The sequence below is a fragment of the Hippocampus guttulatus genome, chromosome 5 (assembly GCF_054856545.1).
Source record: "Hippocampus guttulatus isolate MCC_2025c chromosome 5, RoL_Hgut_1.0, whole genome shotgun sequence".
NCBI classification, from domain to species: domain Eukaryota; kingdom Metazoa; phylum Chordata; class Actinopteri; order Syngnathiformes; family Syngnathidae; genus Hippocampus; species Hippocampus guttulatus.
The window spans coordinates 21602591-21746769 of NC_141265.1; the positions used below are offsets into that span (position 1 = coordinate 21602591).

General features: G+C 42.0%; 3 protein-coding genes across 4 annotated transcripts in view; 2 read left to right on the forward strand and 1 right to left on the reverse strand.

The window, feature by feature from the left end:
* The window catches only part of nr6a1a (nuclear receptor subfamily 6, group A, member 1a), a 133433-nt gene extending 113170 nt beyond the window's left edge, over positions 1–20263 (forward strand). For both annotated transcript variants that reach the window (XM_086111733.1, XM_086111734.1), the window contains 8 exons: positions 6243–6473; positions 8734–8789; positions 9643–9803; positions 10982–11212; positions 13347–13601; positions 16340–16461; positions 19717–19869; positions 20089–20263. In XM_086111733.1, coding sequence (XP_085967859.1) covers positions 6243–6473; positions 8734–8789; positions 9643–9803; positions 10982–11212; positions 13347–13601; positions 16340–16461; positions 19717–19869; positions 20089–20219 — 1340 coding nt within the window. In that variant the 3' untranslated portion in view covers positions 20220–20263. The remainder of the gene's footprint in view (positions 1–6242; positions 6474–8733; positions 8790–9642; positions 9804–10981; positions 11213–13346; positions 13602–16339; positions 16462–19716; positions 19870–20088) is intronic.
* A 26272-nt stretch (positions 20264–46535) lies between these two features.
* On the forward strand, positions 46536–68392 carry LOC147205523 (nuclear receptor subfamily 5 group A member 2-like). The gene is made up of 7 exons (XM_086111205.1): positions 46536–46642; positions 47668–47786; positions 48119–48260; positions 49013–49686; positions 60278–60397; positions 62655–62802; positions 67672–68392. The coding sequence occupies exons 1-7, from the start codon at positions 46621–46623 to the stop codon at positions 67923–67925; spliced, it is 1479 nt and encodes a 492-aa protein (XP_085967331.1). The 5' UTR covers positions 46536–46620; the 3' UTR covers positions 67926–68392.
* A 2777-nt stretch (positions 68393–71169) lies between these two features.
* adgrd2 (adhesion G protein-coupled receptor D2) lies at positions 71170–117884 on the reverse strand. The gene is made up of 24 exons (XM_086110862.1): positions 117837–117884; positions 116546–116603; positions 116209–116448; positions 115500–116123; positions 109530–109652; positions 105318–105412; positions 104004–104291; positions 100554–100665; positions 98161–98295; positions 97674–97782; positions 97249–97354; positions 97107–97162; positions 96805–96931; positions 96532–96635; positions 96192–96294; positions 91719–91872; positions 89304–89437; positions 88705–88820; positions 86576–86696; positions 77630–77671; positions 77455–77508; positions 76761–76908; positions 76218–76276; positions 71170–76071 (listed from the first exon to the last, which is right to left on the reverse strand). The coding sequence occupies exons 1-24, from the start codon at positions 117882–117884 to the stop codon at positions 76012–76014; spliced, it is 3216 nt and encodes a 1071-aa protein (XP_085966988.1). The 3' UTR covers positions 71170–76011.
* Between the last annotated feature and the right edge of the window lie 26295 nt (positions 117885–144179).

The following is a 144179-nucleotide window of genomic DNA, read 5'->3' on the forward strand; positions in this document are numbered from 1 at the left end:
ATTTTTTGACTGACCATGTCAAACCATACGATACTGAAAAATAAAATTACCGTATTTTCACGACTATAAGGCGCCATTAAAAGTCTAAAATTTTCTCCAAAATGGACAGGACGCCTTATGATGCGGAGCGTCTTGTCTATGCGCTGAGTTCCAAAACCTGACTGACAGCGACACGCTGTTTATATAGAGAAAAGGCGGAAGTGACTGTGGACAGGCATGCGGCAAAGAAGTCGGCCAATCAGTGAAGGGTGGGCGTGTATATATACATATATGGAGAGAAAGAGAGCGAAAAGGCAGACGTGAGTGACAGGCATGCGGGGAAGAAGTCCGCCAATCAGTGAAGGGTGGGCGTGTAAGTGGACGCTAAAGGGACGCGACAAGCAGGTACCAACACCTGTATAGAGTGTGGCTGTGTGCATTGTTGCAAAACAACTTCGGTTTTGGTTTCTAAGAACCCCTGAAAATAAATTCTACAAAGAGACACGCCTACGAAGCTCAGTTCAAACTTCAAGCCATCGGTTATGCTTTTGGCATGCGTGCCCATCTCACAGCAGCGGTGAAAAACCAAGTCAAGCAAATGAACTCTGAGCTTGCCGTTATTCCCGGAAGCTTGACTAAAGAACTCCAACCGCTGGACATCGGCATCAACCGGGCGTTCAAAGTAAAGTTGCGAACGGCATGGGAACAATGAATGATCGATGGCAAACACAACTTTACAAAGAGTGAGAGGCAGCGCCGGGCGAGTTACGCCACAATTTGCGAATGGATTGTGGCTGCTTGGACGAACGTGTCTGCTTGCACTGTTGTTCGAGTTTTTGGCAAAGCCGGCATCATTTCTGTGGAGCCACATGGCAATGAGAGTGACTGACAACGAGAGGGAACACGACGTTTTTGATGGATTACCGGTACTTGCACAATTGTTCAATTCTGATACAGAGGATGAGGACTTTGATGGATTTCTGGGTGATGATTGATCGAAAAACGTGAGTACATTGTACGATGGCTAAATAAAATACAACGGAACTCAGTTTTCCGTTGCCTTTTTAAAAACGTGTTTTTAGCTTGTATCTGTATGGCATGCTACCGTATGCTACAAGCTGACGTGTTTTTAGCGTGCGCGCATGCATGCCGTATGTTTAAACTGGCGTATGTTTTACCACTTTAAAATTGCGCCCAATAATACAGTGCGTTTTGTCTATGTGTAAAATACAGAAATAGCACCCATTAATGAGACTGCGCCCAACCATACGGTGCGTCGAATGGTCGTGAAAATACGGTACTTAAAAACAATAACTAATAATGCATTCAAACTAATCACCAACATTATCTCAAGAGCACAATATTTTAAAAAAAAACTTTAACCAGCAAAACAAAAATGTATAAAATAATTTGTGCTGATTTTTTTTAATCAAAAGATGATGTCTGGATTAATGGCTACGAGTAGCAGTCACAAAGCGGGATGATTGATGGCAATATTCGGCACGTTTTCGCTGAACAAAACTCAAGCTGCTGAGTTGTGTGATTGGGGTGTAATGTCTTGAAGTGACGCCTTAATTTATTTGGCTTCATGCTGTCTGCTGCCAACATTTTTAGACACAATAATTAGACACCGGTCTTTCCTCGTCTCCCATCGTAGTCACAGTGAAGCCAAGCGCTGCATACACTTCGTCATATTTCCTTGTCGTAGCTTTCGGGAGACTCTTCGTTCTCTTTTCTGCGTCTCTCTCCGCCTGTCGACTTCGTGTCTACTCATACTCTGTGCTGTGTGCAAAGCGCGCATGCTCAGTGCAAACAAAACACCGAGCGAATGCTCCCTCCGCACACTCTGCCAATGAGAGCGCCACTGCCCCCTAATGTAGTGAAGGTGCAATTGCACTTGATTCTTGGACAGTAAAAAAATAAATAAATAAAAATCAAACGCGCCCCCCTTGACGGAACATCACCATTTGAGAAACACTGCACTAGAGTATACTTTATAACGTATACTTCATATATGCTACTTTTTCATAAGGGGAGCAACGGGGGGGGGGGGGGGGGGATCCCATGGATATGGAAAATGTGTTTTTTTTTAAGCTTTGAAGCACAGCTGCAAAGTTTGGATGAGAGCAAAAAAATAATAATAGGTGATTCAAATGCAAGAAACGAACTGAACATTTAAATTATGTTTCAAATTATCACAATCAATTTTATGTTGATGTTAACGAAGTCAACCAGGACAAACAGAGAGTATACCTGCATCATTGGCAGCCTCAGAGTTTGCATTGACATCACGTAAATTTACTGAATATAAAAACAGATTTATTGCCATACCTGTGGTTATTATTTAACAATGTCAAATAGGGTGACACAGGATACAGAAAAAATATCGTTATTTCAATAATGAGCAGCACAAGAGGTATTTTGTATCAAAGATATTGACTTTGAAGTCAAGATGGCGCCCGAGTAGGCAGCCGTCGGCAAGTGCTCTCATGAGCCTTGCTTTTTTGTTGTTTTTTGGTTTGTTTTGTCACTTTGTGTTTGTTGTTACGTCGTGTGGACCTGATGTGGACTTTTTTCAGCATTTTTTGGCCACGACATTCATCAAGGAGGAGACTCTGTGCTTGGTGGTTGCGCCTTCTCGGCAGCATGGGTATACCAGCACTGTTTTTGACTGGGAGGAATGTCGGCGCCATTTGACTGTCGTTGCTGGACAGTCCCGGGGCGCTTGTGTCTTGCGCCTGGAATGGGCAGCATTTTTCACAGCCCCACTTTGTTCAGCGGACAGATCGGTGCTGTTGAACGGTCTGCGGCTAGATGGATGTAAGGCTTGAGGAGCCGACGATGAGAAGAAAGGAGCGTTAGCGCGGAGCGCCGATGCGGATTTGGAACTGGGAGTCGCGGCTTGGAATTGAAGTGGATTTACATGGGACAGGAGATGTGAGCCAATCTCTTTTTCGTCAATGGACGCTACAGCTTCGTGTTTGCTTTCAAAACTTAGCTTGTAGTAGACGTGTGCACATTTTCAGCATGACATCTCTGATCCACTGGTGAAAGGACACTTTGATCCTCTCCTCTTTCATCTATAATTGCTTCAGACAACATAGTGTATGCAGAAAAGTGGTGAAGATTGCACGACTGTCTGTGTCCTATGTGTTGTGTTGTGTTATTTTTGACTTCAAAATGGCGCCGCAAGATTGGCTGCCTTTCCAGCAGCTCCTATATTTTGTTGTTCTACTTCTTCCTTTCATAACTTTGCTGCTGTGAATCGGGAATTTCTCCATTGAGAGACTAATAAAGGTTTTCTTATCTTATCTTATGCAATACGTTTCATATGGAATTGGTAACTTTTATCTGATTTTGACCCAACACTAAATCATTTTAAATTAAATTAATCAATTGGGGTCGGGTGCATAATGGATGGCAGCCAAAGGCAGTCCAATTACTGGCGGAAGAAGGTAACTGTAGGGACATGGAACGTCACCTCTCTGGTAGGGAAGGAGTCCAAGCGCAGAGAAGTTCTGACTAGATATAGCCAGACTCTATCCACACACAGTTGGGGCTCAGGTGCCGTTTTCTCGAGAAGGCTTGGACTCTCTTCCATTCTGGAGTTGCAGCCGCTGAAAGCTAAGGAACAGGTGTGAGAGTGAGTGCTGGAAATGCGTGATTGAGAGGAACACCAGGGAATGAGGGAGACATTGAGTTTGGACGGACCATGTTCCGCGCCTCCATAGTTTTGGCGGCTGATCGGAGCTGTGGCCGTAAAGTGGTTGGTGCATGTCGTGGCAGCAATCCCCGTGCTCGCTGGTAGACACGGCGGTAAGGGTTGCCGTCAACCCGATGAAGGAGTCCTATTGGGCCTTTTTGGCTGATGGTACTCGGAAAGTAGTGGGCAGGTATGGGCTGGCCAAGCGGAATGCCGCTTTGGTGATCGCCGAGGCAAAAACCTGAGCATGGGAGGACTTCGGTGAGGCCATTGAAAATGAATTCTGGATGGCTTTGAAGAAAATCTGGCCCACTATCCAATGTTTCAGGATGGGTAAACCGTGATCCATTGACAATGTGTGTTCAAGCGATGAGGCACGACTGACCTAGATTTGACACATTGTGAGATCGTGTGGAGAATACTTTGAAGACCTCCTCAGTTCCAACTACACACCATCCTTTGAGGAAGTAGAATCGGGGGACTCTGAGGTAAGTTCTATTATCACTGGGGCTGAAGCCACCAAGGTGGTTTATGCGGCAAAGCCCTGGGGTGGCTGAGATCAGTACCTCTTATTGGCAGAGAGAAGAAGGGTGTGTTCCAACTGTAGAGAAGAGGGATCGTACTCCTCAGCTTCCCTGGTAATGTCCGTTCAGGGTTGCTGGAGAGAAGAGTCCATCGGAAGGTCGAATCTCAGATTCAGGAGAACCAGTGTGGTTTTCGTTCCGGCCATGGAAAAATTAACCAGCTCCATAGTACACCCTCCGCAAGGGTCCATTGGAGTTCACCCAATGGATGTGTTTTGTGGACTTGGACACGGCGTTCGACTATGTATCTTGGGGTATCTTGTGGGGGGTGTTCCGGGAATCGAGGCTATCAAATGCTGGTATGGGCTGTCCGATCCCTGTCCAACCAGTGTTCGAGTTTAGTCCACATTGCCGGCAGTAAATTGGATTATTTTCCAGTGAGGGTTGGACTCTGCCAAGGCTGCCCTTTGTCACAGATTCTTTTTATAAACTTTATGAACAGAATTTCTAAGCCGGTCGACACCTTGATGGTGTCCAGTTTGGTGGCCTCAGTATTTCACCTCTGTTTTTATGCACCCAGAGTACCCGGAGTCATGCGACTCAGTATCAGTCTGTTGTGGTGAAGAGGCAGCTGAACCAGAAAGCGGAGCTCTCAATTTACCAGTCGGTCTACATTCTTACACTCACCTATGGTCACGAGCTGTGGGTCCTGACAAAATGATGAGTTGAAAATGAATAAGTGGCTGAAATGAGTTTCCCCCTTAGGTCATGGGTTCGATATATATCAGCCAATCCACGCTCACACTCACACGAGGGACAATTTGGAGTGTTCAATCAGCCTGCCATGCATGTTTTTGGAATGTGGGAGGAAACCGGAGTACCCGGAGAAAACCTATGCAGGCCCGGGGAGAACATGCAAACTCCACACAGGAAGGCCAGAGCCGGGATTGAACCTATGACCTCTGCACTGTGAGGTCGGCGCGCTAATCACTAGCCCCACCGGGCCGCATATATAGATCGATATGGATATAGATATATTTACAACAGGCTTCAGTATTTTTAAACAGGTTAGTGCCTTTTATCATGTATGCTTAAGTATACTGTACATGGCTTGTACTGATCTGTGTGTGATCTGGTTGGCTCTGTGGCGCAACATGAGCATACAGCAGGGTGTGCGTTCCCCTCGGAGGACTGTAATTGAGTGTGATAAGTGAAATAAAAAGATCGCAATGCGGCTCAGCCTAAACCAGTTGGGTTGCAATTCAATCAATAAAAATGTTTAGGATTATGAACACTTTTTAAGATGCGCTCCTCATGAAAGCTGTTCTTCCTTGTAGAGTTGATTATATGTATTATGGGGCATTAAAGTAGATGTGGCGGGGGGAGATTAAGAAAAGCTTTTTGACAGCTTCCTCACAACTGCTGTTGTTACATTTTCAGAGCATCTTCCATGATGACTGTTGAAGTTTCTTGAGCAGACTGCAGTCTGATGTTTCTCTTTAATCCTCTCAAAAGTCTCGGCTACACCAAATATCAGCTTCAAAGACGTGTTCTCTTCTTGACAACTTAATGACTGAATGTTTCACCACTGTACACGTGTACCTTCAAAGTACCATGAAATAATAAGAGGATAAAGCATTTTTACTTCATGCCACACGACTTAATTTCTGATTTAGCATGAGGTTGTTGCCTGTTCATGTGATAATCAAGGCTGTTGTTTGGAGCATAGAAAGGTGAGACTGTAAACAAATCCTCATCCGAGCTCCTGAATAAAATATGCGCGAGACGTATGTCCTTGTGCTGATTACACCTCCACTTTCACAAAATGAGAGTTGTAGTTTAACATCCCACTAGATTAGCCAGCACCCGGCAAGCACTTAAGCCCCAACCACCCCCGAAATCGCAATTAAAAATTTATGCCCGGAAGGAGGTTTTTGCGCCTACATTTTTTTTTTCATGGCAAAGATTTGGGGCAACAAAATCCTGCTAGTGAAGAAGGATTATTTTCTTTCTGTATTTCCATTGAACCTCTGCAGATGATCCAGCTGAGCAACGGACTTGCCTTATCTGTGGAGATCGAGCCACAGGCCTACACTATGGCATCATTTCCTGTGAAGGCTGCAAGGGTTTCTTCAAGCGCAGCATTTGCAACAAGCGCGTGTACCGATGCAGTAGGGACAAGAACTGCGAGATGTCACGCAAGCAACGCAACCGCTGCCAGTATTGCCGTCTACTCAAGTGTCTGCAAATGGGGATGAACCGCAAAGGTAAACTATGGGCTGCCAAACGACGGTAACGTTTAAGACTCAACATCAATTGATTAATTCAAATAGAGTACAATGCAGAATTGCCTCGGTATATTTTGTAATCTTTGATGCTGCTTCCTTGGACATAAACATGGGGGAAAAAAAACTTTTCAGACACTACCTGTTCTTGACAAGTAATCTGCAGTTTGAATCGAGGCATCTGGATTCTTCTTGTTTGTTGACGATATTTCAAGAGACTTCACTTGGCTTGATTCAACCTTTGCAGATTATGACCTGGATGACTCGTATTAAACACTGACATTTAGATAACAAGAATGCCATGCTCCTCCATGCATACACACCTACTCTTCAAAAATAGGTGGAAAACATTATTGATACCCTTTGTCAAAGAAAAAAAATAAGAGGCTACCGAATAACTTGGTGAGTGGAACTTGCTAAAATGCATGTCAACAATCCACAAACTCTTCAAAAAAGAAGCTTTGTGGTTTGAAGAGACGCAATTGGAGCTTGTGGACAAGTCGCATTAGCTCACAAATCAATTTATTTATTTATTTTTACTATATGTTCTGTGCACCCCCACGAGATGAGCAAAAGTCCAAATCAGTATAGCTGTAATTTCATCAACTCATCTGCTGCACTGTGATGATGTGTAGCAATATTAACAGCATTCGATATCTACTTCTATCTACTTCAGGGTGTAGCCATTTTCAGCTGTTTTCTGGGTTTGAGCCGCGATTGGTCGTTACTTGAACCCTGAGGCACTGTCATGTCATTTACAGTCAACAACAAGTGGCAAAATGGCCACCCCCTGAGATAGCTAAAAACAGGTTGATTTTGCTGACAATTCATATTCCACAAGCCCAATATTAATGAGAATGCAGTGTTTATATAACATATTAGTGTAAAAATCAAAAATAAATGAACAAAAATAACGACTTCCTCCTTTAACAACTCAATGATCTCAAGACTAACAACTCATCCTGGAGCAAAATATGGCTCCCAGTGTTAGAAAGTTTGGCCTCAGATGCAGGGGTCCATCAACAGACTAGATACTCGACAGAAAGCAAAAACGTGTAAGAATAGCTTCGAACAAAACATCTGACCACTTTACAATGGCCTTAAATGAACGCAGGTAGAAATCTCCCAAAGGAGCCACAACATGCCACACCCTTGAAACCTGAGACAGCTGAAGCAGTTTTCCCACAAGGAGTTGATAACCATATGGTGTCGACAGGTGTCAAAGTATCATTAAGACTTATAAAAACTCTTTTGTTGTTTCACTAACCATGATGGTCTTTAAAGTCATATCAATTACTGTATATCCAAATGTGTACATACATAGGCCTACAACGGGTCTCAAACTCAGTTCCTGGAGTGCCGCTGTCCTGCATATTTTCCAAGTCTCCCTGTTGCAACACAGCTGAATCAAATGATCAGATCATCAGCAAGCTCTGCGGAAGCCTGACATTGAACATGTTCATTTGAATCAGGTGTGTTGCAACAGGGAGACTTGGAAAACATGCAGGACGGCGACCCTCCAGGAACTGAGTTTGAGACCCCTGGCCTATAACGTACATAAATAAATTGCACATGTATTTTGATAACTTGTAAAATGCTGTTTAGTGTCCTTGTCTCATAAAAAGTGTCATTACTGTCAGTCACAGTATTATTATTATTATTATTTCTTCTTCTTCTTCTTCTTATTATTATTATTATTATGACTATTGTTGTTCTTGTTCAGGATGTTTTACATGCAGTTACAGTCAGCCACTTACTTGAGTCGTTGTCAGCCATTCCAAGCCATAAAAACTCACTTTAAGACAAATTTTAAGTAATTTGGGGCCTATTTATAAATATTCTAAGATGCTTGGAATATATCAAGACGTGGTTCAATGTTAAATTTATTGGCGCTTTAAAACGTCAGTGTGGGAAGAGTTTAGTCGGTTCTTTACTGCCCCCTTACGGAAACGTTACGTGTTGCACTCCTAGTAACTTGCATTAACGTGAGCATCGCTTGACTCAGGAAATTGATTTGATTGACGTCTACCAATCGAAAACAGAAAATGCCATAGTTAGAATTGAGAGAAATCTCTTGCTCGTCAACTTTTGTATTCTTCTTTCAGAATCTCGTGTCACCCACTAGATAGAGCTTAAGTATTTATAATCACTGTGGGCAACAATGAAAATGATGTTGAAATTATTTTATTCATATGTATATACAGTATATATATATATATTCTATTTTTTTTTAACCACACAGCAATCAGAGAGGATGGCATGCCAGGAGGGAGGAACAAAAGCATTGGGCCAGTTCAGGTAAATAATTTGACACTTTACAATAACTGTTTTTGACATTCTCTCTGAAACATTGACTGAGCTTTCTCGTACTGTAAACAAATATTCAGGCTGAAGCCAAGATTTCATCGCTTGTATAATGATGAGAGCATAAATCATTGACATAAATAGTGGAGAGATGTAGCAGCAATAGCGCTGGTGGGAGAATGCTTGTGAAGTATATAACGATAGTAAACCTTGACCTTGTATCGTCACTATATTAGCACAGTATTTTCAATTCAGTGTGGCTTTGTTTTTAACTTTGGCGAGAGTGAAAATGTTTGGGAAAGGAAATGCGAGACATGAGGCTAAGTAGCAACAAAACACAATTGAAGAGAGAAGTGGAGATGTGCTCAATTCATTCCAGCTCAATTTATTCAATGAAAGGAAGAAAACCTGACATGTTGGCACACATAAAAAGGCAGAATCATTTATTCTATTCAAAAGAAATGAATTGCTGTTTCAGTATATGGGCTGAAACCAAATTGACCCTGGCCAGAAATGTTGAAAAACACTCATGACATCCTAATTTATTAAACCTAGCTTTTTGTCAGTTCTCTCTTTGCACAGGCTTGCAATTTTAATTGTGTATACTCGCACACATGCACACACACAAATTCACACACACACACACACACACACACACACACTTTTGTTTCTTTCTCTCAAGGTCCCTTTCATTGTGTGACAACGTCCTTGCTCCTGAACATTCGAGTGAAAAGCACTGTCTTGGTCGTACATACAAATTAACGGAATTGAGCTCCTCTGTGCTTTTGGTCAAAAGGACATGCTGTAAATTTCTCCGGGCCCAGAAGTGTCACTGTGCATGTTTCAGATCACGGAGGAGGAGATTGAGCGTATCATGTCAGGCCAGGAATTCAAGGAGGACGCCCCAGAGCACACATGGGGCAACAATGGCGACAGCGACCACAGCTCTCCCAGCAACGGAGCTTCGGAGGGCAACCAGCCTTCACCTGCCTCCACACTGTCATCCAAGTGAGTTGCTTGTCTCATCCGCTGGATTGCGCATCACCGCCACTCGGTCCGCCACTGAGATAATGAGCCGGGCCCTGACAGTGTAATACCTCATTCATCTCCGGAAGACTTGAATTAAAGTATTCATTGCATGAAGAATGCCTTCGTTTGCGGCTCTTCAGGCACGGCAATGACATCAAAAATAAAGAACTCGCTGCGCTATCAGCTCTTCTTGTAATGAAGAAGTGCCCATTGTCTATCTTTACTCAACAAGGACGAATCATGTCTAGGCCCTCGCGTGATGATATTTATTTGATATCAACGGCTTTATCTCCTCAGCTCTGCAGCTGATAGCTAATCGGAGAAATAGTCGCGTTTGTCTTATCAAATACAATCTGAGATAAAGTGTCCCAGAATAACAAAATGCCGATGTGGACTATGCCATGGCATGCAGGTACAAGACCCATGTAAATTTTGGTGTTCAAAGGAAGGGATCCCACTTGCGTCTAGAGCAGTGGTTCTTAACCTGGGTTTGATCGAACCCTAGGGGTTCGGTGAGTCGGTCTCAGGGATTCGACAGAGCCTCTACCATACAATTAAAACAACTTGAATTTGTACTTACCGGTACTTTTTTCTGTTTTTAATAAATGCATTTTTTAATGTCTTAAATTCGTAAAAAAAACAACAACATATTTTTATTTTTCACTAAAGAAGGGTTTGGTGAATTTGCATATGATCTGGTTGGGTTTGGTTCAGCAAATGCTTGCAAAGGCAACAAAAGTTGCATTGGTCAACTTTTCTGACAAATGCTGGTGAATATCAGGGTCGCCTCTGTCCTTCGTGACATTGAGCGACTTTTAGCGATGCTTAGAGGCAACTGCCGCAATTGCTTGGGAAAGTGTTTGCGAAAGACAACTGGCGACTTGCCGTGGCTATTTAGGAAAGCGTCGCGAAGACTAGCAACTATTTGACACTCTTTTGTCACTGTTTGGGAACCTTTGGCGAATCTATGGACCCAACGCAATGAAAATGTGTGTGAACCTTCCCCAGCAGTTAGTTTTCTGCTGGCTACCATCGTAGATGGATTTCGATGATTTGGATAGATGTGTTTTTTTTTTTTTTTGTGGCAAATACACAAATATAAACTTATCAGGATCGTCGAACAGATGTTTTGTCAACTCCTCTTTTCCTTTTTTCAGTCGCTCCGTCGAGATGAACGGCTACACAGCAGCCCTTAGAGATCAGTACATCAACACCTCCATGTCAACACACTACCAGCTTCTGCCACACCTCTTCAGTTATGCTGCCCAGTCTGGTCTGCTGGCCCCCCAGCCCCGCAGCCTTTACCCGCAGTCCCATCCATTAGTGCTGCAGCTGGTGGCGGCTGAAGACCTGGCCCCCCTGGCCACCCCTATGCTGATAGAAGATGGGTGAGGACACACATACACTGTACACACCCCTGCTTGAAACGGTTGCCTTCAGAAGCCATCGCAATATATTGTGTACATAGTATATGATCTGTCTTTATTTCTTTTATTATTGACGAGTCAACGTTTGCTACTTTTCACAGGGCTCTTGATATGGTTCATAAAATAATTTATTTGGCAGCTGCAACTAACTTCCCAGACACAGTTTAGAGAAGGTTCCAACATGCCAGTGCCTCCATAGAAACAAAGATATGTCAGGCCTATGTGTGACCTTTTACAAATGTTCTTTTGAATGCATGTGTAAATAATTCTCACAAATTCCGCAGTCTTGGAGACAGTCTTCCCAGAAGAATGAAAGCAACTTTATTTGCTAGAGATAGAACAATGTTGTTGTTTTTTCTTCAAGGCCGATTCCAAGTCCGATTAGTAGTAGTCAACGAGGCCCATAACCACTACTTGGCGCTCATATTCATTTTCAGTAAAAGATTGAGCAACAAATGTTTAATGGAGGTGTAAACACACCAAAATAGTTGTGCACGCAATCCAATTTATGCTCAACCACACTTGTTGTGGCGTTTGGCAACACGCACATGCACACACACACACACTGGCTCTATCAGATACCTATTTCAATTCGTGATTGACAGTCAAGCAGTACGGCTTGTCAAGAAGTTGACGCATCGACTTTACCACTCAGCAATGACAGTTGAGGTCGATTAATCGCCACGCGCGTTTTAGCCACAATACGGACGTTCTGCTGAAATCAACAGGTGGTGGGTCCACATAGCAAACTAGCAGCAGTGCCTGAAGCATGTGGCAATATTTTATGAAATACCCGTGGCATGGTCACTTGCAAAATATGCAAAGCTATCTTCAACTACAACAAAAGCACAAGTGAGCTGCATGCCCATCTGAAAAGCCATTTGCTAATGCTAGCTGTTAGCCTAACGTCAGCCGACATCGTATTCTCCAGACACATGTCTGTAACTGTGAAAAAACAGACATAATACTTGATCAATATGCTCTTTCTTGTGAAAATGAACAGAGTATTTTGCCAAAGAAATCATCCGGTTAGTCTTTCTCTCAACTTCCTACCAGATTCATTCTGTCTCCCTCATCCAATGACAAATGACAGACACCTTCAGGGTCTCACAGCCAGTCGGATCTTACCAAACCCTTGCTATGGAAATTGTAGAACTTTAACACCAATCCATGTAACACAACTGCGATTTTCTACAATCCATGATTCAAAGCATTCCCACCTACCTCCTGTTGTCTCTTTATTGTATTGTAGTAATGAAAACCGAAGTGAGTAGCGACCTTGCAATTGTGTTCCATGAATTGGTGTTCCAGTTTTACAAGTTAAGTTTGTAAAACTGGTCACTTGCAAAATTGGAAAAGCGTCCAATGCCAAGGAGTTGACAAAACTTAACTTGACCCCTTTAAGTTAACTTAAAACTTAACAGGCCTCTCAGACACTTGGAGGTCTCTGGGCAGGATTGGCTGAACGATTCTCCGAATGTGATGGGGTGACCGGTTGTGGTCACAACCAGTCCCATGGTTGTGACTCAGTTTGTGTTTGGAGGCAGTGACCTTTTTTTCGGGGGGAGCATTTGAATGACGTCATCGATGAGTCGACATTGACTCCCCTCGGCATCGACTACAAAAAAATCTGGCAACGCCATGTCTGAGTTGGCTCCTGATCATGAGCACGGCATCCGAACCAGTGGAATTTTATCCTCATCATAATCATCATTATCGTCATCATTTGAATGTTTGGAGTGTACATGCAGGTACTGGACATTGTGTATTTGTTCTTAGCTGTCAAATTGTACTGAATAATAATTGGAGATGTTGGTAAGCATTTGAAATGTGACTTCCGTGTTTTGGGATCATAATTTGTGATATATTTATGGTTTGAAATGTTTGTAGAGGCTATTCTATTCACTTTTAGGGGAGCATCTGTGTCTTTTTGGAAATTGACATCGAGGCGGCCTGGCTCAGTCTCTATCCCCATGAATCGTATCAATTTTTTCCGTGTAATATGGTTGAACACCCTATGACAATGTCACCATGAAATGTGTGTATATTTTTCCCTCTCCTTTTCAAATTGTCTTTTTTCTCCCCCGTACATAAGCTACAAGGTAACACAGGTGGAGCTGTTTGCCTTGCTGTGTCGCCTGGCAGATGAGCTGCTCTTCCGTCAGATCTCATGGATCAAGAAGTTGCCTTTCTTTTGCGAGCTCTCCATCGAGGACTACACCTGCCTGCTCAGCTCCACTTGGCAGGAGCTCATCCTGCTCTCCTGTCTCACAATATACAGCGCCCAGATATTCGGGGACCTGGCCAATGTCACGGCCAAGTACACGCCATCTGACGACGAGCTGCAGGGGTGAGCGGCTGCGGGGATGACAGAGAGGCACTCCTTTATTTTCAGTCCATGAGATGAATATTTTTATGACAGCCCACAACTTTATCCAACACGTCAGTTAAAGTTACTTACCTCCATTTTAACTCCTCTTTGAGTGACTGAGAAACAGCTAATTGGTTAGCTGGTTTGCTGACCTGCTATCACACAAACACAGTGTTAGTTTATGGATTTACAAGTTTGGGGCGTTGACAATTTCTGCGCCAGAGCACATCTCCAGTCCAGCCATCTTTGCTGTCATGGTACATGGCAGGGCCCCTTCCAGATTGATGTTTTGTTCAGTCCCACAACAGAAAATACATGCTCAGCAAATGCATCACTTTGTGGAAGTATGGTGGCTTGTCCAACCCTGATTATAAAACTGAGTAAAAGGGGAGTTTGTACACTCGACTGGTGCACACACTGGTTACCTTCTAGCAGTAAATCTCAGTTAAAAAAAACACAAGTTAGTTACCATCACCATCACAACAAGGGAATATAACACCGTCAATGAAGTGAAGAAAAGCGTCCAATGCCAACGAGAAGTTTTTCGTGTCTCTGCTTACTGTACACCAATCAAAAGTGAGCTCTCACAGGGTAGCCCACGGGCCGACCAATTACTGCGTATCTAACTGTCCACTGTTGTCAAGTTCGTTAGTCTCTTTTTGAAAAAGAAAATTATTGCTGAAGGGGTCAGAATAGTCGCTAAATAGTTGCAAAGTTGTCAACACTGCAGACACAAGTTGGAGTTCTTGCTTGTTAACAGGCGTTTTCAAGTTTCAATACGTGTGCACATGAAAATAAACTCAGTTTCAAAATAAAAGCAGCACATATTTGACATTTTACCTAGACTTGACGGTCACTGTGAGAGTCGGTCAGAGACTGTGGACGGACCGCAGGTGGCCCTCGCGCCGTATTTTTTTCAGATCTGTTTGCTATAGACCATTTGGTCTAATACTCTTACCTCTACTTTTTTTCCTGAAAACAATCCCACATCCATGTTGAGGCCATCCTTCTGTACACACAAGTAGTGCACACACAAAACATAAATGCACTTACACGTACACGTGTACACACACAAAGAGTTTCAATGATCATGGTCTCAATTCAAATAGCTAGACAACACCATCCATTCATCCATCCATTTTCGGATCCGCGTATCCTCACGAGGGTCGTTAGTGTGCTGGCGCCTATCCGAGCTGTCTTCGGGCAGTAGGTGGAGGATACCCTGAACCGGTTGCCAGCCAATCGCAGGGCACACAGAGACGAACAACCATCCGCGCTCACACTCACACCTAGGGAGTCACACCGAAGAGTATTCAGTCAGCCTACCGTGCATGTTTTTTGAATGTGGGAGGAAATCAAAGTACCTGGAGAAAACTCACATAGGAACGGCGAGAACATGCAAACTCCACACAGGGAGGCTGGAGCCGGAATTTGCACCTCTGCACTGTGAGGCCGATGTGCTAACCGCCCAAGACAGCACCACTTTGGCTTGAATATAAAAGTGTACCTGTGGTAGTCAGAAGAAAAAATATATATGCTTTATCAAGACAAACTGCATCCAAATGCATTTTTGGTTACACTGGTTGTATTAAAGCAAGCTTATGTAGCTCGTGGAACCTATTTGTCGAGACACCATAGCAGCTAACGCGTGCAGCCATACTTGCAAGCAACAAGCGGCGCTGTTTTGTGACGTAGCCGCATTGAAAACTGACTTGGCCCAGCCGTCTCTCCAATTCAAAGTTGCATTTTCTTGGTCAGCGCAGATGGTTATTTGTCTTTGTGTTTGGCTGGCAACCAGTTAAGGGTGTACCCCGCAAACTGCCCAAAGACAGCTGGAATAGGCTCCGGCACGCTCCACGACCCTTGTGAGGATAAGCAGATCAGAAAATGGAAGGATGGATGGTTTACTTTTAATACACACTGATTAACAAAGTTTAATCTTTGTTTTCATTCAATACAGTGTTGCATTACAATTTTTTAATTGTAAAAAACGAAGATGACTACTTTTCGGATTTTGCTTATCACGGGTTGTTTTTGGAACATAGCCCCCACAATAAACAAGGGATTACTGTATGTGATGTCAGATTTTCGGATACTGTAATGACCGACCAATATTTTACGAAGAATTAAGGAAGATGTCACAGCAACAATTCTCCAAGACAGCCAGTCGTTTTAGTCTGTTCGTTCTATATCTGCAAAATGCTTTATAATTCCTTTTGCTATCACTTGGAGCAAATTAGAATTGGAATGGGGCCAGTGAACCAGTCCATGAATAGGACGACTCCCCAATACAGAGCTGTGGCTAGCACCATCTGTCTGGCATGCGGTGTTATGTCTTTCACTATTGGTAATAAAGGATGTGTGGGGGTTTGACCGAGTGTAAATCAGGCTCGAATTATCTCACCTCATGACACACTTTCTCTTAATATACAGCGCCGCACTGATGTCTCAGTTTGTAGTCTGGTGGTTTAGCAGCCCACGTGTGATTTAAAGTGGCAGCCCCGATTTCAATGTTGTGATGAACTAGATAAGAACAATGACGTGAGGTGAGGTGAATTAAACTTTGTGGATCTTTTTCAAACTGATTCTTACAAACTTTCAAAGAATGAAATCATAATTCATAGTCATTTGTTTCCAGTAATAGGAAAAGGAAACCACCTCCACTTGTTGGATTTGACACGAGGTTTGTGTAAATAAACCGTCTGTCTTTTGGTCAGTTTCAGTGAGGACGGCATGGAGGTGATGGAGAGGCTGATCTATCTCTTTCGCAAATTCCACCAGTTGAAGATCAGCAATGAGGAGTATGCCTGCATGAAAGCAATCAACTTCCTAAACCAAGGTATGACAGCGAACTTAGTTAGTTAGTTCCGCCCGCTCCTATTTGGAACATTGGGCGACGAGCCTCCTCCATTTGTTCCGGTCACTGGCGACCTTTCTTGCTCCATGCCAGCTGACACCCATCTCACTGAGGTCTTCTTTGGCAGTCTGTCTCCACGTCTTCTTTGGCCTACCTCTCTTCCTCTTTCCACCCTCTGGCATCCAGTCCATGGCCACACTTGCCGGTCTCTCTCTTGGCAGCCGGAGTACGTGGCCGATCATTTTCCTTCTCCTTTCAGAGACAATGTCTGACAGTTCAGCCACTCCTGCCCTCTTCATCACCTCCTCGTTGGTGATGTGGTCTCTCCATGAGATCCTCAGGATGGATCTCAGGCAACGCCGATGAAAGACATCTAACTTGTTGGTAATGTTGGCTGTCTTCATCCATGTCTCACAGGCGTAAATTGCTGTTGGGATAACCACTGACATATAGAGGCGTAGCTTGGTGGTCGTAGTGATGGCTTTCGATGACCAGATGTTGCGGAGGCGTTGGAACACTCCCGCAGCTTTACCAAGTCTACTGTTGACGTCTTTCTCCACACCACCTGTATTTGAGATGTTACTCCCAAGATATGTGAAGCTGTCAATGTACTCTATGTCATGTTGGTGTAGAGTGAGTGGTTGAAGGTGTTGGTGCTGTCCGACGGCCATGGCCTTGGTCTTTTCCTGGCTAATTCGTAAACCGACCTTAACTCCGTGCTCATGCAGATTGTTGGTCAACTCCTGGAGTGCGGGCTGGGTGTGACTTAACAGAGCCAAATCATCTGCAAATTCCAGGTCAGCTAGTCTGCTCCCTCCCCACTTGATACCAACTTCTTCCCCTGTGATGGACTTCCTCATCACAAAGTCAATTATGATGATGAAGAGTAGGGGTGACAGAATGCAACCCTGTCTTACACCAGTGACAATGTCAAAATCATCAGTCGTGCCACTGTTGGTTTTGACACAACAGGTTGAGTTGTGGTACAATGACCTGAAGATGTTGATGTACTTGAGGGGTACACCATACAGCTGGACGATCTGCCACAGTGACTCCCGGTGGATGCTGTCGAAGGCTTTCTTGAAATCGATATAGTTGATCATGAGTGGTGTCTGAAGTTCTTGGCACTGCTCTATGATGTTTCGAAGGGTAAAGATCTGTTCGGCGCAAGACCTTCCCTTCCTGAAACCGGCTTGCTCTTCCCTCAAGATGTTATCCACTTCATCTTTAAGGCGATGTAGCAGGACACTGCAAAATACCTTGATGGGGATTGACAGCAGTGTAATGCCCCGCCAGTTATTGCAGTCTGCGAGGTTTCCCTTCTTAGGAAGCGTGACAATGACCCCACGTCTCCAGTCGGCAGGAACCTCTTCAGCATGCGAAATCAGGTTGAACAGGTGGGTAAGGCTCTCCACAACAGCGTCTTGGCCGTGTTTCAACATCTCGGCAGCTACCTCATCGAGTCCCGGTGCCTTGTTGTTCTTAAGGCCCTTGATTGCTCTGGCAACCTCAGTCTCGGATATCTCTTTCGATGTAATATTTAGAGCTGGAGCTGGTGTCTCTTGATCGAAATTGAAGAGCACGGGAGGCATTGGTTCGTTGAGAACCTCCCTGAAGTGTTCCAGCCATCTTGCTTCTTGCTCCTCGTCGCTTAGAAGTGTCCTGCCATCCTTGCTCCTGATTGGCACGCTAGAGCTGCTCCTGGAGTTGGTTAGCTCCTGCACGATCTTGTATAGGGTCGTTGTGTTGTTGTTCTCGGCTGCTTCCTGTGCCTCTCTTGCTTTCTCTTCTAGCCACTGTCTTTTATCCTTCCTGCAACTCTTCTTCACTGCCCTGTCCAAGCGCCTGTACTCCTCGTCTTCCATCCTCCAGCTCCGGAGCCTCCTCTTTTGTTCTCTTTTTATCTTGGCCACTTTCCTTTCATCAATCAACTTCCAGGTGTTGTCTGTTATCCATCTCTCTTTGTTGGTACCCCTCTTTCTGCCGATAACTGCTTCTGCAGTTTCAGCAATGGCACAAGAGAACATACTCCACTGCTCCTCAATGTTTGCAAGGTGTTGTGATACCTTGAGCTTCCTACTCAACTCCTCACAGAAGCCTTCTGAGATGTTGTTATCCTTTAGCTTGTCCACTGCGTAAGGTCTCTTGGGCTGCACCCTTTTCACCTTTTTCAGCTTCTGCTTGATTTTACTCACCACAAGGAAGTGGTCTGAACCCACATCTGCACCTCTGTGGGAGCGAACGTCAAGCAATGACGAGCGCCACCTTGTGTTGATGCATATGTAGTCCAGTTCGTTCTGGGTCCCGCCACCAGGTGAAACCCAGGTTACTTTGTGGATCCGCTTGTGCTCAAAAAAGGTGTTGCCAATGCTGAGGCCGTTGGTACTGGTTAGCATCAACAGTCTCTCCCCGTTGTCGTTCGTGGAGCCTGCAGACCCATGTGGTCCAACTGTGGCATTCAGGCCCCTTCTGTCATTATCCAGTTTTGCGTTGAAGTCTCCAATCAGCATTTTGATGTCATGTCTGGGGATCTCCTCAAGCACGGTCTGGAGCTGGTTGTAGAAGGTGTCTTTATCGTCCGCTGAGGCAGCTTTGGTTGGGGCATAGACTTGTACGATGGTTACTTTGGCATATCTGGTGTAGAGCCTTGCTGTAATAATCCGTTCATTCACCGGCTTCCATCCAATCAATGCTTTTGTTGCACTATTGGAGAGGATGATGCCGACTCCATGGGAATGGTGGTCTTGCTTCCCAGAGTACAGAAAAGTTGCTCCATCAACCACGAGACGCCCTTGCCCCGTCCACCTCATTTCACTAACGCCTAAGATGTCCAGGCGATAGTCCCTCATATTCTTCAGCACCTGGTCCATGCGACCAGACTGGAACATTGTGCGCACATTCCAGGTGCCTACTCTGGTGTTGGTTTTGGTTCCAAAGATGGGGGTCATCAGGGGTCGGGCTTCCTGCTGGATTTCACCCGGCCCCGTCATAGATACATCCAAGGATGTGCCGTCTCTTCTTCGCCGTGGTTTACCGGAATGGCTTCCGCTCGTCGTTTCTGTAACAGGTTTTGTTTTACAGGGTGAGGTTGTTAACCTCACGCCCAACCCCCAACCTGGAGGACCAGTTGGATGCAGTTTAACGTCGTACCCAGGACAGCGAACTACTTACTGTATTATTTGATTTAATCCGTACTGCGGTCCTCATGTCGGCGCACGTGCTTTTACATCCCTGCAGATATCAGAGGACTGTCAAACATCTCTCAGCTCGAGCAGCTGAACAAGCGCTACTGGTATGTGTGTCAGGACTACACTGAGTATAAGTACCCGCACCAGCCCAAACGCTTTCCTGAGATCATGATGTGTCTACCAGAGATCCGCTGCATCGCAGGTAAGACCAGAATAAATGATGTATTTATTTATTTGAATCTTTGATTGCATTGGGAAATGCAAGACACCAGTTGTCGAAAGATACAGAACCGTCTTTTCATTTTTGTGTTCGTACAGTTTGGACAAGACTGTCCTTTATGCCCAAAAACCTCTACCGGCCCCATCATGTGCCTTTGGGCGTGAACGAAAGCAAAGTTAAAGCAGTTGTATGTGTTTTCAGGGAAGCTGGTCAATGTTCCTCTGGAGCAGCTCCCCCTCTTGTTCAAAGCAGTCTTGCACTCCTGCAAATCCAGTCTGACCAGCTACAGGACCGGCCCGTCACCCTGCGTGACCACCTCCTCTGGAAATTAGAGGCCTCCCCGACCCTGACCGCATAACCGACAACCCTCTCCCAATCAAACCTCCAACCCCACTCCCACCCCCACCCCTCCGCCGAATACCCCCACCCCCTCCCCCACCCTCAAGGCGAGGGAATGGTCTCACCTCCAATGAATGTGACAAGCAGCTAGTTTTTTTTTCTTTTCTTTTTTTTTTAAATGACTTTTTCTTTTTATATTTATTACACGACAGAGCTGAATGTATGCTGATTTACACTGTGCACATGCTTCTGTACAAAACAAATGCTCATAGATGCATTGGTCTTTGGAGTTTACAAGTGTGTATCCAGTTTGCTCAATGTGTCAGTGTTGCCATTGTTCGAGCGAGACTAAAAGAAGAAGAAGAAGAGAAAAAAAAGAGTTTATTTTATTCGGATGGGGGAAGATAGACACACGTAACAAGTGATTTGAGACTACCTCAGGAAGATGTTATGGCTATTTTCGTGGTGTTAATAAAGAGTTGCCCAGTCTTACACACAATTCCGATGGATGCTTTGGCACCTCAATCAAGAGTCTGAATGTTCAATGGAGCTGTGCAAATCAAACATGAAGAAATGGTGAGGTTTTATGAATAGATAGCGGAAAAAGATGAGCTACTTGAGCTGCACGGACTCTTGGACATTCTGCTTATGGGAGATGTACAACTTTCCATGAGTGAAGGTGACAACTATTTGGATCAGTGGGATCTTCTTTGTAAAAGGAGTATACGGGTATTTTTTTTACAATCAAAGACTTGAGATGTAAGGCTTTATTGCAAGGGTAAGGGAGGATAGCTAGCTTTGCTGTTTGTTAGATTTTTTTTTTTTGACCAAAGTATTATGCAATGCTTTTTTTTTTTCTTTCTTTCTTTCTTTTTTTCCAAAATGCCCATTGATGGGTGTGGAGCTGATAGCTCGACAAACCATTTCTTGTCAATGAAGGATAAGTATAAGAAATGAATCAATCTTGATCCGAGGGCAAGACCCTCTGATGGACAGATGAGCACATTGCCAGATTTCCTCCCAAATGCTGCTGCTGCTGCTACGCCTGCACCCTCACATGCATTTAGCAGATGTGAATTAGTGTCATTTGGAGGGAAACTAACAACTGATCAGCAGTTCTCGTTCAATAATTTCATGAGCCAGTTGTCATGAAGGTACCCCGATGCACATCGGCCTAGCAAAGACATTTTGCTATTATTAGACTTGTATCTGGTCCTGTCGAGTCCAATCACGTTTTTTTTTTTGTTTTTTTTTTGCACAGACCCAAAACCAGAAGAAGATTAGATTCGACCTGAATCAAACTCTGTATCAGGTCACTGTCTAAACTGGTGCACAGTGAGTTGGATTGGGACGATTGACTCCACGGACTAGGAAATGAATGTTTATGTGCTGATTCAAGTTCAGCCACAAAGATTGCAGATAATCATTTTATGATGTGCTGATATGATTTTAGTGTGATTGATTTGGTGTCGAGCAGTGACTGGAGCTCCGGCCCTTGCTCTCTGTGTGACGGATATGCACATTCTTGCAGAAAATGGTGTTTAATTTTGGAGCTGCTTGAGCGTCTTCTGCGATGCCTCTGGTTTTTAGCAGTTTCATGATGTGCAAACCATTTGAAATGCAGACAAAAAAAATGCAGTCATTGCAACGACTCTCTTTTATTTTTAATTTTTTATTTTTTGCACACATCGGTGACGTTCAGAGACCTTGACCTCGGCCGCTGCCCGCCCAGTGTGTTCCTCTCTCAGGCCTCTCTCGGCCTGGATCGAAACAGGGTAAAGTGAGTGTTATGTACGCATTCAGGAGTTGCTCCAGCGACCATGCTGATGTGCTTGTTGTGTTAGTAGACTTAGTTTTCAGGACATAGAAGGTCCTCTGTAGGAAAAAAAGTTTCCGCTTGATTTGCATAGGATGGTCATCCCGCTGCCTTCTTGCGGGTGAAAGTGGATATAAGTTTGGAAGTGAAACAACACGGTTTGGGGGGGGCGGCTGTGGGCCGATTGTCCCTCTTTCAACATTTGCGACGAGCACCGCGAGATCCAGGCGCATCTCCAGACTGTTCGCTTGTCCCAATGTTGCCGTTTTCAGCCACGGCCCCGTGTGCATCTGCGGCCTTAACGCTACCACCGGAGCAGTGCGGTGTTTCTCTTTCAAATGCTTCGCTTCTCTTTTCATCTTTGAATTTTTTTACATTTTCGTGTACAGTACCTATGTAGTGATTTCGATTATTTTGCGTTGTTCTTTTTCTCATGTATTCATTCTTTTTTTCGAGTGAGGATGACTCCTCATTTTCTGTCTCTTAACATTTTTTTTGTGGACTTGGTATAAGACGCATTCCCTTCGTGCACAGCGGTTTATGAAAGCGTTACTCAGGGGTTGTGATGCCATCACACCTTTTTATGCGACGATATGGGCATTTAGGAACCTTTCACGTGTTACTTGATCTGTAAAATCAGGTGTTGTGGGATCACTTGGGAATCCGAATGGTTCCGTTGTCTGCAGTGGCAAAGTTATTGAAATGCAAGCATTTGTTTCACATCAGTTTCAATGGAAGCCGTGCAGATCGAGTCAGTAAATTGCCTTAGTTTGACTCAACGCTGGATACGTGACCATTTGGTGATGGAGGTCGTCCATTTTCTCGAGTAATCATTGAAATGCCCGTGAATCTTAGTAAACGCATTTCAAGTGAACACACAATTAGCGTGACGATAACGCACACACGGGTAAATCTCTTCTACATAGCTGTTTTATGGCCTATTCGGAGTTTGTGATCTGAGGTGAACCGCTCATTTTCAAGCACGTATAGCCCAGTGATTGATTGGTGCGTCATGTGAAATGCAAAGGAACACACTTCACTCCGCTAAGCTGCCTAGGCAGCTACAGGGGCCTCTCAAACGGAGCAATATTGATGCCGTTGAAGGAGATGAGAAAAGTTCAGGGTGGCCAACAAAACAGGCCGCTACCAACTCTCTTTTCTCAAAGTAACTTCAGGAATGCATTGAACATCACACACATCTGAGATCTGACTGTGGAAAAAAAAAGATCTGAAGGGAGATTTTTCCTTTGATGTAGCATCCTGCTACTCAACTCAAATAACTCATCTCCATCCATTGCCCTATTGTTGCCAATTTCTGTCATAATGTGATAGACATGATAATGTTTTTTTTCTTTTTCTTTTTTGGACACAAGGAAAAATGTCATTTGTAATATCTGTGCTGAAACTACCTCTTTGTCATCATTTTACTTACACTACATATAGGTGATTTTTTTTTGTCTTATTTATTGGATTCATTTTCTCTTCACTCGTTTCATCCAGTGACCTCTCAGATTCATGAAAGTGCTTCAAACCTGACGATTGTAACTTTTTCAGCATGTTGCGCATGCTTCACTCTACCTCACACTTGCTGCTGTTTGTCTCTGTCAGCCGGCTAATTTTTCCTGACCTCTGGCTGGAACACAACAACTATTTTTTTTAATCTCTATTTTCAGGGATCTTCGTTTACCTCACCCCTTTGTTTGATTTTTAATTCGCGTCATCTATTGTTTCCCATTCTGCCATGTTATCATGAATCCAAAACCAAAGATGAAAGAATGTCCATGACAATGTCAACGTACTGATTGTTATTCACGTGAAGCATTCCCGCCGCCCTCATGCAATGCTTGATTTTCCTGTGTTTACCTTGTTTTTTTGTTTTTTTTTAAAGAGCTCCCAATCTTGTGAATGGCAGTTGGCCGTGTGTGGATCCATGATATTCAACACGTCATGATACGCATGTGTTTTGGGTTTTTTTTTTTTGCTATTGAGCTACGTGATTGCTGTTCCCCATTCAAGGCAACACGGTGTTCACAACGTGGCTGCTTATCATATCTGATGCCGCTTGTGATTGATTATCAATCAGTCAATGTAATTGTGGTCACGCTGACATCTCCTCGTGTTTGCGTGCTTCCTCCCTCGGTCGAGTGACCCTGGCACTGTGGCACGAGACGACTGCGGTTTTTATCACTGGGTTTCGATTCACACGGGCTCCTGAATAGAAGCGGCAGCTTTACTTGCTGATCATGATATTAACGTGACATAATAAGGAGAGGTTAATGGAGAAGGACCTACTGGGATAGTTATTAGCTCATTTTACTCTGTATTTAATGCCACCAATCTATCACCAGCGTGTTATACCGGAGACAAATTCCTTGTGTGTTCTACATACTTGGCCAATAAAGATGATTCTGATTCTGATTCTGACCATTTAAAAAGTGTTTCGTGTTTTAGCTTCCTGTATGCTTAATTTTGCCCGTCATGTAGAATGTGTCCAACCCCAGTGATGCGACGTTTTCAAAGCCCGTTTTCCAGGAGCACAAGGTGAGGAGAGTCTGGGGCTGAAGTAAAAAGAATTGTGGACGTAAATATCTCAGGGAATACATTTATTTACACACTGTTGTTTACTGTGAACAGACAATTGAAACTGCTTCGTGTTTTTCTCTTCAGAAATCTTGTCTGCTCTTGTTACTTTTACTACCTGTGAAAAAATGTGATCCATTATGTGTTAAAAGCATGTTTAGAATGTGTTAGGAAATAAAAACCAAATAAATGTGAACGTTATGCAAGCATAACCCGCACATTGTCCTTGATTTTTTTTTCTGCTCATTCCATTTATTTTAGTCACAGAAAGAAATACTCGCAACTGATTAGCTGCTGGTCTATTCCACTGATTCAGTGTTGCTGAGGTCCTTGAGAGGTTTCGAAACAGTGCAGAGCCAAACGCTAAATGGAAGATATGTACTTTCTACTCCTACATCACACATACGGATTGGAGACATTTAATCCCCTTGTGTGTTCTAACTGCTCTTATTATGTGAAACAAAGGCGTGCCATACATTTGGTTCATGGGCCTTCAGTGGTAACTTTCCCAACTCCGTCCACCACCACGATCACATCACAATGATGGAAACCATCAAGACAATTCAAAAAAAGCAAGGCAAAAGCACCGGATCAGTTTGGATTACCGGTCATCATTTTTCTAATATGACAAAAGCATGTCCAGTATACATGCATCCATCTATTTTCTATGCAACTTATCCTGACTCGAGTTGTTGGAGAGCCAGAGCCGATCCTCGCTGACTTTGGGCAAATATGTGGGGTGCTACTTGTACCAGGTATTTCGAAAAAGAAGTCATCTGGATCAGGATCCCTTTATTTCTGGTATTTCAAAGAACTCTCAAATTAGATCAAATGCATCCAGATCCCACCACAGCAGAATTACAGACAGTTTGAAGTCGTTGATGTGGTCGACTACCAGGATTCGTCCCATTTGTGTTTTTCACCTTCATCGTGATTCATTTTTATTAGGCTATTCTTTAAATTGCCTTCAGAGCGAAATTAAGCTCTTCATGATTTCTTTTTGATAAAATGCACTTGTGAATTTACTCTAAAAGCAATTCAAAGTAGCTTTGATTAAAATGTCTGATGATATCACGTGAAGATGTTAATCTAATTGAGGTTTATGCAATTATGGACCCAAATAGATTTATTTATGTAGCCCAGGATTTCTCAATTTATTTATTCATTTTTTTAACCAGGTACAGTACAGTACTTTAACCTTACATAGCTGCTTGAAATACAGAAGCGTAGTAGACCACAGTGGTCTCAAGCGGGAAGTCAACCCCCAAATTTTCTTGACAATAACATGTTCTATGCACCTCCACTAGTCTAAACGGCATTCTGATGAATATTGCATTCGTGGAATAAAATTTAACCATGTAAAAAAAAAAAATCTACCTCAATAAATGTTAATAAGCAAACAGTTCTTCAGGAAGGTGGCCCGGTGGTCCAGGGGTTAGCCGTCGACCTCGCAGTGCAGAGGTACCGGGTTCAATTCCAGCTCTGGCCTCCCTGTGGGGAGTTTGCATGTTCTCCCTGTGCCTGCGTGGGTTTTCTCCGGGTACTCCGGTTTCCTCCCACATTCCAAAAACATGCATGGCAGGCTGAGTTAACACTCAAAATTGTCCCTAGGTGTGAGTGTGAGCGTGGATGGTTGTTCGTCTTTGTGTGGATGGATGGATGGACAGAGTTCTTCAAGATCAAATTAAAAATGTGTTCAACTTTCAGGTGAAATAAAACTGAATTGTTCTTCGGCAGTGATTTCTTCAGGTGCCACTCGTGCAGGGGTGTCAAACTCATTTTTGGCACGGGCTACATCTTAGTTACAGTATCCCCTGGAGGGCCGTTTTGACTGAAACCATTTAAAGGAGTCGAGAAAACTGTTGATTCAACTGTTGTTGAAGTTACTATCATGAGGGGTTCGGTAATAAGAAAATGCTTAGAATATATCTCTTATTTATTACATATGAGAATTAAAAAACATTTGGTAGACATTTTCGAAAGGATCTTGGAAGTTGAGATGTTTGAGCGGCTTTCGGGGGGCACATAAAATGATGTGGCGGAGCAGATCCGGCCTCCCCATCCCCCAGGCCTTGAATTTGACACATGTGCACTAGAACCCGCGTAGCATTCGTGGTACTCGCACCACAGCTCGAGAAACATAGCTTACAGTCCAGCGTGGGGATGTTTCAGGTCACATTAATAACAATAATAATAATAACAATAATAATAATAATAATAATAATAATAATAGGCGGCCCGATGGTCCAGTGGTTAGCACGTCCATCTTATGATGATGATACATGTATACTTTGGACTTGACATTTTACCATCTGTTCTATTTTCCAGAAAAAAATGTCATCAATCAAAATAGAATAATGGGCGTATCCATCCTTCTGTACTCATGGCCGCTTTAAGTCGGCTGGACAATGTATTGTATGTCCTATGATCGCTCTACATACACCGTGAAACCTTGCTGGATGCACCCATTCTAGTAGGATCAGAATTCATCCTGATCTTTAGCAGCAAAACTGTCCTCATCTTCACCTTCAAATAACCAAGAACAGCATTTGATCAGGATTATAGGTAGTATTGGATGACCAAATGCATATCCCAATTTTACGAGGATGAGGATCACATATCCTGTCTGAAATACTTTTACAGACCAATCTTAACCAGATGTAATATTTTTTGAAATATTGACAGTAGCCAATCATAGGGCACACTGTAGACAAATAACTATTCACACATGGACAATTTCAAGTGTTCAATTCGCCTACCATGCATGTTTTTGGAATGCTGGAGCTTTCTCTGGAGCACTCGGAGAAAACTCGAGAAAGCACTCGGAGAAAACTCGAGAAAGCACTCGGAGAACATGAGAACACCACGCAGGAAGGCCGAAGACCAGATTTTAATCAAACCACATAGAAAATGGATGGGTAGATAATAATAAATATCTGTATGTTTATTATTATAGACTGAAAAACAACATCTACGTATGAAAATGTATCATCCTTATATAACATTTCAGATTGTTTCGTTTGTAGTATTCTGCGGTATGTTGCGTCGACAGTAAGTTGTCAGCAGACCTACATCATCAGTGTGGTGCAGGTCAATGATCCGTGGCGCATCGCTTTATCTCTTCAAGGTTGACAGATTGGCTTTTGACAGGCTAGCCTATAACCCCTCGCACCCCCACCCAACAAGCTTCTAATCAGATCTGGGCCAGTCAAGGCTGTGGATTCCCCTGAGTGCAACAACACCCATGAGAGGTAGTGGTGGGCGGTCTGATGATGGATTTTGTACATGAATATATTTAAGAGTGCAGGACTTGAGCGCCACTATCAACTGAGCGATAAGCATCAGGCAGGAGAACCGACATGTTTATTATCTCTGTTTATTTGCTTGATGTGTTGGTGTCTGTGGTCTCACCTTGGCACAAAGCAATGCCAACTGCTCTGTTTGTTTGAGCTGTACCACATGTCCAACATCTTTCTTAATGATAGAACACCCTACTGATGATATAATAATGAATGACCCAGCAACAATTGAGGAAGATACATACCGGTACTTTCACATATCTTCACACATCACTTTGATTTTTGATTTTGATTATAATGACCAGTAAAGGTTAGGGGCCATTGGGTGACTAAATGACCTGCCTTCAAAATCGGACTGTGATGAAGTCAAGCGGCCATTTTGCCACTTGGCTGTCAACTGAAAATGACATCACATTTGCTCGGGGCTCAGGTCACAACCAATAATGGTTTCAGTCCAAACGTGTGAGCCGTGACTGGTTGTTACTTGAGCCCTGAGCAACTGCAATGTTATTTGCAGTTGACAGAAAGTGACAAAATGGCCGCCCCCTGAGATGGAAAAAAGCGGGTGGATTTTGCTGCTCATATCCCACCAACACAATATTAACCAGAATGCCCCGTGTAGACTAATGGAGGCGCATATAGCATACTATTGTAAAGAAAATGTGGGGGTTGACCTCCCCGTTAACAACAGTCATGACGTTTACGGTTATGACACAAGATCCAGAAAACCACCGGCAAGTAGTAGCGCCACAGTTTATATGACATTTGTTTTACTCTCATACTTAACTAGTTTTATAATTTCATGTACATGTGGCGAGCTCGTACAAAACGTAGACTCTCTGTTTACGCTCTTTGCATGATTAGAGTATTGTTCTAGTGGCTTGTGCAATTTACGACCCCTTGACAATCGCGCTGTGTCATTTATAGTTCAACTATTATAGCCTCAAAATATTTTTCGATGACACCACCAAGAATGGTCCCACAGTATGCCCAGCTTGTCCTATGGCAAAGCAGGAGCTCTGTTCATTTAACGACTTACTGTTGAAGCAAGACATGGCTCAGCAACTAATGATGTTTCCGTTACATTTATCTGTTGAGCATTACAGAGTTGAAAGCCTATGTCAATATTGTACTTCAACAAATGACCTTGAAAAGGTTTATTGACAAGATATTTTATCATCCGTGTGCAATGGTACAATTCTGACATCCTCCTTCCAAAGTTGACACAGTCCGCTGATTAAGACCTCGAGTTCAGTAGTTTGTTTTAAGAATAATTTGTACCGCAGTAACAAAGATACAGCCCGGTGTGACTGCATGATTCACAACTTGGATGTCTGTGTTAAACTTTGCTTCAGCTGAATGCCAGTATTTCAAAGGACCATCCAGGGGTAAGAGGTAACTGCCCGAGTCCCAGTTGATTTCCACTGAGAGGTGAGGTACACCCCTGATCAGTCAGCAGTCAATCGCAGGACATCGACTAACCACTCCCACTCATATTCACACTTACTACAAGAGGGGTGTCCAAATGTTTCCCTCTGAGGGCAGCATGAAGTAAAATCCGAGGAGGGTGCATAAATTTCACTGGTCAGTCACTCGTCGTTCACCAGCGGCCTGCCCGCCAGTCCATCATCATCGTTCCGTCATTATTTCAGGCCGGCTCAGTCCGTCAGTCCGTCATCCTTATTTCAAACACGCTTGCGTCATCGCTCAATTAAATTCATCTCAAATATTTTAGGACCACCAGTAAAACACCGTGTACAAGGGTGAGGTGAACAATTGTATTCATTAGAAGCAGTTTGGACCTCGATACACAAACATATTATTTTTTATTGCTTCTCCCCCTACTTCTCCTCTCTAAAGTGCCCCTTGTAGCTGGTGTACACCAACAGGGACAATGTTCCCCTTGAACAACACCAACCTCTGGAAGTTAGCACTGGCCAGGGCTTCATAAACCTCCTTTTATTGCCTTACTTTTAAATGTTCGAAATCTGTTTAAAGTCTTCTGTTAATGTGTTTAAGTGTTGTCAGTGTACATTCTTGAAGTAATTTTGTTCAGCTATTTGTTTTCTCTGCTTTTACATCTCTATAGCTCCTTTTAGGTGCTTTGTCTGTGCTTGTGTGAAGCACATTGAGTTCGTTGCCTTGTGTTTGAAATGTGCTGTACAAATAAGGCTGCCTTGCCTCGCCCTTGTTTCTGAAGGAGAATATCTTCATTTACCGTGATGAAGAGACATTGGCGATCTTTTAGTTGTAAATATTTTCTTTGTGTCTTTGTACATCTAGAAAACATCTGCATAAAAGAGGGTTCTTTCTTATTAGTAGCAGTCAAAATAGTTTTCAGGGCCGTTTGCACCTTTTGGGTTTGTGAGTGTCTCAACCTTCCTACTTTTTCAACACGGCTCTTCATGCTGTTATTTTTAGAATACAGTATGCTGCGGGCCGGGGGGGGGGGGGGGGGAAATGGACAGCGGGCCATGACAGTTCCCCAGGCATAGTTGTGACAACTACTGTATGTGTTCAATTAATTTCACTTTGTCATACGGGAGGCAGCCAACAGACAGCAGAAAAGGCAGACAAGTAGCTCCACACAGAGATGTTCCGCCTGTCAATGTGGCAGAAGTGCTATCTTGCTGACAACTATGTCGCTGCATATCAATCTATGAATATAGTACATACTGTAAACTATTTGTGAATATTGCAGCTGAGACACATCCAAAGCAACCTTGATGATATTCATCTACCAACCCCTCTCACCTCTTGTGGCCAATAAAGTGCGCTTGGTTTGGTTTTGGTCTACTGTGCTAACGTCAGTGGGGACATCAGTCAAGGACACAATTGGCAATGCTCTCTGCCGAAACCCTTCCTCTTTGACTTTTGCTGGCTCATGTTTGCAAGAGAGTACACTCAGCACGCTCCACAAGTGTGCCTTCACCTGGTGTGGTCCTCCTCCTTCCCGACACCCCCACCTCTTCCGCTCCTCATCCCTCTCATCTCGTTCCTCTTGACCCTGACACACTGCGACCTAACTGCTGATAACAGCCCACCATTCCTCACCCCTCGCCAACTGACACACTTCCAGAAGGGGGGAAGACCTTGTTCCCTTATATTTCTCTGATGCCATTTTTTGGAGCGCTCTCTGCCCTTGACTCTTTCAGACTGCTTCAACTCATTTTTAATTGCCAATCGACGGCGTTGCACTTTGCAATGAGTGTTAACGGAACTGTCATTTTTGCAATGGTCACTTCAAGAGGGAGCCTTTTTCTCAGCTACACTGAGGGACCATCTTTATTTTCCATTTTTTTGTCTACTGTAAGTCATTTCATTTGTGTGTCAGGAAGAAGAATGAGAGCAAATTCTTTGTGATACATTGTTTCGCTCAGATTTTGGATTTCCGTTGCAAAGTTTTACCATGAATCACTCATTATTTCAATTTTGTGGGATTTAGTACAGAGCTTTTGAACAAATGCTATGCAGACTACGTGTGTCATTTCCGCCATTTCCTATTTTGATTCACCTCATCTTGGCAAGTTTCCACTACTTGTAAGCCTTTTACTGCATGTACTTTTGGGCTGGCAAAACTGGAACTTTGAGGTGTCTCAAGTACCTGGTCAGCCAAACAAGCTTGCCAAGCTGAAATCATGAAAAAATAAAACAAGTATGGTAGAGACAATAAAAGCATGTTGTATTTTAACTCCACCTGCCAAATTACAGTTGTCGATTAGTGTCGCTGATCCGTGCATGTGTTACATGCAGCGGACACATTTTTCAAACCAATAATGTCAATGGTAATCATGGTTACACTTTAGCAAATCAAATGAGGGGAGTATTATTGCTGTCCCAGTGAAAACCTAGTATGTATTTTCGGACCCTAAACTCTCAGAATAAATGTGTTTGTTTTGGTTCTCCAAGGTACAATTGTTCTGTTTTGCACCCTGTAGTGTTCACAATTGAACCCCAAGTTACAATTTGTTTCTGTTTACCATTTGAAAAGGTACACAAATGGTCCAAACATCCATCCATCTATCCATTTTCAACACCGCTTCTCCTAAACAGGATCGCGGGGGGGGGGGGGGGGTGTTGCTGGAGTCCATCCCAGCTGACTTCGGGTGGAGGGCAGATTACACCCTCAACTGGTCGGCAGTCAGTCATAGGGCACAGACAGAGACAAATGTCCACTTGCACCCATGACCACACCATCACCGAGTGGGAACCGATCCCCAAACATTTCTGCACCTTTTTATTTGCATGTAAGTGTTCAAACCAGTGCCAGGCCTAAATGAATGCCTTAGAAGCCTACTATTGTGTGGAATGCAGTTCAAATAAATGAATAGTAGGAGCGGCCCGGTAGTCCAGTGGTTAACACGTCGACTTCACATGCAGAGGTACCGGGTTCAATTCCAGCTCTGGCCTCCCTGTGTGGGGGTTTGCATGTTCTCCCCGGGCCTGCGTGGGTTTTCTCCGGGTGCTCTGGTTTCCTCCCACGTTCCAAAAGCATGCATTTCAGGCTGATTGAACACACTAAATTGTCCCTAGGTGTGTGTGTGTGCGCGCATGGTTGTTCGTCTCTGTGTGCCCTGCGATTGGCTGGCTACCGGATCAGGGTGTCTCCCGCCTACTGCCCGATGACGGCTGCGATAGGCTCCAGCTCCCCCGCGACCCTAGTGAGGATTAAGCGGTTCGGAAAATGGATGGATGGATGGATGAATAGTAGGAATAGTAGGTGTAATCTTTACCAGGGATGGGGAACTTATTGTCTTTTGTGCATGTTACACCGACTGACAAAGGTTCTTGTGAACCAAAATAAATAAATAAATTTTTAAAAATCTGTTGTTCGTATCGCGGTTCGGAAAATGGATGGATGTTGTTCGTATCGCTTACTTTTCATACTTTTGGGCCACTTTGGTTCCCAGGATGCATGGCGGCATGCAATCCTAAACTTTTTCCTCGCGATCTCGTACTCGACCTTTACATGTGATTGTGCACATCTTGGTAAATGTATGGTACATGTGGGCAGGATTGTCATTAGCTTGATTTTTTTTCTCTCTCTTTCATGGAGGTGTACAGGTGCGACTAAGTGATGCTTCGCGGTATGCAATATTGAACCTTTATCATGATAAGAGCAACCATTAATCATAAATGTTGAAGTGTCTGCTGAATGTGTGTCTTAAGCAACTGTCACGTTAACCTTAAACTTAGCACATTGTTAAGATGATACCGTGATTGTGTGTGTGTGTGTGCGCGCACGCAAAAAATTAAATTCCTTGTTGGTTCCATTGGTGCTAAAAATCAATCAATCAATCAAACTTTATTTATATAGCACTTTTCAAACACAAAAGTGTAACTCAAAGTGCTGTACAGTTAAAACATTTCAAACGTACAACATAAAAAGAGGACACCCCCTCCTCTCAAAATAATAAATATACACACCCACAAGCAAACTTCTGCTCACACTCACACATGAACACAAACATACAAAACTTGCACACATACCCCAATGATCCTGATATTAAAAAAAAAAAAAAGACATGGCAAGCTAGGCACAGAGAAACCATATGAGGAAAAAAAAAACATTCAGATCCAAGACGTGCACAGGATCATGAGCAACAAGTTGCTCATGATCCTGTGCACGTCTTGGTCTGTATTTTGTACAAGGTAGTCGACCCTTCACTTCCTTTTGTATGTTACCATGGTTGTCCTGAGCTTGATTTATTTTGTAATGGTGATGAACATATCCAAATGCTACGAATTTATATGAATGATGTCACTACAACTTAAAAACCGATCAGGTGGTGAAGGAGAATTATTTTTATGGTACCCATCTCTACTGTCGACAGTGGCCTTTCAAGGCAAATGTGGACCCTTGCATACAGATTGGCCTAGAAAGGGTACAAATCAAAAGGTTCCCAATACGTAGCCTTTTAGCACCTTTTTGTTGAAAGCGTAGATGAGAACGGATGGAAACGCCTGACATCAGATTGTCGTTCCATTTCCCTTGACTTGAACACCACATTTCCAAAAATGAATTTCTTGAAACCTTTCAGAAGAGTGTCATTTAAAAGCAAAAATCTTTTAGCATCTGACCCAAGACGACTTACACAAATGGACAAATGTGTTGGACAACTTGATACACTTGTCAGCAATAACACACTGTCATGTAGTAACTTTGAAAGCCATTGATATTCATTGACACCGCATTAATTGCCTAGAAATGGTCCAGTGATTACTTTAATTGATTTCACATTTTGCTGCCGTGTTTTGAAAGCAAATGCTTTCAGCCTTTTTCCTCTCTCTGTTTTTCATTCTCTACGGTTTTGTAAAGGCTCCCTTTATAACACCTAATTATCAACTCGCCTCCTCTAGCCTTGAGAGCGAATGGGATTTTGGCATAAATCTATACTTGAACATCTGGTGTCGGCACAATCAAAACATTCTTAGCACCGGGCCCACACTGTAACAAATTTATATTGAGCAAAAATGGTGATAAGCCCGGTGAGACTGGAAATTGGCGACTCAATTGTTCCTCCCCACTCAAATTGTTATGAAATGTATAGAAATAGTTTTAAGATCTTGCTCCAAGTTTTTGTTGTCCCCCCATGGGGGTGACGGTCAAGGACTGTTTCGGAGGAAGATATTTGGCACAATGCGCTGAGATATTAATACTGTAAGATGTCTCAAATATTGAATGTACCGTATCTACACTGTGGAAATAAACACAGGCAGGTGCTGAAATAGAGCACTTCATTGTATCATCAAACATATGCAAGGCAGGAACTTATGTATCTTTATTATTTGAAGGCTGAAACTGTATTTATGAAATAAATGATCGCGGCGCGGTCACCCGCAGCGGCTCCTCTTGTTTTATGTTCAGAGGGAAGAAATTTCATCTGTGCTGTATGTTACACATACAGTAACAGTACATTTGACAATAAAGCTTATCCAATCCAATAATGAAAGCTGATCATAACTTTGCTGTGAGAATTAATGCAAGGTGATTTTCCTAAAAGTGGAGATTGTGAAGACTATACCTTACTTTGGAAAAGTGATGGATATCATTGTGCTACCATGTTCTAGCCTGCATACGCGGATACGCCGGAAGGCAGTGTACTCCCTCTTAATGAACCCCACCAGATCTATAGCATCACATTAGTTCCCATCCAAATGCTCAGAGTACATCTCCCCCACGTTAACCCTTTCAGGGACAGCGGTCACTACAGTGGACAGCTTATCAGGTTACATGTGGAACATTGTGGTACAGTAAATTCAATTAAACGTTTTAAAATTGCATGAACCTTTTCTATTTGTGAACACTGAGTGATAACGCTACTCAACAAATGGTAAATGGTCCTTCGCTTGTATAGCGCTTTTCCATCGACAAGCCACTCAAAGCACTTTACGCTGGCTTGTCATTCACCTACTGATGACGCAGCGTCAGGAGCAACTGGGGGTTCAGTATCTTGCTCAAGGACACTTTGGCAAAGTCACTAGGGCTGGGGATCAGACCCACAATCTCCAAGTTGGGAGACAACCAGTCTACCACTGTCCCTGAACAAATATGACATGGAGCTTTTCTAAGGGGTCTAACAACTTGGGCCTCCAAAGCTTCTACACTCAGTACCCATCATAGCTCATCAAAGGTGTGCTGATGTGCTGTTCATTCATTCCCAAGCGCTGTCCGCTTTGCGGAGCTCGGTCAGTGGCTGCGTGAGCTCCGCAACACTGTGTTAAAGACTCTCCAAGATATTTTAACTTGCCCACAAACCTTTTCACATCTGCAGTATCTCCGGGTGTAGGCATCGCCGCAATGGCTTTGATTTTGCCGGGGCCTGCGATAATGCCCTGTGCTGTCACAATGTGACCCTGAAGCAGGACTTTTTCCATGACAAACTGACACTCGTCGTTGTTGTGAGTCATCCCCTCCTGCTGGAGCCACCCCAGTACTCGGTGAAATCTGTTGTTGTGTTGTTCTCCGGTGGACACGAAAGCCAGGGTGTCATCTGCATGACAGACCGTTCTTTCTCGTCCTGTCATCATTTGGTTGAGACTCTTTTGAAAATGCTCCCGTGCTGACAATACTGTATGCTGAATGGCAACTTTTTGGAGCAGTCTCTTGCAAACGGTGTGACAAACTTGGTCAGTGGGACCGATTCCATATGTAGAGACACCTGCCAAAATACAGACGTAGCCTCCAGTTTTGTGAAGACTGTTGCACCTGCCAACTTTGCCAACGTTTCATCTACAGCAGGCAGAATGTGGCACTCTCTGCAATCGTACTCATTTAAGTGAGTCGTATCCAAGCAGATCATGAGCTTTTCGTTGGGTTTCGGGGCCACCACAATTCCTGCCAATCATTCTCTCGGTTCCCCAACAACCTTAATCATTGTGATTTTCTCCATTCTTTCAAGCTCTGCATTCACTTTATCATATAATGGCAGTGAGACTCGCTGTGGATGCCAAGTGCGTTGAGCCTGGCACCTTTCAGTCTTATCCTGTCGTTCCATTTTAGGAGGCCCAACCCTGTAAAGACCTGGGGGTGGACTTTATTTTATGTCGGCCTCCAGCTCCTTAACACTGTCTACAGGGTGCCAACTGTCGAAATAGCAGAAAAGCCCAACAGAGGGGGATAGGCAGTCTCTGGACAACATAGATTGGTCACATTAAACTGACCTTTCACTTTCAGGGTTTCTCCATGAGGACCACACAGGGGTTTCTCTGCTCTGGTGAATGGGCTGTGAAAGTCTTTTCAGTAGATGGCAGCTGGTATCGCAGTCATGTCAGCTCCTGTGTCCGAATTGAAAGTCACATTTTTGCCATTTACCTCCAATGTCTTTTTCTAGTTGTTGGGCTGTGCTCCTGCCGATAAATCCAGATTTTCCTTTTTTATGACTTTAAAAGGAACTCCAACTGTAAAAATATTTGCTCTATATGAGTTGTTTGGTTGTTTGTAACATATCTATAAGATTACATTATCCACCCAGCATTCATTTTCTGATCCGCTTATCCTCATAAGGATCGCGGGGCGTGCTTGAGCCTATCCCAGCTATCTTCAGGCTATGGGCGGGGTACACCCTGAACCGATTGCCAATCAATCTCAGGGCACACACATAGACGAACAACCAGCCGCGCTCACACTTACACGAAGATTACATTATTTCCTGTTTAATACATCTTGTTGAAACTTTAGATCCATATACTGTATGCTGCCATTGTTGTTTACATCACAATGCTTTCTGGGTCGCAGCAAAGAATGGTTGCTGTCCATATTATTGCTCCCTGTCGAGCAAAGCACATCAAGTTTTTTTTCAAAATGTACTAGATTGGAAAGATTTTTTTTTGAAAAATGAATCTTTTAGTTTTGTTTCTAACAACCAAATAAGTGATCTAGGGCAAACATGTCATGATAGTCAAGGTTTTTTTTGAAACATTTGCTTCTCCCATGACTGGCTGCTGTATCTTCATCTCTTGGTGTTGTCTTACATGTAGCACTGCCTTTTCCAGTGTTCATTTTGTCCACTATCCGATGGTTGTTTTTCTGACAGGTCATGCTACTTTATGCCCAACACTAGGCTCATTTCATCCTGCAGTTATCCATTCCGGCAGTTTTGTGCTAACTTGTTGACTGCAGTAATGAAAGACTCATCTGATTCCTCCGGTTCTTGGCATCTTTTGTTAAAACGTGCTCTCAAGTATGACATTGTGTTTGCCTGTGAGGTGATTATCGAAGGCGAATGCTCTCATACTTCTTCATCTTATCCTCGCTCAACCCTTGGGTGCTCAAAATATCATCTGCTTTGTCACCTATTGTGTCCACCAGAGAGTTTATTTGATAGTTTCCATCTTTGCCCTCCAATCTAGACACCAAAAGAAACTTCTTGAAACGTGGAATCCATTTGGACCGTCACGAGTAGCCACCAAAATCAAAGTTTTAAGGTGGGGTGTTTGAAAACGTTGCTCTCGGGCTATTGGTAAAAACTGCCCATGCTCCCCCGATGTCATCTTCAGATCTCTGAGTAAATTGTAAATCAGCTGTACCTGAAAAGCAGATTACGATCTATCCCGCCATCAATGTTCTACACTGTGTATCCTGTTCAGGGTCATGGGGAGCTGGAGCTTCGCCCAGTTGACTCGGGGTAAAGGCCAGACTTACTCCCTGGACTCTGTAGCAGTCAATAAACAAGGCACATACATTACAGCATATCACTGAGCGGCAAATGAGTCACTGCTGCCCGCGCAGAAGCTGAACAAGTGAACCACTACACCAAAGGAGGCAGCAACAAGCTTGCAGACAGTATGAAAGAATGTTTAAACATCGGGGTGGCCATATTTGATCTTAGTGACTGTGTGATATTTTAAAGAGCTATACTGGGCATTCATAAGCATAAAATGGTAACTCTGAATGTTTTTCTGCAGTTAAACTGACCAAGGCTGAGTAAACTTAATCAAGAAAGCCTTTTTACTAGTGTTCCAATACACACAGTTTGGGTCAAACTTGTGTGTTAAGGTGAATTGCAGTTTCATTTTTCATTATATTTTTGATGAAGATTCACTATTGCAGTTTTAGAAAGAAAAAAAAAGCATTATTCAACTTTATGAGGAACAGGATACGCGAACCTTGCTTAATCCATTAGATGTTCACTGTGTACAAATTCTATTGTTGAAAATTGTGCTTTTCAAAATTGGACGTTGGAGTAAATAGATACACGTTTTCAACGTCTTGAAAAGGTTTTGGAAAAGAGCTCTACATCGGCAATACAATAGACACACGCCTATGCACTCAGTCACGAGTAACAATGTACCAGCAGGGGGCATGAGTCCATCAGACAAGCTTTGATTTATAACCCGGCTCAGTCAATCGACCTCCAAAGTGCAGCCAAATGCAATTCTTTGTTTAAAACAAAAAGAATTAGAGACAGGGCAGTTTTGTGTTGCAGATATCTCAGAGATAGATGATGATTCATTTTTGACTTTGCTTAATGATTCACAGGAAAGTTGATTTGTCGAGGCCCTGTTTGGTCAAGGGCAGACCAAAGCCCAGTGAATGCTGGCTATTAACTAAATAATTTCAGCATTATTTCCGCTCCAATAGAACAAGTCAATATTGTTTGTCTTAACGAACTATATGGATGAACCAATAATGTAAACGTTCGGGTAGTGGACTATATCCCGTGCATCATTTCATTTTTGGGGGGTTACTGACGGTCCTATATTGTGATAGTTCTCATGGCCAATATTATGGAAGAACTAATGTATTGAAACATTTGGGTGAATGAATTGTCAGTATTGACACGATATTGGTCATTCATACTCTTATATGGAGCGTCACATATTTTCCAGGCATGCACAAATTCTTTGATTAATAAAGCGGACTCTCGAGGTTTAATGCCCCAGTGCTAGATTGTACTGAAAATGACATCTCCAAACACCAAACATCAATTCAGTTCTAACTTTGTAAATGCTTCATCTGACTTCAGGTAATCTCAGTTGAACTCAATTTGAAACGATGGTAGTAACTCTGCAACTTTTTATTTGTTTGTTTTTTGTTCTCATTTGCCAGGACTTTGGAACTTGCGGATCATAGTTCAAGTCCTGTTGTGGAAAAATGACAACTAGTTTTTGGTGAGATGCGAGTCTGCTACCTGGCAACTCTCGATGTGCCTTTGAGCAAGACACTGTTCCGATGCCCCCAAGCTCAAGATCTGTACAGTAGACCAAGACCACTCATTTCTACATCGCTCCTTGCATGCCTGCACGTGTGTGGTTGGATTCTGTGTCTGGTGTGCAACACAAGAACTACATGCTGGAACAGAGTGGAAACTGAATTTTTGCTTGAGAGATTATCATCATCATAAACAAAACGAAAATGAATGATAAGCTACTGAAGGAACCAATGATGGCAAAGTGGAAAAATGACGTCCGTTGAACTAAGACACATAATAATATGTATCGTCTGTGTGAAAACAATAGTGACAAAATGCAACACTGGCAATATCTATGTGGCAATGTGACATAACACATGAACAGATAGTTAACAATCGAACTCAGAATGGGTGCACTGTCACCTTGACAAGCCATTTTTTAAGAAGTTGATTGAAATGTTATTGTCATGTGGGGAGCAGAATTTGGATTCCGAAGCAGACAGGACGTGGAAGTGGAAAAGTAAAAGTCTTAATCTACAAAAATACAAAGTGACAACAGAGAGCAGGGCTGGATGCGGTACACAAAAAATACAAAGTAACAATTGAGAGCAGGATGCCAAAGGACAGGGACTGGTGGCGGTCGTGTGTTGTGCACCGCAGGAACTAGCACGGGTGAGGGAAAGGGACACAGTCTGGTGTTTCACATTCTCCAGGGAGCCTCTGTCAATGGCTTTTACTGGCCGGGGCGAGTCTAGAGACTGGCTCCTCTGGTGCATGGGGGGAATCTTTGGGTTAGAGTAGACATTGTTTGATGAGATGCCTGGAGTTTCCACAAATATTGCAAAGACCGTTTTCTACCCACTGGTTGCATTGCTCCTGAGATGCGGATTCTGCTGCGTAGCATTGGTTCTTCCCTGGCGGACGCAGGTGTCTTGGGGTTTATAGAGGGCAGGGCGACCATTCGAGTAGCAGTAGGACAAAGGGAGGAAGGGCAAGCAGGTGTGATACTTCAGCGGCGTTCTCTGATGCAATTGTCAGTCCGAATCACAAGGGAGACTAACCTCTGGAAAGACTCGGGTTCATCCCGAGTGCACAGTTGATTTCGGAGCTCCTCAAATAGTCCGCAAACAAAAGCTGTCTTTTGTCCGGCTTCATTCCATCCACTCTCAGAGGCTAAAATCCTGAATTCAGTGGCACAGTCTGCAGCTGACTGAAAGTCCCGACGCATTGCCATTAGCCTTTGACAGATGACTGATTAATAAAGGTCTGATCGCGGAATCTACGCATCTCCACAGAAAAATACGCAAATGATTCCAACATCTTTGACCCCCACATTTGAAGTCAATTGTTCCAAGCTGTACTTTCCAACCCTTCCCTGAAGCCAACTTAGCGGAATTGTCCGAATACACGCTAAATTGACAAGAAAAACACAAAAGAACAATTCAGTAGGAGTAGTCTCCAAGCACCTACCTTCCCGGAATAATGTTTGGCTGACAGAATGTTGGGTTCCAAGTGACAAGCCAAAGCAGAAGCCGGTTAAACAATCACTCCCTGCTTGAAGGTGGAGGGATGGGTTGGAGCAGGTGGTGATGTATGCCGCTGGATATTGGCTGGACGGGCATCGTGTTGACGATGGTTGTAAGGTTCGGAACGCACTCCATAATCTCCCCCAAGAGTTCCTTGTGTCTGCTGAGCAGTGCTCCCTAAGCGTGGACTGCTTGGGATACCGTGTCTGAGTCTGCCGGGTCCGTTACAGTGATTCTCAGGGAAAAGTGTTGTTGGAGGTTCTCAGCTTGACAGTAGTCTCGCACACCAAATTTTGTGAAGAACATCCTGTATTAAGATGTATGGAAGGTAAAAACTGTGATTGAATGCACTTTGATGAGATATTTTCATTTGGTTTAAACGTTTTTATGGGCAGACAATTTCAATTGAATATCCAAAATGATGTTAATCAAGTCAAAGAAATGAAATAAATTACCGTAATTAGCCCAATGCTGTAAATCAAGAATTTGTATGAGCAAAGATTTTTTTATTGTGTGTGTGCATTCACTTCTTTTGTGAAGCAATGTTCATGCTTATGCAACTTTGCATATAATTCACATGAAAGAGTGTCAATATGTTTAATCTCGTGAATTATCTTTGATGAGATATAAACTCATTTGGCTGTAGCTTTCACCCACTGTGATACACACTGTATTATCTTTTATCTGCTTAAATCAAACTTTTCCACCAAGAGATGGCTATGAGTGGTTGTTGTGTGGCGTGGTTAGCGTGATGGTGGTTCGGGAAGTGGTGGCGGGGTGGGGGCGGGGGTGTAGCATTGGTGGGTTTACACTGAGCAAAATACAAATGACAAAGTCAAAATATCAGCTTGGCCTTATCCCTTCCCTTTATTTATTGTACAAATATATCTCGGAGACAGAGACAGAGCTTGTCTGATGCTGGGGCTCCACTGACCTAGCCACAGCACACTTGCAAAACAAAATCATGCTCGAGACAAACAACAGATAGGCCATAATTCTTGGCCCTCGTGACAGAGGGCTCGACTTAGCATGAGGCCCCCCTCCTCTGGTCAGTCAGGCTTGTTTTCTGGCCCGTGATCGCTATTAACCGGAGGTGCAGATTCAGACTAATTGAGGACCTTGCTGTGACTCCCGGAGGTCAGGGGTGAGCTAGATTGATAGATACAACTTCTCTCCCTCATCTCCCTTTGTGCAACTTCTGCTGAGCCAACAGTCCTGATGGCTCAGATGAGCAAGCAGCCTTAATGTGAGGTGTTGGGAGGGAGGCAGGATAAGATTTGTTGTCAAGATTCAACCAATGAGAATGATTAGTTTTAATATGCGATAATAACAATGTGCTTATGTCACTGTGATGACCAAATGAGCCATCTGCACTTTGAATACACAACATTTTACATAGGCTCGAAAAGGAGACATGTCATTGATACAATGGCCTCGACGCTGTCATTACGTTTTATTTTTACCATAACTAAAGTAGCAACAGCACCATCACATCTGCTATACAGTAATAACTTTATTGGTGTTCATATTGCATTTAGTTATTTCAAAAATAGACCTAAATCACTATTGCTGATAGCTACAGCACTCTAATAATAATACTGTAACATAATAATAATAATAACATTAATAATAATAATTGTCATCATTATTACAATTATTATTGTATTAATAATAACAATAATAATAATGGCAATTATTATTATTAATGTTATTATTGTTATTATTATTCACACTGCTTTTTAACGTAATTCTCATGATTCTCAATCCAACTTGATACAGCAGCTGAGCAACTTTTTTGGATCTTAGAGTATCTTGTTCACAATGTTGGCTGCTCAGTGCTGACAACGGGGCGATTGTTACAAAGCGTAAGCATTTGCATCATACCAACAATGCCATCAATTACCACATCATTTCCAGGCCATTTTTGCAACACTGCAGAAAACCGGGTGGTGAATTTGCTAATAACGAATCGCAACTATTATTGTAATGAGAGCTCGGTGACCCAGTGGTTTGCTCGTCTGCCTCACGGTGAAAAGACTGTGTGTGCATGCGTGGGCTTTCTTCACGTACTCGAGCTTCCTCCCACGTTCCAAAAACATACATTTAAGTCCTTGGACTAAGAAAGGCTTGAAACTGTCCTTGGTGTGAGTGCTCAAGTGAATTGTTGTTTGTCAATTGTGGCCCATGATTGGCTGCCAAACTGCCCTGAATGTACCCCCACCTCTTGCCCAAAGTCAGCAGGGAAAGGCTGTGGCTCATCCGTGATACTTAAGATGACAAACAGTAGAGAAAATGGCTGCTCATTTGTAAAGCATTTTGCTGTAGAAATTCTTGTGTGGACGCTGAATAGTACAAAACACCTTTATGCTAACCCTCAATTTCTTTCGCATTATGTAACAAGAGGACTTGGACAACACTATGTTTATTCATAAAGTTGAGTTAGTCTTGACACTATGGACAAAATCACTCATTACAGCTTGAGTAATGCAATTGTGGCTCGGGTTTATTACGCATCCATCCATTTACTGTACATCTTATCTGTTCGAGTCGCAAGGAGCAGGAACATATGACAGAAAACCCTGCGGCAAAAGACAGCACACTCTGGATTGGTTGCAAGATGGATACAAAGCACATAGACGCACACAACCATTCACATACGCCCTCACCAAATGGGAAGTCAATATATGCTACTTGCACTAGGTCAGGCATCAGTGACATTGCTTGAGCTTCTTAAACTCATTCAGTACCAGCCAATTCTAAACTAAGTCTGAAAAGACATATAAAAACGTCTTTGGGAGTGAATGAGTTAAATGCAACTAAAATCACCCCAAAACATTTTTCCCTTGCTACATTCTACTGCTAATAGGTTGACTTACTATTATTATAGTTTGATACACAGGTTAGATTTGGATATTTCATGATTTAAAAAAAAAAAAACCATATACTAGATCCAAATATGGCCTTCAGCGGCCACAGATAGACGTGTTGTTTAAAGGTGTACCAAGGGCATAGGCAGGATGATGCAGGAGTGAAAAGAGTGTAAAGTTATGCAGATATCACAATTTGGGAAAAAAAAAAGATGCTATGATTCTTTTTTAAGGAAGCATCCATCGAGAGGCTTTGCAAGCTCATCGAAGTGCATGGCAATTGCTGGCTTCACTTCCGAGGGTCCGGAAACGTCTCTGATTCCAGATACATAACTGTAGTCTATCTTCCACAAAGAGTTATCCAGCAGAGGGAAGTTATCATTCTCTCATCGTGGTTTCCATATATACAGTATGTAGCACATCTGCAGATTGAGATGATTTGAGAGCTGTGAGTCCATCAGCCATGGACACTAAAATAAAAACGAACCCCAAAATGTTGAAGCAATCTGCATGGCAATGTTGGTGCTCTTGAAAAAAAAGGGCTAATTCCGTACGCATGGCAAATACATGATTCAGCTCCCGTCCCAAGGATAAGCACTGATTGTTAGAATGATGCGGAATGACTTCAAATTCAGAGCCTCATTATTTTACACGGCTCACTGAAGATGCAGAGGAAATTGAATGTATTGACCGACATTATGTTTGCATCTCTTTTATTCAATGAAAGGCTCACATCGAACTGAATGACAGAAGGCGGTGCAGCATCCTCTGTAGGTATTCGTTTTTTCTTGCGGGGGAATGGGTGTTAAAAGTGGTGATGGAACAATATCAGTCATATCCTGCAGATTGAAAATATTTGAGCCTGATTCATCCTGTTTGGTCGCATAGCTTTTCTTGAATTTGTTCTTAAAAATAAGAAAAATGTTCATTGAAATTGATGAGTGATGAGTTCTTATACGGTAGAAGCAATTCACAGTTGATTTTTATTGAAGCAAGGCAGCTATATTTATATAGCATATTTCATCAACAATGTGCACACAAGTGCTGCAATGACACACCACCTACAAGCATTTACGAACACAAAAATTAACGACATTCAGAAGCAAAAAAAAAAAAAACATACATTGACAACATTCAGAATACATTAACAGAAAACTTCAAAAAGACTGTTTTGTTCGGTTTCAATTTTCGTCCACGCCTATATCTTTGGAATGGGGACATAAACCAATGCGAGCACGAGGAGAATACCCAGCAGACACAGAAAAGCCCAAGTCGAGACTTGCTTCCAGAAATTACGGAAATGCAAAGGGCGATTCATTTTGCTCTGTCCTGTCATATTGAAATCTGTCTAAGTATTCTTTATGAAGCATTTGGTGAATGTCACATTCTTCATTGCAAGCATGTCGATGGGACTTAAGGAGCACCTAATGCGATTTTATTTTTCACCATGTAAAATAGTTTCTAGTTGTGATATAATAAAATGTCTGTGACATATTTTTGTCAAAGTATCCTAAGGATCAAAGCTCACACTTAAAAACAAGGTTAATGTTTATGGACCCTTCGCTTTGGTCATATTTCCACACAGTCACCCTCAGGAGCTAGCAGATTCTGAGCAAACCGTCCACAACTCCACTTTCCTAGCTAACTATAGACATTTGGACTTTTTGAATCACTTACTGAGCAAGGACTGCCATTGTCCTGATTTATATTACACTGATGAAATCGAGAGTATGATTTACATATAAATATAGACCTTTAAGAGGAAAGAGATGTGTTTAGAATGAAAAATAAATGACACCTCTCTAAAATATGGCCTCAGTCATTCTTTTCCATTCTTTTTTTCGTTTCATTACCTTTTTAAGGATATTAGCCATTATTTTAGGAAGAAGACAACATTCATCAAATGCTAATAACTTTGCCATTACTACAACTACTACTACTAGTAGGATTTAGATGTATGTATGTATGTTTACAATACAAAACATATTTATTTATACAGTATAGTGCTTTCACAACCATTGCAGTAGTAACATGCATGTATGTATCATGTACTTTGGTACAGTAAGTAAACGTGCATACAACGCGCGCACACACACACACACACACGCACGCACACACACACACACACACATACATACATACATGCATACATACATACAAACAACCTCACCAACTAAACTCGAGCTTCAATATCATAATACACACCCGGGTTGTCTGTCTCACACCAAAATATGTGTGTATATTAATTGCAATATCATCAAATGCAAGTAGAATTTTCATGAATGTCTCCCTGGTCAAATGAAATGGATAATTTGTTGTATAAGTAATGTAAAAAAAATAGATTGAAAAAAAAAAGCCCCTTTCTTGGTGTGAGTCATCTAAATCAGCACCATTTCGCCTGTCAAGGCATTTCCTCGGAGGCAGCTCAGCCACGGTCACGTGATTGCTGGTCCACCAATGGCAGCAGGGCAGCATAAGTTTGCGATAAGAGAAAGACAGTAAAGCGCGAGGAGGCTGAGGGAGACACCCAAGCCAATCCCGTTGCAGACGATTTTTTTTCTTGGTCTCCTCCTGCCGTTGTCCTCAGCTTCATATGCAAGGCTGCAGCAACGCCTCCGTCCACATTTTAATAACCAGACAATCATCTTTGACTGGCTGCAGCCTGCTCTTCAGATGCTGGGAGACAAGGCTCACGGTAAGGCTCTGTACTTTTTCCCGAATTCTCTCAGAGGTGATGTGCTTCGTTCGGGCCACAACTGTAGACGCAGGCCGCCACATTCTACCCAAAACAGTGAAGGACTATTTATTTATTTATTTATTTTTGCAATGTTGTTACAGTTCTTGAACGGCATCGATAGCGCTCGGGGAATAGAGAGGACAACGCCTGTAGTTTATTAAAACAAAATATTGGAATACAGCAAGAAGTGCGTGATAAACGGAAACAACCACTTACTTAAAATCCCATCAAGTCACTGTTTGAAAATGCAGTTATAAACAAAAAATAAATAACATTTAAAAAAAAACCTTTTACTAAATGTATGTGTTTTACTGATGAAAGCTTACAAAATACTGCAGTGGTCTTGAATTTATAAATCGAAGCAAATAAAATGTGTGTGTGTGTGTTCCTGTTTGAAACCCCATGCATGATACGAAACTGTGATCTTGAAGTCATAAATCCATCTAAATAAAAATTAACGTGTTCATGTTTGGAATTGAACTGATAGTTTTCTTGTTGTAATTGTTCATTCGTTACGACACGTCATGTGGTATTGAATTAAGTACGCTTATTTGGTTGGTCAACAAAACCACCAATGTGCAATTAAAAAAATAGCCGTAATTATTTGTTCAAAATTTCATTTTTTTAAGGACACGCATATTATGATTTGTTTTTGGACTCATTTTTTAAGAATGAAAATTTCCATGCAGGAAAATTTCCATGCATATACAGTACGTCCTGATATATATGTATTAGGTATATGTATATGTATTATACGAGTATTACTATATTATTGGGATTTTTACATTTTAAAACACTTGTTGATTTGTACGCATATCAAATGCATGCAAAACAAAACGAACTAATGACTATTTGCTCCAGACATAAAGAGCCAACACAAACTTGCACAGTCATGTCGCGCTTGCAACCTTGATATTGTACTCTCATGCTCAGAATGTCCTTGGGATTTTTTTTCCTGTGCGCGTCCGTGCGTGCATATACAGGTGTGACTTTGAAGGTTATGGAATACACGTATGATGACGATCTGGAAGAGTTGTGTCCTGTATGTGGAGACAAGGTGTCCGGGTATCACTACGGGCTGCTCACCTGTGAAAGCTGCAAGGTAAGCAGCCACTCAAGTGCTGCAGAAAATATGAACACGATGTATTTCGTTCAAGCAGAAGCGGTGGTCAAAAGTTTCGTTGTCATGTTTGCATTGTCAACGTTAATGTTGACCTAAATATTCAAACAGGATGGCATGTGACGTTTTTTTCAAGATTGTTATGAAACAATGCTTCGTCCAATCCATTTCGATAGATTCGCATTCATTTTATAATATCAGCTGACAACGTAATGTTTTCAAATTTTAATTTCCGTAGAGTGAAAATTACTGCCATGCAAATTTGATATTATTTTACTTGAAAACAAAATTAAAACAGTTTTCTGTTTTTTCAGGGCTTCTTCAAAAGGACAGTGCAGAACAACAAACGGTACACGTGTGCTGAAAATCAAGAGTGTAAAATCGACAAGACTCAGAGGAAGAGATGTCCTTTCTGCCGCTTTCAAAAATGTCTCAACGTCGGCATGCGACTCGAAGGTGCGTTTTCGTTTATTCTTCTTCTTTTTCTGATTATTACTATTATTGTTATTATTTCTCACAATAAAAAGTCAACGGATAAATAGTTTATTGGGTTATAAAAACAAGTGAAGACGGATTTATTATGATTTTTACGTAGGCCTTTGATGACAAAAAATACTTTCAACATAACGTTATAATAATTACAACGCTTTATTGGTGCGTTATCATGGTTGTGCGGCGTTTTTGTAACACGTTTGTGTTTGCTCGACGATAGGAACCAAATGAAAGGACTAAATTCCAATTCGACCCCAAACTTCATTTATTGGCCGCAGCTCTGTCATTACTTCCTATTCACGTGAAATGAGATGAATCCCCAGACAGCCATGCAAGAAAGCACCTGCTTCTCCAAGCTTGGAAAAAAAAAGACGCATTCTGGACTTACTGATAAAACCGTGGAGACTCCCGTGTTTTAAATCAAAAGCTCTATTTAGGCTACAAGGAGGAGTGAAGACTGGGGAATCTTCTTAGCCCTAAAAAGGGAAGCAAAAAAGTGAACGTGTGCACGTGTGCGTGTGTGTGTGTGGGGGGGGGCGTGCGTGTGTGTGTGAGTGCGCGCGGGCACGCGTGTTATTCATTCCATGTTTAAATCGAGCATGAGGAGGAAACGGCTGTCGGCAACCGACGAGGAAAAGTCGTTCTAAACTGGTGATTTGGATTCGAGATGGTTGCTGCGGTACAATCATGTTTCATTTCTGCCCTCTTTCTGACAGCGGTGCGCGCAGACCGCATGCGTGGGGGGAGGAATAAATTCGGGCCCATGTACAAGCGGGACAGGGCCTTGAAGCAGCAGAAAAAGGCTTTGATACGCTCCAACGGCTTCAAACTGGAGAACGCGGCCCCTCCGTCCGCTTCTCCTCTCCATACCGACTACGGCTTCAGCGGCCCTCTGAACGCCATGCCCGCCATTCCCAAAGGCATCCTCCCCTCCACCCCCGGCTCCATCACCCCCACAGACTACGAGGCAAACCTGTATGCCCCCCCACCCCTGGGTATGCAGTCGCACGTCCCCCTCGGTGGGCAGTACCAGTACGCAGCCTTCCCGAGCAGGGTCATCAAAGCAGAGTGCCCCGACTACACCAGCTCGCCCGAGTCTCTAACGGGATACCCCTACACAGAAATGTACCCTTCGGCCTCACCGCAGCCCCCCATTTTGCCGCCGCAAAATGGTGCGGCCAGCCTCCAGCTGGTGCTGGAGATGCTGCGCTGTGATCCGGACGAGCTGGTGGTCCGGAACAAGATCGTCGCTCATCTGCAGCAGGAGCAGAGCAACCGAGGCCGGTTGGAGAAATCCAGCGCCTTCAGCCTCATGTGTCGCATGGCAGACCAGACCCTCTTCTCCATCGTGGAATGGGCACGCAGCTGCATCTTTTTCAAGGAGCTCAGGGTGAGTCCACAGTCCTGCCAGTTGCTAAGTGGTTCTGTGTCGCTCATCGAGGCATGAATGCAAGCGAAAAAGCCAACAGCGGCACGAACAGATGTATAAGATTGCACAACAGGTGTGTAACGAGAATTGCGCACAAAACACATCAGTTCAGCATTCTTAATTAAAACCGTTCCAGTGAACAAAATCGTTTTCAAGCAACCCCCTTTAGTTGAATTGTCGTGTCATGTTTGCATCAAAAACACAGCAATAGCTAAATCAATTTCGTTTAGAGTCCTGCTCCGCGCTACGAATATGGCTAAAATTCATCGCTGTCTTTGGATGTAAAAGCCTTTTAAAAAGCTGGAACTGAACTTTCAACAGATGATTTTGCGAGCCCGTTTGATGTCGCCTAGCAACCAAAACGGCTCACACGCACCGCAGGTAGGATTGAACAAACCACGGAGAAAACAAAGCGGCAATAATAACCAGTTAGATTATTATTATTATTATTATACTAGTACTACTAATGATAATAATAACAATACGTGTTACATCCAGTTAGCTAACTGTTGCTTTAATAACCACCAGTTGTGTTTCCACTAGTTATTGTTGTTGTTTTTTTTTTTTTGCAATTATACATAAAGTATATGGCAACCAAAGGCACGCAGCTATAACAAAATGACAATTGGTACAGAATTCAAATGAATAATAATTTTTGAATTATTTTGATACAATGCAAATAAAGACAGTTGTTGCCTTGCGTTAAAAAGGAAGGTTTTGATGATGCTTTTCCTTAGTTTATATACACAAAGTTTATGAGGATTGCAACCACCCATAACAAAATAAATAAATATATACATATAAATAATTAATTAAACAAAACTATTACTCACTTCGGTAAAAAGAGAATTACCTTGAATTTCCCGGTAAGTTTTCCTACCTGTAATAAAAATACTTTTATTTTTGTTGCCATTTCACTGCCCCAAAAGTCTGCTGCACAGAGCCAGAGTCAGCTATCGAATGCTTTGGGATGGTCCCACTGTGGTGGGCTGATGCTCTCACACAGGCTGCTTGGCTGGTCCAAAGTGCATTTTGGAAACTATAAAATGTCAATTTCAGTTTGAAAAGGCCTTGAGAGAATTCTCATCATTAGTGAAAAATGCCATGAAGCAGTTAATTAAATAGTGTTCTATTATGTACAACAAAAATTATGAGTGCAAAATACCTGTCGCTTCACAGAATGAATATAATTACTCTTTTAAAAGATCACTCCTGAGTCATGCTTAAAGTCAATGCAAAATCAAGTACGAATGTAATCATTTCTCAGCAAACAAGCTTATTCAATTACTACATCATGTTCTGTCACATTCATTTTTGTGAAAAACAAACATGGTCTTCTGGGACGACGTTCTACTTGAATTTTGAGCGTGTCTATGGCAATATTTGCCCATCCACCCAAAATGCTTGTGAGGTCAGATGCCACCGATTTTTGGGCAAGTGGTTCTAGCTCACCACCTTCATTTTAGTACACCCTCAAGTTGTTTGACAGCGTTCAAATTAGGGCGCGGTCAAGTGCTTTCACACCAAACTGATCCAAGCATATCATGCTGGTACAGAAAATGGCCATCCTCATTGCGTTCATGACAAAGTTGGAAGCATAGTATTGTTCAGAATGTCATTGCAAGTTTAAGATTTCAAAGTCAGCGTGATGTGAATGTTTACCAGAAATAATAGTTTGCATGTGTGCTGCACAGTCAGGAGATCTGGATTCAAATTGCAGGTTGCAATTGGTTGGAGTTGAGTTTGCATTTTCTCATTAGCTGGCTAGCTGGCTTGCATGGGTTTTGTTGGACTACTCCAGATTCCACATTCAACAAATATACGTTAGGTGAAGTGAAGACAATAAATTAGATGTGCAAGTAGTTAACCACCGCCCCGACGAGGACAAGCGCTGTCGAAATATGGAGAAATGGAAGCCCTGACTGATGAATTCACATTTACTATTACAAGGGATGTACTAGGTGTAAACATATTTTAGCTGAACTCGTTTTAAGGCCAACCAGTCGATCAATACTTATTCATCTCAATGCAGAAATTCACTTCTGTTTTATCCAAATGCAATTGGAATTATCTGCTTCGGAAGCTCAGAACCTGAACTTCAGTGTATCGTTGTTGTATCCTGTCATTTGATGCTTACATGTTGTGACTTTGGGAGTGCTCATTTTCACAAGTGTCCGGTTATTCACAGTTGAGGATATTTTTTGGAATGTCTCTCCTGTGTGGGTAGTTAGTTCCTCTTCTTGCACAGAGATACAGTATCAATGTGGTCTGCATGTCCATATCTGCACCCAAGCTTCTCCATTATCCAGTTTGTGTTGCTAGATGTGCCATGTTGTTGCTTTGTTACTCTGCAGCTGTGACCACATGTTGGAAAAAAAAGGCATTTATTCTTTTGACTTCCGGGCCTCTGGTGAAATTTTCCAGTGTTGCAGTTTTGGCAGTCTTCAATATATAGGCCACATCTTCAACCTTTAGACCTATTTTGCAACACACATTTCCTATGCTTCTGTTAACTGGCTGTTACATCTCTTAGCATTGTTCTCTCTCTCTTTTTTTATTTTTTTTTTACACCAAGTACCACCTCAAAAAATACTTGGCTCTTCAAATATCACCATTAAAATACAAAAGCGTAGTAGGCCCAAGTGTTCATTAAACCAAGGGAGAGGTTCCATTCTTATTAAATGAATAAAAATGGTACATGGGCAAACACAAGTTTGCAAAACAGTCTTGTGTTCATGTACTCACTAATCCCTTTTTCGATAAGGTTCCTTTCATTTTATATGTGAAGAAAATAAATAACCAAAAATAAAGCGATAATACGCAGTTATTCCATATCGTGTTCTTGCAAAACTTTATTCAGCGGTAAATAACAGCAAAAAAAGAGCAACTAAGACTTTTCATCAATAATTTTTTTGCTTGATATTAAAAAAAAAAAAAAAGACTAGCAAAGCCAAATTTTCCACAACGTGATCTGTCACATTGTTTCACCAAATACGATTGCAGGCTCAATCTGCCATGACTACAGCATAACTTTATTCCATTTAACATTCACTCGTAATGAATCTACAATTACACGTACAGTTATGTCACGGTCTCAGTGCATCATCCCTAGTTCCTATCTTTACGAGAGGAATTGAAGACAAACCCCAATGAAGGACAATTCCAGTGATTTCATGGAAAGCCAATTGATTCCACTTTGATATCTACCTGGAGAGGTGGCAAGGCGATGTCCAACCTGGACTTTCCAAGGTTGGACATCGCCTTGCCACCTTACCAAGTAGAGGCATCACACCAGACCGACACAGGAAAAGTACCGTAGTTGGGTCAAAAATAAAATCAATTGGTTTATTTTTAACCCAGCCACTGGGTTATGATAGCATCATCCCAACAGTAGTAAATTTGACCCAGCTGAATGGGTTGGTCTATTTAACCCAAGAGGTGAGTTACAGATTGAACCTAATTGTTGGTTCAAATTAGGTACAGTTGTTGGTTCAGTTACCATCCATATTTTGTTCAGTCATCCATCCAAATGCTTGTCATATTAACCACGATGCAAAATTAATTCAAATAAATTACTGTTGAATCTCAAAGAATACTAATTGTATTATATTATCATTTATTACCAATACCTTTGAGACTCTTCAGCTCTGAAGATATTACAAAATACATGCTAGATTTGGTCAGTGAAATTATATAATATGCGATTAAAAAAACACGAACATATTCAACAAAATGTAATGAAAAATGTTTCTAAAATCGCTTTTAAGTCAAGAAAAAGAAATTCAATTGATTGTCAGAAAAAAAACAACTAACAAGCAACAGTATCAGTCCGAAATAAGAAACAATTAACAGGAGCATGAAATTGAACAACCAGCCAGTGCTACAAATGCTGAGAGATGTCAGCTCGATTTACAAGCACATATTCCACTATATCAAGAATGCTTGACTTAACTGCTGGCAATTTTCTCAATTCCCACATGTGTTCAAACAGTTTTGGGTATTGGACCTATGGGTTGTGTCTCGCTGTGTTGGCCTCATGAAGATACTCCACCATGTTTGTCCCAGACTGAAAAAGAAACAATGAAGGAATGCTGCAAGAGAGCACATGAGAGAGTATGCGTAAGGACCAAATGTGCGCAAACCAACTGACGGTTTGTCATTACCATAAACAATAATAATCTGTCCATCATATTGGGCCGAGGCAGCCATTTTAGGTGGGTGCTCTGTTGAAAGACTTCTTTACAGTCAACCACATAAAATCAGGTCCAAATGGGTTAAAATACAAAACAATGTCATCGTACAACAATAAAGTTTACTACTAATATACCAAACCAACTAGCTAACTGTGTTACAATGGTAATGACTAAATGGCTAGCTAAGTTGTTGATCAAACTTACCAGGTACCTTGACAACGTGAGAAACATTTTCAACCCTTAATGAAACAAAGAGAATGTGAATTGCGTATGTAGTGTGCAAAAAAATAAATAAAATCATTAATTTACCTTTCCAAGCGGATAAGCCCTGATGTGGCCTGGACTGGCCAGGTTATGAGATTTAAGTTGATTGGGTGGATGGAAGTCTATCGATGTGGTTTGAAGCAAAACAACCCATCTGCTGAGTCAATTCAAGATAGAAATAACTCGTAATGGGTTTAATATTTTAGAACCAAGTGCTTGAGTAGATCTAAACAAAAACATTTTTAGTGTGTAGGACATGTCAACCAACCCTCAGAGTGGCATTGCAGGAGGTGGCCAAAAACTGCCAATGTTGGCATCTCTCCATAGACGAGTGTCCAAAAGCTCTGTGGGCTGACAATTGTTCGCCAGTCTATTGCGCAGGGTCACATAGACATCCCATTCGGACCCCAATCCACAACAGTCACTGAGCAGGAATGCTGACTAGACAAAAAATGGTACATTGCAGTGACCTCGCTTTAAAAAAATAAAACATTTATACTCGGCATGGTCTAGTAGTTGTCATATCTGCCTCACCGTCAGGCCCTCTGGGTGTGAATCTCTGTTGGTACGTGTCTTTGGTGTTTGCATGTTATCCCGGTGCTTGTGTGGGTTTTTGAGGTTTTTTATTTTTTTGGGGGCGGGGTCGCTTCCTCCAGCAACTGCAAAATACTTGTAAGGTTGATGAAACGCTCAAAATAGGTGTGAATATGCATGTGAGTGGTTGTTCATCAATATGTGACTGGTGACTAGTCCAGGGTGTGCAGCACCTCTCACCCAAAGTCAGCTGGGATCGACTCCAGCACACCTACGAAATACGAATGTACAGTATGTGTTATAATAATTTGAAGCCGTAAAGGAAAGCTCAATTTGTAGTTGGCTTCGAATTACTTTTTTTGCGTACCGCCACATTGAGAAGCTGACCCCAAAGATTTGCAGGCAAGAAAAGATTGAAAGTGATTAGAAATGGGCAATCGATATCATGGATGAATGCATTTTGTAATTGTGAGGTATTGTGCAAGCACTTATGACTGGGCTAATCGAACATTCATTTTGTCATCTTTGAAAAATATATTTTACATTCAATACACTATTTTATTTGAGTACCAACATTTTTTTAAAATACAATATTTTCATTATATGTAATACACACAGTAAAAACAGGAAATGACAACCGAGCAAAATGAAATGAGTAACAGATGCTTGTGTGATGTGATGAGCAGTTACATTTTGGGAGTACATGTGGCGCTGCAATTTTGGCCATGCTCTAGATCAGGGGTGGGCAAACTTATTGGCTCGTGGGCCACATTGATTTCTAAAATTTGACAGGTGGGCTGAGTCAGCACATCACCAAACATAACAGCATTGCTCAGCTGATGTCGTGCAATGAACTTTTGAAGCCAGCCACGTTGCTCATAGTCAGCGCTATGAAACTCGCCTCATCTGTTTTTAGCGGTCCAGTTTGCGTAAAGTTTTTAACACAACAACAGTCAAACCATTCCAGGAAACGTTAATTGACTCGACCGTCCATCGAGCCGCAAGCAATTCACTCTGAGCAGGGAAATGGCCAGAATTGGACTGAGCAAGAATCGCTTCCTTGTTTCTCGTAGTCTCGTAGATTTGAGTCTTTCCGACTCCAAGCATCTCCTGAATGTTTCGCACTTTGTAATATCACACATATCACTTTCTCTTTCGCGAGGTTTACTCTTCCTCTTCGTTTGGATGCCATGATTTACAGGGCGTAAATGTAAATGAATGAAATTAAAATCTTCCGCAATTGCAGTAAAACTCACTGCAATCAAGAGTCACTTACATGTCGCTGTTTTGGATCCAATGATCGAAAATAGCGGCGGTGTGGACACACTTATTCTGTTGTATCGAGTGGGAGTTGCTGAAGTTGGCGCTACTGTGGGCCAACATACGGAAGTATGGCTTCCGGAACTTCCGTTGTAATGAATCGATTGTTAATGTAATATAGGAGTAGAAAGTTTAATGCATATGGTTATTTTAATTTTCTTTTTTTTACCGGGTTCAGGAATTTCCGTTTGACAGAGTTCTGCTGGTGGTAGATCAGATTTCTCCCTCTATCGCTCTCCTTCGCTCTTTGTCTCCCCCTCCCTCCCTGTGCTCTGCAACTTCAAGTAACTACACCACCTGGCGTTGAAATGCCTGTCATTACAAGTCCAAATGAAATGAATGCAATCATTCACATCGAACCTTAATTGTGTACCAACCTTCGGCGGGCCGGATTAAAAAGACCAATGGGCCAGATACGGCCCGTGGGCCGTATTATGCCAACCTGTGAGTCTCGATTGTGGTGTTCATATTTCAAGGTTCCTCAGTACAGCATAAAATATTTTCAAACAATTTTGCAAATGTATTGCAATATGGCATGATGACAAATGCAGTTCACAAATGTTGGATTCGGGCATTTGTCATTTACTGTCCAAAAATTGGATTTGTAAAGTTTACAGGTCTGATTAAAGGACTTTTTTTCTCAAGAGTACTCAAAATGTACTCATCGTGTTTTGAAAAAAAAATGCAAACAGCTCATATAAGAACTGAATATTACACAACAAAAAAACCCCAACAAAAACAGCATTTATTTACTGAGACCTGTCCTATGAGTTCTAAGACAGGAAATTGGAATCCCCTTGAACTGCCAGTGTTTGACTTCTAACTACTAACTAATATAATTAATGAAGTAAACCAATTTATATTGCCCAGGAACTGCAGTTAGATAGTGTACAACGTGCACTATCTCTTGTACACTGTACATGACAAAGAGAACAAAAAAATAAATAAAATCAGAGAGGAACTGGACAGAGTGAATGAACATCATTTTAGCGGCTCATAAATCCAATCTGTAATATCTATGAATTCAACCAACAATACTAATTTACTCAAACACCAATTTAAATATCCACGTATTTTCTAGCATTATTTTGTCATATTCATAATGATGAAACCAGTGCATAGCGCTCAAAAGTGAATCAAGATAAGCATCAAATGTTTTTGTTTTTATTTCTGACCACTTTAAATGAAGTTTAAATGTGAATACAAATGAACCCATCTCCCATTAAAAAAAAAACTATTGACGTTGTGTGCAGGTGCACATGAAATGTGTTTGAAATGTTTTTCTTGTGGAATTCAAACTGTTATATGGCCATTCAGCAGCCCGTCTGCACAGTGAGAAGAAAGCTGTGCAGCAAGAGCTGTTTCTCTGCGCTAGATAATTACATTCCATGCGGACGATAACAGGGGAATGTCAGCCTTCCACTGCAGCGCTGCACTCTACTCGGCTACATTGTCATGAAATTGTAAGCTATTGATTGTGGCAATTCCTCAAAGGTGGCCTTTGTCATGTCTTGGGTTTGACCTTCCATTCACCTGGTGAATGGCAGATGTTGCACATGCGGTGTACACAATGAATTTCATAATGGCTCGGCGTGAGGGCAGTGAACTGGAGATAGAAGATTTGGAAGTAGCTTAGTCAAGACGATCTTCAAGAATTGTATAAAATCGGAATCATTTGACTGCAACTTTTTTTCAATTCAGAGTAAAATGAATGGCAAAGCTCAGTTTATATATTTGTTCATTTCGTGTGTGTGCATGTGTGCGTGTGTGTGTGTGTGCGTGTGTGTGTGTGTGTGTGTGCGCGAGCACACGCAAGCATGTGTCGTGGGGTCCGGGGGCCTTAACCATCTTGTCATCTAACTACAGCAAAAGGGAGTGACTAAATTGGTAATAACTTATTTTGGAGATGAATTGCTATGAACCATTTCAGGGACAGCAGTTACTGCAGTGGACAGCTTACTATGTTATCAGGCTACAAGGTGCGTAAAAGGGTTAAATTACTTCAAATCTACAATTGGTTGGTGACCAATCCGAGTTTAACCCTGCCTCTTGCCCAAAGTTAAATGGGAGAGATTCTGTCCATCTGAAAATATCGAAAATGGATGGAAAATAACTTTATTTCCCAAGATGGTGTGTTTTTGGGTGAGGTGACCAGTGATTACATTTTTTTAATGATTGCCGTTTACAATAACTCCTGGTGCTTCTGTGTGATCTTTCTGACCAATAACCATGCGTGTGAATAGGAGTCGCTGTGGCCTCTGTGAGCGACTGGTGGTCTTTGCCAGGCAGAGGCTGCGTCTGGTCCCGAGTCGTCTGCGAAAGGCTCCTGCTCGAATCCATACATCGTCAAAAATAATGGTCATCCGGTCTAGTCTTGTGACGGAGCTTAAAACTAGGCATACACCTATATAGTAGTTGCCACTATATCTGTGTTATTCCAATGGCGTAATTTTCAACTCACTGGTATTGTTTTGTTTTTGTTTTTTTCCCTAACAGAGCTGGCTTCATGCAACAGTCTGTGCACTTGCTCATATGTAGCGCCAATTTCCTCAAAACTTGTGTTCGAAATGGCCACAGGCTTTTGCTCTTGTCCATTTTGTTTTGGAAAAGAGGCAAAGAGTGAGATATGGAAACATTTTGTTCACTAGTCAGGGCAGCTAAACTGAGTCTGCAAAGCTTCATAGACTGCAGGAGGGAGCATTGGCCTTCCTGGTGTGGCTGAACAGCTTGTTGATCGTCAGAATTCAGTGTGACAGGTTTGCAAATGTAACACATTGAACCGACTTGACCTCAACTCAAGTGACTCGACCTGAACTCGGGTGCAAAAAAAAAAAAAAATAATCGGCACATCTCTCGTTGAAAGAATGTGAATTCTGAATTTTTTGTCAGCATATGATTAGCTGTTATCGTAATAAAATAGCCATGGGGTGAAACATAACAACAAACATAACACAGGATTTGATGATGTACTGTAGAATGTGCACATGACCCAATATTTTAGTCAGAGCTGTCCTTGTCACATTTTCATTGCATTCTTTGCAGATATCCGTGGCCTCCATGAGGAAATGCAAGAAAATATTTAAAGCTTTTGTCTCAAAAATATTTACATCCTATCTACTTTGCTGCTAAAGAAAATCACTCCTGTGGTACAAGGTGACACGCAACAGCTATACGCACAAACACACTGAACTCCAAAATAAGCAAATCTCTCAATTCAAGTAACTTGCTCGATATTTTGCATGTTTGAGAAGCTTTTCAGTGTCTTTTGGGCTGCAGCTGAGAGTCCAACTCCTCTTGTAGAGGAAGCGCGGGAGGTCGCCGAGACCTTTTACTTCCTTAACCCCTTCCTTTATCACTTGAAGTCCAGACCCCCACAGCGGCACTCTTCCAGATGGGTGTGTGGCCCAGATTGGAGCCTCTCATCTGCCACTAATATATTGTTTGATTTAGACGGACAGTAATTCTGTCAGCTCCATGTTAGATGAATGTGGGTCTGAGCTGAAAGCCGCGGCGGCGCAGCCATTCATTTTCTCACCTTGTTTTTATGGTTCAATCGTCTTCCATTTTGTTCACATATTTCGGTGTGATTTAGGACTGCAGTGACAGGGGGTGTATGTTGAAAATTAGGAGCAAATTTACGGCGACGTGTTTTCCAACACTAGGAAAGGCTGATATCGTTTATAGATGAAACTGACACAATGAAAAGGTTGCAAAAATACACAACCCATGCAGTACTGTGACAGCATCTATTTCATTAATTAATAAATTTGTTCCTACGTGGGGCAGTTACAAAAGACTAAGTTGCTTCTTAATAATACATAATCCATACTAGGTTATTTGTTGTCTCTCCTTTTCTTGCAATTATTACTTTTTTTTAGACTAGCTACCATGTAGTTGCAGTTGTTATGGAACTATGTTTATCTGGCATGTACACAATATATGACTGAAATGACAAATTAAGACGCAATGAAAGAAACATTCAACCGTAATTTAACAACAACAAAAAATAAAGCATAATAAAAATAATTGTTCTAATTTTGATTTTTTTTTTTACTATGTAAAAGTGTACTGAAAACAACAAAACAAGAGCACTGAGTAATCCTTTTCACATCTGTGTGTATGTGTTTTGGAAAATAAATCTTGTACTTAACTGCAGGAAACTAACTCTCGATGCTAATTTTTGGCTTTACATGTTTTTCTTTTGTTTGTCTCACTCTGTGTTTGTCTTGTGTTTCCTGGAGGTGGGGGATCAAATGAAGCTGCTGCACAACTGCTGGTCTGAACTTTTGGTCTTGGATCACATTTTTAGACAAGTGCAACATGGAAAGGGAGACAGTATCCTGCTGGTGACTGGCCAGGAGGTAACAACTCCCCCACACAGCTTCCCACCAGTGCATTACAAAAAAAAAAAAAAAAAAATTAAAAAGACAAAATAAGCTTTCTTTAGTGTTTCAGAACTTCTTTGAGAATTTCCTCAGTCAGGTTGTTTACTTGAAAAAACATACATGGACAGTGTATATCATAATTCCCAACAGCCTATGAAAGCAATGGATTTCAGCATTCTTTGAGGATGAGTTGATCAGTGGGGCAGGCTGACCCGCCACACATATTCAGAAGGTGGAAAACCTTAGAATCTGTCGCTCGTGAATAACAGTCTAATATTGTGAAATATTAATTTGGAAGTGACAGACGAACATATGAATAAGATTGTGTATCCTGAAAGCAACCATACAAAACCGTGGGCCAGACAAGATCCTGGCTTCTTAAATCGATTTCGTTCCACTGAATGATGTCCATTTAAAATATGTCAAGGATGTACCGGAAGTCAGATTTTTTTTTTTTTAATTACAGCCCTTTACCTCATGTATGGAAGTCAAACAATGATAATGTTAAACTTGCGAAAGAGCCAAAATCGACTGCTTGGAAACAACAGGCCCTTTTTTTTGAGGGGGGTGTGTGTGATTGGATAATTGCTACAGAGGTTTATCAGATGAACACCCAGCCTCCCAGTCCCTCTGAAGTGTTTTTACTTGCTTTTGAAGAAATGCTCATTCTGATACTACCTAATAAACCACATCTGTAGATGTGAATTCCATTCCCCGTAAGAAGTTTGATCCCTTGCTTTGGTGAGTGGCCACATAGGCACTGACTTAAAATTCGCTGATGGATGTGCTAGAAAACATACTTGCATCAGTAATACAGCTTGAAGAGTTTAAGTGACAACGTAGAGATCCAGGGGTGCCCTTTGCGTTGATCGCAATTGACTGGTAGCTCGCGGACTGGTCCCAAGTCGATGTAGAGGAGAAAAAACAAACAACCATTTGTGTGTCTTTGTGCATGTTAGTAATATATTTTTTGTTGTAATATACACTGCGCCATAATCATCATATCAGTCTCATTTTCACAAAAAAGTATAAAAGAAATAAAGAAAGTAAAGCAGGTAAATCTTTAACCTACGGTGTCGCGTGACTTGCGTCACCGGTTGTTAGCGCTCAGCATTCTGCAATTGCAGCTTGTGATCGGAGCTGTTGCCTCTTTTATCGTGATCATTATTCTCATTCAGAGTTTGTTCGTGTACAATTCACCGAGGACACAGGCAAAGAATAGGAATCTGGAAGGCCGAGGGAAGCGTTTTCAAACGGTACGTGTGAGCTACGATAGTTAACAGGCTGCCAAAGTGCCTCGCATATCTCCACGTCAGGCTGTTCCTCACCATGTCGTGCATGTGTATGTGCGTGCGCATGCGCGGTAACGGGTCGATCGCCCGTTACCGCGCATGCGCACGTGAGGTTGGTAGATTGAAAAGTCGATCTTCGGTCAAAAAAGTTTGGGCGCCCCTGAACAATAGCAGCAATAATGGCAACAAAGATAATCCTTGAGATTTGTAAATTATGTTTTATTTAGCTCCTTCCGCAAGACTCAAGAATATCTATAAGGAAATAGTTCAATAATAGTAGTCTTATTCAGGCACTTATCCTCTATCCATCCTTTTTTGATACTGCTTGTCCCTTTTTGGGTCAGGGGTAACGAAAGCCTACTCCAGTTGGTTTGGATGAGAGGCAGCAGACCCACTGGACTTGTCGGCCGTAAATTGCATGGAACGTGTAGACGAAGGACCATTCATACTCACTTTCAGACCAATGGATAATTTAGAGCAGGGGTGGCCCAACCTTTTTGACCAAAGATCAACTTTTGAAACGACCAACCATGCACGATCGACCTGATCCCAACCATGCACACGCGTGCTTATGTGCACACGTATGTCGGTGATGAGCAACAGAAATACACACATAAACACACAAATACCCCCCACCCCCCATTTCCTCCTTCCACCCCTCGTGGTCGATTTGGGGCCAGTCCGCTGGCTCATGGTCGATCACGATTGACGTAAATGGGCACCCCTGATTTAGAGGCTTCATTCTACACCAACATGCATGTTTATGGAACGTATACGCCGAGATTCAAAGCCGGAACTTCTCGACTGTGAGGCATCCGTATTGTGCCGTCACCAATACTTATAGTCATTTTATTATGAAACCATAATGTAATATTTGGGATTAGTCCAGATTTAACTAATTTTATGAACATAGTAATTAATCACTAACTTTTGTTTTGCAGATTGAGCTGACTTCTGTTCTGTCTCAAGGTGAGGCAAATCTGTCAAGTTTGGTCCAAAGAGGACAGGACCTGGCCATAAGGTTGAGGGTCCTGCAGGTGGACCGTAGGGAGATTGCCTGTCTAAAATTTCTGCTCCTATTCAACCCCAGTAAGTCTACATAATCATGTCTATTTAATGATATTGTCGATGAAATTCTTTTGGGTTGAATAAAAATGAGACCCAAAAATTCCTGTACACTTAAACGAATGACAGTATTTTAAGATAAGATAAGAAATCCTTTATTTGTCTCACAATGGAAAAATTCCCAATTAACAGCATGAAAGGGAGAAAGTAGAAGACAAAAAGGATATCAATAAATATTCACATAGAATATAAGCGGGTGGTCCAGTGGTTTGCGCGTCAACCTCTCAATGGAGAGGTCGTGGGTTCGATCACCGCTCCGGCCTTCCAATGTGGAGTTTGCATGTTCTCCGTGGGTTTTCTCCAGGCACTCTGTTTTTTTCCCACATTCCAAAAACATGCATGGCCGGCTGATTGAACACTATAAAATTGTCCCGAGGTGTGAGTGTGAGTGCAGATGGTTGTGTCTGTGTGTGCCCTGCGATTTTCTGGCAACCGGTTCAGGGTGTCCCTCGCCTACTGCCTGAAGACAGCTGGGATAGGCTCCAGCATCCTCTGCGATCCTTGTGAGGATATGCGGATTGGAAAATGAAATGAGTGAATAAATATAAGCATATTAAAAGTGGGTGAGTGGGGGTGAGTCCAGGTTTTCATGTGCATCTATCCAATAGCCTGACAGCAGTCGGCAGGAACGAGCAGTGGTACTTCTCCTTCTTTGCAGCGCGGGTGTATCAGTCGCTGGCTGAAGGAGCTGACCAGTGCTGTCAGGGTGGCCTGGAGGGGGTGGGAGGGTCTGTCCATCATAGCTCTTAGCTTGGCCACCTCCTTCAGAGTGTCCAGGGAGTACAGTAATAATTCTAATCACTAGAGTTGCGGGCAGTTATGAAGGGCCCCTGCAACCCCTGCCACGTTGGGGTACTGGCACATATAACCCTTTAAAATATAAACCTGTTTGAGCCAGGTTTCATGAGTTTTTGCCCAGGTTTGGACCATCAAAAACAGCATCTTTTTTCTTTGTAAATGGCATATTCCGTGCCAGCAGAATGGAATGAAATAAAATGCTTTCAATACCTTTTTATTTCCAACCTCTTTATTAGACACAATCAAAGTTTGAAGACTACCAGGCAAAGTTCAGTCAAAAGAGTTGAGCAAAAAATATGACTTCTATAAAATCCACAAAATACCAGTACCAAAGTAAAATAAAATTCCCTCCCAATTTTTGTTGATCTAGGTGAAACGTATGACCAGGGGTGCTTTGTTAAAACTTTATCGGGGGCTCCGCTGAACTATTTTTAAGAAACCGCACAACGACCCTCCAAAATATAAATGTTTTGCAAGACCTGTGTCCAAACATTCAGGAGTTTTCGACCAAGTTTAAATGCTCATAAACAGCATAATTTTTCGAAGCAAACAGCGTATCACCATCGCAATAGCATGCAATAAAATCAAAAGTTTTTCCAAACTTTTCATGGTAAAAAGTTTTAGATGAAACCCGTAAAGACTACTGTATTGGATATATGCAAACTGCAAGGCAAGACAGCTGTATTTATACAGCACATCTCATACACAAGGCAACTCAATGTGCTTCACACAAGCCAAGAAACAGAAACCAAAAGCATTTAGAAACACAACAGCTGTCGATATTCAGAAGAAAAGAAGAGAAAACAAAAGTATCTTACCAACATTCCCAAAAGAACGTACCTTGACAACATATTAACAGAAGACTTTGAACACATTTCAAAGTAAAGAAATAAAAGTAGGTTTGTAAAATTATTCTAAGAAAATAAAATATTTAAAACGGTTTGGAAAACCTTGTACAAAGATTTGGGGGAGGGGGGGAAAGTAACATTTTAAACTTAGACTTAAAGCATTTACACTTGAGGCTGACTTTACTTCCATTATTCCATTTGCTTGCAGCATAACAGCTCAATGCAGCTTCAACATGTTTCCTTTATTTATTTATTTTTTTTAACGCTGGGCTCCACAAATTAACCCAAGTCTGGAAGCCTCAGAGCCCTGCTGGGTTTATCATCAATCATCTTTTTTATTGATACATTCGGAAGATTTCGATTGTACCCCAGTAGCAGAATTTAAAAAATATGTTCTATAGTTGACTGGGAGCCGTTGTAAAGTTTTAGGGCAGGAGTAATATGTTCTGATCTCTTTGTTCTGGTCAAAACCCAAGTTACAGTGTTCTGAATGAGATGGAGCTGTTTGATGCTCTTTTGAGGGAGTCCAGTCACAAGACAGTCTCGAGACTGGGAGACCGAGAGATAATTTCTCTCTGGAAAGCCAAAAATGTTCGCTTTTGCTGTCATTAAACCAAAAGAATTGCTCAAATACTTTGGGGAGGCAAAACATAAAAGCACCAGAGCTTGTTTTTACTCACAGAAGATCTTGGAATGTCTAATTTCTAAACTTGTGTCTTGATGTCTTAGTCGTTTCTGTACTTATTTAACCACACCATTGTATTTTTTTTAAAAAGTCCCAATTTTCCGTAAAACATGTTATGTTAGTCTCTAGATTATATATTGTATCTGTGTTTTCAAGATACAGTATATGAACGATTGTCACACTTCCTTCCAATGTGCAGTAGATAAGGCTTTCGCGACTGGCCTTTTACCTCGAGCACATTCACTTAATTAAAAACCTAGTCTTGCGAAAAGCGATTGTTCACAAAGACAACCTCCTCCATTGTCCACTAATGGCATTCTAAAGGAGCGTAATGGGTCTATCATTCGATGCAAGGGCTGACATTCATGTAGCGGCTTGCGCAGATGGAGAGAGCATTGATGTGGCTTGCCCAGATTCCCAGAAGGGTTTGCTGTTTAGCGCAGGCAGGATGGTAACAAAGAGCTTTTGAATGGGGAGAGCACTTGTCATCGCTAGAAAATATTTGCTCTTTACTGGCTCTTCTTTGCACACATTCTCCTTTTGCTCATCCTTAGAGTCAGGTTTGTCAGGGGTAATTTAATTGCCCCGAAGCAGTTTGAAAGGATGATTCATAACATTGATTCAAAACATTTAATTACTGTGTGAATGAATTCTACAAGATGGGCTCAGCTGATGCTGAATGCCGGTCCACTGGAGGGCTTTGCTATTCTCCCTCCAGTCCTGCCTCCCTCACAGACACACACACACACCCACACACACCCACACCCACACCCACACCCACACACACCCACACCCACACACACACACACACCCACACACACACACACAAGAACACAAATCTAGTATAAATGAATTAACTCTATTGGGACTTGTCTGGGGCAGAACGATTTTAAAACTCCACACAGTGGAGAGTCACGAGATAGTTTGTAATAGATACCACTGGATTTCATACATGTGTTAGTTTTGTCTATCCATCCATCCATCCATCCATCCTTCTTCTTCGCCATCTCTTTGTGGGTGCTGCAGCATATCTTAGCTGAGCTCAAGATAAACCTTGGACTGGACTGACAGAGGGTCTTTTTGGTCTGTTGGACTTCAGAGGCAGCTGATGGGTAGCGGCAGGCCAAGCAGAATGCAGCTTCGGTGATTGCTCAAGCAAAAACCCGGATGAGGGAGGACTTCGGTGAGACGATGTCAAGGGACTTCGGGATGGCTTCAAGGAAATTCTGGGGAGAGTAGCCAGAACATCTCCTCCATTCCACTGACATGTCTTTTTGGGGTGGCCATGGACCAGTGGGCCGACGAGCTTGGCAGGATCTTGAAGGGTGCATGGGAGTTTGCCCAACCAGTCTACAAATGTTTTGTGGATTTGGAGAAGGAGGTTGATTGTGTCCCTCTGGGAGTTCTGTGATGGGAGAGTGTGTGTGTGTGTGTGGAGGGGGAGGGGGGATTTAGGAGTATTGGTTCCAGACCCCTGATATGGGCTGTTCAATTCCAATAAGACCAACGTCAAAAGTTTGGGCTGGGTTGCCAGCAGAACATCTGATTTGTTTCTCGTGAGGGTCGATGACGCCAAGGCTGCATTGGACACAATTTCCAGCCACAGCTAAGGTGTTCAGGGGGCCTCAGTAATGCATTTCTGCTTATGTCAGGTGATAAGGTTCTTTTGGTTTCATGAAGCCACGATCGTTAACTCTGATTAGAGCGGTTCCTGAGTCAAAATGGGAATCAGCACCTCCAAGTCAGGGAAGACTGGAAAAGGAGATCAACAGTTGGATTGGTACAGTGCCTGCAGTCATTTGGACTCTGCATTGTTCTGTCGTGGCGAAGAAGACGAGCCGAGGCGAAAATCGAAACCCTCTATTTACTAGCTGAAAAAGCACATTATTCCCTGATTGAGATGTCACATTAACCAAAACTGGAACCCCCCCCCCCCCAAAGAGAAAAAAAACTGTCTTAGTAGTTGAAGATGTGGTTTGCTGAATTTCTGTCTTTTCACAGAATCCCAGTGAGCTGGTTCTTCCAAACAAACGGTGAATCGTTAACTGAAATTAAAAGAGTACACTGAAAAAAAAGATGTTTTCTTCAGGGGGTTGCACTCAATCAAATCATCTGGATCCAGATATATTTTTAAGGAGATGTATGGTCAACTTAATAAAAAAGAAAGATCTTAATCCAGATGATTTTATTTTGTGCACCCACTTGACCAAATAACATGAGCGTAAATTCAACACAGCATTTCTCTCAGCATTTGCATTGGATCACTTCATTACACTGGATGATCACTTCTTGTTTTTATGACAGGTGGCCTCATGAATTTATTCCATACCTAGAAGCTTGCATATAAAAATGTATAATCTATGTACAGTATATTTTCAACAACATTACACCTTTAGTTTTTACATTTCACGATGGCATCTAAAAATCCTCCAGATCCTTGCCATCCTGTTGCTCTTTGTAGGTGCACAACCATGTAGTCTTACTTTATCCTCCTGTGTGCAGATGTGAAGCTGTTGGAGAACCAGGCATTTGTGGAAGGCGTCCAGGAGCAGGTGAATGGCGCTCTGCTGGAGTACACCCTGACCACTTACCCTCAATTTCAGGAGAAATTCAGCCAGCTGGTGGTGCGACTGCCGGAGCTCCGCGCCCTCAGCACACAGGCTGAGGACTATTTGTGCTGCATGCACCTGAGTGGAGAGGTGCCCTGCAACAACCTGCTGATTGAGATGCTCCATGCCAAGCGAGCATGTGTGTGAGCAATGCAGATGACTTGTTTCACCATTGTCGTGCGTCTTGGTGAGACTTTGTATGGGATCAAAGTCAGCAATGAAAGTGGACTACATGCCAGCTCATCTTTGTGAGCATTTTTATAGCCGGGGAGGTTCTTGTGAGTTTGATAGAGCCCCATCTGTGTTGCAGATTGTTTTGAGCATTTCACGTAAATGTTTTATATATTTATGTGGCCTCTTTAAATTGGATCGGAACAGTTTTGAATGACTTTGTCAAATCTAGTGGCAATGAACAATATCCATAACTCCAATGAATCAAACTTTGCCAACACAACGTGCCCACCTGCTTACAACCAAGTATTGACAACCACAAATATTTTTCATGACATTGACAAAGATGTCGGATATTGAAAGCATTACTCTATTGAAAAGTTGTCGGATGTTGAAAGCATTACTTTATTGACGTTAAAGGTCAAGTGTGAAGTACTTTTAGAAAATCCCAAACGAAATATTTTTATGGTCCTAGTAATGAAACAAAATACATTCAAGCATGCAAAGATCATTTCGTAAAATTCAACAAAATAATCATCTTCCTGAAGTGATGACAAACCCGGAAGTGTCACATCACTTGAAGACAACAATAGCGGGGCTCACTATGGAAAGTGTACAAAGCTAGTCAGAAATCGATCTGAAAGTGATGTTTCAAACTTATCTGAGGGCATCCAGGCATTTGAAGAGTTGGAGGAAGAGGAGGTTGTTGGCAAGATGTATGTTGGACCACACGTGTACGAGCCAGATGCTCAGGAGGCGGAAAATGTTGCGCCCAAACGGCCAGACACAGAGTGGAGATGAGACCCATCGGGATTGGAAAAATGGTAAACGATGCTAATGGTAAACTCGATGCTGTGCCGTGTTGTAAATTGTGCACAATGGGATTACACATTTGGTCCATGTATTCCCGCGACCACTGAGAGCACACGTCATAGTGGGTTGCTGTCCTACATTGTCATTGCTAAATTAGTTGTGTTGCGTTGTCGGACACGCCACATATTATATCGGCAGCATTGTTAATTGCAAACCATGACAGAGGATTCCATCATGTAGTCTGAAGGTTACATCCACGTACACGTACAGTATAATACTTTGAATCAAATATTTTCATAATCAACAGCGAGGTTATTCATCGATTGTCACGCCTACCTTTTTTGCAAATCCGGTTGAGAATACAGAGGTCCCTGTTTGCCTGAATGTGAACAGTGTATTTGCCACACAGGGCCGAGGCATTTCGCTGGATAACTCGATAACAATGGCAAAGAGCAGTTAACGCAATAATCAACAATGCAGTACAATGGCTGACTGGCCACTCTGCATCTTTTGAATGACATCACTTGATGGAGATTGCCGAACAAGAGTGCGTTATTTAGTGCTTTGCTATGGGTCTATCTGAACCTCGGAAATGTGGTTCGAAAATGTGCTTGAAATAGTTTTAGCCCCAAGTTTTACTCAAAAGATGGTTGGCCACATTTACTTCACACTTGCCCTTGAAGTTTTGTGCCGAGGAGGCTGATGCTTACCCGTCGCATAAGATGGCACCATTAGCCTGGAATCATCTAATGAATGATGGCCTGATGATTAACTATACTTTTTATGATAGATTTTATGACTTTTTTTTTTTTTTAGAAAATGAATGTTGGCATCGTTGGCATTGTCTTTTTTTTTATCAAAAAATATGCAGATTTGTGATTCTGCTGTTTTTACGGGATGATGATATTGATAATATTACAGGTGAGGAAATTCTCAAGAGAATGTTCAGTTTCATTTGGCCACCTTCTAGAGTCAATATAGTTTGATTCCAATCTATTTAGATGTATTAAATATCACAACAGACATCCGTTAAGATCAAATGAAAGAAAAGTTAGTTAAAGCCAGTAAAAATAAATAAATAAATAAAAACAGTGGTCACAGTTGTTTTTCTTTCTCTTACAATCCCGTTTGGCAAACAGACAACAAAAGAAGCAGGTTCAAAGATTTCAATATTTCATTTACATTTTCAAATACATTTTTGCGTACTGATCAACGGTGTGCCGGAAAAAAAATAATTTTGAGACTCGTATTTTCCCAATCAATCCAAGTGAATTGTGACTCATTTAAAGTACAGTACCACTGGATTGTGGTCGTAGCCACGCTAGTCGGTTTAGTGACATCAACAGACTACAAATCAGCAATGTGACATTACCAAATACGACCTTGTTTTTTTTTCTGTGTAAGCTTTCAGCTTCAAGGATTTTATCCTCAGTAAAGGAAGCAACTCAGAAATTCCTCAATGAATTAATAACGGATGGATATGCTTTCATATTTCAATTCAGAAAAACCTAGCCCCATTTGGTCACTGTGGGTTTTAATACAAATGCCAATTTTGTCGATTTCCGTCTGTGATTGTTTTAGTGTTTACTAAGGACCAGACTATCATGCACATTTTCACCATTTTAACATGATGCTCATAAACAGTAACACTCATGTTTGTTGGTTGTTGGTTTTAGACAATATCAATGTCCCGTTGCCTAAATATTTATTGAATTATATGTTTGTCCGCTGCAATATGTTTCCATTTAACCGCTTTCGTAGCAAGCAGTTTAAAGTCAGTCGATCAACATTTTTGGAGCATTTCGAAAATTCGAATCATGGGTCTAACAGAGCAACATGTCTGTCCTTGGTAGTGATAGTCATCAATGTAGTATCTGTGGCACTTACGGTGTTGAAAAGTAAGCTAGACTCATTTAATTAAAAAAAAACAAAAACAAAAAAAAACGTTGACTGATGATTACTGACATGAATTCTCAGTAATTGTGAAGCAAAGCCAGAGATGAAGCATCACACAGCTCACTATAGACATTTGGATTAAATAACAGAAGTCAGAAATGTCAAGATATTATAGACAATCGTTAAGTCTGCCTTAGTGTGAATGTCACCCACAGACACACAGACAAACACACAAATGCACCTTGATTTCCCTATTGAGGCAGGTGGTTGTTAACGTGTTGTACATGGTGTATATTTATGTTGTGAAGTGACAAAATGATGAGTCACCGAACTCAAAAGAAGTTCTCAGCTTTTTTTTTTCAGGGCTATTTGCTACTGTTGTGAAACAGATTCTCTCGATATTGCTTTTGGTTTTTGTCCTTCAACTCTTTTTTTCCCCCGATGTAGGATGACAGACCGTCCCATGTTTAAGTGTTTTACTTGCCAAAACAGACAATGACTGACCAAAGCGTTTTGTTTTGTTTCAAATTTATTGTAATAGTATCACACCAATAAAGGTCAATGAAATGAAGCTGCGCTTGTGAGTTGGCTATTTTTGACGCTTTGAATTGTGTCCATATAAGTTATAACTATTACAGCAGTCATGGTGTGGCTGTTTTTAGCCTTGTCTGATGATTTTACAAAACATAACGGATATCTCTTCATCTAAGACAGCAATGCCCAGCAAAATAGAAAACAAAAAAGAAAAATTTGAACACATTTTGACAAAATCAAATTATTAATGCTCAGCAAAAAAGAAAAAAAAAATCAAACACAATTTGACAGAATCAAATTAATTTGACTCTTCAAACATCATACAACAAATACATCTTGTCAAAATCAAAAGTAGAAAATTGATGACGTCTAAAAATACAATCATTGAAAACGATTTTGGACCGCGTGTGGACTTCGAAACATAACGGCTAACACAAAAACCTTTTATCAACATTGTACATCTGCGACTAAGATATAATAGCTGTTAGTTCAGACACAAAGACAAAGTACTGGGTGTTGCGACCTTTTGACCTTTTTACAAGAGGGATAGGATAGTGTCAATGAGTGAATGATGTCTCTATCAAAGAGCAATGAATCCAATAGTGACTTTAAAAAAGGAATTACAACACACAAATTCAAGTTTAAGGCGCCTGGGCCATGTTCTCATTGTTGTGCTTGAAAGCTTTTCGGTTTTACATTCTCTCACGAGTACTTTGCAAAAAGTCTTGCTTCACCAAAAGATTCGCTGGGTTAGCAATGCGAAAATAATCACATACATAACCAGGGAGTCATGAAGTAGATCACAGCCTTGACTTTGGATGAACTACTATTAAAACTTAAAAAAAAAATCACAGAGCTTTGTATTTGGGTTTTGTTTGTCCATATTTTGTTTGTGAGCCGGTTCCTTTCGTGTTAGCGGAGGATGAAAAACAGACAGGTGGTACCAAAATGAATCTGGGAAAGGGATGCGTCCAATGGTACCACATAGACTCACAAGATAAAACAAAAACAATGAAATATTGTCTAGATCACTAAAATGGATTTAATTATAATTAAAAAAGCTTGGAATGACATAAGACTCTTCTCATAGTACCGTATGCACATGAACAGGAAGTCGAGTTATTTTTCAAAATAAATTCCAAAAAGAATCATAGCATACTGAATTTATAAACACAAGCTAATCTGGTGTCATTTCAAAATGAATCAACAACACACCCTGTAAAATACTAGGTTTTGATAATGTAAAAAAAACACACACAAAAAAACACCTATCATGTATGTAAAACGCCGACACAGTTCAGTAGGATAACAAGAAATTAAATCCTGTCGATCTATCATCTACATATATATATAAAAATATATACTGTATATATATATATATATATATATATATAGAGAGAGAGAGAGAGAGACAGAGACAGAGAGAGTGAGCGATAGGTATATATATATATATAGATAGATAGATAGATAGATCTATCTATACAGACACACACACACGTATATAACTCTGACTATCTTAGCTGAACTTTATCAGGAATGGATCAGTGAAGCACTAATTCTTATGGAACAGGAGTCTGATTTATTATGAAAACTGCCCTTGTTCAAAACATCCCCAAATTAAACATCTCCTCTCTTCCCAAATGAATGCTTTGCATCTTTTTCAGATAGGATTTTTAAAAGTTCAGTAATTACTTGGAGAAACTGATGTCTTTTTTTTTTTTTTTACAGAACCAAAACGTCACACTTTACAATTTAATATATCTCCCTTCGACCATTTCTACCAGGATGCGATCAGCTCAACCACCAGACTGTTCACAGCTTCCACTTCCTTGACAGTTTTTACTACGCGAAATGTTCATTGAGACTGAAAATATGAAGATGATGTTTTCATGTGATTCTGAGCACGCTATTCTCTTCAAGTAAACAAATGCTTGATATTGTTCACCCCACTCATACTTTCTAATCATATAAGATGTGCATGACATTATTGGTCCTTCCTCAACAGGTTTTGTAAAGTCTGAGAAGTACATAATTAGCATTAAAATGGCGAGCAGAGATTGTTAATTTTTTTTTAAAACATGCATGTTATGTTATTAATGTATGCAATTACAGTGTGGGGCTCTGTGATGATGTGGGTCAACACATTAATCTGATCTGAGAACCAAACATCGTTCATGTATAAGCAAATGGAGGACTTCATTCATTATTTTCAGTTTCATCCACACCAGCAAGACCGGCATGTTTGTGTGTCGTCGCCGAGCACTCATATTGTGTGTCCAGTTCCACCCTCTTTCAGTGTGATCCAAGGTTACGATGTATTGAGTATCAGGATGGGACTCCATTTTCAGTTCAACAACCTGTGGTGAAATACAGAGAAAGGCATGAGCTGCGGCTAAATCAGAATATGATGTTTTGGTATTGCGTGCAAATGTGTTTGATTACAAAAGCGAAGATAAGAAGGGAGGCCAATTGAAAAGCAGAGTGAGCGTGAGAGCAGGTGTTGGAGTGGTTAATGGCTAATGCTGTGAATAGCCAGACATGGCCATTGCTGATTAGTGGAATGAACTTCTTCTTTGTCTCATCAGCCAACAATGAACACCCAGGAGCACTCCAGCATCCAGCAGGCGTTCTTCACAGATGCTACAACATTTAATGAATCAATTTCAAACTTGTTTCTTGGCTCCGACAGGCAAATCGGCGCCATTGAAAGTGACTTCGCCCTCTGCACCATCTGTTAGACTGTGCCCTCTAATTCAGAAGACAAAAATAGAGTTTTCACACAGGCCTAATGATGTGCACCGCACGGATCAATGGAGATGCAAAACTACATTTGGCCTTCGTTGGCCTTGCTGCCAGCCTTTATTATTGTATATTTTTTTAAACATTTTGTAATTTCCTGCCACACGCAACAAATACACGCACAAAGACATCAAGTGGTTATTTTAACGCCATTCATACAATATATCGATCATAAACGATCACATTAATGAACCAAATAGTGGATGGCATATTTTTATGAATGAATGAAAACAGTTAATGAATAAATAAATCCATTTTCTTACGCTTAACCGGGGTCGAGTCTCAGGGCAGTAGCCGAAGCAGGGAAGCCCAGACCTCCCTCTCCCCAGCCACTTCGTTCGGCTCTTCTGGGGGTGTTCCCAAGCCGATAAGGAGACAGTTCTCTCCAATGTGTCCTGGGTCCTCCCAGCTAAACATTCACCTCATCAGGGAAGTGTCCAGACGGCATCCTAAACAGATGCCCGAGCCACCCCATCTGACTCCTCTCAACATGGTCGTACGCCTTCTCCAAGTCCACAAACCACATGTAGACTGGTTCGGCGAAGTCCCGTACATCTACAAGGACCCTCCTGAGGGTGTAGCGCTTGTCCGCTGTTCCACAGCCAGGTCGAAAACCCACAATAGTTGGAAAACACCTCCATCACCATGGTCTGAAAATTCAGAGGCACTGTCCCCAAAGTCCATGTGATGTTCTCGATGCGTGTCGAACACAACAGCACGAAAACATCCAGAGCCTTTCGGAATGCAAATCTCATCCACCCTCATCACATCCCTGCCACCGAGGAGCTTTTTTAACACATTTCGTGTCCTCAAGCCTCGTGGCAAGGCGTCCCGGTGGAATTGAGGTCTTCGAAGTATTCTCCCCACTGACTAACAATGCCCCGATTCAAGGTCAGCAGCGCCTCATTCCAATTATACAGTGTTGATGGTACACTACTTCCTCCTCCTGAGATGCTGGATGGTTGCCCATAATTTCTTCCAGGCCATCCAGAAGTCATTTTCCACTTCTCACCGAGTTTTTGCCTCAGCAACCACGAAAGCTGCATTCAGCTTGTCAAGATGGTAGCCATCAGCTTTCAGTTTAATGCCACCTTCACTGCTGGTGTCCACCATTGGGTTTGGGGGTTGCCACAACAGGCACCGAACAATGAAGGCCCGAAACATGGTCCACTTTGACTCAATGACCCTGCCTCCACCGGGACATGGTTGGGGTTCTGCCAGAGGTAGGAGCTGATGCTAACTCTGTCAGGAGACACTGCCAGATGTTCCCAGCAAACCCTCACAATACTTTCTGCCATGTTGGACCAGCATTCTCCCCCACCATCGCAGCCAACACCATGTGGTGACCGGTAGACAGCTCAGCGTCCAAGACACGCGGCTACAAGTCAGATATACAGAAGCACAAACAACAGTCAGCACTCGTCCCCACATGAAGGAGGAGGGAAGCTATCCTCTCATCCATCATGTAAATACGGGATAGATATCCATATACACACCCACACACAAGCAAATCCTCCAAACATGATGTTTGGCATCTATGCCAAAGAGTTCAAACGTTATCTTGCTGGAGGCCATCGCAGCTGACTTCGGGTGAACAGCAGACTACACCCCTTAACTGGTCGCAGGGCACATATAGATTCAGACCCACATCCACACCATCAGTGAGTTGGAACCGATCCCACGCTGCCCGCACACAAGTCAGGCGAGTGTACTACTACACCATCAGTGACACGGCTCAAAACGCGAGCATACTATTTCATGAAAATAGCCATTGGATACAGTAGTTGTTTAGCTACAAACTTTGAGCAGTACAAGCAGGAGGGCATAGAATTAAAAAAAATCTAGATGTGTAGGGAATTAGAAACATTTCAGGATATTACCCTGTATAAAACTATAACTGCAGACTGTATTAATGGACCACCCTTTCGTCAGTTGCACTGGACTAATTTTCCATTCAAAGCTGGTTTATGACTACGACACCACCACAATACATTTGATCATGCTGTATACATGTTTCTCCTCAATGATGGTGAAAAAAAAACCCCGTACCTGCTGGTTTGAATGCTGTGAGCTGCACCACCTGATTGAAAAGAACAGAAGCAGATAAGCATTTTGTCAAATAACAATAGCAACAACAAAATAGACTCAACTAATGATATCCCTTGGTAAATAAATATGTATTGTATTGTAATATGTCTTGTATTATAATGGAAATGTGTCGCTTACTTGGTTTCCTGGTGCTGGTTTCAACGAGAAACTCACAAAGCTTTCTTTTCGGAAACTCTCTGAAAAACAAAAACTCAGGTATCAATTTTTCTTTGGAAACTTTAGTTTTCAGCTAAAAATGTTTTTATTGAGACATATTTCATTTGAATCCACAATGTAACGCTGCTTAAAAGAGTATTTATGTTGCACACCCCACAGAGAAGCGGACCACAACACACATGGAGGCATGCAAAGGGCGATGTCAGGCGATGAGGTGGGCCCAGTGTGCTGCGACCGTGGGCTGAGATGGTAAGCGGGAGACTGATGCACTGCACAAGGGACTACGACCATCTCTCGGACAATCAGCTGCACTCTATGTCTTCAGCGGGAGTCTAACAGAGACCCCACTTCCAAAGCCAAGGTCCATATGTATTAGCAAGTAAGGTGTCAAATATAGCTTCATCACCATTCAATAATCACAACATGTATTGCAGTTAAACTAGAACAGGGATTTATTTAAAGTTTGACGGCTGTCTCAACAACACACATAACAGTTGAACCCACCATTCTTGATAACTAGCGAAGCGGAACTGGAACTGGGAGGCCCAGAGGTTTCACTGGTTTCAGGACTGGAAGGGGTGGGTGGGCTGCGGTCCCAAGACCTTATGGGAGCTCTCTGAGAAGTTACGAAGGTGGTTGGCTGGGAACAATTCTGTCATAACGCATTGATCAAAAGGCAAATCATTTCCAACTGACAAAGTGTTTGCTTTGTTGCAATCACAAAGAATAACCAGTAGGCAATCACCCCAAAAATAAAATAAAGAAATACTGAAAGGATAACTTCGACAGACTGCTTGTCTCAGCTCTTTCTTTTAGCTGTGTGTTTAGGACCATGAAGCTGACCTGTGGATAAGACCACGTTTTCCTCTTTCATTTTTGTTGTAAACTGCACAGAATCAGGAGACCCTAAACTGGATGGCAAAGCAATCGGACAACACAACCGAGCTTCCTCCGTGTTTCACAGTAGGTTTGTTTATTTGTAGGCTTCCTTTTTACATCTGTAAAGATACCCCTGATGACTTACCACTTGTTTTAGTGATTCTTGTGACCTTTTGATTTCTTCAATAGAAGGGTCCCAAAAATGTTGCATTTATGTGTCGTGCTACCACAACGAGAAAACTCAAATGTACAAAGGGAAATATATTGACGTAATGACATGATCACCTCACCCACCACATGCTACATCCTAGGCACTTACTGTGAAAGATAAGGCTTTTCTCTTTTCCTTGATCCTCTTTATGGCATTCCTGACCTAAATGAGAAAACAGTTTAAATCACAGGTTGGCAAGGCATTATAAATCAAAACAAAGCCATTTAATAAGCCGCTACGGTGACGAGACAGTGATGGTAATGTGAACGGACTGTCAACCTACCTCACTGTTGTAAACGGCATAAACTAAGAAAATATACAGGCCCTGCGGAAGATCAAATACACAGTTAAGCAAGCAACCGTATAGAAGGAAAAAAAAAAAAGATCACCGAGAATGTGTTTCTTTTCCAGACTACTTCTGATCTTTGGCTTGCTGTAAGCCCGTGCTGTGTTGATGTGATGTCGTGATAATACCCTTTCAGTGTGATACTAATTAATAGTGGCCAATATATCAGTTGCTGTATTAAAAGGGAAGATGCTAGTCAATTACTTTATTTCCGCTTAAAAACACTGCAGGCTTCTTGCAAGTGGTTTGTCTTGGCTTGTCAGCCCACTATTATGGCATCTCTGCGGCTGTTGGAACACAGCAAGAAGGCGTTCACATGTTTGTTACCGAGCTTTGGTGTGATTTTCTTCCCATTCAAGTTCACCAGTCGGGTAGAATTTTTGTCAAGATCCCGGTGAGATCAGTTAGAAACACTTTTGTTCATTTTTCATATACTGTATCGTAAGTTGCTTTTGTTTTCATATAGAGCAGGGGTGTCAAACTCATTTTTGTCGCGGGCCACATTTTCGGTACCGTTTTCCTTGAAGGGCTGAGTGATTTATTTTATATATTTACTTATGAGTGAAACCATAAAAATAAGTCAAGAATAATGGTTTATTCACCTATTGTTTAAATTACTGTCATGAGAGGTTTGGCAACAAGAAAATACTCACAGTGTCACTCGTATTTGTTACAAATGAGAATTTGAAATTTTGATCGAGATTTTAGCAAGCATCATGAAAGTTGCCATCTTTCATTTGCTTTCGCGGGCCACAGAAAATGATGTGATGAGCTTTGAGTTTGACATCAGTGATATAGAGTATCATTCTCATCCAGACACACCAGGAAACATTTGACTTGCTCTTGTCGTAACTTCAGCCTATAATACGCACTGTGCCGACGTTGAGAGCAAATAAGTTATGGCATTTTGTTGTCATTCTCATTTGATCATTTTTTTAAGGGCTTTCACGTTTTCATGGTTCGTTTTAGTTGTCGTTATGAAAGTAAAAAGGCAATAAAGCAGCCAGTGGGCTAAAATTGGCCCACTTTCAATTACATCTGGCTCGCCAGATGATGCGGAAACCCCCCCTGATCATTAGTGATGTCATAATATTCACGGTATTAAGTGCCTCAATATCACCCTGGTCTTGTTTCAGAACAAACTATTGAGCCGTACTGCTTAAAATGAATTTAGTTCAGCGTGTTGTTTCGAAGCTCCCATATCAGGCATGAACTACAAAGGCACATGACGAGGGTCAGAAGTAAGACCTCAGCCATGGTTTCACAAGAGAACTCACGCAGCTAAACAGAAATGCCGCAAAGCTGAACGCAGGTGGAAAAAAAAGACAAGCTGCAGTTCTACAAGATACTAGCATTGTTACCAAAGTCTAGTTAAAGAGGCCAAAAGGAAACATCTGTCGAATCTCATTCAGAAAAAAAACCATCTATTGAAAACTATTGATTCCGTATTGTCAGCAAACCCGGCCTTGCTCAAGTTGTGCTGTCCAATTTTAGACCCATTTCCAAGCTGCCTTTTATTTCTAAAATTTTGGAACAGGTGGTGTTCATGCAGTTAGTCTACCTTGGACGACCTTGAAGTCATGGAGGCTCTCCAGTCAGGTTTTAAGATGATGCATAGCACCAAATCTGTTTTTAATAACATCACTTTGTAAGAGGGAGCACATAATGGCACTTCTGGCCTACCTCCACTGGCTTCCTTTCCATTTTAATATTAATTTTAAGATGCTTTGATTTTCAAATCTTTAAATGGTCTCGCCCCAGATTACCTCTTTGAGCTCCTCTGCACCTACACTCACCTGCCTGGTACCTCAGATCGGCGGATCGGATGCGACTGGAGGTGCCGAGGACTAAACCTCGGAGGGGATCGAGGCTTTTCCATTGCCAGTCCTTCCCTTTGGAATGCCCTTCCGTTAAATGTTCATCAAGCCGCCTCTCTGTCCATTTGAAAAACTCGTCTTAAGACACATTTTTATTCTTTGGTTTTTGACCCACCATGAGACTTGACAATGTGCTATTGTTTAATGGTGTATGCTGTATTTGTCTTCGAAATTATTGATTGATGAATCGATTGATTAATTAATGGACTTTTTGGATTATTTGAAAATGAATGAATGAAATAATTCATTGGTTTATCATAAAACAATTGATATAAAATGTATCGATTAGTTTGGTTTATTCATGAACCGTTTTCACTGTCTTTGTTTTAAAATTGATTTTAACTCCATGTACATCACTTTGTCTGCAGCGATGTTTTTTTTTTTTTTTTTTTTAAATGCTACATTCATAAAGTTGAGGATAAGTTGAAGAGAGGACGTCACCCGGCTGGCCTGGGAACAAACCTCGGGATCCCCCAGAGGAGAAGGATGAAGTGGCTGGGGAAAGGGAAGTCTGGGCTTCCTTGCTAAAGCTGCTGCCCCCAAGACAGGACCCCAGATAAGCGCATTAAAATGGAACTATGGCTGAATGTTTCATTGAGAGTGTTTCTGCGCTTCTAACTGAACTTGAAATTTTGGATTTATGCAAAGGAAGCACTTGTGAATAGGCAGTATTACAATTCTAATGTTATAAATGAAGAAATATATGAAAAATAACAAATGAATTAGTGATCAGAAAATTCCTCAATGGACAGTTTATTTACATTGTGAGTATCGCGTAATTATTGCTACAGTAAATATTGGATGGATGGTGACAGTAGTGCACGGCAATATCTATTTGAGGATTTTTTTGAGATTATATATACAGTATATATATTAGAGCTGTCAGTTTAACGCGTTATTATTGGCATTAATTTAAATTAATTTTAACGTGATTAAATTTTTTCTCATAAGATTAATGCGGCAACACGTCACAGCGGATGTGACGTTGCTCGATAAATAAACCGGAAACAAACCAACAAGCATGCGGCAGAAGTCCACGCCACTGTCTGTTTTGCCAGCGCGAGTCACCGAAAACGGATACTTAAAGAGTTTATGAATGGAAATTTTACTTTTAAAAGTTGCGAGATAGTTCCAATGGCAAGACCAAAGTTACCTGTATGTTTTGCAGTCGTAAACTGAGCTATCATCATAGCACGTCGCGTCTGAAATACCACTTAATGGCCAAGCACACAGCTGATGTGAGTACTCCGCCCCCTCGTCTAAGACAGACAGCTACGGATCATTTCAAAGCGAAGACAATGGATAACACGACGAATGAACAAATTTGCTGAAGCCATAGCTAAATGTATGGCTACTGCATGTAAGTCTGGCAACATTGTCCACAGCTCGACTCAAGCTGAAATCATTCGCATTGCATCTTACGACTCCACTACGGATTGCCAGTGAGAGCCTCCATTACAAGCTGTGTACAGAGATTGTACGTAGCGGAGAAGGCTAAGGTACACCAAGTGGGAGAAGACACTGTTCCGGGCGAAAAATAAGAGACTAGGTCATGAGCCTCTGGTGAATAAAGAGCAGGTAGCCTGTCGAATACGATGTATGCCACTGACGCGATTGTTACTTGTTTGGAACTATTTTGTGTGGAAGGTTACAGTGTTCCGCGTCCATATAAATAAAGCGGGTGGAGCTTCTCTGTGTTCCTCTGACAGTGACGGTGCACTGAGGCATGTCGAGAGTTCAGCGGTGCAGTGGTAGCGACCTAGCGAACACACTGAAAATAAAACGTCTCCAGTGTTGCCGTCGAACCAAGTGTAGTCATCCGAAATGATGTCTACACAAAACCGTAGAGAGACTTCCGCGCAAGAAGGACCAACAGAATCAACATAGCCTGACTGCTGTGTTCAAAGCAAACTTGAGAAAAACGAAGTATGCAACCATGGCATAAATCCACTATAGGCTGAGTACTAGTTTACCTTAGATGTACACTTTATAATTTTATATTGCTCTGTTTTGATTCCCTAAAAAGAGCTGGTAAAGGAGGTGTTGTGTGACAAAATATTTTTTTCACTGTTGTTGATAGACAGCAATATTTTGTGAGAGATTATGTGTGAATAACTGCTCCAAGTGAAAAATATTCATTTAAAATTGAAAATCGAAATTGTTCTTTCAGTAAATATTTGCATTTTGCACATAGAAAACTGATCCATGATTCCATTTTGATGAGAGCATTAAAACGGGAAAAAGTAGGACAAAAAATATAAAAGGACATTTAGAAACGATAAGAAATGTGTGAGTAATCGTGATTAATTATTAGTTAATTTGAGTTAATTATGACAGTCGCGTTAATTAGATTAAATATTTTAATCGTTTGACAGCTCTAATATCTATCTATCTATATATATATATATATATATATATATACAGTATATATATACAGTATATATATATATATATATATATATATATAAAACCAGGTGGCTGGCATAGTCTACCGAAACATCTGTGCGGAGTATGGACTGGAAACCCCAAGGTCAAAATGGGAAACACCTCCGAAGGTGGTGGAGAATGACAGAGCGAAGATCCTGTGGGACTTCCAGATCCAGACTGACAAGATGGTAATGGCGAACCAACCAGATATCGTGATCATAGATAAAGGGCAGAGGAAAGCCGTTGTAGTGGATGTAGCGGTCCCAAGTGATGGAAACATCAGAAAGAAGGAACACGAGAAACTCGAAAAATACCAAGGGCTCAGAGAAGAGCTGGAGAGAGCCTGGAAGGTAAAGGTGACAATCGTGCCTGTGGTGGTCGGAGCACTCGGGGCAGTGACCCCCAAACTAGATGAGTGGTTGCAACAGATCCCGGGAACAACATCGGACATCTCAGTCCAGAAATGTGCAGTGCTGGGAACAGCAAGGATACTGCGCAGAACCCTCAAGCTTCCTGGCCTCTGGTAGAAGACCCGAGCTGAATGAGGGACGGACACCACCCGAGGGGGGGTGAGACGAGGATTTTTTATATAAAATTCCTCGTCTCATATATATATACATATATATATATATATATATATATATATATATATATATATATGTATATATATATGTATATATACATATCCATAAAATTTCTTAAATGTAAACCTTTTTGGATAATGTTGTCTTTAATACTTTACAGTCCCGTACATATTAGTGATGACATAATTCATTGTTTTTTTTGGTGTATGACTCTGAAACTGTTTTGGTCCAAGGAAAATACAGACCAGTTTAGCATCCACCTCCTCCTGACATGAGGAAGAACTCCTACTGTCTTGTTGCATGCCCTCAGCTGGACACATGCCGTAAATCTAAATTAACAAGCAGCTCTCTGGGGGTCATGTAGGGGCTAGCTTTTGATTAATTAAAGATCAGAGGAGGGTGGACGGGTGGTTGAGGTAAGAAACAGAAAGTAGAAAAGACAGAGGGAGACTGAGCAAAAGAGGAGTACTGAAGAAAAAAAAAACTCAGAGTGAGAAGAGAAAGGAAGTGGTTGCTGTGTAATCAGGGGAGGAGAGCTATAAAGGTAGATAGGGTAGGAGCAGACTAGAGTCTCCCACACACTCACACACATATGCATTATGCACTTCAAGTACTTGCAGTGATATGCTCGATCTGTTCTCACAGTCAAATTTATCTCTCTCTTTTTGTACCCAAATAAGCGAGCACTCGTGCTTCCTCAATGGAAATATAAAATTAATATGCAACCATTGATCATTTTGATGCAATATATGGTATACGAGCTACCCCAAAGAGTCAAATGGTGACTGTGGGTCAAATAAAACTCATCTCATGAACCCATAGCATGCATCGAGTCCAAAAGTGGAGAAGCATGACTAATATACAATATCTTCATTTACAATGCTCTTCTCTACTGTTCAACAAAAGACCCCAGCCACATTGGTTCAATATCAGTCCATTCATACATCAATCCATTCTCGACACTCCTTATCCTGTTCAGGGGAAAGGCAGACTACGCCGTGAACTGGTCACCAGTCAGTCAGAATGCACATAGAGACCGACCACCATACAGACTCAGATTCACACCGTCACTGAGAGGAGCTCTTTTACAGAGTGCCTCCGTTTCTCCATGCCCTTACATTCATTTTTGTGTTGAATAAATGGAACATAATGGCAATGTGTCTGTATAATTTATCATGATTGCTTATAATTTTAACATCCATCCATCTATCCTTCCATCCATTTGCTATCCTCAAAAGAGTCATGGGGGATGCTGGAGCCGATCCCAGCTAACCTCGGCAGTAGGCGGGGGACACCCTGTACCGGTTGCCAGCCAATCGCAGGGCACACAGAGACGAACAACCATCCATGCTCACACCACACCACGGGACAATTTGAAGTGCCTAATCAATTTGCCATGCATGTTTTTGGAATGTAGAAGGAAACTGGATGACCCGGAGAAAACCCACAAAGGCACCGGGAGAACATGCAAACTCCACACAGGAAGGCCAGAGCTCGGCACCCTTGCACTGTGAGGCCAACGTGCCAACCATTGTTCCGCCATGCCTTTATATGAAGTGAATACAATGTTCAATCAAATTATCAAGTGTATTGTTTTCTAAATTGTGTATTTACATTTATTTGATGCCCACATGCTGTGCTGAACCAAATTCTTGCTGGGACATTATTTTTTTCCCATCACCTGTTTCAATGTTGTTTTGTCTGTTTCATGGATTTTTGTCTCCATACGAAAAGAGATCCGATTTTAACATTTGCCGATTGATTAGTTTTTCGCATTGTCAGTATTATCTTTAGCTGCAATATGACAGCATATTTGATTTGTTCAAGCAGTTTTATCCTCCTAAAAATATGTTTTGAAACTTCCCAAGCTGAACTTGTCCTGCTTCATTGTGAACATGATGTGATTGCTTGATAGAAGCCTGTTACCACAGGCTATGTCGATCAAGAGACATTAAATAATATCTGCAGTCAGAATGTTTTATTTTGAATGTCATCCTGATGCTACAAAGTCCTCGCCTTTTGTGCAGATAGAGACAACTTTCAACTAAAATAAGGCTGGGTGTGTAGACTCCTGAGGAACCTCAAAAACTGAATGCACAAAAAGTCATACCGTTGATATTTGAGCAAGACTGGGAACTGATGGGCCTATGCAGGTACACAAAACATTCTAGATTGACCCACTTGAGTCAATAAAAAATACCAATCCACTTACGTTTGAAACACACATCAACAATTTTCTCTTGAAAGTTCGAAGCACTTCAGATCTTATCTACCAAAATAAATCTCGTTCTGATAAATTGCTTCTCAATAGGGTCATGGATGTGCTGGAGTCTCTTCCATCTGACTCTGGTCGCGAGACTGGTTTTACACACTGTACAGGGAGCCATCCAATAACGAGGCCCATAATAGACAAACAAACAAACAACCTTTTCACTAACTCAAATTCACTGGTCGTATCTTCGCTCTCTTTTCACCATACACACCACCACACACACTCACACACACACACACACACACACACACACACACACACACACACACACATGCACACACACACACGCGTTTCATTCCAGCAGTCTAATTAACGATTTCATTCCGAAAGTCCGCACTATTTCTGGTTGATATTTTCAAGTTCCTGCCCCAAAATGACTGCGACGCTCTGCAACAAATTCAACTCCCATCGTTCATCCTACTATCACTGTTTTTAATAGTTAGTGAGGGATACTTTGATGTACCTCCAGGATTTGGAGCCAGTTATTTCAGACATGCACACACACGTAAAGGGATTCATTCAGCAATTTACAGTGTGAGTGTTCAACAGTGCTACAATATTGCTCAGCAACAAGTAAGTGATGCAGAGTGACACAGCTACAGCAATGAATACTGTTATAATGTGCTTCTCAATTATTTTCTTTTATGCTTCCCACTAGGAAGAGGAAAAGATTTTGCAGCCGATGCCCCCCAAATCTCGGCCACGCCTGTAAATAGAATCATTTGTTGATAAAACTGTACTAAACCTCTGCATTACATTTTATTTGAATTCTCAACATTGAAAAAAACACAAAAGAATAAAATATAGAACACATTACAAATAACTGTAAACATTATTTTAGTCTCTCTCCAACTTTCATCTCATCTCTGTCAAATAGTTTTCAAGAGAGTCTCATGAGGGTTTACTCCCTGCTCTTCATATCTTGGTGCCGTGTGAGTGCATGCTGGGTGCATACATAAATAAATAAAGAAATAAATAAAACATCTACACTTTAGAGCTAATAGCTCTGTGTACACTCTGACAATAAGTGCGCTACTGCCACCTACTGTAGTGGATGTACAAATATACTTCATTCCCCTCCCAAAGAGATGTGCAACATAGTAAAATGTCCCGATGAAATTATGAGTCATCTGTCAGTAGTGCTGATCCAAGGGATGGAGCTGCAAAAGGCATGGTCCGGTGACCTCATTTGTTAAAGGGTGCATAGAACAGGTTCTAAATTTGTACGTACAACTGAAATTTAGAGTGCGCCTAAGCTGTCAACCGGTTGAGGGTGTCCCCTGCCTACGGCGCAAAGACGGCTGGGATAGGCTCCAGCAACCCCCGCGACCCTTGTGAGGATAAAGTGGATCGGAAAATGGATGGTTGGATGGATGGATAAATTTGGTGTATATTTTAGGGTTCAAAAAAATACAGAGCGCATCAGAATATAGTACCGGTACTAGGGTATTTTTACTTGTATCCGTGCTGGGGCTTGGCCTCTAACCCCTGTAAATAGCAAGGCATCACTGTATTGATAATGTCTACTGTCATACTAGCCACGAACCCCCAAGACGAGAGAATCATCAAGATATTTGAAGTAATATTAGAAATAATGGACCTTTCAGTATGTAGTGTACTGCAAATCACAAAAGATGCACATGGCAAACTATATTTGCAATTCGATGGGAAGACACAGGTTATCAATTTGCAAATTGAAGAACAAAACAAAATCAAAACTTACTTGGAAGGCATTAAGAGCACTGAAGATATATGCAATTACAACAGACAGGTGGACCAGTACTCCGCACAGCCAGGTCAGGCCCAGGACGGGCAGGAGAATGAGAACAGGTCGAGTCACAGCCCTACAAACACAGGAGAATGTGCACTCATCATAGAACAGTGGTGCCCACACTTTTTGGACCGAAGATCTACTTTTCGATCAACTAACCTCCCGGGATCTACCCTTACCGGCACGCGCGTGCACACACACACACACACACACACGCACGCACGCACGCCATGATAACGAACAGCCTGAAACTGAGGCATGCGATGCACTTTTGCAGCCTGCTAACTATCGTAGCTCACACGTGCCATTTTAAAGTGCTTGTCGGGGGCCCTCCTAGATTCCTATTCTTTGCCCGTGCCCTCGGTGAATTGTACACGAAGCAAACTCTGAATGAGAATAATGACGATAAAAGATAGACCGCAACAGCTCTGATCACAAGCTGCAATTGCAGACTGCTGAGCGCTAACAACTTCCGGTGACGTAATCACGCGCCATCGGAAATTCAAGATTTACCTGCTTTATTTTATTTTTAAACCGTTTTTTTGTGACAATGAGACTGATAGGATGATTAGGGTGCAGCGTACATGAACACAAAAAAATATATTACTAACATGTACAAAGACACAACTGGTCGTTTTGTTTTTTTTCTCCTCGACACTCCTCGGATCTACTTGGGACCTGTCTTAGATCTACCGGTAGATCAGGATCGACGTAATAGGCACCCCTGTCATAGAAGGTCATAAGAAGGTCTTTCAGGCCTTTCAAAATGAAGTTTTACCCATTTTAAACAAGTCTCAGTACACGGTGAAAATCTGAAGTCCAAATGTTTTAAGGGATTTGAAAGGGTTTTTTTTCGGGTGGGGTGCGGGGGGTGGTAAAATACCTCTTTAATAAACACTCCAAATCTTCACTGAACACTTTTTTTGCAATCCGTTTTTCAATAATCCTAGAGTTTATACATCCCCTAACCTTTTTAAGGGATGAGGCAAAAACTGTTTCTTTTGTTCAAACCACAATTGTTGTTGTGCCGCTGCACCTGGGGAAGATTGAGTTTTCAGATAGTGCTGTATCTGCAAGGACAAAGCCAGAACTCACTTTACTCTCTTTTATGTTCAAAAATTGTTACCATCTCCAGAGTGCGCATAACACTCCAGCGCTGGCACAGACTTTTAGCCTGTTTGTGAAGGAATGAGGAGACACAATAATAGTGGGGATGGCGACGTGGTATGTTTCATGTTGAGCTGAAGGACGTTTGGCTGAATGGGAGACCAGAATATAATGTCCCCTCACACATTAGCAATATGTCCTGAGTTGTATGCAAAAAATAATTGGGCTTATATTCTGGGCTCCGGGTAGGCTAAATCAATTTTTCCACACCAAACTCTTCCAAGCATGCCTTGATAGATCTGGCGATCCTAAAGTGTTGCCACAAACAATACAAAATCAAAAGCTTTCATCAGAACGAATAATGGTTTCTTCACTTTAAAACATAGAAACAATAACCACGATTGCACTAGTGAGTGGGGGACCATCATTAAACTTCTGCCTCGCATCTATCGCCTAAAACACAGCTGTAAAGAGCAAACACTCATGAAAAAAAGCAAACATGTACTGTACGTTTCCTATTTGTAGTTTGATTTTGGTTTTCGTGATATCCCGTCAAGACAAAGAATGAGCTCCTGAAATGTGTATTGTGTCTGCATCCAGAGTTCTTCATTAACGGCATATGAAATACATGAGTAACATTCAGTCACATCTGACAATCACTTGACCTTTCTACTCACTGTCTGCCTCATAACCTCGAGTTAAGACACGTTTCGTGTGTAAATGGTTAATGTAAATAATATGGTTCGCGTTAAGCATACATAAGAGTATGTTGTACTGGGACCAGGTGTTAAACTGATAAGCCCAAACAACTCCCACAGAAGACTCCCGAACCACAGCTCATAATCTCTCCACTGTCTCTATTGAACATAGTTTGCTGGAAAAACAAGGAAACGCCACTTTTGTGGGTGTAAGGGTTTGTGCTTCACTGGAAGAAAGACATACACGTCGTGCATTTTTTTTCCATTTGAGCTTACCAGGTGAGGTCAAAGGTCTGCATTTTGGATGCTGAGCTTGGACTGAGCATCTTAGCGCGACGACGGGCGCTGGAAACAGTCACCATGACAACCCGACACAACACAACTGAATTGACCTGCAAGTGGAGGACAGCATCAACATTATTTCATACAAAGTGGCCGTACAGCTCCACTTGGCCTCAGGCTCATGGCAAGAGACCTGAGAAGACTCCGCTCCGCATGAATACTTCCAACACATGCACATGTCTTTTTTTTGTCTTATGCAATGAACACTTTTTTTTAATGTTATTTTTTATCTCCAATAGACTCTGAAGCTCGCTCTAAAAAGATTTTGCAAGATGGGTCAAAGACAAAGAATCTTTGAAGTGTCGTTTACATAGAATTCCCCAAAACATCACAATAACAGCTTTCCTTCATGCAATACATCAGGACACCATTTCAAAATCATTTCATATATCCATCCATAATTTACGCACACACACACACGCGCACGCACACACACACACACACGCATGCACACACACACACACGCACACACACACACACACAAACGCACACAAATACACGTACATGCTTAGGGATTAAATGGCGTCACATACCGCTAAAACAAATATCACGGGTCCCACAAAAGACCAGATTGTGCCAGTCTTCAGATTGAGCCAGCAGTGACCATCGGCCTTGTACTCATTCACTGAAGCTGCCAGTGTTACGACAACTATTAGAACAGGTAGTCCTGCAAAACAATTCAATCATAATGTATTAAGAAGAGTGGTGGTTTAGGTACATTAAAAAAAAAAAAAGCAGCACATTGAAAGACATATTTACAGAACAGTGACTGCTTCGGCATCTCATAATCGGACTATTTAGTCTGTTCTTCATCGCCAAGCGTATTTTGTCTAACGCTCAGCACATCTGCATGGAGAGGTGCAGGAAACATCTCAATATTGTTGTGCCTATTCACATTCTGTTCTCAGCTCCTTATACAATATAACACAATTGACACAATTGGGGACGTGAACATGGACAGCTGCAGGATGTTTCACAAATGCTACAGACTGGGTTAAGGTTCAAACACAACAATGCATCTTCTTAATTTCAACAAAGCATGATGACTTTTTACATAATTCATGTTAATACAACACTACTTTGTATTGAACATTTCATGTCAGCGTTAGTGTGTGTGTGTGTGTGTGTGTGTGTGTGTGTGTGCATAATACGATTAAATTCTGATGTACAAGTAAGCTAAAGCAGACTTTTCTTTCCACAGCCACCTCCGGTCTCTCTCAATGTGAAAGAGGAGAGCAGCAATCTTCAGATTCTGTCCTGAATGATCAAGGTCCTCACATACTCTCGTTGGTCAAGCCTCAAAATGCTGCGGAAGAAAATACTTTTCACGACTTGTACTTCTGGCAGAGTCGAGAGCGTGGACAAGCTTGACCTTATGGCAGCAACCAAGCTTCTGCTCTTACTGTACAATGAGCGAATAGCTTGTAGAAGTGAGCCCCCTGGATGTCATACTCCTGGAGCACCCCCACAAAGCACCACTACGTTTGGCCTTTATAGTGTTCTGGGGTCACGTGCCTTTTCCAAATTCAACGGCCCTTTTCTGTTCCTGTATGACTGTGCCCAGTGCCAGACAAATGTCTATACAAGCTGTCCACACCACCAGCTCGCCAGTAAGACACGATGCCACCAAAGCATAGGCACATGCTGTCATTGAGTCCCCTTGAAAATATGATTGCAGGAGAAGCAGGAAGAAGCTGTGCGTCAACCCCACCAAGGCACATATCTGCTGCCATAGGCACTGGTGCGTCCCTCTTGGAGGACACCACGTGCTCAGAGTGACCCCAACAACTCAGCATTCCACCCTTGCGGATGGCCAAAGTTGACATGTATGTTTATTTTTTTCAGTGGGATTTTATGTAGCACACAGCTTTCTTTTCTGCTTTTCAGTGGGATAGAATGTGAAAATTCATACACAGAATTTATCATACTCCTATAAATTATACTCTGACGGTGCAGGTCTACCTACCTACTAAAGTGACCACTGAGTGTATATGTGTAAATATAAGGGAGGTGAAGAAGAATGACCTCCCGCTGAACATTCGGCAAGCCTCCTCGCTGCCCATCTTCAAATCCCTCCTCAAAACTCACTTGTATTCTTTGGCATTCGACTCAGCATGACTTAGATTTGTTCTTGGTTTTACTGTTCGGTGCTTTCTACCGTCTTTGTTACCGATTTGTTTTACTGTTTATCGTATATGTTAAATTGCTCCATGTACAGCACTTTGTATGCAGCCATGGCTGTTCGAAAGTGCTCTATAAATACAATTGAATTGAATTGAATTGAAAAAAAAATTAACGATTTCAATAGGGAAAAATTGGTTTTGAGTTTAAAGATGTGAGTGCGAGAAGTGAGAACGAATTTAACCTAATCAAATCACTCCTGTTTAAATATTTTGAGATATATATGAAATCATATTTTATTTGAAAGATATAGCTTCATCTGTTTATTTACTATATTTATTCTACAAATATATTGCTAATGCTTTAATTTATATTGCACTTATATTGAACTGTGTACAGTTCTTTTCTGAAACATTTATTTTGTGCAATAAAACACTTTATTCCCCCCCCCCCCCCCTCCAACTTTGCTGCTGTAGACTGCAAATTTCCCCAGTGTGGGACAAATAAAGGTTATCTCATCTTATCTTATCAACTCACCATATCATACAGATGAGGATTCCACCCGACACCTGCCTGATCTATCAATGAATCGATAGAGATCTAGGGGTTGTGTATCTCTCCAATAAAAGCAGATTTGAAACATATTTCGAAACATGGAGTGCGATATGATGATAGGATGTTTTTTGAAGTGGAAGATTTTACACCAACGCGCATATATATATATATATATATATATATATACACACACACACACACACATATATATGTTGTTTTTATGCTGACCGTGTTGATGGACAGTAAGAAATTATGAATAAGTATGTGCTTACCCCAGCCAATGATGTAGTACAATTTCATTCTGCGGTCTTCACTGATGTTGACAGACACTACTTTGCTCCACAACAGCAAACCTTCAACCAGCATCCAGGAAAAAGAGGCCATGAAGAAGAGATGGAGCAGCGCGGTCACCACAAAACAGGCACCCTGCAGGAATCAGAATGTAGAGAAATCATCATGTCAACAACAGATGACTTTCTTCTTGATCTGTCTTTTTCCTGTCGTAGCATCCTTGTCGGCTATGGAAACAGTTCCATCAAAGGCAAGCAATGAAAAGAATGGCCTTTGGCTTAGCATCGCCAGAGGCACTCAGTTCAAAAGGAGCGTGTCATATCTACTACCTATTCCTTTTCTCTCTCTGTTGTTCAATGGAGTGAACTCATGTACACTCCTCTTGAACATGCTAATTTTGGTACAGCATACAGTTATTTTGGTAAAGCCCTTTCCAAACGGCAACCAAACATAAAGAAACAAGAAAGCACACAAACTAGTACTGTCACCTGAGCAAACCAGCTGCTCACCACTATCCCCGCCGAGCACCAGCAAGGGAATTTTGTCTGTACAGTTGCAAGCTATTTTATATTTGTCATGTCATGTCATTTTTTGAAACCGCTTACCCAGTACTGGGTTGCGGGGGGAGGGGTTCTGGAGTCTATCCCAGATGACTTCAGGGGAAACCCTGACGGCACCCTGAAGCGGTCGCCAGCCAGTCACAGGGCACGCATAGAGACAAACAACCATCTTTCTATGTACCAGTAGATTAAAGCGTCACACTTTATATACTGATTTATTACCTACTGCTGCATTGCATACTGATAGGAGGAATATCACTGTTTTGTTTGTTTTTGTAAATCTCCAAAGAATTACAAAATAAAAATAAAATACAACATCAGGTCCTTAAAAAGTGCTTAGGTTAACATATCAAAAACAGTAAGAATTTTCTGAGCAATACAAGTCCTCTTCACTGAACTTGCTTCAGATAATAAACAATAAAAAAACAGATCCTTAAATCACAGTGCTGTAAGTTAGCACTTCAGAAGTAACACTGTTCATCATGACAAACTAAAAGTGCTGAAATAAACATCAATCACTTCTCGTGAACAGGACATATCAACTATGGCTCGTACTTGGGTGTTAGCGAGTTTAGTTTGCCGAAGAGCTTTGCTATGTATGGCTCGCTCACTATATTGCAAACACTTGCGGTCCTAACGATAACTGTGGCTGCACTCGTGACTGGGTGCTTAGCATTGATGTGGGAAGCTAAATTTAAGCTGCTTCGGTGGTAAGCAAACTCCTTACAAATTAGGCACAACACTCTACCTTTATCAATTGTGTCGTCAGGGCGTTTTTGGAATGGAAATTTTCCATTCATTGTGCCGAGAACTCTCACATGCTGCTCAATTTTCACCTCTCCACTCCTCACCGCTGCTTACGAAGCCCACCCAACTCCAAGGGGAGCCTATCAGCTTCGGCTAAACAAGCCCCAACATAATGACAGCCAATCAATGTCTGCTTCAGGCTGTGACTGACAGTTGTTTCCTCACCCTCAACAACTCGAACACAGGAAGCCAACACATAAAAAAAGCTATAAGAAAAAGGCAACCCTCCTACAGAAACAATAAAGGCAGAAATCAAAATTTAGATTAACGCGCCAAATGTGACTGTAATTAATTAATCGCAATTAACGCAATCATTTGACACCTCTACTCTCAACAGCTTTCATTGCCTCGTCTTTGTAGTAAAGAGTAGGGGTGAGCATATTTCCAATAAAATACGATTCGATACGTATCTTGACACATTTCAAGGGAGGTTCATTTTAAAGTGATACGATTTGGTTTCATCCAGTGGAATTCTGATTCGATTCAACGTGGTGCGGCTCAGTTCCAGAGCAATATGAGTCAACGAGTTTCTTATTATTTTACAATATGAATGAACTGTGGGTGGCCCAGTGATCAAGTGGTTAGCACGTCAACCTCACGGTGCAGAGGTTCGGGGTTCGGTTCTGGCTGCGGCCTCCCTGTGTTGAGTTTGCATGTTCTCCTCGGGCCTGCGCGGGTTTTCTCCCGGTACTCTGATTTCCTCCCACATTCCAAAAACATGCATGGCAGGCTGATTGAACACTCTAAATTGTCTTTTAGGAGTGATTGTGAGCGCAAATGTTTTTTCTTCTCAGTGTGCGCTGCGATTGGCTGGTAACTGGTTCAGGGTGCCCATTGCCTACTGCCCGAAGACAGCTGGTATAGGATCCAGCATGCCCCGCGACGCTTGTGAGGATAAAGCGGATCCGAAAATGGATGCAATATGGAATGAACTGTTAAAGAGATAATATATATAGTATAAATATCCTGATCCTCACGAGGGTCGCGAGCATGCCGGAGCCTATCCCAGCCGTGTTTGCACAGAAGTCAGGGGACACCCTGAACTGGTTGCCATCCAATCGCAGGGCACGCATAGACAAACAATAACCACTCCCAATCATAATCACACCTTGGGGCACCTTTGAGTGATCAGTTAACCTACCGTGTATGTTTTTGGAATGTGGGAGGAAACCGGGATACCTGGAGAAAAGTCACGCACAACATGCAAACACCACACAGGAAGCCCGAAGATAGGATTGTAACCTTGGGACCTATGCACTCTGAGGCAGATGTGCTAATCAGTCGAGCGCCGTGCCACCCGTAACATGCAAACTCCACACAGGAAGGTCGGGGCCCGCAGTAGATCCCTTGAGATATATATACAGTATATACAGTATGTGTGTGTGTAAACATCCTAAGCAGTCAATATATAAATATGAATATCAATATGTGTCTCTCAATTCAAAGACCAATTCATATATTTTAATGTGGAAAAGTTTTGATTTTCCATTTTCAAAACAGTTTTTGAGATTTGAAGGAAGTTGGTGTCATGTTCCATATTCGGCAGCAGATGGCACGCGCTCACTTCTGCCGCCTGCACACATGCTACCTATTTGTCAGTGATTGCACCTGCTATATCTAGGCGCTCCGGCGGTCGACTCATTGCCGGAGTATTGCATGCCGTGCCACTGCTGTTGCTCATGATCATAGATATCGTTCGATACCTTTCGCGGTTAGTTATATCGTCGTTGTCCCAAGGGAATCTTTATATAATCGTTGCGTGAACTAGTACTTGTGCTAACCTATCTTCCTTGCCGTTTTTTGCAAGCGTTTTCTGTTGTCGCGTTTCTTCATCTCCTGGTTCTCGTTTTTTACCAGCGTTTTCTGTTGTCGCGTTCCTTATTTCCTGGCTATCGTTTCTGACCAGCGTTTTCTGTTGTCGCGTTCCTTATTTCCTGGCTATCGTTTCTGACCAGCGTTTTCTGTTGTTTATTAGGCGGGATTTTGTTTATAAGAAATATTATTGTTTTTACAAAGTCCTTGTCGGTGTCTGCTATTTCGGGGATCCGCTTATTTTCGTTTTCTCGGTTACGTACAAAGCAGTTCCCTTTTCCTGCTTCGTACGTAACGTGACAGTTGGTGCTTCTTCACTTTTTTCGACTAAATCCTCTGCACATGCAAGTGGTGATGTGTTTTCAGAGTACTTTGAGGCCAGCTCCAGTTATATAGTGTCAATGCAAATCATTGTTATATTGTCCCATTTATAGATGCTAAAGTCATTCATTAAATGTCATTCAGTGGCTTAGTGATCAAGTGTTGCCACCAGGAATTAAAAAAAAAAAGATACAACCAATGCGCTCACTTTTTTCTTAACACTCTGCCTCATCACAACCACTTGCTCCGGCTGTCATGGTAACGAAAGCCATACTTGACATTCGCCTCGCTGAGCAAGAGCTCGTCTTCTGAAGACAGGACTGCCTCCTCAAAACAGGCACGTTTCAGCTAGACTTGAAAATGTGGGTATAACGCACGTGATTGTTGAAAATGATATTTAATATTATGACAAAAGAATGCCACAGACGTTATCGGGTCACCTTGGAACTGATGTAAATTGTGGAGTCATTTTAATATATAACATGTCTCCCTTAAATTGAGTGAGACCAAATAGAGTGGCTGTGATTGATATTAAGAGCACGTACTGTCAGGATTAAAGTGTGTTGCCGTATTCTCGCGCTATCACATAGATGAACTCTTGGAAATGTGTTGATTACACCCTTGTTTTGGCTACGTTATGTTTAGAATTCAGTTAACATTCTGTTCGAATTGAAAGTGGAATTCTCCATTTACCTCTGTCAATTGTTTTACCTCATCTTTTCAAGAGACAATCAAATTGTAGCACAGACTTCTATACTCCCCAGTTAGATGTCACCTGTGCAATCAGTCTGAGATGACTTAATTCACCCGTTAAAACTCATTTGGATGACATCCTGATTTTCATCTTCCTCCTGACATGCGTCATTTCCTTTGTGCATGCTGTCTTCTTTATCAACCAACTCAGAGTACTCTTCAATTGTTGTCAACCTTGTGTGACTTGCACTATATTCTCACCTCATTGGCAGATGCCCAGTCGCTGCACATTAACAGCAACTCAGCAATGCTGAGAGCGACAATCAGGTTCTTATGGACAGTGGTACGGTCCGATTTAGGAACCCTACATAAAGGCAAACAAATGAATGAAGAGGAATATTAGTTCAAGGCCATTAGCGCAATATTACATCGTCATCACGGATCTTATCGTACATCCATTGGGAATGTTCAGTATTTGAAAAGGAAATTCTCTGAATCTCTTCAACAACTTTTTTTCCCGACGCGAATCTGGCCGGGGTTTTTGAAAGGCTTTCCAACCTCTGCGCTTTAAAGGGTGTGCTCTGTGATATTTGTGACTCACCCCACAGCAATGAAGAGGATGAAGGTGAAGAGGAGGCCACACAGAGACACTCCACAGCCAATGAACGTCAGCACCTGCAAAGCTTTTTTGTTTTCTGGGCTCGGCTAAAACACACACACGCAAACACACGCGCATGGACACGCCCACACACACATACACGCGCGCACACACAAAACGCATCCCCCACACAGAGTACATAATAAACCGATGAGCTGTACATAGCAGCAAACACTGATTTTAAGAAAAAAAGTCTGAATACAGAGTGAAGGTTACCTGGGCTTCATAGACCTGAAGTAGCAATGCAAAATTGGTAGTGTGATTGCAGTAGCACACAGTGTAGCCATATTGTTTGGAAACGACCTCGCACCCTTTGGTATTCCACCACCCACCAGCCTCTGGACTAGATAGACACAGATATGGATTTATCTCAACCCATACAGGAATGTGGAAGAATAGAAATATTCAAATCACTTGAACGTTTTGGGAGCATTGTCATTGTTTTGATGTTACAGTGAGATAACTTTGGTATTCGAAAGGCATCCAAAAATTGTTATTTTGTTCCAAAGTGTTCTTACGTGATCTTAAAATCCCAGAAAGCGCACACTGGATCATATACGGCACCAGCAGTGTTCTATGACATACACAGAGCCAATACAATAAATGTGATTGAAAGGAAAATTGTGAATAAACTGTACTCAAATGCGCTTTTCTTTTCACCTGCATTTTGTGACGGAGTTGAAAGTGGACCGCTGTACTGACGTGCTGGTTGTCTCCCAGCACTGTTGTGGATATGACGGAGGAGCCCAGAATCGTACCCAAATACCTAAAGTGCATACATTCATTTTACAACTCTCAATATTGTGACAATGCGTGCACCTGCAAATAATTACATTCAATCACTGCCAAATAAAATTGGACATAGTTTATGAATAAAGTATCCTGTACAGCAATGCCACATCGCTGTTGTCAAAATATTGCTCAGCGGGCCTCATTGGATTGTCCTAACTAAACTCTTGTTAGTAAAAGCTACTAAAGCAGATGTTTGTATCTTGAAATTGCAAGATAACCTGCAATGTTGACAGCTCAAATGAGGATTGGATAAGAAAAGAAAACTGTTCAATGCATTCTTGTAGTACAGCTACCTTTGGCTGCCATCCGTGACAGTTGGAACCATGCTGATGTTTCCTTCCGGATTGAAAAGAGGCCGCAGAGATCCATACCACGTGTTGACCAGGGTGAGTTTATGGAATCCTGTTCATCAGGCACAAAAACAGGTTAAAAAGTGATACCCGGCTTGCACCAGACTAATAAATGAAACAATACTTAGGAAGTGTTCTTTTTTGTTTTGTTTTGTGTTGGGTTTTTTTTTTTGTTAGTTTTTGCATAACCCAAGTGCGTGCCTACATCTGCACTTCACTGTGCGACCTTGGAAGGAGAAAACATGAATGCTACTACACATTCTCAAGTCTGTTCATAGTCGAAGCATTCGCTGGTACGGCTGAATGTGTCTCATTTGCAAACCAAGTGCTGTGACTATGTTGTGACAAATACTGTAAATCTAAATGTGCAATTGACTTAATTGAATGGAAGTGAAAGAAATTGATTGGCTCATGGACTGTGACCATTTACCTTTGTTAAGGAGATCCTGGATCTTTTGATGAGGGACTGAAATACAGTCGGAGTAAGAATGTTTCTCAGCCTCAGGCCCACAGAAACTGGTTCCTTTGGGTGATTCCTGAAGCCTCTGCTGCTGCACGGATAATTCTGTAACAACAGCAGAGCAAAGCAGATTGAAGTTGGGACATTGCTTTCAGAGACCGTATTACGGAAAATACTTTGTTATTGAGTCGATTTGTCAGGTGTCTTGCACCATCCTTATAAAACACTTGGTCCTGGCATTACAAAATTCTGTCTAACCTGAAAAAAACACATTCAATTGAGGTGTATTTTTCAGTTCTCTGTAGCAAATGTTTCAACAATTGTGGGCTGATCAACAATACAAGTGCAATGTAACAAAATTAAAGAGGGGAAACTATTTTGTGTCCCAAAAAAGGTTGTTCCACATTGGGCACTGAATTTCAGAGTTTCAACTTGTTTTGGTTTGTTTTTCTAAAGAGTTGGAAGTCTTTTAGTGCAAAAATTGGATCAGTCCCCAATTTTCAATTGAATTACAATGATTTGGGTGAATTCAGCACATCAAATGTGACATAAAACCCTTCATCCTTAAAGTATCTCACCAAGCAATGAATGCTAGCGTATTTTGGGGTTTTTGCCAAAGTTGCATAGATGTTCACAGTTCTTACTTGTCAGAAACAGTATTTCCTGTCCCTTTGTAATGAGTAAAAACTGTCTGCAAACACTTTTGCAACCTTTTACAAACCTTGAAGAGAACAAAAAAAAAAAGAATAATTGCGATGTTCCCAAGCATTCGCCATTCAGTGAAATACCAGCTTAACCGGCTCTTCATTGTAATCACGCTGCAAATCGCTATCCAATGCGATCCTCGACTTTGATAGTCACGTGGTTTGAATTTTTGTTTGGAACATACCTTACATTCAATTTAGTCACAAAACACCGGAACAAGTGATGAGTCCTACAGTACAAATTTGTCAAGACTCACACATTGTCACCCACATTTCATACAACGGACAATAACGAACAATGGCGAGAAAATTAACATGCATCTAGACAGAAAATGTAATACAGAGTACACTCTGAAATTAATTAATACATTATAATAAGACAGCTAAGGTAGGATGCAGTGCACTGGCGGCTCTTGTGAGGATAAGCGGTTTGGATGGATGGGTGTTACCACAGATGTTGGCGGAAAGGTGTGACCTGGAGGTGTTAAAGTATACTATACTCCATAATATCTTAACATGTACATTAGCAATATTACTTTCATGTTGGCACAATCGAGTGCTGTATTTTACTCATTAAAAAAAATATACGGTATCTTTACTAAACATCCAGACAATTGGGGGGACAGAAGAAGAGATACAAGGATCTGCTGGCTGCCAACATGAGGGCCTGTAACATGGAGCCTCAACATTTTGAAGCACTCGCAGATAACAGGGATAATTGGAGGGATGCATGCGAGATGGGGGTAATCAATCATGTGGGGAGATTTGAGGATGCAGCAAGAAGACGCCGAGAGCGCCGACACCGAGTGAGGACCCCGCCATCTGGACAGAGACGAATTAGACTTCGATGCGATGTCTGTGGCAGGACATGCGCGTCAAGAATTGGCCTCTACAGCCACCGCCGTACCCACCTGTGATTACTTCCTGAAGCAGGAAGTGATGTCATCGTCGGCAACGACGGACAGCGTTAAGCAAAAAGTAAGTAAATTCTGGAAATAAAACTGTCATGTCATTTTTGCAACTTTTGCAACTCATTGCAAAGACATCGTATTGAATTTAAAAACACAAATAAATAAATAAATAAACTTGCAGTATTTTGTCCCTCAAAACTATTTATAGAAAGACAGTGTAAAAATGGAAAAGAACCAGTTTAGAGAAATTAATAGTGTTTCTGGTGATCTGTGTTTTTGTTTGTTGTATTTCTTTTTTCATTTTTTTTTTTTCATTGAGATGTAAATGTTCCTGACAGAACATCACCAATTTTCATGTGAGGTAATATTCAGATTGGCATCTCTGGATTTAATTAAGCGGAAGGAGTGAGCGAGAGCAGCGAGCCTGTGTGTAGCAGTCCGAGCAAATGAATAGAAGCAAAATTCTGTATTATTGTTGTTGCTTTTTTGTTGGGGTTTTTTTTGCATTGGCAAAATATTTTCTGTAAACAAATTAAATGAATGGGACACCATGTTAAAATTAATTATTTTTCAGCTTTAAACAACAAAAACACTGATCAAAGCATGCGTTTCAATTCGAGGTCTCATCGAGTTGAGTTTTTCCTTACGAAAAACTTTTAACCAAGAAAGTCCCAAATCACTAAAAAAACGGCGACAGCATTTAAGTTGCATGACTCGAGTCATCCCATCTCTGGTGTGTGACACTCACTGATGTTGGGGCTGTGAAATGTCAGGTGATCCCTGTCTGCCATCAACCCGGGGCTCAAGCTGGTCACCATCCGGTCAATACTCTTCACCACATCCATGGGACCATTCACCACCTATAGCACACGCAACACTGGCAAGTTAGCCACCCTCACTTCAACAGTTTACTAAGCTCAGTTACCAGAAAGACGGCAAGCATGCAGATACACAAAATATTGTGACACCAGACTATTACATGAACTGATGATGGAATGTAATATGGAGTTGATCTCATCTTAAAAGAGATTTCAGTCTTTGAAGAGAGACATTCTATTAGTTTCATAATTCATATTCAGAGGGAACTGATGGGCTGAGTCCCTTTCTCAATATATCGATTAAGAAATGTTTCACAATATTTTTAACCCAGTACTCCATCTCAACCCAAAATGCTTTCAGCACTGTTTACTGTTTCACGAGCCTAAATACAGTTTGGCGAAATAACACTCACAAAGTCCAATGGATAAACCTATAATGCAAGAGTAATCGTGCGTTTTTCCATTGTCAGTTTTGAAACCTCTCATTCGAAACACAATGTTCAGGAGAGCTGAGCCTTGGATACAAGCAGGGGCAGTGTGGCAAGGAGGCGGTTAGAGGAAGAGCATGGCAACAGTTTGTCAAAGAGATGCTCATCCATTGAATCAGGGCTGACATGGCCTTGGAGTGTTGAGAGGCCAGGGGGAAGGGAGGCGAGCGCTGATACGAACATAAGACTTGCCATGAGTTGCCTCCATATGGATCCACAAGCACATCATGTGCAAAGTGGAACGAGGGATTCAGAAAGGATGTGATTCAAGTTTTTTGAGAATGATTTATTATTATTATTATCATCATTATTATTATTATAAATTACAGAACACACTAGTGGTAAGCATGTCTGCCCGACAATTAATTGATGTCCAATTCTCTTCTGTTTCTACTGACTCATCTTAGTGCACTTTGCATATTCTCTCGATGTGCGTCGATTATTTTTCTTCAGGTTCTTCCAGTTTCCAACCACTTTATGCATGTTTTTGTAAATTGAATATGTTAAGTTGCCCATAAGTGTGACTAGTTGTTTATGTGCCCTTTGACTGACTGCCGACCAGGGTAGTTAGCTAAGATGACTCACAATTATCGGCAACACTAATAAGGGCATGCTGTGTACAAAATGGGTAGATAGATAGATAGATAGATAGATAGATAGATAGATAGATAGATGACGGTTATATAACGCTTTCCACTTCACACAATGTTGAGGGAAAAAAAATCATCATTCTGTTTTCATTCCTTCTATCAATCTCTCTCGATGTGAGTTTTTGCTGCGTTAAAAAAATACTTGTATGTTTCATGTCGAGATATACAAAAGTTAGACGTTTGAAAATATTTTAGCTATGCTATATTCCTGAAATAAGCAGGTTGAAAACGCAATTGACGGCCAGTTCACTTGTCCCTGATAACCTCAAGGTACATTCACTCATGAATAAAAACACATTGCCCTCTAGTGGTGAGAAGCGGATATCTACGCACTCGTTTCAACTGCCCACAAAAGTGACTTCAATGATCATGTAATTGTATTGCATTCATGGTCAACGTGTACTGCAAACGATCATCAGGCTGTGAGAAAATACAAATAAATAAATGCAAATACTGGAGCCTAGCCCAGCTGGCTTTGGGCAAGAGGGGAGCTCACCCTGAACTGTGAATGTGAGTGTGAATGATTATTTGTCGACATCATGCTCTGTGACTGACTGATGACCAGGCCAGAATGAACTCCCCCTCTCACCCACAGACACAGGGCACATCTAACCAAACAATTATTCACACCTATGGTCATTTGAGAGTGTTTTGCTGACAGACATATTGTTTTTTTTTGCTGAGATATTACTTGAAGGAAAACAAAATGTTTTACTTGATTTGTGCATGTACATGCTCCGATAGCTTCCTTTGTCTGTTCAGTGTTACTTGAAGCATATGCTACCCGTGCTGCCTTGAGTTGTTTGCCAGCCTTTCTTTTTTAAGTTCACCAAAATACAATTTTGTATGAAATTCTAAGCCTCACCCGTTTGTGCCTGTTCGTGGATTAGCAAGTTACTGTATTTGGGTTACAAGCGGCCGAAATGAGTTTTCTCCGCAGGGTGTCCGGGCTCTCCCTTAGAGATAAGGTGAGAAGCTCGGTCATCCGGGAGGGGCTCAGAGTCGAGCCGCTTCTCCTCCACATCGAGAGGAGCCAGATGAGGTGGCTTGGGCATCTGATTCGGATGCCCCCTGAGCGCCTCCCTGGTGAGGAGACCCCGAGGAAGACCCAGGACACGCTGGAGAGACTATGTCACCCAGCTGGCCTGGGAACGTCTCGGGATCCCCCGGGGAGAGCTGGAAGAAGTAGCTAGGGAGAGGGAAGTCTGGGCTTCCCTGCTAAAGCTGTTGCCCCCGCGACCCGGCCCCGTATAAGCGGTAGATGATGGATGGATGGATGGATGTATTTGGGTTCTTTGTATTAGAACTCTTTTAAGGGTTTGGATGTGATTGAATATAATTTTGTGTTTCTGTGTTTTGGCGAATATGTTTATTCTTTCATGCATTTTTGTCCTTTATGATCAAAATAGTTTCATTGATGTTACAGAGAGATATTATGTCTTTTTTTTCATCAAAAATCTGTCACATCATATTTGCACAGCCACAAATGTGAAACGCAAAACAAAATATGCTATTTTGATATAATTTCACAAGTCGGCAACGCAAATCAGAACATTCTGTGGTTCGGGCCTTTGCGCTGAGAAATCTCTTGCAACCAGAACCCTTTGAATTTTTATTGAGGATCCTTGTCATACAACATGCAAACTCCAACAGGATGGGGAGAGGATTATTTTATGCATTAAATATATGTTTTAAATAATCGGCTGATTAATTGGTAATCAGTTTTTTTTTCAAACATCAGCATATCCATCAGCCTAAAAAAGATCCAGAGCTGTGAGGCCCGAAAAATAGATCCTATTTATACAAATATTAATCATAGGCCTTGATCTCCCGCCATAGAGTCAAAACCTTTAACATTATACCCAAAATTATACAGTTAAAGATCATCATTATGAGTGAACTTTACCAGCTATGGTAACAAATTTTGCCTTTCCCTTGTAAAATGTCAAAATCATTATTAAATCAATGAATCCTTCATTTAAAAAACCCCAAAGGTACGTAAATTTGAACTACTTAAGTTATTACTCTTGACACACGGTCATATTGGAAAGAAACATATTTCTTTCTCATGCAAGTAGCAAGTAGTATCATAACATTTATGAAGTACCTCGCCCAACACTGGAGATGAACGGTGACATTAGCGGCAGCCAGACATGAATTCCCACATAAAAAGGTACAAAGGGGAGCCAGAAGTGCAGCAAGGCATCGAGGAGATAAGAAGGTTCAAATCAGTTGATGTTACCTCTTTGATGGCCTGCCACTTAAACGCATTGTCCTGGCTGATGACGCTGTCGGCCACATTGATGAAGTGCTGACTGAGCTGCTGGATGCTCTCCTTGGTGTGGTTAGCGGAATCAGGAAACTGTGAGGGGACATCAGCAGCCTGAGACAGCAACTGGATGAGGGAAACCATGTCCGTTGGCTGAAGTCCCTCCTGCTTCGTGTCCTGCAGAGCTTGGACAGACACGTCCAGCAGGACGGAAGCTTCGGCCAGGCTGCTCAGCCCCGATGACTGCTGTCCCAGGACTACCTGAGAGTAGAGACCAGCCTGCTGTTTTCTTCCAGGTCAATTTCAATAACAGCAGTTAACACAAGGTTAGGTCTCGGAAATGTCTCATAAGATAACAGACTCAGCTTTTTCTCCTTGAAATTTTTGAATTCTGTTGACACAGAATGTTCATAAGATAAGATAAGATAAGATAAGATAAGATAAAATCTTATATTTTATAATATACAAAGGCAATTATTAGTTTGTTCTTAGAAATCCATGGATATCCCATGATAGTCAGACAAACAAATGGCTAGGATATAGCATAGTATAAGATATTAGCCTATTACTGTACATAAAATAAGAACTACAAAAGAGGCAAATAATACGAACTTTGCTACAGGCAAGAAACTACACTATAATCTGACGACACAACACCAGTTTATTCTCAGTGCTTTTTCATTCACGGTACATCCATCCATCATTCATATTTTAAAGCTACTCTAAACCTTGATGGGTTTTCAACTCAGTCTGTTCAACAGTGTGATGTACAAGCCCCAATCCCAATGTCCAACTGTAGAACAACTGAGCCTTTCGAGAATGCACTTTTCATGCCCAGCCATGACACTTCCCTGTTTCCGATGAACGTGGTCACCTGTGGAATTATCCAAACAGGTCTTTTTGAGGTTCCGCCCACTTTTCTTGTCTTTTGCTGACCTCGTTCCAGTTTTGTTGAAATGTGTTCAAGTTCAAAATGAGAGAATATTTGCAAAACAAATGACTAACCAACCAAATAAATAGATAAAATAATTCCATTAAAAAAACAACAACCTTTTTTCTGTTTGGAATTTAAAGATCATTTCTTTGCAAAAAGATTTTCAAATCATTTCATTCCGTTTAAAAAATATATATACAGTATTTCATTATGTTTTCTTACCACATCCCAACTTCACTGGAATTGAGGTTTGTAGTCTAGCATGGAACTCTTTCGAACAATAAATAAATATCCTCATGGAGGGAAAAAGACAAGCAAAATGATGAATAGGTAAAAATGTGTGGGTTGCCTACCTGGCTGTTATTGGAAAGTTTCATCAGATGAGTCATAAAGGCAGTGGGTTGAGAGCTTTGGGAATCACTGATCTGTTTCATCCTCAAGTAGCGTTCTGGGTCAAATAACAACAAAAACAAACAAAACACGGTGTGAGTGCAGTGATGTGCTCTGTCAACATTTTGACTGTGGCTACATCAAGTGGAGTTAAAAAATTACATTAGTGATTCGGCATTCCGGATGATGTTGTGGTCTCTATTTTTGTTGATTTGATTTAATTAGATCTAGTTTGGTCATCTTTTTGCGGCCCGGTGGTCGACTGGTTAGCGCCTCAGCCTCACAGTGCAGAGGGGCAAAGATCGATTCTGGCTGCGGCCTTCCTGTCTGGAGTTTGCATGGTCTCTCCGTGCCTGCCTGGGTTCTCTCTGGGTAGTGCGATTTCTTCCCACATTCCAAAAACATGCGTGGCAGGCTGATTGAGCACTCAAAATTGTCCCTAGGTGTGAGTGTGAGTGCGGATGGTTGTTCGTCTATGTGGGCCATTCCATTGGCTGGAAACCAGTTCAGGGTGTACCCTGCCTGCTGCCCGAAGACTGCTGGAATAGGCTCCAGCACCCCCCGCGACCCTTGTGAGGAGAAGCAGATCCGACAATGGATGGGTGGATGGATTGTCATGTTTTCCTTGTGTCTGTCTTGTTAGGTTTTGGTCTGTTCTTCTTGTCGGTCCAGTCCCTTGTGTCTACCAATCAGCTCCTTCATCCATTCGTTTCTCGTCCTGGAGTTTCTCATTGTCTCGTCAGTTTGTTTGTATTTAATTCCCTGTTTCCTTTGGTCCTCAGAAATACCAGGAAACTGGAACACATCACAATGGTCCTCAAATCACGACACTGGCTTTAAGTGAGTCAAAGAGTAAATTTTAAAATCTTGCTGCTGGTCTATAAATCTCAAAATGGTCTTCGACCAAAATACATGCAAGCTGTACTAGTACACTACGAAGCATCCAGATCCCTCAGCTCGCCTGAAACATATTTCTTGTGTGTTCCCAGAACCAGAACCGAATAAAAGGAAGCAGAATTTAGTGACTACGATCCTCATCTGTTACACACTCAAACTGTCAGTTTATTTAAAACAGAAAACATTACTGTTTAGCAAAGTATTTTCATGTACCTATCCTTTATTCTCTTGTTTTAATCATCATTTGCACACTGTATTTTAATTTATCGAGACTGATGCTTGGTTTAAAGAATTTAAATCTAATTATTTTCGATGATTTTATTGTGAATTTTGTGATGTCTGAATATGTCGTTTCTCTTTCTAAAATGTTTTATGTAACCACTTTGAATTGTCTTGCAAATGAAATGTGCGATCCAAATATACTTGTCTTGCCTTTCCTTGTTGTGTTGATTCAGTTGCGGCTTTTTACTTTGTCTCTTGCTTGTTGGACTTGTTAATTTAAAATTTTTGATTCTATGAGTCTTGTTCGCCTTTTTTTTTTTGCCTTGTTTAGGTTTTTTTTGGGTGAATAAATAGTGTTGGCTTTGGAGTCCATCCTGCCTGCAATCATGCCTGGACTCCCTGGCGCTACTTCCCTCCTTTTGAGTCCTCACCCACGTAATATCCCTGACACCTTTTGGGCACGGTTAATAGGTATTTGAATGCGTTTTATGTCTTTGATCTCAAATAACCCAAAACTGTGCATCAAGGTTTGGGAATTCATTCAGACTGGCATCTTTGACATGCTAGGAACACCTGGACAAGAGAAGAAAGGCGAAGGGAGCTAATTGGGAGACGCAAGGGACTTGACTGAGGAAAATGGGTGGATGCAAAAACCTAACGGGACAGACACATCACACACAAGGAAAACATGACAAAACTGAATCCAATCAAAACCAATCAACAATAACACGCACACAAATTCAGAACATCCATATCTGAAGAGCTCCCAATGCCGTTATTTGTCACTTTGCAGGCTGTAAAACTCAGCTTTGTTTCCATTTGCTTTCACACCAATTCGTTGTGATGTGTTTCAGCATGTTCCTGGCAGTCACAGCAATCCCATTTCAGGCCACCCTAGATAAGCAAACATAACTGGATGCTCAGAAAGAAGTTTAAACTATCAAAAACTTTGCCTTGGCAATCAAGATGTGGATGAGAAACCTAGTTGTCTGTCAGAAAATGGATTGCATGCAAATTAAATCTGACAGAAAACCCATCCATTATCTGAGCAGCTTATCCACATAAGGGTCGCGGACATGCTGGAGCCGATCCCAGCTGACTACGGGCAGCGAGCGAGGTACACCCTGAAGTGGCTGCCAGCCAGTCGCAGGGTACCAACACCAACCATTCACACTCACACTCACAACTAGGGACAATTTAGAGTGTTCTATTAATCTACCACACGTTTTTGGAATGTAGGAGGAAACCAGAGTACCAAGAGAAAACCCACGCAGGCATGGGGAAAACATGCAAACTCCACACAGGAAGGTCTGGACCTGAAATCGAACCTCGGACGTCTTTACTGTGAGACGGATGTATTAACCAGTCAATCACCATTCCGTCCTGACAGACTGTAATCGGGTGGAACACAACTTGGATGCAAAGTACAGAAAGCATTTTTTATTCCCCGGCATCTCTTACTCACCACCTATAACTCTTTTCAAGCTACAGTGCTGTGAAATTGTCTTCGCTCCTTCCTGATTTTTATGTTCTTTGCATATTTATCACATACAAAGGCTTCAGTTCATCAAACCAATATTAATATCACACAGAGACTACCTAAGCAAATACAAAATGCGGTTTCTAAATACCAATTAAATTTATTACGGCACCCAAAAAAATCCCAAACTCCCTGTCCCTATATGAAAAAGTAATTGCCCTGCCTTTGTTAAAGTATCTGTGACTATCGACAATTTTGGGAATGATTAGTTCAATTTCATAGGCAACACCTTAGCACCACATTTGTTAAATGAAGAAATCACATGCATAGAATCTGTCAGACAAAGTGAAGTAGGCTACAAGAGCTCAAGAAACAAATGCATCATGCCACGAACCAAAGAAATTCAAGGCGAAATTAGAAAAAAGTTTTTGAAATTAGCCCTAGAGGGTTCAGAAAGCCTCTGGGGCATCAGAAAACCACTGTCAGAGGCATTATCCACAAATGAATAATACGTAACAGTGGCATATATTCCCAGGAGTGGTCGACCAGCTAAAATTACACCAAGAGTGTGACGTCAACTCATCCAGGAGCTTGCGAAAGAACCGAGAGCAACACCCAAATGACCTCGCTGGCCTCAGTTCAGGTCAGTGTTCACGACTCCACGATACGAAAGGCACTGGCCAAAAATGGTATCCATGGGAGAGTTCCCAGGCGAAAACCACCGTTGTCCACAAGGAACACAAAGGCTCGTTACTCATTTGCCAAAAGACATCTGGATGATCCTCAAGACTTTTGGAAAAATAAGTGGAATGAGTCAAAAATTGTACTCTTTGGAAAATGTGCAGCCCGTTACGACTGGGGTAAAAATGGCACAGCATTTCCATTAAAAAAAAAAAACCCAAAAACTATGTCAACAGTGAACCATAGTGGTGGCAGTCTGATGGTCTGTGGCTGCTATGCTTCCTCAGGATCAGGACAACTTGCTGTGATTGATGGGACATTGAAGTCTTCTGTCGACCAGAAAATCCTGAGGGAGAGCGTCCGACAATCAGTTTGCACCCTCAAACTCAAGCACTCTTGGATCATGCAGCAGGAAAACAATCAGAAACACACCAAGCAACCTCTGAATTGCTCAAAAAAACAAAAACAAAATGAAGTGTGGCAGGATAGGGAGTCGCGCTCCCTCCGACAGGGGCGGTGTGGCATGCTGGCCATCAATTACAGGACGTCCGCTTATAAATACACCTGGTTGGAACTTCCTGTTTCTCTTCCTCTTCTTCCCTCTCCGAGTCATCAGACACGTGTGTGCACGGTGCAGAGTGGGGTGTTGGGTTTCGCCACAAGATATAATTTTGCTGCTCTCCTATTTTTATCCTTTTGGATACTGGGCGCCACAGGCCAGTGTCCAAAAGGACACTGGCCTCTCAATCATCATTAGACTAGGCTGGGAGACCCTGGTTCACTTGCAAACCAGAGTACGCAATATGTGTGACTAGCTGTTGACAAATTGGTCGTTAATGGTTTTCTTTCCACGTTTACCTCTGGAATTGCAATAGCATGTTAAAATAAGTCATACCTCTGCTACTCACGCAGATAAATGGCAGTGGCTCAGAGCAGTCCAACAGACTCATGACTGGGTGCTGATCTGACCGGGTCTGCAGCGTTCTGCAGCCTTGCAGCGCCATCTGCTGGTGTTTTGCTGCTCACACGACACACAAATGCCAAGGAGCACAGTCAGACAAGAAAAGACAAGAGTTTCCAACAAAACATCTGAAAAATTGGGTGGGGAGGAGAACTGTCGGCGTTCATAAAGAAGAAACACGTTAATCTCAATGCAGAAGAAAACAAAAACATGCAATTGATACAGCAATTATGCAGCATTATGGAAAAAAAAGGGCTGCTTGTGAGCAGGACCAATTCTATGGTGAACGAGGGGGGCTCAGACCCAGCATGTTGTGTCCCGCATTTAAACTGTTCATAAAACAGTCCTTTAAAAAAGAATAACTGTGAGGTTTTACATTTATAAGATATAGCTCAATATTAAGAATGTCATCATACTCAATAATTTTCACCTCTGCAAACCTTCAACGAAAACCACGAGGTACACAACATAACTTTCAAAATAAATCTAATTAGTCAGATGGCCTATTGTTTGTGTGAATTATTTAGTCATTTTTTTGTTAACTTTTCTTTTGATAGCGGCGCGGACACTCCTCTTGTTTTATGTTGAGAGGGAAGAAATTTCATCTGTGCTGTATGTTACACATAGAGTATATTTGACAATAAAGTTCATCCAATTCAAAATCCAATCCAATCCAAAGAATAATTCCAATCACTGAAGGGTCAGCAGGTTCAGTCTTGGCTTCCACTGTCGAAGCAAAGTGTGATTGGGCAGGACGCTGGACCCGAATTTGCTCTCAGTGGGCCTGGCGACTCCTTGATCGGCAGCAGCCGCCCATTGGTGTCCAAGTACGTGCGTGTGGAACGTGAGCCTCCGTAAAGCATTGCAGACGTGTAGATAGTGTGCCATGATTGCACTCCGTTTGGTCTTTATTTTATTTGACATCTATCCCCACCAACCCTCAGATCCACATTTACCAAAGGCTCGATTATTAGATGTCCTAAAAGTTTCTCCCCAGCGATATCTGATTGGAAAAAAGGTCTTTGAATTCAAGCGCAGATGTAAACCTATTCAATGTTTACGGGTAACATCTTTGTTTGTAGTCAACACCATGGACAGGCGTGTCACAGACGCTCCGATTGTGATGTGAAACAGATTGACAACCAATTACGAAGTAAGCTGTACCTTCCACTGCTGCAGAGCTTCTCAAATGGAATGTACAATGTGTAACATGTCTCCCTGTCATCGACCCACAGTAAAATGACAAGAAGATTTTGCAACTGCAATGTAACTACCAGCTAAGCTCACTGTTAGCCTAATTCCTTCTTCATGTATTACGACTACATCCATCCATCATCATCCATTACCCGTATCACTTTGCCTCACAAAGGTCACGGTCGTGATGGAACCTATCCCGGCTGACTTTGACCAGTAGGCACTACTATATACCCTGAACTGGTCGCCAGCCTCTCGCTGACGACTGAAGCTACTGCTCAAACCACTCCGACTATGATAACTATGCAGTGGGGGCTGGTCAGTAGAGTAGGTGCAAGGGTGCCAACTTGCCACTGACACATCACTTTCCTGAAAGTGAAAAAAAATGAATCAGTATATCCATCCATCCAGCCATTTTCTAATCTGCTTATCCTCTTAAAGGTCGCGGGGCGTGCCGGAGCCTAACCCAGCTGTCGTCAAGCAGTAGGTGGGGGACACCCTGAACTGGTTGCCAAGAAATTGCAGGGCACACATAGACATACAACCATTCACGCTCACACTCACACCTAGGGACAATTTTGAGTGTTCCATGAACCTGCCATGCAAGTTTTGGGAATGTGGGAGGAAACCGGAGTACCCGGAGAAACCCCACACAGAACATGCAAACAAAGGAAGGCTGGAGCCGGAATCGAACCTTCACCTCTGCACTGTGGGGCCGATGCGCTAACCAGTCGACCACTGGGCCACCCTGAACAAGTATATTTATTATAAAATAAGTATGTATTATACAGGAAATGATGAGCTGCGTTGCTTACGTGAACATGTTCGAAATTCCCTTGCGACAAGGAAAAAAAACCCACAAAAACTGTTGGCAAACGTTAGGTAAACGTTTGCGACCATGAATGAACCCTGACGAACCCTGACATGAGTGTGCATTCTCTACCTTCGCTAACATTTGCAAATGTTCACCCCTCAGTTGAATAGGTAGTGAAATGGAAATAACTCAGGTCAGTTAGTATTTTATTGTATTTTTCTGACCGCTGATTACTTTAACACTTTCCATTTGAAAAATCTGTACTTTCCACTGTATTCTTTGTAAAAATAGGTTTGTCACTTTTCAGTCGCCACAGATAATGTTGAAAGAGTGCAATCTAAATAAAATATAAATAATTATAAAACAGCATAGACCAGCATGCTTTGTTTTGGGGCCGGTAAGACCAGCATGCTGATTCCAGCTGGTCATCAGCTATCACCAGCTTCTGGCAGGACCTCAGCAGCAGGCTGACCTTGCTGGGCAGCTGTGGCTCAGTTTATAGAGCGGGTTGCTCAGGAACCGAAGGCTCTGCAGTTTGAATCTTGGCTCTTTTGTTTTGATTTTTTTGCTGGTCATGATGATGGCTCGATCAGCACAAAAACACAAAACCATGCTGTTCTTTCTTTTTTTTTTTTAAACAGGACTCTTAGTTGAACAAAGACTTCAGCCTTGCGGTTAGCACACTAACACTCCCTATCTGTGAAAAGGGGTCCAAATCCTGGGCTGGTTATGTTTTTGCACCATGCATGTTTTGCTTATTTTAAACACTGTAACAATGTGTCGGTATAGATCATTTAAAAGGGTATAATATAGAACCACAGTACCTTTTAAAATCTGAAAGACATGTAATGATTCAGTTGAAAAGAGAATTGAATGATGAAGTGTCACTGATGATGTTATGTTACATTTGCCTGACTCTGACGCAGGCAGCGTAGTTCGGGACGGTGTCAATGTGAGATTGAATGGTTGTCTGTCTCGATATGTTCTCTGTGGGTGACTGATGACCAGTCTAGGGTGTGGTCTGCCTTTCGCCTGAAGTCAGCAAGAAAAGGCTCCGGCTACCAGCGGTGCTGAACTGGATAAGCAGTCTCGAAAATGGATGGATGCATGTGCCACCTACAAAAAAACTCCATCATCCGCCACTACTAACACAACACTTTCTTCCTGGACGGTAATCTGGATGCTCTGTGCTGCCTCTCCCAGGTCAATCTTTCTTCTGTAAGAGCTTTAGGGGAGGAGACTCATCGTGATGTGTGTGGTGTGCTGTAATGATCATCTCAAATACGCCACACTCTCGAGCAGTAGCTCACACATAATGATCCCCCGCCCCCATTTGTAGAGTCTCAAATGTTGCTTGTTGTGTATGTACCCGCTTTAGATAGTGAAACCTGAGGCAGAATCATAAATGTGATCAACATGAACAGTAGCATTAGTCAACTTCAAATAGATATTGCAATGCGGTACAATGCAATTTTTAAATTTAAAAAAAATCTGCAATTTGGGAGGAAAAACAAAGTAACTGTTTCATTTTGGTTGATGGACTTTAAATTTCATTTATTCATATCGTGCCTTGATAAGTTCAGTGCTTATGCTTCAGTAGTGCCCTACTTATATTTGCATATCATTCTTTCATGAAATTTGAAATGCTGAAGTGATAAAACCACATGTTGGCATTATTGTTGTCATTTGATTCATGACGTAGTGATTTATGTTTATGCTACATAATTTTGTGAAGTTGTCATCGTGAACGCTTAAAAACCTACAAGTCCAAGTGTTAACTAAGTAACAACTCTAACTGAAAGAGATAAACTGTCTTTCATAATAATTTATGGTTTGGTTTCCTTTAATTCAGTATAAACCTAACCTGTAAGACCAAAACATTTATGTATGTTAAATCTGACACTGTTTAGGGTATTCGGATTAATTTATTTCTTATATTTGTTTACACAATGTATATGGAAAGAGGACCTTGAAAAATATTTTCCCCTATTAAATCATAAATTCAATATGCTGAAGGGGGGGGGGGGGGGGGATTCAGCACTATTTTGTTTCCAGTATTGGGTAAGCTACTTTCAACATGCAAAATATAGTTTCCGTTGTATGAAAGTAATTATTTCTACTATAATATATCCCTGGGAGCAAAGCCCCCAAGACCAAAAATCCTGCCCCTCAGGCACTACAGGCCACCCTCGACCCCTGCCTGTGTTAAGTACTAAAATGCAGCAATTACATTTTGTGAGATTGTGCAACATGTAAAATTCATTAAAGATGGGCGAGAATGTCTTATTCGTCCCTTACATTACATTGTTTAGTGGGATTGTGACAGGTAACATGTTTGTAATGCCTTTCTCGGGACACTGAATTGATCGCGACCGGACTGCTGTGTTTGTCTTGTTGTGATGGATTCGACGCCCTGGGAAAAAAAAAATGACCTGGGTGAATAGGAATGTCCGCAAGCTTGTAATGACTTACATGGATATAAATACATGCTACTGGTTCAGTTGACCATGTTTTCTTCGAAATGCACATCCAATTACTGAGATGTCATTTATGTTTGGGTCTCTGGAAGGCAACCGTAGACCTCGGCTGAGGAAAATTCACTGAGCGGCAATATACATACACATATTTCACTGTTCATCTTAATTTGTCATATCCTGATAATCCCCCAAAAAAATTCCAAAAGTGCCCCACTTGCGGCCAATGTTTCTTGCCCACACAAGCCTCCAAGGATTTGTGGCAATGTGTATGTTTAAGTTTAATATACTGTAGTGACAATGCTAAAATGATCCTTATTTACGGAAAAGAGCAAAAATAGAAAGTGAAACTAAAAATATACAAAAACACTTCATGCACATCCAGTACATCAACTGTTTTGGTGTTTTAAATGCCCTTTGGCTGTAGATATGCATTTTTTAAAAACTTTTTTCAGTAACACATCACCGATGGTCACAGTAGCGGTGCAGTACATGTAGAGTAAGAAATTATCTTGAACAACACAAAATGGGGTCATGCATGCCCAGACTTAACCCTGAATGCGTGCATGTGTTGTGCTTTCAGAATCAACCATTTTCAGAGTCTATACGGAAACAATAATAACACGTTTTCGACGAATTTTCAGAATGTTGTCCTATCACATTTATTTTGAATATTCCCCAATCTATGTGAAGTAATTGGACTACTCCAAAAGAAATTTTTAAAATTCCACTACATTTTTTAAACACTTGAATACTAGGCTCAAATATAGTTAAAACAACTCAAACAACACTTTACCGTGTTCATAAGAGTCTTATAAATAAAATGCCAACAGCATTTCAAGACAAAATGTATTTGATAAACAGTATTACTTTTCCTCTTCCCATAAAAGGTGCTTGCACTGAGGGAAGCCATTTTCTTACTTTTTCTAACCCCTACAAATTTGGCATCATTGGAAAGCACTAAATGTCCTCTTTAGAGGAACCAAATGAGTTAATGTGATTGGATGCACTGGGTGGGAGATATTTAGGTTCACAAATGTCCTCTACAGAGGACCAATTTGAACTACTGGTAGTCAGGAGGATATTGGTGTTTTCAGGCTCTAAAAACATTGGTGTGATTCATTCATACAAAACATCAAGACTTATGACCAACTGCTGTGAAAGCAATAATTAGCCTAAATCAACTAACACTGGTCAGGGTAGCCTGCCGCCATGCAATCTCAGTGTCGTTAAAGAAACAGACAACCATTTACTCTTAGATTCAGAGCGATGGAAAATGTAGCGCTGAGCCCATGAAGACGTGAACTCAAAGCCTTCGATCAGCCAGTACACTACTACACCATGATGTGACGGTTGTAAAAAATGAATAAATAAATATGAAAAGACACCTGAAAATCCATGCAGTACAAAATGCGGCCATACCTGGACAAAACAGAAGAACTCGGACTTCCTTGACGGCCGGGTGATTGATCAGATGGTCAAGGTTCCAACTGAAAAGCATGACCTGATTTATGGCCGAGCATCCATTCAAAGCACGGACGTGGCGGCTTTCCAGAGAAATATTCCAAACATTTAAGTCAGTGATATTTCCAAAAAAAGGCTCCGTGAAATTCCCTCCAAACGAGTCTTGGTCCTGGCCAAGAATAAGTATCCCATCAGCATGGATATCTCGAGAAGTGTCTGAGCTTGATCCCTCATCCTTCCTTTCACCGTCCACATAGATGGCCCACAGACTGCTGCTCCAAGTGACACAGATGTGATGCCATCCACCATCATTAGGGAAACAGGCTTTATACGGAAGGTGTTTCCCGTGGACAATGAGTGCCAAGAGGATCCGTCCCTGCATGTCACCATGACCTCGTAGTAGGAATTCATTGGTAAAAACACGTGCAGCATAGGAGAAGATGGTGGACACTTCATTCCATTCTGGGTCCCACTGAATACGAACACACACACTGACTGATGACAGAGCGGGGAAGGGCCTATTCACACGAGCAAAGCCTTCTCTGGATGTTTTGGGGAAATTTAGAGCTGAGAACTGCAAGTCTAAATCAAGACAAAGGAATAATTATTCAATGTTGCAAATGTGCAGCAGGTATACCGATTGTACTGCGTCACTGTGCTCACTCACACTGCTTGGAGAGGGGCAAAGGCTCGGATGGCAATTTGGAGGGATTGCTGATCCAGACGTGTGACTGGTGTCCGGCCTGACGCAGTAACTCCAATGCCCCTTCCCGGAGCTCCAATTGGTCCAAGGTGGCGAGTGAGCTAAACTGACTTCTGCAGGAGCTTTCGGCCCTGGAAAAGTCTAGTGAGTCATTGACCAGCACGAACGCCCAGTGTGAGGATAAGCGAACCGATTTGGACTGTCCTGGGGAGTCAGATTTTTGGCTCAGACACACACATACTCATCAAGATGATTTAGAAGATGTGAGGTTCGATTGAAGGATTGCTAAACGTTGACTTACCATGTGAATCGCCCACTCTGTCAGTCCCAACGTGAGTTGGCTCAGTCTCACACACAACCTACAGGAAAAAGTCAAGTTGATGTTACACTTGGCATTTATTTTTTGTCATCACTCCTTCCATCAATCCTTCAATATAGTGTCATTCATGATTACAAAGCTATAAGACAAACATAATCTTTGGATAAAGCTTTTATATAATGTAGTGTAGAATGAGAAGCCTATTACCACCACAGAAAACAGTATTAGTGCAGCATGCAAGGCTCCAGTCATCTCTAGATCAGTCCAATGCCCGGTCAAAACAAAATCCTTGTCCAACTTGGTCCTGGTTCACAAATCTTGAAAGAAAAATGTGCTGTATTAATACACTGTTTCAAAAAAAAGTGTATTGGAAGAGCTATTCGAAACGTTTCATCTCACAACAGGATGGAAGCAAACCACCGAACAACAGGTTGGTATCAAAAATCAGGTCATAGGAAAGATACGACTTGAACCCGTGTTTTTCAGCAAAGACAGCTGAATGTCACTCCCTAAGTAATCTGGAAACAAAATCCACATCTGTAGGACAGCTGTAGGTAAATCCATCCAGACTCGTCATCAAGAACCTCTGCCTCTACGTCCAACATATCCAGCAGGGGTCTCAAGACTGGCAGACAATCAGCAAACCCAACGGTCTGTGTGACGGGAGGGACATCTATTCGAACTCTTCGTTCTTCCCTCCTTCCTCCTCCCTCGCTCCAGACACCATACCCCTCCTTCTCTAACACCCCGAAGCCATCTAGCTTTGTCATGCAAATGCAGTCATTTTTTTTCCCTCCAAAGAATCCAACTTACGCAAGCAGTGTCAAGCATTTGGCAAAAGAGAGTTCATCAAGAGCATCAGGGGAAGGGACGTTTTTACCGCATAGCTCTTATTTAATACTGTACTTCTATATATGACTCCAAGTTAATCAAAATAGTCTAGTTTCCTGCTTCATAGTCGGTAAAAGATTAGTTCTTAACATTTGAGGGATGCTTTGGTTGCATTTTTTAAAAACCCTCTTCCATTAATGTGCAGGTGTCATCAACCTTTGTGAAGCCGTGAGCTGCTTCTTGGGTCGTGATTAACAAGAAGGGCTCCCAATTTGAGACACACTTTGAAAACAACAAACTTGCTCAAGCTACCTCAAGTATGTACTTATTAACAATCAATTATACGTGTGTATGTGAAAACTAATATGGAAACCGATAAATATCAATTGGCATCAATATCAAAGTTGATTCTATAAATTTCGGTCAGTGTTCACATTATCACATGGTCCACGTGTGACGAGGACACAACTATGATGGTCTCGAGCTCCATGGCGCTGCCGCCTCAAGAACACCAGACACGAGGATGTGGCTTTTCTCTCTTTTTTTATTGCCTGCAACACAGTATGGCGGGAGGGATAGGTGAAGTCACGGGTCTTTTCAGTCTCAAAAATAACCTGTGACTTCCCTGGTAGCTCTGCCTGAACTAAACACCATCCATAAGAAAACTAAATGCACAACAAAACAAAATATACAACATAGGTGATCGTATATTAACTATTTACAAAAAAGGGGGAAAAAAACACACTTCCACTGGTATTTACGTGATGCCGCTGAACGCATCACATGCAGCAGAACGGCTGCGCAATGTACAATAATGGCGGCCGCGACGAACCGCGCGGGTACACGCCAGCCACACTAATAGCCAAATGAAAAACGACACGAAAAACTACATACAGTACAACCAAAAGGAAAGAAGCATTACGTGCAACACAGTATGGCGGGAGGGCTAGGTGAAGTCACGGGGCTTTTCAGTCTCAAAAATAACTGTGCAACAAAAAAACACCTGTTAACTCAATGGATAAAAACGTTCATTCGACAAAACTTAAATTAAATGACGACACAAAAAGCAATGTGGACTCGGAACAAATCATGGAACTAATTAAATACACAGCACCGTAGAAAAAGGAAAAACAAAGTAACATATTGTAATTAAACTAGAAATGAATCCGGACCGTCAATGAAACCTGACTTACCCTGTGACTTCCCTGGTAGCTCTGCCTGAACTACGGCGGGAAGCTGGTGCCATACTGTGCGCTGTTGCGTCACTTCCGTCATAATTTAATAAACGCAATATATCACTCCGTTACATACACCCCCCTTAAATTATGCAGAAGTGAGGCAACACACATGAAAGACAGCAGAAAGACAAACAGACAAAAACCATGGCTATCGGGCAAGGATGTGCAAGAGAGTCAATCACAGGAATTCTTCTTAAAGAAGTGTGAAGGAATAGAGTGGTACCAAAATCCATTCTCATCACAGACCAGATGAAATGCCATTTACATTTCACAAAACTGCACATAACAACACCCATTAATAAAGAACCATACAGATATAATGGTGACAAAAGGCACACAGCATTAGCAACAAAAAAGAAATCAGAATCAAATGGTCATACTAAACCCATATCAATGTTGGCATCCCGCCTCTTTGATAGGACATCTCACATATAAGCCTAACAGTGGGCTTAACTGTTCTACCACACCTTGTGAAAGTGACGGGGCCCTGTGTGTCCTGTGGTTGTGTGCAAACTACCTCCTCTAGTACAGTCTCAACTGGGGGCGAGTCGGAAGTCGAGTGTATAATGTCAAGCACCGATCTGTCAACGGTTCAGTCTGTGTGTAGATGTCATGGCCCACTGACTGACCTCTCTCACTGACGTCCTCTTGACGCGCATCAACAGAGTCGGGTTCCGCAGAGAAGCACTCATGTTCTACCTCGGCCTGAACTGGTGACTGCATGAGCCAGTTCTCAGTGCGCAGCTGAGCGTCCTCCTGATCATCAAAAACTGAGCTCTTGTCACTCCCACAACGTGCATCCATTTCCGATCCATCTGAACATGACCCGTGCTCCATCTGGCCTGAGAACGTCAAGAAGTCAACCGGGAGCAGTAAGTTCCTGTGTACGACCTTCTCTCTGCCCGTGGCACCGTCCCGGATCCTGTACACATTGATCGATGGCCTCACAGACACTACGTCATAAGGGGTCGAGTCCCAACGATCCGCAACTTTCCTTTTGCCCTTCTCGCCTCGATTGGCTAGCAACACTCTGACACCGACAGCTAATGGCGAGCCCTTGACTTTGCGGTTGTAGATCTGGGCGTGACGGGTCTGTTCCTTGAGTGCATGCTGTTGAGCAATCTGTGCGGCCTCAGAGAGATCCTTCTTCAAGTTGCCCACAAACTCATTGTGACTAACAACATTGGCATTCTCCAAGACATGATGGAACATAATGTCAACGGGCAAGCGAGGGACAAGTCCAAACATCAAGTAGAACGGTGCAAAGCCCGTGGTCTCATGTACTGTGCAGTTATAGCAGAAAGTCAACATGTTCAACATCTGTGGCCATTTGGACCTGGACTTTGGGGGAAGTGTTCTGATCATGCCTCCAAGAGTCCGGTTAAATCTTTCCGCAATGCCATTACCCATGGGGTGATACGGCGTCGTGTGGGACTTGTGCACCCCCGCCATCTCGAGAAGATCCTTGATGAGTCTACTCTCAAAGTTAGCTCCCTGATCCGAATGGATCCTTTGGGGGAACCCATAGATGCAGAAAAACTTATCCCACAGGCAGCGGGCAACCTGCTTTGCTGACTGGTTCCTGCAGGGGAAGGCAAGAGCCAACTTTGAGAAATGGTCTGTCACAACAAGGACATCAGTGGTTTTCTTGTCACCCGACTCCGCTGTCCAGAAATCGATGCACACTAGTTCCATTGGAGAGGAAGTGCGGATGTTCTCCAGGGGTGCCCGGGCGTCCGGCTCAGGGGTCTTACCCACGATGCATCTCTGGCATTGCTTCACATGCTTTGTGATATCGTTTTCCATCCCAGTCCAAAAGAACCTTTCACTCGCCAGAGAGAGCGTCCTTGAACAGCCCTGATGACCAGCTGTGTCATGAACACCATGCAGAACTTGATGCTTCAGAGACCCAGGTATGACAAACTGGAAGACTTTACGGTCCATGTGGCGATCTTTCCTTACTCTGTATAGAGTCCCATCACGAACTTTCAACTTCTTCCAGTGCCTCAACAACATAAGCACACAGCTCGACTCAGCTGCTCTTTCGCGTGCAGTGGGTCTCATATGCCGCCGGACATAGAAGAGTACTCTGCTGATTGTAGCATCTTGCTGCTGCAGATCGCGTAACTGGCTATGGGGAATGACAATGGAAGGATCTTCTTCAGGTAGCTGTAGTGACAATGGGGTCGCTCCACGGAGCCGAGAGACACCACCAGTCTGATGGACATCCAAAACTGCAGACACCTCCTCTGCACCAATGGCACTTCCAGACGACTGATCGGGAGCTTCCCCCTGGGGACCTCCTCCATCGTAATCCCCAGCCGTGTGAACGACCTGACAGTTGTTGGTCAAATGAAGAGCATCCTGCACCGTCTCATTAACAACTCCTTGGACCTCATTCAGTAAGGACAGGTAGGGCTCTTTCACAAGACGATGACTCACGCAAGACTGGACGAAGGGTTCTCGACTCAGGGCATCAGCCACCGTGTTCTTGGGTCCTGGAACGTACTGCCTTTCAGCCAGTGGGAAAACTTGTCACAAATGGCCCACTTCAAAGCAAGGAATTCAAGCCTGTGAGCAGGATAGTTCAACTGGGCTCGCGACAACGTTTTACTCGCAAAAGCAACTGGTCTCGCAACCTTGTCACCAGGTTGAAGCTGGGAAAGGACGGCCCGATGCCGTCAAACGATGCATCGACAGCAAGGATGAAAGGTTTCCCGAAGTCGGGATGGGCTAACGTCACACTGTGTGACAGGTCGTGCTTCAAAGTCTCAAAAGCACTTTGACACTCAGTGGTCCAGTCTTCCGCTTTCAACTTCACATGACTTCAAGCATCCAATGCAGGTTTCGCCCTTCGTCTGGCTTTACCACCAGTCTTCTGGCCCGAAAGGAGCTTGAATAGGGGCTTGGGCTTGACGGAGCAGTCCTCAATGAAGTGCTGATAATACAGCACCATCCCTAAGAAAGACCTAATCTTCTTCTGCGAGGGAGTGAGGCCATCACTATCCATCAAGTCAGACACCTGCACCCTGTTTATAGCTTCCACCTTTCCGGGGTCCGTCTGTACCCCTGACTCGGAGATGACATGGCCGAGGAACTTCACAGATCTCCGAAGAAAGTGACACTTCTTCGGCGCTAGCCTGAGATTATGGTTCTTCAAACGGGAGAAAACCATTTCCAATCGCTCAAGCGCAATCTGCTCTGTCGGACCAAAGACCATGAGATCGTCAAGATAGCACAAAAGGCTCATGAAGTTCTTGTCGCCAAAAATGGAAAGCATCATCCGCATGAATGTAGCCGTGCTGTTTGATAAACCCTGTGGCATCCGGTTATATTCATGCAGGCCAAAAGGAGACGAAAAAGCAGTGTACTTCTTGTGATCCTCAAACAGGGGCACGTTATAGAATCCTGAGGTGAGATCCATGGTGGAGAAGAAGACATTTCCCCCAAGTGCGGCAAGAGCATCAGCCTGATGGGGTAGTGGGTGAGCATCCCGCTGTGTCCTCGCATTAAGCCACCTGAAATCTGTGCAGATGCGCAAATCCCCATTCTTCTTCCACACTAGAACCAATGGAGATGCATATTCGCTAGTGGATTTCCGAATGATGCCCTTTTCTTCCATCTCATTGAGAGTCATCCTCAGCTTCTCATATTGACTCGGCGGCACTCTCCTGTAAGGCAGGCGGAATGGCCTCTCATCCACCAGGTGTATCTTGTGCACAAAGTCAGAGGCCTCCCCACAGTCCATCTTGTTCCGTGAAAAGACTGATTCATACCTCTCAATGATTTGGAAAAGTCTGTCCCTCCACATGTCAGAAACAGCACACGCATCCAGGTCCAGATCGTGTAGCCCAAGCTTGTCCAGTGCAATCTTAATGTCTTCTTTGGACCTTGGCCTCGCGGCATGCATAACAGATTGGGAGAAAATTTGGATGTTGTCGGGCTCAGACAAGTCTTCAGCAGCAATGCAAGGAAACACATCTGCCAACTTTGCGTTTCTCTTCAATACCACTTGTTCACTAGAGGGGTTGATGACTCTCACTGGGAGCCATCCATCGCCCCACATCGGTGCGATAACCCTGCCAACCAGAGTCTTCCTGGATCTGCACCTTGATTGAGTTGGTTCAACTATGACTGTGCTGCCAACCGACATCAGTGCGGAGGCGGGGAGCTTAGCCCAAACAAGATGTTCACTCCTTGGTTGTAACATCACACACTGCCGTAACTTCAGTGTGCCAACTTTGTCAGGTACAGTTACACCCCTCCATCTCTCTGTGTTAGAAAGGAGTGAGAAAAAGTGGTGAGAGTCATCGTCAACGACGCTGCCGGGCTCTGACATGAGCCGCCAGTAGCCTTCAGTCTTCCTCATCAGATGGAGAATTTTCTTAATGGCATTACTGCCCAGAATTACGTCATCGGTCTGTCCAGGCACCACAAACATAGGCACAGCTAACTTGCGATCATACACCACCATTTCCACATCGCATATAGCCGAACGTGTCACCCGATGACCTCCACATCCAACAATGACAACGTCGTCTGCAGGGTAACGTTTCATGTCCGGATCGCACACCAACAATCGTGCCATAGCCGACTCACTCAATGTGCATCCAGTGGAGCCGCTGTCAATCATCGCAGCCAGGGAAACACCAGCTATTGTGGCAGTAGTGTAAAACAAACTATCCAACTTCAGAACCTTGTGTGTGCCTTGAAAGATAATCGTCTTCTCTGTGGGGACACTGGAAGTGAGTGACTCCAATATGATTCGAAATCATCTGTCAAACTATTGGGAGGGTTACTAACTTCATCCACATCGCACTCCCTTGGATGCGGACACATTAGTTTCCCGACTGTGGTGACTGCGAGGGCTGTGCCTGCGTGGGGCAGTTGCCTCTGGAATGATCGGGTGAGTAGCACAAAAAGCAAAGTCTCTTTTCACGGCAGTGAACGAGCGCAGAATGGTCGGGGTTAGCGCAGACAGCACATGGGAGATTATTCAAGCTTTCGACCATAGGGAGCCTTGGCCTACGTTTATCAGCGGCAGAAGTGGAGGAAGGATTAGCTCCCTGCAGCAAAACTCTCTCCAGCATGGAAATGACACACTCAAGAGCCGCGGAGTCGGGCGCCCTGGCTGGGTGGGCTATCCGACCGTCATCTTGGCTCGCTGTGTTCTGCAGCATCTCAACTTTGTTCACATAAACATGTTCAGTGGGTTTCCTGCTCACCACAGCCGATGCAGAGGTCCTTGAACTCCTCTCTGTCGGGTACTCATCCAGTACAGCCTGGACCTCAACTGCCGAACACTTGTCTATTGTTTTCGACCTGAATGTCATGGAAAGATCCTTGGATGGGCAATTCTTGATAAACATCCGTGTTACATCAAGAGAAGAACAGTCCAAATCTCTGCCCCGTTCTCTGAGACGGTCAGCGGCAATCTCAGCTGCATTGTTAATCCTCAACCAATAGTCATATGCGTCCTCATTATTCTCGGGGAGCGTAGTGTAAAAGTCCGCTAAAGGGAGAGGTGAACAAGGGGCAGTCGCAAAATGTTTACGAAGAAGGCCATAGATGGCATCTGGGTTCTGGGTAACATCAACTGCACTGTTTCTTGCGCTAACTTTTACAACATCTTTAGCTCTACCCCTGAGGTTCATGAGGATTTCTTCTGCCTGATGCTCAGGAGCTACATTTGCTCTCCTGATGTAGTTCCTCATTAGGTCTTCCCACTCATGCACATTAACTGTATCAGTGTTATCCCCCTTGAAAGCTGGAGTTTCCCGAACTTTCCTGTGCGGCACGAGCAGAACTTGTGATGAGTCAAGGCTTCGTGCGGATGTGTCAACGGCCGTGTCATGTAAGACTGAGTTGTTATGCGTGGCAACGTTATGTGTTGGGCTGAGTTGCGCAACAATGCTATCTGCCAGCTGCTGGCCAACATGTCTTATTATGTCACTCATCTGACCAACTATGTCAGGTAACGGGGGAAAGGGATCTGTCGTCGCGAAATCAGTAGCCTGTGCGCTTGTCATAGGTACACTGCACTGGGTCTGGGAAGGAACTCTGTCCCCACTAACTGAAGTGGCCTCAGCTAGAACCCGCCCATTCCCCTCTGCACGAACTACACCACTCTGTACAGGACAACAAAACTGCAACACGGTCGGGATCCCTCTACCTCTACCAACACACTTATTCAAAGGTGTGCTAAATGTTCCTTGCAAGGAGCTCATCTTGAGACTTCCCAAAAAAAATAACAGAGGAAGAGAAAAAAAAATACCAGAAAAGTACACCAATTGCAAAACAGCAGTTGAGACGAAAACACACTAATTGCAGAACACGACGCACAGCGTCGTGGTCCCGGTCCAAAGTAGAGAGTCAACTTGTGATCGACGGGTCACGTCACCAATGTGACGAGGTCACAACTATGATGGTCTCGAGCAACACAGTATGGCGGGAGGGATAGGTGAAGTCACGGGCTTTTCAGTCTCAAAAATAACCTGTGACTTCCCTGGTAGCTCTGCCTGAACTAAACGTCATCCATAAGAAAACTAAATGCACAACAAAACAAAATATACAACATAGGTGATCGTATATTAACTATTTACAAAAAAAGGGGGAAAAAAACCCACACTTCCACTGGTATTTACGTGATGCCACTGAACGCATCACATGCAGCAGAACGGCTGCGCAATGTACAATAATGGCGGCCGCGACGAACCGCGCGGGTACACGCCAGCCACACTAATAGCCAAATGAAAAACGACACGAAAAACTATATACAGTACAACCAAAAGGAAAGAAGCATTACCTGCAACACAGTATGGCGGGAGGGCTAGGTGAAGTCACGGGGCTTTTCAGTCTCAAAAATAACTGCGCAACAAAAAAACACCTGTTAACTCAATGGATAAAAACTTTAATTCGACAAAACTTAAATTAAATGACGACACAAAAAGCAATGTGGACTCGGAACAAATCAGGGAACTAATTAAATACACGGCACCGTAGAAAAAGGAAAAACAAAGTGACATATTGTAATTAAACTAGAAATGAATCCGGACCGTCAATGAAACCTGACTTACCCTGTGACTTCCCTGGTAGCTCTGCCTGAACTACGGCGGGAAGCTGGTGCCATACTGTGCGCTGTTGCGTCACTTCCGTCATAATTTAATAAACGCAATATATCACTCCGTTACACACGTCGACAACATTAGTTGGAAATCACAATGGGCCATCATTGATGAGTTTAATGTGGTCCTTGGGGATGACTTGTTGATGACTTCTGCTTTACCCGGCATCAAGAAGTTATTTTCACTTTGACGGCACCCCAGGAGATTTTTACAAAGGCAAACATCTAGTGTGATTTTAATGCCAGCTGTATATTTACATGTCCAAGAATTTTAAAGTCTGAGGATAACAGAACACAAAAAAAATGACTATTCAAAAAAGTGATGGACTTCAGAGTGACTCTTGTGACACTGTCAAAGTTAAAACTTTTAATCTCATCATACAGTACCATGAACTGAGGCATAGACCAGTTGAAATAAAGCTAACCACTAGTATTCCATCTAGTATCCACTTGAAGTTCAAGAAAACTCGACAGAGCCCCAGCGTAGAAAGCCCTTCTCTGGTTTATTCAAAGCTGACATGTCCCTCTCCTTCATGTTCCTCACACTTGGAACTCGACACTTTCTCCTTCAGTGTCAAGAATTTCACACAATAACAAATCAGGGTTTTCTCTAGTGACACAATCGTCGACTGGTTAGGGCATCGGCCTCACAGTGCAGAGGTGCAGGGTTCGATTGCTGCTCTGGCCTTCCTGTGTGGAGTTTGCAAGTTCTCCCTGTGCCTGCATGGATTTCCTCCGGGTACTCTGGTTTACTCCCGCATTCCAGAAACATACATGTCAGGTTAATGGAACACTCCAAATTGTCCCCTTAGGTCTGAGCATGAGCGCGGATCGTTGTCCATCTATGTGTGCCCTGAGATTGGCTGGTCACCAATTCAGGCTGCATACTGCCCTTAGACAGCTCTTATAGGCCCCAGCACGCCCGCGACCCTTGTGAGGATAAGCGGATCAGAAAGTGGATGGATGGTTTGCTCTATTACTTTCTTATGTGTGGTTTTAAGTGAGTAGAACGATTTAAAACAAGTTCAGAGAAACTAAAAATATGCACTGGTATTATTACACTTACTGTATTTACTTTTGTACTGAAAAGGGAAAAAATGCCAAAGGATTTGAAAATAATTCAAAGTATTTGAATGTTAAAAAGTCAAAGTTTTACATGTTTTACGTGTCTAGAACAATGTTTTAAATCCTGCAAAGTCCTGTTTTTCTGTTTTGACTAATGTTAATAATGTTATAAAAGGTACAACAATCACTGCAGATCAACTACGCGTATACAGTGGTTCCTCTACTTACGAACGTCTCTTCATACAAAATTTTCAAGTTACGAAATGCCTCAACAGGAAAATATTGCCTCTTGTTACGAAAGAAATTTCAAAATACGAAAGGTAAAAATACAGTATGGGTTGCCAGTGGCAGCTCCGAGTTTCCTGAACGCAACATACTTATAGCTGCTGTCCCATTGGCTATTACCGAGCATCTTCCTGGCATCCCATTGACTAAGAGGAACCTTTACCGAATATGCCTGTGGGTGTAAATAGATATGTGTCTACGTAGCGTCCCTCGGGCCATGAGTTGTTCCGATAGTTTTACGACGTAGTTGTGAATCACACAGAAAAAAGTGTTCACCAGTCCGGCGATCGCTCACTATGCTGATGTTTGCCTTGGACATTTTCGAAGGATTGTTTAAAGCCAACAAAAGCAAACATCCTTGGATCAGTTATTTACAAAACACCAGGCAAAAACCACTGCTGAGAGAGAACATGTACTAAAGAGGGCAAAAAACAATGAGGACGCAGTTAAAAGTTAAATTACCATAATTTTATTCTTTATTTTTTACATTATGCACAACTGTCATGTATTGTGCAATAATCTAATTGTAACATGTATTTGTTACATATTCTGACGCATTTTTATGGTTTAGAAAACATTTATGTCTGAATTTGGGGGGGCTTGAAACAACACCAGTTCTACACCGGTTTCATTTTTTCTTGCTTTCATTGAACGCATCACATCCTAAAGTGTGAGTTGCTACGCATTGCCGAGCGGAAAGAAGGAGCAGCAACAGCAAAATCAACATTTCTTTCGTGTGAAGCTTTCCCACATTTGAAAGTAAAGAACAGAGCGAAACATGGTGGCAGCGCGTGTGTAGAAATTGGCGACGTGAAGAGGGGGTTGGACGAAACGCTAGCTCGTTAGCACGGAAGCTAACCGCGGACGTTAGCTCGGAAGCTAACTGCGAACAGTCGCTACGCAGCTGGAACCCACCACCAGAGACCAACCAGCCGAACGCCAGCGAGCGTGAGGGAGCCGGCAAACCCACTTGCTACGTTAGAAACACCCAGCAGCAAGCCCACTGGACACGTCACAAACTAGCATACAACTGGCTAGCAACGAGACCGGCAAAATGCCACCCAAACAGAAGCAAGACACAAAGCAGGATGAGGATTTCCTGACCCTCACTCAAGTAAACGAATTACTCCAGCAACAAAAAGAGCTTTTTACGGCGCTCTTGCAACAACAGGAAAATTTCAAAGGATTTGTCAAGATGATAATAGACTCAACAAACTCACGACTTGACACTTTTACCAGGGAAGTCCAAGAAATAAAAACCAGCATCAACTTTACCCCAAAAGAGGTCGACAACATTAAAAAAAAATTGAATCTGTCAAACTGGCCATTCCAAAGACATGCAAACAGAATTCTACAAAATATGTGACGGCATGCTTGTATTAACAGACAAGATGGACTACTTGGAAGGACAGTCAAGAAGAAACAACTTGGTAATTGATGGAATTGAGGAAAAACCGGGAGAAACGTGGACTGAAACAGAGGAAAAAGTTCAAAAAATCCTCAAGGAGAAGCTGCTGATACTGGGGCAAATTGAGGTGGAGAGAGCTCACCGCACAGGAAGACAAGAACCTGGAAGACCTCGACCGAGGCCAGTTGTGGTGAAATTTCTAAAATACAAGGACAGATCAAGGATCCTACAAAAAGCAAAATACTTAAAAGGCTCCAACATCTACATCAACGCAGACTTTACAGATGCTGTACGACAAAAAAGAAAAGAGCTCCTCCCAAAATTAAAAGCTGCACGTGACAGAGGGGAAACTGCCTACTTAAGACATGACAAACTTATCGTCCACCCCCGCACCAGTACTCCATCACAACAGGCTCGAGTTCAACACCATCAAGCAGCATACTGAGAATTGTTCACCACTCGACGATAAAAACTCTGACCCTACTGAAGCAGGAAATTCACATACCAAAAAACATGGACTTCGAACCCTTTGATGACCCTTCCAACCCTTTGATGACTTCCAACCCTACTGACCACAAGACATTTGACCCTGAGAACAACTTGGACCCAGACAATAACTTTTTTAAGACCGACCGACCGCGAGGGAGCCAGCGACGACCGACCGTGAGGGAGCCAGTGATGACCGCGAGGAAGCCAGCGACGACTGCAGGGAATCCAGCGACCGCGAGGAAGCCGGGAGACAACCAGCCAGCGACCACCGCGTGGGAGCCAACGACGACCGCAAGGGAGCCAGAGACGACCGAGAGGAAACCAGCGACGACTGCAGGGGAGCCAGCGACCGCGAGGGAGCCGGGAGACAGCGAGCCTAAGGGAGCCGGGAGACAACCAGCCAGCGCGCGTGAGAGAGCCGGGAGGCAGCCAGCCAGCGCGCGTGAGAGAGCCGGGAGGCAGCCAGCCAGCCAGCGAGCGTGAGGGAGTCGGCGACGACCGCAAGAGAGCCAGCGACCATGAGGGACCCAGGAGACGTCCAGCCAGCAACTGCGAGGGAGCCAGTGATGACAGGGAGAGAGCGAGCGACGACAGCGAGGGAACCAACGACGACCGCGAGGGAGCCAGCGACGACCGCGTGGGAGCGGGAAATTCACATCCCAAAAACATGGACTTCCAACCCTTTGAAGATATTGACTATAAGCCATTCGATCCCAAGAACAATTTGGACCCAGACAATAACTTCTTCAAGAACAAACAAAGGGTAACAAACTCTGACTATTACCTGGATGAACAATTCAACACTAATATAAAATTGGAAAATGCACTTTCAGTAATACACTTAAACAGTCGAAGTCTCTATAAAAACTCAAAGAATACCTGACTAAATTCAATACATTTAAAATAATTGCCATATCAGAAACTTGGCTTGATGAAGATAAAACAACTGAAATGGAAATAGAAGGTTATGAAATGTTTTCAACTAATAGGGAAAACAAAAAAGGAGGGGGGGGTTGCAATATATGTAGACAAAGCACTTAAATGCAGTAAAATCGAGAGATTGACAAACACAATAGAAAACCTAATGGAATGTCTAACCATTGAAATACATAATAAAAAGGCATCAAATATCATAAGTTGCATCTATAGGACACCAGGATCATGTATTGACACCTTCAATAAAAAACTAACAGATATGCTCAGTTACTACAACGATAAGAAAACACGAATAATATGTGGTGACTTTAACATTGACTTATTAAACCCAAATGGACACAAAAAACAACTGACTTCATAAATACTATGTACAGCAACAGCTTTTTCCCAGTAATCCTGAAACCTAGCAGAATAACAGTTGACACGGCCACATTAATAGATAACATATTTATAAATAAGATTGATCATAAAATGGAAAGTGGACTTCTCATTAATGACATAAGTGACCACCTACCTGTCTTTGCAGTTTTTCATAATTATTTTGATAGAAAAGCTAAGTCAACAACTCACATAACAGAAATAAGACTAAGAACCCAACGCTCTATTGATGCCTTTAAGCAAGACCTAGAAAAACAAAACTGGACCGAGGTCTACTTAAACGAAGACCCAAATACAGCGTTTGAAGTATTTCACTCTACCATAATCTCCTTATATGATAAACATTTTCCATTAACTAAAGTCTCCAAAAAGTATAAAGACCCCAGTAAGCCATGGATAACGAAAGGCATGGAAAACGCACGTAAAAAGAAAAACAATTTATATAAATTGTTTTTAAAATTGAGAACTGAAGAAGCAGAAAAAAATATAAGACCTATAAAAATAAACTAGTAAATATTATAAGAACCAGTAAAAGAGATCATTATCATGCACTATTAGAGCAGAATAAAAGTAACACACAAGAAATATGGAAAATACTTAACCAAGTAATCAGAAATAGTCCTAAAAAAATGGATTATCCAGAGTATTTAATCAAAGGCAAAAATACTATTTTGGAAAAAAATGCAGAAATAGCAACTGAATTTAATGAGTATTTTGTCAACATCGGCAGTAACCTAGCAAAACAAATTCCTGATCCAACAAACTTGTTTGAAATAGATAGATACGTAGAAAAAAACTCCTCCATGATGTTCCTTACTGCTGTAAAACAAGAAGTATCAAATATTATAAAAATGTTTAAAAATAAAAAGTCAACTGATTGCTTTAATATTGATATGACAATAATAAAGCAGATTATAGAATATGTAGTGCGACCTTTCACGCACATATGCAACCTGTCATTCAAAGCTGGTATCTTTCCATCAAAGATGAAAATTGCTAAAGTTATTCCAATCTATAAAAGTGGAGAAAGACATCGGTTTACAAATTATAGACAATTATCACTACTACCACAATTTTCAAAAATATTAGAAAAACTATTTTCTCGCAGACTTGATAGCTTGTGACAAAAGCATGCGCTGTTAAGTGAGAATCAATATGGCTTCAGGGAAAAACGGACCACCTCAATGGCAGTTATGGAGTTTGTGGAAGCAATAGCCACTAATATAGACAACAAAGAATTTACTGTTGGGGTTTTCCTAGATCTAAAAAAAGCTTTTGACACAATAGATCACAGTATATTATTGAAAAAAATAGAAAGATATGGCATTAGAGGTGTAGCTTATAAATGGATAAAAAGTTATTTAGAAAACAGATATCAGTACGTGCAGCTCAACAATAAAAAAACGAATCAACTGAAAATCACTCATGGAGTTCCTCAGGGGTCAGTGCTTGGTCCAAAACTATTCATCTTGTATATAAATGATATCTGCAAGGTCTCAAAACAATTTAAATGTGTCCTATTTGCTGATGATAAAACTTTCTACTGTTCTGGAATAAATCTGAAACAGCTCCTGACAACCGTAGAAAACGAATTAAACAAATTAAAAAACTGGTTTGACAGAAATAAATTGTCACTCAACCTGAAAAAAATCGAAGTTAATTGTTTTTGGCACAAGACCAATCAAACACCAAGCTAAAATTATGGTAAACTCAATTGAGATAGAAAGAGCGTATGAAACCAAGTTTCTCGGATTAGTAACAGACTCAAAACTATGTTGGAAGCCACATATCGATAACGTAAAAAGAAAATTAGCCAAAACCGTAGGGATCCTCTACAAAATCAAGGAAGTGCTGAATAAGAGATCTTTGTACACATTATACACTTCATTATTATTACCATATATGACCTACTGTGTGGAAATATGGGGAAATGCCTGCAAAACAAACACACTCCCTATTCTAAAACTACAAAAAAAAGCAATTCAAAATATTAATAGATCAAAATATACGGAACCCACAAATCCACTATTTATCAAATTAAATACGATGAAATTTTATGACCTGGTTGACTTTAAAATCGCCCAATTAATGTACAAAGCACACAATAACCTGCTCTGCCAAAACATTCTGAAGTTTTTCGAAATTCAAGAAAGCAGCTATGATTTAAGAGGTACCAATTTATTCAAAAAACTCAAAACAAGAACAAACATCAAGCAAAGTGTATCTATCAAAGGTGTTAATCTGTGGAATAATCTCGAAACGGACCTGAAAATGAGTAAATCGCTTGCTGAGTTCAAAAACAAATTCAAAAAAATAGTACAAACAACCTACATCAATTAGAGTTAAAATGATAAATTCAAAACATTATATATAATGATAAATCAGAACTAAGTTGTTAAATAGAGAAAGGTATATAAATATCCATTATGAATACAAGAGAAAATTGACACAAGAGTGCCAGGGTGTGGATGTATATAATCCCGATACAAACCAAAAGTTGTAAAAATATCACGGTTAAGGGTAAAGTATGAGCCTTAATGGAGACTTCTCTCTTCTTACTTTTTTTCTTTTCTGATTGATATAAAAATGATTTATTAGATATAAACACATAATGGGGTAGGACTAGATACGTTTTTTACTTCTTCCTACTGCCTTGAACATAATAACTGTGTTGAATGAAGACTGATTTCTTTCTTTTTACAATTTTATCTACCTTATTTTCTGTCAAATTATTACTGTATATGTTTTATGTTCAATAAACAACAACAACAACAATTTGGGCATTTACCTGGAAAATGTGTCTCAACTCACAAAATTTTCTAGTTAAGAAATTTCTTCTAGAACCAATTAATTTCGTACGTAGAGGTGCCACTGTATGAATTTTATTCATTCATTCATTCATTTTCCGAACAGCTTTATCCTCACTAGGGTCGTGGGGGGTGCTGGAGCCTATCCCAGCTGTCTTTCGGGCATTAGGCGGGGGACACCCTGAATCGGTTGCCAGCCAATCGCAGGGCACACAGAGACGAACAACCATCCACGCCCACACTCACAACTAGGGACAATTTTGAGTGTTCAATCAGCCTGCCATGCATGTTTTTGGAATGTGGGAGGAAACCGGAGTACCCGGAGAAAAACCACGCAGGCCCTGGGAGAACATGCAAACTCCACGCAGGGAGGCCAGAGCTGGAATTGAACCCGAAACCTATGCACTGTGAAGTTGACGTGCTAACCACTGGACTACCTGGCCGCCTTTATGAGTTTTATGATGGTTAAATATTCTATTTCATTATAGCTTATGAAAAAAAAAAACATTATTTAGGAAGACAAATTAAAGCAGAGTGCACACGCAGCAATTTTTAAGATTTTAACCGAATGTTAGTGTGAGAGTGTCAGAGATTTTCTCGGACAAAGTTAAAGCCACACAGCACACAGGAAAATTGTCTTCAACATCAGCGGAAGCGGATCTCTGAGAGCGAACGACGGTTAGTTGCTCCGCGATCACACTCGCGCTCCCTTCCCGCCAATTCAGACTTTTATTGTAACATACAAGGAAAACACTGCCCCCGATATTTGCATAACGCACCCCCGGTCCGGCCCCTCGGTAGTGATTGGTTACCTGTTTTAAACATTGAACCACCAGTACGTTGGCGCCTTTTCTGTCTGGTCTACATCGAATTAACATGTTGCAGACTTTGCGGATGGCCAATGTCGCCTGGGCGCGACGGGTGTTCTCAACTCGTCTTTTGTTGTTCAACCGCTGTTCCCGAATTATTCATTCCCCTTTTGTGACCGAGTTTCGCCCTCTCCCCCGCGATCGCCCACCTGCATTGACGTGCTAATTGTGGACTTCAACAGCCCTCCGACCAGGAAGCCTTTATGCACAGGCATTTGGGGGTGCTGGATACGCACCCAAACGTTTCGATGTGTCCAAATTAAAATGAAACTTTAAACATGATACAATTTTGCTCATAGATTCCTCTAACAGAGAGACCCCACAAAAAAACAACAACAATGTGCTTACTTCTCCTATAATGTGTGATGTACTCGAGATGACAAACACAAGCTGCAGCAATAATTGCAATTTCTGCAGCGACAATCACATCTTCTCCCTGTACCTGTCGAACATGCCTTACCTCGTGTCACAGGACATTAGGACGACAGGAAAATATAAAGGTGCAAGAAAGTAGTGGTAGAAGAAGTCTTCTTCTTTTGATTTGGGGGGAATGTTGAACAAGCGCACAATCCAACCAACTGCTCCTTGATTTGTTTTCGGCAACAACGCAAGCTTTCAAACTGAGTTCCTCAATATTTTGGGGTAAAAGCATATGTTTGTAATTGCTGAGATCATGCTTTGAGAATGGAAACTATGTACGCAGAACTGAATAAAGCAATAAACCATTTTTATCATGTGGAGTTCATTGTATCCGGAAGCTTGTTACCCCACCAGCTAGCTGTCTGCTCATGCCTCTCATTGCAGCATGGGAAAGTCCCGCGACAGCTTGGTGGGATACTGTATATTCCAGCCACTGGGCATTTCAGGTGGCAATTTTTGTGTGGGTATATGCTCGATGTAAAAACATATTTCATCGACAACCGTGAAGTTTCACATTCCACGGACATGCCTGCACTTCTGAGAGGTCAGAGAAATTTTAGATGATCACAATTTTGACGTTTGATTTCAAAGACTCGGTTTTGTATTATGTATGTGTAGCCGGGTCTTTGGAAATACTGGACTGGACACAAAATAATTTTTAGGTGGCCTTTTTTCCCCGACTGAACAATGAAAAATTGTTCAACATTAAGATGAAAGACTGAGATGTTAACTGAATTTTAAAAGAGTTGGAAAAGGGATCTAAGAGATCAAAGAAAATTATCTAACAGATTAAAGAAAATTTCACCATAATAAACAACAGCAGTGGCTTGTCGACACTTTCCGGCATGTTGGGTGTATACAAAACACGTGGAAAAACACAAATGATCTCCCCTGCTATACAGCTGTTCACACGACTCACTAGCGGCAGATTTCAAATTCCAAACCATGATATTTTGCTCTGAATATCGCCAGGGTTACAACGACGTTCATGGGTGTATCAAGTTAGGACAAGCAGTAGGCACAGTTCAACGACTACCCTCCTTCACGTGCATGTCACCCTTACTTCACTTCCTGGTCTGATTCCCACACGCTCTATATGTTCCCGCGTGTTTTGATGTAGCGTGGCTCTTAAAGTGACAGTGCTACATTTGTTAAACAAGGCAGCCTTCACTACAAAAGTCTAAGTATGGTTCACCTGGTTACATATGTTTTTTTAAAGAAACTCTTCTCAGAAGTGTGTCAGACATTTGTTTTCACTTTACAATGACTTTTAAGATCAAATCCTCATTGAGAATCATTTGGTCTCGCCTCACAATAATTGAGTCTGTAGATTGACCTTGCTGTTGATGACACACATGAAAATTGTTAATCGCAAAATGAACAGGATTTGAACAGGTGTAACATTTACATTTGCGCTTCCCAGATTAGTGAGGAATAATTGCTCCGAACATAAACTCAATGTGCTTTAGAACAAGAGTCCCCAACTGCCGGTCCCCGGACCGGTACCGGTCCGCAGGGCATTTGGTACCAGGCCACACAGAAAGAACTTGCTTTAATTCTGTTTTATTTATTTTGGAATACGAAAAATGTTTTATTTAGAAAAATTACCGGATTCTTCGTTACATCCATCTGTGTCACGCTTGACTCACGTCAAGCCACGCTTCTCCGTCACGTGACCTATTACGCTAAAAACAAAACATTGGAGCTCGCAAAATAAGTAAAAAAACTGCCGGAGATCGCAAATGACGGCGGCCTTAAAAGTATGTTTGAGACAACTGGATTAAAGTTATGGCTGAATACTCTTAGATCACCACAAAAGCACTGTTGCTATTTCCGAAATCCTACCTGTGTGAGGTGGGGGTTTTCTGCAGCAACGACGACTAAAACAAAATTACGAAGTAGACTGAACATAAACCACACACTTGAGGTGTCATTGTCTCCTATTACCCCGAGATGGGACCGTCTGGTTGCAGAAAATCAAGCTCAGGGTTGTGGTGAGTCGTCATTTTCATGCACTTGAATTTGCATTGTATCGTATTTTGAAGGCATTAAACATTACCATAGCGATCAGTGTTGCGGCCAGATTAGACACTCCTTGTGTTTATTATTATAGTTTGATAACACCACAGTTTTCATGCAGCTCATACCATATTATTTAGGCATCTTTCTCCATTTACATGCAGCATAACAGCTAAATGGTGCCTCACCATATTTGCTTTGGACTCTGGGTTCCACGAACGGACCCGAGTCTGCAGACCTCAGAGTTCTACTGGGTTTTCAACTAGCATTTATTTTCTGTATTAAGGGCCTAAACCAAGGGCCTCAACCATTCTGTGTGTGTGTGTGTGTGTGTGTGTGTGTGTGTGTGTGTGTGTGTGTGTAGCCAAACGTGGCTGTGGGAGCTGATTGGAGATAAAACTCGAATTTCTTTGCCGTCTGTAACCTCAAAATGTCGTGTGGCAGTAGCAAAGTAAACTGATGCCTGTCCGTGTCTGATGACCCACCCAAAATGTCTTCGCGACGGAGAGGCACTACTCCATCATATGTCCAGATATAATAAAAACACATGGTCTTTCACCATCTACTTATGTGCCCTGAGGGAGTGTTTTCAACAGTTCAGAGCACTTTCGCCTGCCTTAGATTTTTACACTTCTTTCAACACATTTAAATCCGGTAAATCTTCTGCCTTCTACAGGCATTGGGGGACTGTTCGCAACACTTAGTAAAGTCACATAAATCTAACAACTTGAAACCCATGTGTTTTACCACATGCAAGCGTTTTTAACAAGGCTCCTGTGTGTTTTTTCCCGGTCATTTGAGTAATCTGTCGTGCTTTTAGCCTGAAGTCAACAAACTTTGGTCAGAGCTCATTTAATCAACAGACATAGCTGCATCAAGCCAGAGCTGACAAAGGAAAGCAGACTAATTGACCTCCCTCCCTTTGCTCTCTCTTTCCTCCACTGTAACTCTGCTGCCGCCGCCACCCAGTGTATTTCCATGACAACCTGGCGATTGTAAGGATGGTATGGAAACGTCAAACACTTGGTGGGCTTGCATCGTTGCACACAAAAGACAGTGACCTACATGTGGAACAAGGATGGAGGCTTTTCCCAGAATGGCCAAGCAGAGACCAGAACAGAAATACAATTGCCCCCTCCAACTTAATTCAGGCTCTACTGCGCCGCTGAACACAGCCCAACACAACTCGGGTCCATTTGATCCCACTCGTACTAACCCGTGAATTTTTGGCATAATACCACTTTTGATTTATGATGTAGGAATTGTGTTACTGCTGTGCATGATTTATCGTGGCTAAATGGTACACACATGGTGTATCATACAGACTTTTATGATCTTACATTGTCGATTGATTCCCGATCAATGTCAATTGAAGCCTCCAATGTCCACTCCGACAGCACGTCTAATCCTACGTAGTTTCTTCTACGTTCACAGGATCGACAGTAGGCTTGCAAATCTGAGGTTAGAAAATGGCGGAATGCTGCCTTGTAAAGTAACATTCTTGGCTGGTCAGCAATCAGGGGCCGTGTTTGCCTGTCCTAATCTGGCAGCAGCAGATAGTCTTTATAGCTACCGCTGAATCATCAATCAGCTCAGCTACTCAGGGCCCTGTCGACAGCAACAGGGGTCACGTCGTCGCCACAGTAACCGCATTTAAAAGCAGCCATATAAATGATATAGGCTTTTGGCATGACACAAAGAAAAAGTGACAGAGGGAGATGGGATTGGGCTGGTCCTGTGTGAGCTGTCTTTAGAGAGAATTAGTCCTCGGTTTGAGTAAGACAATACTGACCTGAGTCAACCCGACGCTCTGTAAGAAGATACACCTTAGAATCACTGTTGTTTTGACTAGTTGACTTTTAGATGCTTTAAATACTGTCATTTTAGATTATTTAGTTTTAGATGATGAATTAATCAAGTTCAGTACCACTGTCATACAATGTTACATTTTCTGCTTCGTCCAATGTGCCTCATTTATCACCACCGCATACAAAAGCAGATGTTATTCCAACGTGTGTAATATTGCAAGTTTAAGGAAACTAGCTCTCAATACAATTAGCAGGTTTAATCATCATAGTTTGCATTATTTTAATTTATCATTCCTCATTTTAATCCACAAAGGAAATTTTGTACATGCATTACAGCACACAAAGAAATAGACCACACACATGCGGGACTGCAGGCAGGGCGAGACGTAAGGCTCGCGTGGCAGCAACCACGCATATGTCTCTGCAGCGATGCCATGCACATGTAACCCTGATTATGGTTTGCCTTTCATCGCGCACAACCCACATGCGATAATTTGAAAATGTGTTGCAGTTTCAGTCCAAGTCAGAGAATGTCGCGACGGCCGATATTGGCTAGTCTGTCGTGATGGGACGAACAACACTGGCGCGTCAAGTGCCGGTTGTACAAGCGTGAAACCCCGATTAGTGCGTGTATGCTTTAACAAAAAATGTGGCCGATACAGGAAGTGTGTAGAATATTTTTATTCCGTGATTGAACTCGAAGTAGAAAGGTAATTTGTTTTTTGTCTCATATTAAATGTTATTTTAATAGATCCTCGAATCAGGATGAGAGGAATATTTTCAAGATGTCATTTTGCAAAAAGGCTCTATTTTTCAAACAGCTGGATGCCTCCGACGTGAAGATTTGTGAGAAGCAGTCCCTTGTAGAGGAGTGCTCAGACTGTACATCATCAGAAACCATTGCGCCATTCAACAGTAAAAACATGTTTATCAGTAAGTCTAAAAAATATGTAATGTAGTGCTGTAAATCAGGGCATCTACATATATTGTTGCTAAATCTGTAATAGGGATGCAACATTAATAATTATTGGAGGACAGTATCTTGGTCCAGCTCATAATAATGCCATGGGAAGTCACTGTGCGCTGCCAGTGATCTCCTTTTTTTTTTTTTATTCTTCAAAAGCTCAAAATAAGCAGTTTTGCATCACTTTTGTTACTGTAATATCTGAAAAGGATGCAAGCAAAGGTTAGGAAAATTATAAAAGATACAACAATGGAGTACAGTATTGGAGGACAGTTTCTCGGGCAATAGGGAGGGGAAATGGAGGTTGGTCAGGTTTGGAGGATGGTAAAAAGAATCCATCCATCTTCCGACCTGATCCGCTTATCCTCACAAGGGTCGCGAGGGTGCTGGAGCCTATCCCAGCCATCTTCAGGAAGTAGGCGGGGGACACCCTGAACTGGTTGCCAGTCAACACACTGACGAACAACCATCCACGCTCACACTCGCACCTCGAGACAATTTAGTGTTCAATCAGCCTGGCATGCATGTTTGTGGAATGTGGGAGGAAACCGGAGTACCCGGTGGAAACCCACGCAGGCCCGGGGAGAACATGCAAACTCCACTCCCGGAGGCCGGAGCTGGAATTGAACCCAGTATCTCTGCACTGTGAGATCGACGCGCTAACCACTGGTCCACCGGGCCGATAAAAAGAATGAACGAGGTAAAAAAGAGGTTCGGGTATCCGGTCCGGCAAAGATCAGCCGGAAGCAAAATAAAATACATTATCCAAGAAATTGATGTAACTGAAAGTGAATGCTGATCATAAATGTCGCAATTTCTTTCCCTTTTTTTTCTTTCTACACTGACTATATGAAGTGTCAAATAAGTGTGTGCTCATACTTATGCACTATTGGAATAAAAATAAGAGTACACATACATTTGTGTGTGCGTGTACACATACGTTTGTGTGTGTGTGTGTGTGTGTGTGTGTGTGTGTGTATGTTTACGTCTGAGATCAAATTTGCTTCAGTGAAAAACCCCCTGTTGTGAAAAAGTTCTTGCTGCAAACATGATTTCGTTGTAGAGGAGTTTCACTGTACATCCTGGACCGGTGGCTGTTCTTTCCACCATCTCACTGTCTCTAACTCGACCTCCCCTTGATCGCCACCCAAGACAGCGTTGCTCAGCTGATGTCATGCAATGAACTTTTAAGCCAGCCATGGGACGCTTCGTAGTCCTCGATGGCCATAGTTAGCGCGATGGAACTCGCCTTCTCTCTAATTAGCGCTCCAGTTTGCGTAAGGTTTTTAGCATGATAACAAGTAAAGCACTCCAGGAAACGCTCGTTTATTTGACTGTCCGTCGAGCCACAAGCAATTTAATCTGAGCAGCTAATCGGATGCATTCCACTCTATCTTCCATGGATCTAGCTACAGTATCTAAACACATAGATAGTGAGGACCCTCTTGGCCAATCGGAGGCCAGGATGATGCTCGGTAAGCCAATGGCAGAGCAGCTATGAGTATGTTGTGTTCAGGAAACTCGCAGCTGTGACCGAAATAAAAAACTTTCACTATGTAAACCAGTGTGGTGGTTGCTGTTGCCATTTCTGAACGAAGCAGTAGAGGTCACTGTTGGATTAGACTTCGTTGTAGTGAATCTCTTCGCAAGGCGAGAGCAGAGAAAATGATTTCATATAATGCAACATGGGTTTTTTTTTTGTCATATGGGGGGCAGAAGAATGGGAATGGTGTTTATGCATGAAGATTTTTTCACATTAGGGGGTATTTTCGCCCATGTAGGTTTTGTTCTAGAGGAGTTTCACTGTATTTGTTATTCTTTGATTCAGATGCAGCATGAACGTTGCATTGCTAAAATGGCTACAAAACGGACCTTTGGATGTCAAGCAGCTAAGACAAGAAGCGCTCTAACGCTGGAAGAGAGGGTAAAAGTGATCAAAATAAAAGACGGAGGAAGCAAAATAAAATACATTATCCAAGAAATTGATGTAACTGAAAGTGAATGCTGATCATAAATGTCGCAATTTCTTTCCCTTTTTTTTTCTACACTGACTATATGAAGTGTCAAATAAGTGTGTGCTCATACTTATGTACTATTGGAATAAAAACAAAGAGTACACATACGTTTGTGTGTGCGTGTACACATTCGTTTGTGTGTGTGTCTGTGTTTACATCTGACATCAAATTTGCGACAGTGAAAAACTCCCTGTTGTGAGAAATTTCTTGCTGCAAACATGATTTCGTTGTAGAGGAGTTTCACTGTACATACATATATACATAAAGTATATACACTTTGAAAAATGTGCAGTACAATGCAAACATTGACCTATTCATCGTGTATATGCCTGCCTACCGAACCTTACTTTCAGTAACGACGTGAATGACTGTTGCAGATAAGACTGCCATCAATCAAACAAAAATTACATCACTTTTTCTGAATATACTGAAAATTTAATGTCTTAGTGATAAGCAACACAACATTAGTATTTCATAACACAAAACAGCTACTATGGTTAAACAAAATACTAAAAACTCAACTTTTAGAAATCCGGTGCTAACAACTACATTTGCTGCAATAGACGCTTCATAGCACCGGCGAGTCGCTTCTCTCAGTGTCGCTCAAAACATGTCATTGCAGTGCGGTGTGCAGAAACAGATTGGGCACTGGACTGCTGCTCTAGAGAAGTGTGCTAAAGTTGGTTAGATAATCACAGGGCCAAATACTGCAAGTCAGAGATAGGCAATTAATTTTACAAACGGGCCAACCTCTGTTTTTTTTTTTTTTGTTCGGACCACGCCCCAAATAGACTGAGTACTAACCCACACAAGCACAGCAGTCTCCATTCAGAAAGGCCCGAGCCAACGCATATTTAAATTTATTAACAAACACGCGCACAATTGATAATTACTGGGTTAATGTGCTGTCGAACATTCAAACGTGGGTTGAAAACTCCCGAGTGACACTCCCCAGCTCTGCAGCAATTGAGTTTACTTTACTCACTTTGACCACTGGGTGGTGTTCAAGTCTTATGTGAGCTCACAACCAACTGCACGGTGGTGGGTGCATACCCGCTTGAAATTTCCAAACATCTGCCTCAGTTTCCCAGCATGTCAGCACTGATCAGAGCCCAAACAGATTTGCTCGTCCTGATTCACCTGAAGTCACCTGAGGTGGAGGAAATTATACGGGCTGGCAATGCGTAACAGATGTGCAATTAAGGTAACAGGGATTTATACTTAGCTCACTCATTGTTGCTGCCTTCCACAATAACCATTTTTACGCAGAGAGATTTATTTAATTTCTCATCAACACAAATAAAAATATGAGTATAAACCTCCCATGCTTAAGAATTTTTGAAAAGAAAAAATATTTAATTTAATAAAGATAAACACAAAGGTCTGACTGGTCAACAACACATAACACTTAAAACATGTGAACATGTCTTTTTTAATGTCAATGAGAACAACCCTGTAGTATAAAGTGGAAACAAAATACTCACTTTTTAATATCAGTTTTTATGAAATCTATTTTATAATCTGACCAAATTCCGTTTAAATCAGGTTTGGGAAAATAATGGAAGTTATCCTGAGTTTCTCATATTCTCTGAATTTTTTGACAATTATTAAAGTGTTCATGTGTTCAACAACATGACTTAAATTACTTTTTTTTTTAACCTTTATGACTAGAAAGATCAAGGATGAAGGGTGCTGAAGTGACATGTCCCTGTTGATGAGGGAGAAGTGTGCATGTAATTCCTGTGTCTCACTTGGTTCCTGAGGAGATTCACTGCTTACTCAGGAGTGAAAAGCCTCAAATTAAAGTGTTTGTGCTGACAAAGGACAAATGGGATGTTTCCGTTGCGCAAACTGTGCAGGATTGAGTAGGCTTGCACAAAATGTCAGGGAAAAGTGGCTCCTGGTCGACACCTCTCCCGAAACATGATCTTGAAATTAATGCAGGCATATTGCTGCTAATGTAGCCTGCAAGTATGAAAACCTTGAAAGAAGAAGAGGAGGGAGGTAGAGAAATGCTATGACATAGTGGGAGACATAGTGTTCTTATCTCCTGTGTATAGATATGTCTTATATACCCTTGAAGTGGGGGTAAATTGAATATTCATGAGTGAGTGTGAATAAGTGCTCTGTCAGCTGATTGTGTCACTGATAGATGAGGGGTGGACCAGCACAATCCTCAACAGAGAGCCATAGTAGCGAGTGAGGGGCAAGTCTCGCCCTGAAAAAACAACAACAGCAACAAAAATCGAGAATATAGGGGGGTTATCCTTAAGACATACAGTACACTCTACTTTTGTATGGGGTCCAAGCACGTATGTGTAAATCACCCTGGTCATCAGGATGTAAATGACTGGGGCTAGGAGGAGAAAAACAAATTCACAGTTACAATCTAAGATGCCTGAACTTCCTAATTTTTCTCCTTATTTAAATAAGGCAGCTAGCTCACAGCGAAACCAATTCCAATGTCTTCCCAATAAAGGCACGGTGTCAGGATGTAATCTCACCCAGAGCTAAGGGGGGCTTGACCGATATGTGGGCTGGAGAGGCGGGGTGCTCAAATAAAAATCGACTCTTGTGACTTCACTTACTTGAGAGTTTCTCTCGGTTTTTTTTGTGTTTTTTTTACGTACAAATATGATACACACTCGTGGTGCATGGTAGAGACATGTATTCAATATAGGTAATGTAATATATATATTTGCCCAAACATTGAGATTTGGACTCTACCGTCCAATTATGATTATTGATTATATCTTAAATTGTATCCATTTCTGTGCACACTGCTCAGTGTGACAGAAATGTCCAAATTGTATGCCCGCGTCACATCGCTGTTTTCCTCTGTTCTTATTGGGAAATGCTTATTGCTCACTGTTTTGAAAATCAGGAGTTGGAGCGGGCTCATTTTCCCAATCGCCCTCTTCTTTAACTGGGAGATTTTTGGAGTTTTGTGTGTGTGTCTGT

What these genes read in the sequence shown, in the direction of transcription:
- LOC147205523 (XM_086111205.1), top strand. Translation starts at nt 46,621, where the DNA reads ATGCTGGGAGACAAGGCTCACG. An exon ending in CGTCGGCATGCGACTCGAAG is followed by an intron (nt 48,261 to 49,012) that starts GTGCGTTTTCGT and finishes TCTTTCTGACAG; the next exon opens with CGGTGCGCGCAGACCGCATG. An exon ending in TGCTGGTGACTGGCCAGGAG is followed by an intron (nt 60,398 to 62,654) that starts GTAACAACTCCC and finishes TTTGTTTTGCAG; the next exon opens with ATTGAGCTGACTTCTGTTCT.
- adgrd2 (XM_086110862.1), bottom strand. Translation starts at nt 117,884, where the DNA reads ATGGAGCTCGAGACCATCATAGTTGTGTCCTCGTCACACGTGGACCAT. An exon ending in TTCAGGTCTATGAAGCCCAG is followed by an intron (nt 96,636 to 96,804) that starts GTAACCTTCACT and finishes TGTGTGTTTTAG; the next exon opens with CCGAGCCCAGAAAACAAAAA. An exon ending in GTGCTCTTAATGCCTTCCAA is followed by an intron (nt 77,672 to 86,575) that starts GTAAGTTTTGAT and finishes GATCTTCCGCAG; the next exon opens with GGCCTGTATATTTTCTTAGT.